Below are 128,655 nucleotides of genomic sequence, written 5' to 3' on the forward strand. Positions count from 1 at the left end.
ATACAAGGAAAGACGGTCTCAAACGATCAAAGCCAACAAACCAAACAAACAAACAAAAATCCACCGCTATCGCACACAATTTCCAAGGCTGGGAACATTACATATGTTGTTTTCCCTACAACTGAAAATTCAAATCTAGATAGCACTCTCTCTGGACACTCCTGTTCCAGAAGATCCAATGCCCTCTTCTGGCCTCCTCAGGTACTGCACTCTTGTGCACCAACCCACACACATACACACATAATTTTTTTTTTAAAGTAGAACCAGGCACAATGTCACATGCCTGTAGTTCCAGCTCCTTGGGAAACTGAGGCAGGGAGATCACTTAAACCCAGGAGTATGAGATCACTCTGGGCAGCACCGTGTGACCTAGCTCTTAACAATAAATGATTGGGGACTGTGAACGCAGCTCAATGGAAGAGCGAGTGCCTAGCATGCCCCGGGTGTGAGCGCCAACACTAAGAATAAAGGAAGTAGAGTTGCAGGAGACAAAACCATCGGTAGCCTTTCCATAACTAATAGCAAACTTTTTGGAAAGAAGCCAAGAAAAAGGCCCTGGTGACAATTGCTACAAAACTAAAAATATCAAGGAATCAATTTAACCAAAGAGATGAAAGACATGCGTGCTGAAACTATATGACACTGACAAAAGAAATTGGAGAAATTAAAACAAATGAAAAAGCACCCTGTGCTTACTGATGGGAAGAATAAAGATTGTTTAAATTCCCATCCACCCATGGGAAAAATAAATATTCCTTAAATGTTCATCTACTCACAGAAAGAATAAATATATTTAAATGTTCATCTGTCCATGGGAAGAACAAATATTGTTTAAATGTTCATCTACCCAGAGCAATCCACAGAATCAATGAAGTCCCTATTAAAGTATCAAGAGTAGAGCTATTTTAAAATAATGTGAAATTATTGTAGAGACACCTGTAATAATAGGAACGACTCATTGTTATTGAGGCCAAAGAAAAACTGCCACCAGGGAAAACTATATTTGTATCGGTATGTAACAGAAATGTGGAAGCCATCAGAATCAAAATAGAATCAGTTGTGTCAATTGTAGCAACAGCAAAAAAAAAAAAATAATAAAATAAAATAAAGCCTGAAGGTTGTGAAAGAAGGGTATGTACTTGTGTACTACCTGATAGTGGCCATCAGGAGAGGCTATGCCAGCAAAGGACACCACAGCCTTCTACAAGGACCTGTGCACACAAACTGACCGACCTTGGATCGACAGCACACCACTCTCGTTATTAATCATCGTTGTGGCCAAAGATTATTGATTCAAAGCATCCGATGTAATCCTCATGTTCTTGTCTTCCAAAACTTCCCTTTGCCCCAACCCCTTGGGACACACCATGGCTCACTGTGGCCCAGGACTCCCCCTTGCCGTATGCTGTTATTCTCAGGCAGGTAGTGTGAGCTCTCTGAATGCTTTATTTAATTGAGGTGGTGTGAATTACTTCATTTAGAATGATGAAGTAGCTTTTTGCTTTAATAATAACCTCTGTTGTAATGGTCAATTAAATCAGCACTAACCTCTTAGAAGATTTTTTAAATTAGGAATACAAAATAAAGTGCTGGGAACGTGGCTTTGTTCGTGGTGTGTTTGCCTAGATGCCCTGGGTTGGATCCCCAGCATCACCTGAAACTGAGCAGACAGGTGCCTGCCTGTGACCCCAGCACTTGGGAGGTAGAGGCAGGAGCATCGAGGAGATCAAGTTCACAGTGAGTTAAAGGTCAGTTTAGGATACACACACACACACACACACACACACACACACACACACACACACACGAGACCCCGCTTCAAAACAAACAAACTAAAGAAATACAAAACACAGGGGCGTTGTACTTAGAGCAGCTGAGGTTCTGGGTCTGAAAAAGAGAGAGCAAGAGATGAAGAGAGACAAGGCAGTGTGGGATCCTGGATGAATACATAAAATGCTAATGGGAGAAATGCTTGGGTCTCTGACAGGGCTAGGAATCAATCCTATAGTCACCAACCTCGTTGGAAACCTCCTGGTCCATGCACCTGAGGGACAGTACTCAGGGGTTGGGGGGGGGGGTGTTGGGGGGTGTTGGCAGGAGAGTAAACTTAGCTGCAGACCTCTAAAGGCTGTTGCATCTCCACCACTGAGGGACATCCCCCACTGCTCACAGTTTTTAAACAAACTCGTCCCTCTGTTTCCTTATGTGGCTTTGTCTATGTGTCTTATAAAGCCCACCTACTGTCCGTAACAAGCAACAAGCTTCTTCAGCTTTCCCTTTTGCCTATAATTTAGCTGCCTTTTTCCAATGTTATAATAACATATAACGTTTGTACATTAACCTTTGCTCTGATTTTTGTTTTAATCTTTAATGTCTGTATTTTTTTAAAGTGTTCAACGTCAGTCTGTTGACATTTTCCATTTTTTCAGAGGGTAATTAGTTACTAGTCTCATAGCTGTAATGAAATGCCTAACGAAAGCAACCTGAGCCAGGAAGGGTTTATTTTGACTTGTTGGTCCAAAGGACATGGCCCATCATAGTAGAGAAAGCATGGTGGTAGTAGAATGTGGCTAGTTAATATTGAATTCACAGTCAGGAAGTTGCGAGAGAAGGCCATGGATGTTCTATAGCTTCCTCCTTTTTATGCTATGGGGAACCCCAGCCCATGGAACGGCACTGCTCATTTTTAGTGTGGAGTCTTCCAACCTCAACTAACTTAACCTAGACATTCTCTCACAGACAGGCCCAGAGACTTGTTTCCTTGATCCTAGATCCTGTGGGGTTGGCAATCAATATTAATTACCACAGTGGGTGAGATGATAATCTTCCCTTAGGGGACTCCTTAGGTTGACGGCAGAGTTGGATAAAGTATCACAGGTTGGAAGTATATTCTGCAGGACTTAGTAGTTTTTATAAAGAGTTTGGATTGCACTTTCTTTCACTGGTCTTGGAAATGACGTCTATTGTTACTTTGCTTATATATCAGTGTCCTGATAAAATTCCCCTAAGAAAGGTAACTTAGATGGGGAGAGGGGCTTTATTTTAGCTCACAGTTTTAGGTTACAGTCCATCAAGGTGGCAGGACCTTGAAGCAGCTCATCTCAAACATCTAGAGAAGAGAGAGAGTTAATGCATGCCTGCTTAACAGTGTTCAACTATCCCTTTCCTTTTCACACTTTCTAGGGTCCAGCCCAGGAAAGGGTACAACCCACATTGAAGCACGACCCTAATTAGTCTTAACAATAAAAACCTGGAGTCAGACATTGAGGGTGAAAGCTGAAAGATCAGAGAAGCAGAGCAGCAGCCAGTAGAAGAGACTTCTTACCTCTATGAAATCTCAGAGTGAATGGTGGCTATCCTGTCTCTATGAATCCTCAGACTGAATGGGCTGTTGAGAACCTGTCTCACCCACCTTATATTCCTTTCTCCACCTCCCTAGTGCTGGGATTAAAGGTATGAGTCTCCCACGTGCTGGAATCAAAGGCGTGCACTACCACCACCTGGCCATCTCATGTGGCCCAAGGTAGCCTTGAACTCCTGATCTTCCTGCTTCCTCCTCCCAAGTGCTGGGATTAAAGGTGTGAGCCACCACTGCCTGGCCTCTGGTTAACTAGTGGCTAGCTCTGCCCTCTGATCTCTAGGCAAGCTTTATTTGTTAGAACACAAACAAAATATCATACAACACCTATATTCAGAGTGGGTCTTCTTCCCACCTCAGTGAAACCAAATAAGAAAATTCCTTGCAGGCGTGTCCACATGCCAGTGTAACTCAGACCATTCCTCTCAGAGACTCTTTTCCCAGGCAATTGTAGATTGTGTCAAGTTGACAATTAAAAATAACCATCATAATTGGCCCGGCGGTGGTGGCGCACGCCTTTAATCCCAGCACTCAGGAGGCAGAGCCAGGCGGATCTCTGTGAGTTCGAGGCCAGCCTGGGCTACCAAGTGAGTTCCAGGAAAGGCGCAAAGCTACACAGAGAAATCCTGTCTCGAAAAACCAAAAAAAAATAAATAAATAAATAAAAAATAAAAATAAAAATAACCATCATAATTGACTTTGAAATTTTTGATACTAGTTTTATTTTGGTTTGATTTGGTTTGCTTTCCTTTTAAAAACTTTTTGACACTTTTATCTATAGGGGACTTTCAAGCTTTTATTTTTCTTTTTTCTATTAAACTAATGGATTTCTTTCTGTCCCAGAGTTGATATTCTGTAGGTCAGTACTTGGTGTATTCATTTCTTTTACATCACTGTAACCTCAGCACCTGTCAGAAATGACCTAAGAGAGGAAAAAACATCTGTTTTGACCACGGTGTAACAACAGTTTAGTTTCACCGTGGGAGGAACATGTGGCGACAGCTGTTCACATCTTGGTAGACCAGAAAGCCAACAGTGAGGCAGAAACCAAGGGGGAAAAGTAACCCTCAAAGGCCCACCCTTAATAACCTACTTCTGCTTGCTAGAGAGCACTTCCTAGAGATTCCACAGCCTTCCAAACCACACCATCAGCTGGGGACCAAGCATCAAAACATACATCTGTGGTGGCATTTCAGCATCAAACCATAGTACCCAAAGAGTCCAATCTACCCCTAAGATGGGTCTGTTTTCATCTCTTCTTGCTCTTCTAGCCAGTGACCAGGTTAATATGCAAATGCTATGACTACACAGACAGTTCCCTCCTTGAAGCAAAAAAAAAAAAATCAACTCTTTGAACTAGGCTATCAAATTGAATGCTAAATGCTAAAAATAGCAAACGTTAGCTGGGAAGTGGTGGCGCACACCTTTAATCCCAGCACTGGGGAGGCAGAGGCAGGCAGATCTCTGAGTCTGAGGCCAGCCTGGTCTACAGAGTGAGTTCCAGGACAGCCAGACCTACACAAAGAAACCTTGTCTTGAAAAACAAACAAACATAAATTTTTAAATTGAATAAATATAGCAAATATTAAACAAATTTTCATTCACTTTCCAGTATGTTTTGTAATTGTTTTGAAAACTGTTCCCTTATATTAATAAAGTCAAATTGTAATTATCTTAAACCATTAATTATTGTGTGAAAAGTTCATTAATTCTATCTTTCTTTTTGAATTATGAAGCATATCATCATAATACATTAGACATCTATTCATTAGAAAATTATATTTTTAATTTTATTTAAAGAAATATGTTGTGGAATAATCTTTTTGTACACTATGAAGATGTGTCACTCAGATTGGTTTAATAAAAAGATGAACAGCCAATAGCTAGGCAGGATTTTCAGGGCAGAGAGGATGCTGGGAAGAAGAAGGGAGACACCAGGAACACAGAGCAAGCAGGATGGGTACTAAGGAGATGAGGTAATAAAGCCATGAAGCAGAAAGTAAATTAATAAAAATGGGTTAATTTAAGTTATGAGGGCTAGTTAGAAACAAGCCTAAGCTATCAGCTGAGCTTTCATAATTAATAATAAGTCTCCATGTGGTTATTTGGGAGCTGGCAGGAGGGACAGAAAAATCCGACTACAGAAGTAAACCAACTGTTTCTATTTATCATCTATCTGTCTCCCCACTTTCTCCCTTTCCCATTGTAAGATGTAAAATCTGGTGGTTCATTTTCAAAGATGCTTTGATCTAACTTAGGTCCAAATGAAAAGAAAACTCTAGAACAGTGATTCTTAATCTGTGGGGTCTCAACCCCTTTGGGGGTCAAATGACTCTTTCACAGGGGGTCTCATCTCAAATATCCTGAATATCAAATATTCACATTATAATTCATAACAGTAGCAAAATTACAGTTATGAAGTAGCAACAAAAATAATTTTATGGTTGGGGGTCACCACAACATGAGGGACTGTATTAAAGTGTCGCCACATTAGGAAGGTTGAGAACCACTGCTTTAGAGTCTGACCAATGCCTGCTAATCTACCTGTGCCCCCTCCCTGACCCCAATCCAAACCCTGCTAAGCTAAGCCCTTCAATACACACCCAAACTATAAGTTCAGAGGAGAAAATTACTAATGGCCAAGTTTGATGGCTGGTGGTGGCTCATGACTTTAATCCCAGCACTTGTAAGGAAGAGGCAGGCGGATCTCTGAGTTCAAAGCCAGCCTGATCTACAGAGCAAGTACCAGGACAGTCAGGGCTACACAGAGAACCACTGTCTCAAAAAAAATAAAAAATAAAAAAACTAATGGCCAAGCTTGCCTCAAGTTCTTACATCTGATAAGCTTTAAAACAGACAGGATGTAACATGTAGACATGAACTCACGTATAGTTTTTGTTGAGAAAAGACAAATGTGAATGATATGCCCTCCTAATCATTCAGTAAGAGGAACAGGAGAAAGGGTCATTTATTAGCATTTATAAACCATCCTCTGCACGGTCAACATGCCCATCAGTCCTCGTAGGCTGATACTGGACTTTGCAAAGCTGTAGAATAAACTACCTTAGTTTTGCTAGTCTGAATCTCCAGCACTCTCATTATGAGTAAGGACCTTTGCTATTCACCCCTACCCCAGCAGATGGCAAATATATCATCTTCGTGATGATTTTCATGCTTACCCAAATTGTGTGGACCACCACACAGAACCACGGTATTGTATTGAATTAACATAACCGAACTCATATGGCCCATACTTTTGCAGCATTGGGTTTTGATGATTTGTTTTCTACTCTTACATGCAGCAAGCAGAATAATGGCCCCCTAAAGATGTCAGCACTGTACTCCTCTGAACTTGTGGACTGATTACCTCAAATAGCCAAATGAATTTTGCAGATATGATTGTAAGTGAAAGAGGGAGGCATCTGAATGATGCAGTGTGAGAAACTCCAAACAAGCTATGTCTGCTGCTGTAATGGAGCTTAGATTGGTAAACTGTCACATGCTGTTTAAGCTCACTGAGAAGCTGGCTCTGGAGGCAGTCCACACACACACACACACACACACACACACACACACACACACACACACACACACATTTTAGACCTATGCATGTTTATGTCAAGTGTCCTCTAAGACCTCTTGTCTGAGATGAGATTGCCTCCATTCATCCATCCATCCATCCACCCATCCATCATTCATCCCCTCCATCTATAAGCTCTGTGACAGGCAGTAAACAACAAAACAGCCTACCCGTGAAAACGCTGTGCCCTTGAGAACAACCAGAAGGTGAACCAGCTCCAAGAGGACGTGACTATTGTTTATCTCGTGATATAAAAATAACTACAGGGAGACAGAGGAGCCGGAAGCTCAGGCACGGGAGAGAAAGCTCCATTTGGAACTCCAGCTGGCTTCCTCAGCTTCCTTGGTTAGTTTCTGTTGGCCATGGTGAACACTAGATTTGACGATGTTATCTCTGTAGATAATTGTTTTGTTTTGTTTTTCAGAAGTCTTACCTGAGGGGACACTCTGCTTTGCATGGGACTCGGAGCTGAGAACTTCAGCTGGCTGCCTTAAAGGGGATTTCCACAATCAATTTCCGCTGGTTGTTTTGAGCACCTATCTATCTATCTACTTACCTAACAACCTCTAACTATTATTCTTGTACTTTGGCTTGCTATATGCTTAATAAGCTCATTCACTCACTCAAAAACCAAAACTAGGGCCAGGGCTATAGAGGATCATTCCCCAGACCATGCAGGACATCTGGACTTCAAGAACAGACAGCCGTGAGCTGAAGAACCTTCTCAGGGCTGGAGAAGACCAAGAGAAGAATTCTGTTCTGAAGCCCCTATGAAAACTCCATAGCTCTCCTGACACCTCAACTTTAACTCGTTGGGAATTGATTGACAATTCTGACACTACCACCCCCAGATCTTTAGGACAATAAATGCATGAGATCTTAAGCCCTTGAGCTTGTGGTATTTTGTCAAGCAGGAAGAGGAAATTGATACAACACATAGTGATGACAAATTTGTTCATGTGACAAATAAATCAAGGCTGAAGGTTAGCGTTGTGAATTTGATCTTAGATGTCCCCTCAAAGCTTGTGTGTTGAAGGCTTGCCCCTCAGCTGCCAGAGCTACTGAGAGCTGCTGGAGGTCAGTACCTAGTTGAAGTGGTTCATTAAGGGTATTTAGTGAGTTCTCTCCCCCTTCCTCACCTCTCTCTCAGCCCCCTCTCTTCTCTACTTCCTGGTTGTCATGAGGTGAGCAGCTTCGCTCTCGCACATACCCACCACAGGCTGTGCCTCACCACAGACCCAGAAGCCAAGTGGTCACAGACCAAAACCTTGAGCCAGAAGAAACCCTTCCTCCCCTTAGGGTAGCCAGGCATTCTGTCACAGTAACAGACAGCTGACTGACAGAACCCAACCCAAAACAAACCTCAGTTTACGTGAATGAACTGGGCCTTGCTCAAGTCAATTAAATGAGCTGGCTCTGGAATATTCTTTTGAAAATAACAAGTATATTTGAATAATACGTATTCATTCTTTGTGTCAAAGACCTAAGCAGTAAAAAATGGGGCCAAATGAAATGAAGTACACTAAAGGAAAGGTGCCTCTGCCTTTAATCCCAGCACTCGGAGGCAGAGCTAGGCGGATCTCTGTGAGTTCAAGGCCAGCCTGGTCTACAGAATGAGATCCAGGACAGGCATCAAAACTACACAGAGAAACCCTGTCTCGAAAAAAACCAAAAAAAAAAAAAAAAAGGAAAAGGTGCCTCTTACCAACATAAAATAATAACAACTTCTCTCACTACAAATTGATTCTACCATTAAGTAAATAAGACTTCAGGCTTTGAAAAAAGAAAAGGATTAGAATATTTGAAGCTTTAAGTCAAGACTAAAGATAAGCTATAATAAATAGAGGATATATCCCACCAATAAATATCCCGTTGAATGTCCAAACAAACTTAAAATGATTGTCTTCATAATTGTAAGTTTTAGAAAATGTCCATCAACAGGGCTGGGGATGTAGCTCAGAGGGAGAGTGCTTGCTGAGCATGTGCAGGGCTCTGAGTTCAATCCCCAGCACTGAAAAACAAACCAACAATGTTAAGTCCAGAAAAAATATTTAAAATTTTATTACATTATTGACTTATGGGTGTGGTGGGGGTGCCACCATGCTTGTGGAGACCAGAAGACAGACAACTTGTTAGACATGGTTCTGTCCTTCTACCACATGGGTCCAGGAATTGTCAGGCTTGGCAGCAGGTGCCTTTACCCATTAAGACATCTCTCAAGGCCCCTCAAAATCCTCAACAGCATCTAAAGAAGATGAATATTTATCCTGAAAAGAGGTATGCTTTTCCTCTAAATACTTTTATTTTGAAAGGAGAACAGTGTGACCCATTACAGACACAAGCATTATGAAAAATTAATATTGAGCAGGAATCAGAGCTGTTTGTAGTCATGTTATAAAATCTTATGATAGGCCGGGCGGTGGTGGTGCACACCTTTAATCCCAGCACTCGGGAGGCAGAGCCAGGCAGATCTCTGTGAGTTCAAGGCCAGCCTAGGCTACCAAATGAGTCCCAGGAAAGGCGCAAAGCTACACAGAGAAACCCTGTCTCGAAAAACCAAAAAAAAAAAAAAAAAGAAAAAATCTTACGATAACTATCTTAATCAATCACTGCGTGTTAGTGATTTCATGAAAGTTTAAAACTGGTCATTTTTTTTTAAAGTTCTCATAAGAAAGAATCTTGAGACAATCTGTACAGTTTTTATACTTGGGTGTTTTCGTTCTTTTGATGTAGTTAATAGCTAGTGGGAGTCGCTCTTGGCTCGTTTTATCTATTATATGATTAAAATTCATGAACGTCACTAGAGATAAAAACTGCCTGAGATCTGAGAACTCTTTTAACTGGCTCTCGGCATAAAGATAAACTGAAACAGGCAGTGAGCTCTCCTGTAGATATCCTTGAACCAAGGTGAAATCGTAGCCACACGTCCAGGCAAAACGCAGCTCACCTCACAGGAAACAAGGGATAGTTTATTCTGAAGCCAAACATAAGTGGCCATAACCCGGAAACACGGATTAACTCAGGTTGCCCCAGATATCGTGTTCTAACATGCAAATGGTTTCCTGAGGTTTTTACAGTTATAGAACAAAAAGAAAGTCGTGAATTACTGTTTTCATATTTGAAAACGGTAGGTGGGCGGTCACAGAGAAAGGGGGTCACAAAACAACATGGGGGGAGCGATGGGGGAGGCCAGGGGCTGTCTGGTGGAAGTCTGAGCCTTGGGGTGGAGGGAAACTAATGGTCTGTTAATGTATTTCCAAACACTTCCCTGAGAGTCACGGGGTGTTAGGTAAAACAGAGCTGGGTGGTGAATAATTGTTAAGGGGCTAAAGACAGCCTAAAATAATTTAACTCTGGGTCTACAAATCCACAGTCCCAAAGTTCTAATCCATCCATCATCTTTGCAGAATCTTTAACATATCTATGGCTGTTTTCTAGCAATTTCAGTTCACACAAACAAAATATTCGTCGTAAAACAGGGATACTTGATTTTTCTTTAATCGAAGCAAAATTCCCATCACAGAGAATTAGCCATTCTGAAGTGCCCACTTCAGTCACATTTCATATAATCAACCACACGGTACGGCCAAAATAATCATTTTTTTGAAATTTCATCTTCACAGATGTTTAAGCACAGTCAGTCACCAAATATTAATAATAAATGAACTTATGAAGACCGCAATTGTTTCAGTTAAAAGAGGCCGACTATCAAACAGCTATCTGAGCTGCTCCTTTGTCTCTTCTGATGCCAACAGAGACTTCCAAATCCTGTCAGTGGGAGTCAATAAAGATCAAAGGGGCTCAGTGCTACCTCAGAGGAAAGCGCAAGCTCACTTCGCCCATTTTAATAAACCAGGAATGCACGGTGATCAGCAGGCAGATAATATTCCCCAGGCCTTCCCAGAAAGAGCAGTCGAAATACCCAGGCTAACTCTGATAGGTAGCAGTGACATCAGGCACTGATGGCATAATGACTTGTGGTTTTCGGTGCTGTGTAATTCAGCCCCGTTAAGTTTTTCATCAGTTACCAACATCAAATATCCGGAGAGGCTAACGGTTTATCTTAGTTCATCTGAGTACGGGTTTCACCTATTAAAGAAGTGGTGTCTCCCCTTCTTGTCCGGCTTACCACCGGTGCCTCTTAGTAGCAAAAGCTAACAGGAAGTGAGAGAGACTTACTTCCTGGCTCTCACATGGATGCTGGTGCTCAGCTTAACCTTATGTGACCACATAAGAAAAGAGCTACCGTGGATTAAAGAGACAGCTCCAAATTGGTACAGTCGGTTCCTTTGACTACTCAGCATCCGTACCCTTTAATAACGTCTAAACATCCCTTTGCCAGCAAGGCACACGCTTCTCCCCTTAAAATGCAATTATGCTTTTACGCAAAGATACTCTTGCTGTCTCCAGAAAAGTCTATCAGGCACTGTCTCCCAGTCTGGGTACCCTCGAGCCCCAAAACCAAGTTGACAGTCCCCACCCATACTCTTTCTATAAAACAATAGAAAAGGGGGGGATTTTTTTTTCATTAATAGAAATATGAACAAGAAGGAAAACAAAGAATGAACACTAACAGCTTTGTGTCGGTGGCCACAGTTGCTATCCACAGCTTTCTTCTTCTACTGTAGAGTTCGAATCCTTTCTGCTCCTGTTAGCAGCAGCTCAGATGGGGTTTGTCACCTAGGCAAGTGGCCAAACCTTCATTCTGTCAGGTCTTGTCCCATGGCAATCCTACTTTTCTTGGTTCCTGTAGTCTTTCCCTGTGTTTCACTAAGAGATGTCTAAAACCCTTCTGTGTGGCAGAAACGCTTTCTTCTAGGTCACCAGGCACAATCACCCCAGATTTTTGGCTCAAAGACCTAAAGACCCTGACTGTCAAATGATAGTTCTTATAATAAAACTGCCCACCAGGTGAACGCTCAGCCCTTCTGGGAACAGCGCCATATTGGAGGATTAAGCATGGACTTCTGATTTTGAAACATCTAAGCCACGGTAGTTACAGTAGTTAATAAGCCTTGAAAGAAGAAATGTTGCGGAGTCTACATCTCACCTACATCCATTGTGCAGAAGCAGGGGAGCCTGGAGACATGGGCTGATGACCACAGCACAGGACAGCCTGTTCACTTTCATTATGGCCCTCCTCTGCCAAAGCTGCTCTTTGGTGACTATTTCTAGAACCTAAATATCCCCACAAATGTTATCTGGAGACCCACCCATGCATTACTTTCCCAGAACGCCCAGTTGTTAACCTGCTACATTCCAGACCCCTGACTGTCTAGCCAACCTTTCACTAGTGCCCACAAACACCACAAATGATCTCCTCAGCTACTTCTCCATCCAAGAAGTTAGGCCCAGGATGTCCTCTACCCTTGCCTTTCAGGCACGCTCTGCAGCTACGTCTCCCAAGTGATGCCCGTGGATAACAAATTCAGCCAAAGGCTTTCTTCAAGCATCGGCCACAGAAAACTCCTGCTGGGTCTAAGGTACATGGGCTGCAGCAACCCCAGGACTCTGCCATACCTAATCCTGAGAAGATAAATGATATTCCGTCATCACTCGAGTACTCTCACATAGTTCTTGATCCTATGTGAAAGAAGACACAGAAAAAATGTGGCAGATTCAGAAACCGTATCTTTATATCAGCTGGACAAAAAAGAACTAATTCAGGAATCTCATTAAAACACCTATAGGCTACTTGGGAAATAATAGGAACACAGGGGAGCACTAAGAAATGCAGAAAACACCTGTTTAGAGTGGGAAAAATCTGGACTCTGTGTCCTCATACCCCTCTGTACTCATCAGCTACTACTTTTTCTTATTTTACTTGCTCCTTCATCTGTTCTGGTATTCACTTACCCACTTGATACCAGGCACTGAGTAAATATAATAATAAGCAAGCCAATCCCCATGCCTTTGTGGGGACTCTGTCCTTCGTGGGTACTCTGTCACAGAGAGGACCTGTAATTTGCTGTCTGTATGACCTTGACTAAACCACTCAGGTATTTTCGGACTTTAAGTTCCTCACTTGTGAGATAGAGCAACACAGCACTTACTTCATCCGAATGTTATGAAGCTAAGTGAATGAATACACATACACACACATACACACACACACACACACACACACACACACACACACACACACACACACATATGCACCACACACACATGCACCACACAGTGCTTAGAATAGAGACTGGCACATACTAAGAAAAGAGGAAATAATCTCTGTCCATCCATCCATCCATCCATCCATCCATCCATCTACCTATCTTTTCTTTCCTTCCTTCCTTCCTTCCTTCCTTCCTTCCTTCCTTCCTTCCTCTATCTCTTTCTTTCTGTCTATGTCTGTCTGTCTGTCTTTCTGTCTTTCTTTCTTTTGACAGCATCTTATTTTGTAGTCCAGGCTTACCTGGAATTTACTATATAGCCCAGACAGGAATTAAATTTGCCTCATCTTCCCAACTTGAAGATTATAACTGTAAGCCAGCATGCCCAGCTAAGGAAATGTTCTTCTTACATTCTTTTTTCCATCTACATTTGAGAGAGAGGGAGGGAGAGAGAGAGAGAGAGAGAGAGAGAGAGAGAGAGAGAGAGAGAGAGAGAGAGTAATTTTTGAGAAGGCAAGGAGCCTGTAGAAAGCAGGCAGGCTGGGCGGTGGTGGTGCATGCCTTTAATCCCAGCACTCGGGAGGTAGAGGCAGGCAGATCTCTGTAAGTTCGAGGCCAGCCTGGTCTACAGAGCTAGTTCCAGGTCAGGGTCCAAAGCTACACAGAGAAACCCTGTCTTGAAAAAACAAAACAAAGAGAGAGAGAGAGAGAGAGAGAAAAGAAAGAAAGGAAGGAAGGAAAGAGAGAGAGAAAGAAAGAAAGAAAGAAAGAAAGAAAGAAAGAAAGAAAGAAAGAAAGAAAGAAAGAAAGAAAGAAAGAAAAAGAAAGAAAGAAAGAAAGAAAGAAAGAAAGAAAGAAAGGCTGCTAGCATCATGTCGCAAGTATAGAATTGGAGCTGTGGAAGCGCCAGGCCCCACATCTCACAAAGTATAAAGTGAAGAAACCAGAGTCGTCACCTAAGGGTAAGACGTGCCCTCAAGGAGGGTGTTTGGAGATCCCAGCATGCATTGCTGAGTCAGACAGAGCTGACTATGTGTCTCAACCCTGCCACTTCCTAATTACGAAGCTGGGCAAGGTCTACTTACCATGAGGAAGAGGGCCATGGTAATGACAGTGATAATGATGACAGTGACATCAGTGGCTCCATGAAGACCACGAGGCATCCAGTCTAGACACATAAACAAACTTCAGTGTCTCCTGGCCCTCCCTTCCTGGGGTTTGGCCTGAAGTGCCGAGGACAACCCGGAAGTGGAAACCACATCCGGTCAACTGCAGCGAGGGAACACTGGAGGCTTCGGGCATGGCCGTAGACCCGAAAGAAAGCGGAAGCTCCTGGCTTCTGAAGGTCACACAGAGGAGTCAGATTCTTGCACGAGGGCTAAGGAAGGGCCTCTCCGGAGTCCTGGCCCTCGAGGAACCCTTCCCTGAGGTTTACAGTTTTGTCCTGCTCTAGTTTAGGATCTCAGAGAAAGCCTCACTTTGAAGAATCTGAGTTGCTACGGAAACCCACGCCTGACACCCACCTCCACCCCTTTCTAACATCTGGGCTCTGGTATAAAAGATCTGTGTCAATCCAGGTCCTCAGAGAATCCATGATGAGGGGAATGACGGAAGGCTCTCTAAGTCCTAAGAAGAAGAAAGCCAGAAATGGTTGAGAGCCCCACTGGACTCCATAAAAGTCTGATACTAAGTAAAGGAGTGAGGGAAGAGTGTCCAGAGGTGCCCTAAACTACTTGGTGACCCAGGGAAGGCCCCAAGGCCAAAATAAGGCACTCGAGCCAAAGTTGGTGGTCAGGAGAGGTCCGTACGCTCTGGGACCTGTCTTAGCATCCCTTACTGAAGCTCCCTGTCAGCCATCATATCATTTACTCCTCCTGTAGTAAAAGGACCACGACATACAATCAATAGCAATAGCAAGCCATTGTCCCCTGGCCCCTTAAGGGGGTGTTCTCTGTAAAAGTATGAATTTTTAAAAGGTATGTCCGTCAAGTATGTGTTCCTGTAACATCAAAATGAGTCATGATTTTATCTTATACCTTCGTCTCTCTGCTTCCCAACTTCAGATGCACTGTGATCAGCAGCCTCCTACCCCTGCCGCCCATTGACCGTGTAAGAAGCTCGGCATGGTGGTACATAACACACTTGGAAGTGGGAACAGGAGATTCCCTGGAGGTGGCCTAGCCTGGCCCAAAAGGCCCAGGTCCCAGTAAGAGACCCCACATCAGAAGACAAGGTGGGTGACACCTGAGAACAACCCAAGGTTGATCACTGGCCCCGTGAGCATACAATAGCAACCTGTAAGCATGGGGACCTGCGCTGACACCTGCTCGTAAACACGCACGCGAGTATACGCCATTGTGGGTATTAGAAATACAATAATGAACGCAGTCCGGACCAATTCTTCGCTTTCAGTGGCAATATAAAACAAACAGGTGGCTGCTTGGATTGACTCAGGCTCCCACGATACAGTTGCTGCTTTCACTTTGGCACCCTGCCAACTGATTTCTCTGTACACTCTTGCGTTTTTTGACTCGGGCCTTTGATGGACTTCAAAAGTGTGTTTACCCATTTATAGCAGACTCTTCATTTCACGCCCAGCAGGCCTGTCAATCTTTTCCCTTATTTCCGACCCTGCCCCCTCCCCATTTCTGATGACCTCACTTCCTGCTTGAGAAGAGAGCCGAGCACCTGCCAAGAATGTCTTCAGCTTTTTGTCCTTGCTGTGAAACTGACTGTGCACCCTCCCTACATCTGTATTTTCCCCCTGCACCACAGAAAGCAGCACACCTCCTTCTTTCTAGGGCAGGGGTTCTCAGCCTTCCTAATGCTGCGACCCTTTAACTCAGTTCCTCATGCTGGGGTGACCCCCCCCAGCCATAAAATTATTTTCATGGCTACTTCATACCTGTAATTTTGCTACTGTTACAATTATAATGTAACCATCTGATATGCAGGTTGTCTGACATGCAATCCCTGTGAAAGGGTTGTTTGACCCCCAAAGGGGTTATGTCCCACACGTTGAGAACCACTCTTCTAGGGTCACATCTCTACACCACCCTTAACTTCTTAGCTCATTTTTTGCAGACTTGTTGCCTCAGCTACTTCCTCTACCCTGCAGCTTCTGTCTTCTCTTGCTCTCCAGCTTCCTTGGTGTTGACCTATGGTCCACGAGGGAATGTGTTTCCCTCAATCCTGCTGTTTGGGAAAACCCATCATGAGCCTTTTCAAACGACCTAGGTGACTGAAGCTTAGTGGCCCTAATATTACAGTCAGTACTTAGCCTGCTGCCTGTGATCATGGCTCACCATTGTCTGCACCTGTCCCTCTGTGGGGGTCATGTTCTTTGGGGGGTCTTCATCCCTGAACACTTGTCTGTCAATCATTTTCACCAGCTCTTCTCCATTCTCTGATCTCCACTCCATCCCCCACTGCACCTCCAGGGTTCTCCCCCGGGGGGGGGGGGGGGGGGACAGCTTTTTCCTCTGTCCTCTAGTTTCTCTTTCTGGGCATCTCCGCACTGCTGGCTGCCCAGAGCTCATGGCTCTCTGGAGTTGTTGACCTACATTTTCTATGGACATTTCTACTTGGATGTCTTGCCAAGTCCCTCAAGCTCAAGCCAAGCCAAAACCATTATCTTCCCACCCAACCGGTTCTTCGTGCAGCCTTTCCACCCCGGGCTTTGTGCGGTCGTCCTTCCAGACACCCTTTCTTTCCCTTGTTCACGCTTGAGCAGTTTTCAGATCCTCGGCCATCCCTCCATCACCACAGCTTCGTATGTTGCCCTTGGCTTAGGAGCCACTTCAGTCCCTCACGTGGGGCTCTTACTGGTTAAGGAGCATCCTAAGGAGCCTCTCGCTCCAGGTGCCTCCTCTTCGGATGGCTTCCCTTAGAGGTGCAAGGTTAATTTTAAATCCCAGCTGAACCATGTCATTTTCTGGTTCCTGTTATCCTCCAACCAGAAGACAAAGTTCACGGTATGGAATCTAAGCCCTACCTAGTCTGCCTTCAGACCCTCCCTGACTTCTCGTCGATGTAGGTGATGTATATGTCTCATTTCCGTTTAAAACTGTCTCCTGGTCTCTGACTACAACCTCTGCTTCCACATTTTCAGACCTTTGCTTCGGCTGCATTTACCTCAGATACCATTCCTTTTCTCCCCGACACAGCATCCAAATGTTGACCAGCATTTCAAGTCCCCTTCGCCTTTGCTGCTTCCAGGAAGCAGCCCATGCTCTCCCTGTGGGAAGCTCCCCTTGCTCAGTGCCTCTCGCTGTCCTGAGCTCGGCTTGCTGAGAAACGAGACAAATGGGAGCATCTTATCTCTGTCACCACAGGCTGTGAGCAGGCCGATGCCAGACTCCTCTTTGTATCTCCTCAGACGAAGTCTCCTACATGCAAAAGCCACAGGAACAAATGCACTGTCCTACTCAGCTGAGCCCGTTTGCCTTTTTATGGAAAGACTTTGTGAGGACAGGAAACAGTAGACTGATTGACATCTAGAACAAGCTCCTTATCTCACAGCAGAACAGTAACAAACAATTCACTGATCAGCACCCCAAGCACAGACCACATTTTGAAGTAGACTGTCCTAGCACACAGTACCTTCCGATAGATTTCTCTGAAGACCTTTTTTTTGTTTTTGTTTTTCTTTCTACCTTTCTTTCTTCCTTTCTTCCTTCCTTCCTTCCTTCCTTCCTTCCTTCCTTCCTTCCTTCCTTCCTTCCTTTCTTTCTTTCTTTCTTTCTTTCTTTCTTTCTTTCTTTCTTCCTTTTTAAGGGCATTTTTAGATTCACAGCCAAACTGAGCAGAAGGTACAGAGTGTTCCCAGCTCCCCCGTCCTGGCATAGGCACAGCTTTCCTCACTACTATATCCCCCAGCAGGGTGGTACACGTGCTACACTTGACTGCCGAGTATTGACACATCTTTATTACCCTAAGTCAATAGTTCATACACAAGGAGAAAGCAGATGGCTGGATCAGCAAAGTGTCTGCCATGAAGGTACTTGAACCTGAATTCAGATCCCAAGAACCTACATAAAATGCTTGACATAGTGGAGCACACTTGTAACCCCAGCCTTGGGCTGATGGATGGAAAGAGACAGATGAGGGGGATCCTTACGTTCATTGGCCAGCCAGCCTAGCCAAACTGATGAGCTTCTCAGTGAGAAACTCTGTCTCAAAAAAATTGGAGAGCAATGGAAAAAAGGCATCTGATGTCTACCTCAGATCTACACACACACACACACACACACACACACACACACACACACACACACACAATCAAATGTACATGCCTACCCCCCTCATGCACACACCATATACATATACAGTACAACACAAACATGGGAGTGTGCATACACACACACATACACACACACACACACACACACACACACACACACACACACACAAGAAATGAAAGCAGTTTGTAAATTTATAAATTAGACTATTCATTCCTAAATAATCAATGTATCAAGTAATTTTTTTAAGGGAAAAAATCAGAAAATACCTTGCAAAGGACAGCAACAAAATAAACCAGGCATGTTGACATGTGCCTGTGATCCCAGCACTTGGGAGGTAGAGTTAGGAAGATCCTGGTTCAAGAACATCCTCAGCTACATATGAAGTTCAGACTATGTAATGCCCTGTGTCAAAACACAACCAAAAAGAAAATACAATGAATGAAAATGACAAAAAAAACTACACCATTGCAATTGAAGCAGTACTTAATGAGAAATACACAGTTTCAATTGTCTTCATTAGAAAGATATCAAATCAATAACCTAACAACTTTTATCTTCAAAAAAAAAAAAAAAAAAGATAGAAGAAGAGCTGGGTGTGGTGGTTCAGGCCTTTGATCCCAGCACTTAGGAAGCAGAAATAGGCAGGTCTCTGTGCGTTCAAGGCCAGCCTTGAATTACTAGGCAAAATTCCAAGCCAGGCAGAATTACCCTGTCCAAAGAAAAAAAAGAAACAAACAACAACAACAGCAACCTCCAGGCAACCAGAAGGAAACTTTGTCAAAACCTACAATAGAAATAAGCAAGTCAGATGAGAGAGAAGTCATGAAATCAGAAGATAAACCGTTCACTCTACTGCCAAAAAGAGAGAATTCAAATCATTAAATTATCACCAAAAGGGGAGACATCACTACCAAACTAACAGAAGTAAAGAGGACTTTAAGGAATAACATGAGCAATTACATGGCAATAAATGAGATTTTCTAAGTGGAACAAATTCTTATAGATACAATTTTAACACATTTACACAATGGAGATGTATTTCTCTGCCTGGCCTTAGACATGTGTTTCCAGAGAGTAAGCGAAGAAGAAGTTAGCTGTGTTCTCAATACTGACTGATGACAGAGGACAATGGACCTCTGTTCTCCATGTGACTGCTTGCTGACTTCCCTTGCTAAACATGGTGGTCTGCTGTGGGATGGTCTGTATGTCAAATGCGTTGCTCTGATTGGTCAATAAATAAAACACTGATTGGCCAGTAGCCAGGCAGGAAGTATAGGTGGGACTAACAGAGAGGAGAATTGAGGAAACAGGAAGGCGGAGGGAGACATTGCCAGCAGCCCGCCATGACAAGCAGCATGTGAAGATGCCGGTAAGCCACGAGCCACATGGCAAGGAATAGATTTATAGAAATGGATTAATTTAAGATGTAAGAACTAGATAGCTAGAAGTCTGAGCCATTAGGCCAAACGGTTTAAATAATATAAGCGTCTGTGTGTTTATTTTATAAGTGGGCTGTCGGACTGCCGGGGCTTGGTGGGACCAGGAGAGAAAACTCTCCAGCTACAGTGGTCTAAGTCAAGCAGCATGGCTTCCTCACTGTCTCCCCTCCATCTCCCTTCCAGCTGCTGTGGAGGCTCACAGCTTGCTTGTTCTGCTATTTTACTCCCAAACTCATGAAATTGTCCTTGGGCTTAAAACGATAATTTTTAAAAATTAATTAAGTTCAATAAAGAACTTTGCCTTTTCTTCTAAATAGCCACTGGACAGTGGTTCACTGCATGAGAATAAGCAAATGGATGTGTTCCTTGTTTCCAGGTCAGCCATGCGGTTCACAGACTTGAGGAAAAGGAAGTTTCCCACATGGTGAGCATTGCACAAGGCCTTGCTAACACAACCTGTAATCACTAAATGACCTAGAGTGGTGAGCTGAGGAACTTAACAGATTATGGCCCCTCTTTATGAGCTTCTAGCAACCATTTACAAATCTGCACCTTTATGAGTTATGTAGAAATTTACATAACACGTACATTAGGTACATGTTTCACAAGGATAAGACAGTCTTTACATCAGCATTTCATTAAATACCCAACCTCATAATTGACAAAATATTTATGGAGCCACTTTGGGCCATTTGTTAGAGAATCCTATTTTCACAAGTAGAAGATATTGGATAAAGAAAAATCTTAGAAGCTAAGATGATTGACACTTGGGTCTTCAGCACATGTCAGAACAGGTCTTTTAAGATCTTGCTTGTGCAGGACATCAAGGTATAGCTGGAGTCTAACAACAAATAATATGTTCTTATTAGGCACAGCTGCATTTACCTGGTCCTGCACTGTTCAATAATCCAGTGTGGCTGCTGAGTACTTGAAGTGAAACAAATCCTAACAGAGATGTGCTGTGTGTATAAAACACATTTTAATTCTAAAGCATTTGCAAAAAGTAATTGTAATGATCTCAAAAGTTTTTTTTCTTTTTTTTTTTTTTTGATCTCAAAAGTTTTATATTGCTTACATGTTGGTATATTTGAGGCATGTTAGACTAATTAAATGCATTGATAAAACAAATTTCATCTATTTCTTTTTGTGTTTTCATGTGGCTGCTAAAAACTTAAATTACCCACATGGCTATGTTATCTTTGTGGATGCTGATGATGTAGTCTTATCACAGACAGATTGGCAATGCAAAGGAAGGGCACTGCAGTCAACATCACAGATAGGCAGGGCCAAAGGGGTTCAGAATGGTCGAGAATGGAATCAGTGTTCACCACAATTTCTTTTTTTTTTCTTTTTTCTTCCTCTCTTTCTTCTTCTTTTGAGATAGGTTCTCACTATATCACTAGGTAGCCTTAAACCCTCTCTATACAGACAAACTTGGCCTTGAATTCAGAGTCTCCTGCCTCTTCCTCTTGTGCACCAGGATTGAAAGCATGCACCACCACACCCAGATCTCCATCATTTCTTGACACAGACAGTGTTCATAAAACTGAAGAGTTGGTTAGCAAGTTTAAAAAAAAATAGGTTACTATGAAAATAGTTGCACAGGCTTGTATCTACCTAATTATAGTTTGATTCAGTCCCTGAAAAAGATGTTTGATAATGTCCCAGTTTACGGCCTCATGACCAACATTACCAAATTACCCCTTTCTGTGATTTAGTGCCACATTTATGAACTCTTTTATTAGTATTTATTTTAAATAGAGATGGGAACATTGAAGGGCCTGTACTTACCTTGCTCTACATTAAAGTCTAGTCCGTGGGGACCCACTGTGGACCTGGACTCCAGACTTGAAATGAGTCTTCACAGTTCTCAGAAGCTAACCTAGATTTTCTGGTTTGTGTATAACCCAGGGGACGTTCACCATTCTCTTCTAACACCCCCACAAAAGTCAGGTGCTCAGAGCCGTTGACCAGTTCACTGTGACAGCCTAGAAAGACAGGATCTTTGTACTCCCAGATGTCCTTTGCTCTCTGTTCCTCCCCTAATACACATTTACACAGCCTGAACACAGCCAAAGACATTTTTAGTGCTACCAATCCAGATTTAATTTGGTTTGTTTATATTCTATTAGTAAAAAAATTTTTTAAAGAAATTCCTACAAGTGTGTTGGGTATCCAAAATAGAAAAACAAACATTGTAAGTATCTAAAATGAAACTAAGCTCAGAGAAATTTTATTCAGAGTAAGACCAACATCATAAACAATGATTATTAACAATTATGTGATATTCATTGAAGTCTTTTTTCAATGGATGTGTGAAGGTGATTGTGTTTTTCTGTTGCAATAAGTATTCATTTATCACTGTTTCTTAGGACATACAAATCTAAAAGCCATCCCTCCCCCCAGCTATTATGAAAGAATCCTGCCCAGGAAAATGGATTCATTTATGATCACCTTTTCCTTCCTCAAAAAACAAACAAACAAAAAAACTCGACAATTTCTAATAAATATAAAGTCTACATATTAATGTGATCAGGGGCATGTTATTAGTAGGACCCAATTTTGTAATCCCAAACTGTTAATATTAACTTTGAAACCCAAATGTCTTCTCCCTGAGCCCACATCATGCCACCCTCAGTCCAACCAGGGCCTGGGGTGAACCACCAGTTTGCCCGAGGGACTTTTGTAGAGTGGACAGCACAGAGAGTTTAAGATTATTCCACCCTTGGAAAGGGCAGGGGCAAGGTTCCAGAAGGCTGATCCTCCCTGGAACCTGGAGCTCTTTAGAAGTGTGAGTTAATGAGCCCTGCCCCACTTCCACAAGAGGAGCTCCCAGAGCCTTCCAACAAGTTCTTCTGGTAACGAGTGTGCACATTAAGGTGTGAGAGTCATGTGACTAGAAGAAAGGGTTCAGGAGAGCTGAGAGTTACATCTTGAAGGAGGGGAAGAAAAGAAATCCACCCAAGGGACTCGCCGAGCTCAGCGCTACTTTGTGAAGAGATGTCAGGCCTTGTGGGATGCTACCCAGGTGATCTACCACCGAACTACATCCCCAAGCAGAAACACATTCAAATGAATGAGTGATGCAGTGGATGAGAGGCACTGGGTGGAACTCATGACCCACCGAAATCATCTCCCACCCCTGTCCCCAAAGCTAACCAGGAAATGCTTCTCAGACTCCAGCCTGGTTTCTACACCACATTATTGCCTAGCATCTTTCTAGGAGCACTTGGCTACCCAAGACATCCACCATGGTGTGCAATCACAATCCAGTTTGTTTTTATTTAAAACAGTCAAAACTCACCACTTGGAAGGACAAAGAGTCAGAAGGTATTTGTGCTTCTGAGACTGCAGGCTAAAATTCTTCTCCATCGGCCGGGCGGTGGTGGCGCACGCCTTTAATCCCAGCACTCGGGAGGCAGAGCCAGGCGGATCTCTGTGAGTTCGAGGCCAGCCTGGGCTACCAAGTGAGTTCCAGGAAAGGCGCAAAGCTACACAGAGAAACCCTGTCTCGAAAAAACCAAAAAAAAAAAAAAAATTCTTCTCCATCGTACACAGTATAAAGTCAACAAAGAGGCTGTTGAGACTGCTGGAGAAGGGGGGAGTCACCTCCCCCAAAGCCTGATAACCTGAGTTTGATCTCCAGTGATGGAAGAGGAGATTCAACTTCCACAAGTTGTCCACAGACCTCCATATTCATGTCATGGCAATAAAATACTTTTTAAAACAAGCGAGGCCATAAATGATGTTGACAAATGTTTAATTTTTCAGTTGAGGGTTATGAATGACACCCTCTAAAGCCAGCCTCCCTTTAAGGCATTTCTTTAATAAGAATGCCAACCTAAAATGACCATCGAAGTGCTAGATGGTCTCCAAAGGTTAATAAGCTTCTTTAGAAGTAGCCCTGAATGGAAATAGATGTGATATAACGAAGTCCGAGTGTATTCAAGTCTGAATATATTAAAGTAAGAGGAAGTTTCTTAAAGCAAAAATGGATCAGTAGCAAGAGCCAACTTAGTCCAAGGCTAGACAAGCATCTTTGTGCAAAGTACTGGCTGTAGCAACTCTCTCTCTCTCTGTCTGTCTCTCTGTCTCTGTCTGTCTGTCTGTCTGTCTGTCTCTCTCTCTCTCTCTCTCTCTCTCTCTCTCTGTGTGTGTGTGTGTGTGTGTGTGTGTGTGTGTGTGTGTGTGTGTGTGTGTGTAATTTGTTTGGCAGGGAATGCATGCCTGAGATTTGCTCCTTCTTGAATTCCCTGCCTAATTTATTTATTTTTGTTTTTAAATTTCTGTAAGCCAACAACATTTTGACTATGACAACTTTGACATGCTCACAAAAGTAGAGGGAAGAGGGGGTTGTCAAGATGGCCCAGTGGTTAAGGGACCCAATCAGTTTAATAAAGATCTGACTGTCCAATGGCTAGGAAGGAGATAATAGGCGGGACTTCTGGGCAGAGAAAAGAACTCAAGGTTAGAATCTGGCATGATGGGAGACGCTAGGTACAGAGGAAAGGTAAAGAGCCACATGGCAAAATGTAGATTAATAGAAATGGATTAATTTAAGTTATAAGAGCTAATGGGACGAGCATAAGCTAAGGCTTAGCTTTTGTAATTAATAAGAAGTCTCTGTATCATTACTGGGGAGCTGGCGGTCTCAAAGAAAGTCCAACAAGAAAGACATGGTAGAGAGAACTCAAGTTTCAATCCCAGATCCAGTGTTCTCTTTCGGTTTTGATGGACAGTGCGTGCATGAGATACACAGGCATACATGCAGGCAAAACATCATAAACATAAAATAAGTTTTAAAACCTTAAAAAAATGAAGGCAAAGGATTAGGGTCTAGGAAAGGAGTGATGGGTGCCATGTTGGGCACAGAGAGTGGCAAAAGGAAGCCCTTAGAACAGCCAAAGAAGTGGACCGAGGAAGCGGGTGAGGAAGAGGAGGGTGTGGAGCAAAAACAAAGAAAGGACCAGCAGAAACTTGGGAGCTAAAAGCCATGGCCCTGAGGATGACCCTCTGGCCACAGAAGGACTTAAGAAAACTGGCAAAAATTAAGCTGTTCTTTGTACATGAAATGATGGTGACCGTCTTCCAGTCCTACTTAAGAATCTGGATTCCTTACCGTAACATCTTTTCCCACTTACAGTTAGAATGAAGTGTCATCCTGCTGTACATTTAAATATTTGTAAAAGAACAAAAATATCGTACAATGGCTCCTTGTCTCTGTTTTTCATTCGGCTACTTCCACATTTTGAATTTAGAGTAAACGCAACCTGAAATCTTGCCAGAATGGCTTGGTTCATCTTTGTTGTTCTCTGAATTCTGTCGCACACCTTGAATTAGACCAAGAGGAGGTAAGCAGGAAAGGAGCGGGGAGGGGAAGAGGAGGGGCTATTTTGGTAGTATAATTAAAGTCTCTGGTGTGAATGAAATAATGTTTCTACCTGGAGCTGTGTGGGATACCTACCGTGGGAGTTCAGCTCCTACCTTTCCCACCTTTTCTAGGGTTCTTAGGAGGAGGAGAGAGGGGTAAGAAAGTATTAGATAGAAAGAGAGACATAGTTAATGAGAAGAAAGACAGAAACACAGGATGGGCTTCAGGAGGGCCTGGATTGCTACCCAATGGCCCTTTCCATTTGTTCAAAAGGGCTTTTTATAACAATGCCCAAGGGGCAGGGCAAAAGCCCTCCCCCTAGCAAGATCAAAGCATACCAAAGAGCCAAGTGTAGACCCTTCCAAACACCTGGTAACCACACCCTTGGTCAAATCATCCCCTTATGCAGCCCTGCAGGGTAAAGCAAGCTCAGATTCTCAGACCCTGAGTAAGTTCTCACTAGGAATCCTCTGTGGGTCTCCACAGAGATGTAGTTTGGTGGTATAGCACTTCTGTAGAATACACAAGGCCCCAGTACAGGGGAAAAAAATATATATATATATAAGTGAATTAAGTTTCTAATTACAACATCAACAGCTGGCACTCCTAGAAGAGTAGAAAGGAATAAATTCAAGCTACTAGGAACAATCTTCCCGCCTCAGTCTCCCAAGTAGCTGGGATGATAGACACATGCCACCATGGCTGAATGAAAGACAGTGTAAAAAAAATATGATAACTGTGCTCACGCTTTTCACAGGTCCATATCTTTTTTAAAGCACCATATTAGTTACTGTCTCGTTACTCGTTACATTTTTATGCCTCCCAAGAACAGCTTAAGAAAGGAAGGGTGGACTTTGAAGGTGCAGTCCCTCATGGAAGTCACGGTGGTTGACTTGAGATGGTCACCTTGCATCTGCAGTCAGGAAGAGGAGAGTGAGAAATGGATGCCCGTACTTGGCTTACCTTCTCCTTTTCATTCAGTCCAGGATGCCAGCTCACAGGATGGTGCCACCCACATCCAGGGTGGGTCTTCTCTCTCCAATGAAACTTTTCTAGGAACACCCTTATGGATACAACTAGAAGTACATGTCCATGGTGATTCTAAATCCAGCAAAGTTGACAAAGCAGATTAGCCATCACAGTTCCACCCAATGTCAACTTGAAATCCAAGGACATCACTGGAAATCATAGCATTCTACCCCCGTATAGGTTCATGACCATCTCATAACTCAAAATATATTCACCCCAAAAGTTCCCATAATCTTCAATTGCAACACCACCATTCAAAAGTCTAACATCAAGATAGGGAAAGACACTACATTCTCAGTAAGGAAAATCCACCAACAGGAGTTCACAACTCTAAACATTTCTGCACTAAAGACGAGGGCACCCAAGTTCATAGAAGAAATACGACTACAGTTAAAATCACAGATTGACCTTAATACATTGATAGCAGTTGGCTTCAATATCCCACTTTCCACAATAGATGGATGATACAGTCAAAAAATAAACAGAGAAACACTGGTGTTAAATAGCATCATTAATCACACGAACCTAAGAGATAGCTACAGAACATTCCACCCAAATACTAAAAAATATACTTTCTTCTCAACAGTCCCAAATTGACCACATATTACGAAACAAAGCTAGTCTCAACAGACATAAGGCGATTGAAGTAACACCCTGTATCCTAGCTGATCACCACGGATTAAAGCTGGATATTAACAACAATAGAGACAGCAGAAAGGATACACATGAAAGTTAGCCAGTTCACTACTGAATGAAAATTGGGTAAAGAAAGAAATCAAGAAAAAAATTAAAACTTTTTAGAATGGAATGGAAATGAAAACGTGACATACCAAACCTACTGGACACAATAAAGGCAGTTCTAAGATTCAAGTTCAAAGCAAACAGCACTAAGTGCCTACATCAAAAAACTGGAGAGATCTTATTTTAGTAACTTAATAACACATTTGAAAGTGCTAGAAAACCAAGAGGAAAAACACCCCAAAAAACAAAATTGGAATAAATAACCAAACTCAGGGCTGACATCATTGAAATAGAAACAAACAAAAAGAATCAATGAAAAAAAAGTTGTGATTTTTTTTTGAGGGATTCCTGTTTTGTTTTGTTTTTTAAAAGATCAATAAGATTGACAAAGCTTTAGCTAAATGAACAAAAAGCAGAAAGAGAAGATCCACATTAATAAAATTAGAGATGAAAAGGGAGACATCTCAATGGATACTGAGGAGATTCATACAATCATAATGATAGACTTTAAAAATCTGTATTCCACCTGGCCTGGATTTCTTGATCTATGCAACCTACCAAAGTTAAATCAAGATGAAATAAACAATTTAAGCCAGTGGTTCTCAACTAGTGGGTTATAATCCTTTGGGGTTATATAGCAGATATCCTGTATATCAGATATTTACATTACAATTCATAACAGTAGCAAAATTACAGTAATGAAATCATTTTATGGTTGGATGGTCACCACAACATGAGGAGCTATATTCAAGGGTTGCAACATTAGGAAGGTTGAAAATCACTGATTTAAACAGACCCATAACTCTCAATGAAAGAGAAGTAGCAACTGAAATCTCTCCCCTCCTCCCAAAAAAAGCTCAGGGCCAGATGGATCTAACGCAGAATGGATTCTACCAGACTTTCAAAGAAGTCTATCAATATTCCTCAAATTACTCTACAAAATAGAAATGAAGGAACATTTCCTAATTCTGTTTATGAAGCCACTACTACTCTGTTATCAAAACCACTCAAAGACACCCTCAAAAGAAAATTATATACCAATATCCCTTATGAACACAGATGCAAACATTTTCAATAAAATACTTTCAAACCAAAGTGAAGAACACATAAAAAGATTATCCAGAGTGTGATAGAGATTTTCTATTGCAGAGAGTTTCATTGCAGAGATACAGGGATGGTTCAATAAACATAATATACTACATAAACAGGCTAAAAGACAAAAACCACATGATCATCTCATTCACCAAAAAGGGCTTTGATAAAATTCAACATCTCTTCATGATAAAAGTCCTGGAGAGACGAGGAATACAAGGGCATATCACAACATAATGAAGGCAATTTATAGCAAGCCCAAAGTCAAGCTCACCCTAAACAGAGAGAAATTCAAAGATTTCAATTAAAATCAGGAACAAGATGAGGATGTCCACTCTATCCATACCTATTCAATATAGTGAAATGATTACCTAAATTATTCCAGTATAATAAAAACTCAGGAGTCAGAAATTAAGATAAAGATCTGATATATCCAAAGAACAGTGGAGAGTCAGTTGGCTGACCCTCTCTCTATGTCTTTCCCAATCAATCAGCCCCAGAAATCCCCCTGGAAATCCTTCTTCTCTCTTCCTGTCCCTCTCTAGCAGACCTCCTCAGTCCTCCAGCAACTCTGTGGTTGATCCTGGTTGGCCAATAGCTGACTCCATCCTTTGATTCAAGGTGGCTTTATTGGCACAGTGGAATGGTCGTATGAACAATTCTCCAACTACATTTCTCCCTTTTTTGTCTAAATAGAAAGGAAAGGTTTCAACTCTAACATAGTAAAACTATATACAATAAGAACAATTATCAAGTAAGAAACACATTCACAATGTCTAGTCCATTAGAATTTGGCAAATTTAGTGAAAATACTCTATTTATCCTATCTTGGTGATTCCAAAGTTTTGTACCTAATTTACTTTCTATCATAACTAAGGAAAACTGTACTTATAATTATCCAATCTTCAACCCCATCAAAGACCCAAGAAGAATACAATATTACCTGAGTAATATAATACAGTATAACAAAAATAACCTTAGATTTGTATCAATATACAAAAATTCATACCAATGTAAAATATTTGAGACTAGTAGTGAAAGACCCTAGCCCTTCAGGCTTACACCCCCAAGCCTCAGAAAAAGAGAAACTTCAAGCACCAGGAAATGAGAAACTAAAAAACTAGTTCCAAGGGCCACCTGACTCAGCCACTACTCAATCACCCCTGTAACAATATAACAATGTAAAAAGATTTCTGTTAAGAGATGTGCTCAACTGTGACTGGGATAGTTGCAAGTGTTCCAGGAAGGACCACTGTGACCTTTGTGTAGACTCCACTCCCGCCCTGATACCCCCCTTGAGGTTTCAGGAAGAATGTACTTGTTGACGTGACTGTACCCACTCTGTGATCAGACCATGATCTTGTGAAACAAAATTGTATGGGAATTGTAATCTTATGGCTTTTGTGGGGTTTTCCTTTAAAAGCCCCCATGGGGCTGCAGTAAGATGCGACTCTTGCTCTTGGGAGCAGAGGAGCCCTTCTGTACAGAAGCCTTAATAAATTCCTCATGCTGTTGCATCAACTGGACTGGAGTCTGGGTTCTTGGGGCGCCCACTTGAGACCCTAAACTTTGGGGTCCAGCAGTAGTTGCTTTTTTGTTGTTTGAAAGTAGATTCAATAACCTATCCTTCTATCCTATAATTTCTATACCCCCCCTTTTTCTATTCAGAATGAGATCCCTGAATCTAATTTCCTTTTCTTAGTTTCCTCCTAACCATGACCAATAACAAATTGTAACCAACCCCCTTAAACGATGACATACATCCATTAAATGACCCAAAACCACCCATCCCACTTATTGGGAATGTGGATGCTGTGTTCTTAAAATCATGTCTTGCTGTCTGGGGGCGATGGTATCTTTAGGGGATGCTGAAAAAATTAAGATAAAGATCAAGTTCTGGGAGAGCTAGCTATTGTTCAGTCTCAGTGTGATGCAAGAGTGCAATGTTTATCTGAAGTCCTGACTGGAGCAGTCTACAAGGCTGGACCATCTTAGCTAACTGCTTTGAAGTTGTCCTGAGCTGTTTGTAGTCCAAAGTTGATCTTTGGGTGGTGTTTGTCAGCTAGTGGTGCTACCACAATCCAGGTGGATTTATCGTTATAGGGCTGTAACATCATTTGGAGACTTTATTTATTTATTTATTTATTTATTTATTATTTTTTGAGACAGGGTTTCTCTGCACAGCTTTGTGCCTTTCCTGGAACTCACTTGGTAGCCCAGGCTGGCCTTGAACTCACAGAGATTCACCTGGCTCTGCCTCCCGAATGCTGGGATTAAAGGCGTGCACCACCACTGCCCAGCCATTTGGAGACTTTAAAGGTCACTGTTAGGAATGTTCATGGTTTACTGCAGAAAAGTTAAACATTTTAAATGTCATACGCAGCAGATATCAGAGAGGTTAAAGGACCACAATCTATTAAATGTGTCTGGGGTACACAAATTTAGTTCCTAATTACCTGCTTCAAACTCAAGCCCGAAATCACATACAGGAAGTGAGATGAAGCCTATTTCTAAAATTAGTTAGTGCTCTATATGACCATTAATATCATGATAGAAGGTATATATATATATATATATATATATATATATATGTGTGTGTGTGTGTGTGTGTGTGTATGTATATATATACACATATATATATATATAATTAATTTTATAAAATTTGAGATAACATTTATACCTTAAGAAAAGTTTTAAAGAGTTAAAATAAAATCAAAGGATTATGAGATTAGTGGCAACAGAATAGTCTCTAATTTTGGTTTTTCTTCTGTCCCATATCAGGAGGCTCTTCTGACATGAGATAGAGATTTTGGATTTTACTTTAACAAGCATGCTTGGGTTTAGAGAAGGAGAGAGCCACGTTCCAACTCCAAAGCCAACTTAAATTTTTAATTGAATTGGGACTATAAAAAGACCATTTGCCTTATATGTCTGGAGAGAACAGCAGAAACAAACATCTGGGAAGGTTTATGAGATTTTATCCTGTTGGAAATGTGCTATACCAATAAGCCAATTTAGTCTTTTCTTGGGACATTTTCTCTGGATGATTTGTCCTTTTTCTTCAGATGTCTCATTTGTCCAGTGGTCTTCAGATTCCTTAGTTGGATGCCTGAAAATGCCTTTTCATTCTCCTGAAAAGACAAAAACAAAACCCTGTCCCAACCCTAACTTTGGGGAGTTCCCCTTTTTGGCAGGTTATATCTGATCAAATGAAAAGCATTTGTTAGTCTTATTAGTTTAATCTGAATAGGCACACTGTTTGATAAACTATCACCTCTCCTAATCATGAGGTCTTTCCTGTTTGGATCTAATCTTTATCAATTTTGATGGTATCCATAGAAACAAAACCTCTTCCCCAACATAACACATATCCTGGTTTCCATTCTGAGGTCAACACATCTTTACAGTATACAGGCTGATTTAATTCAGCCATTTTTCTACTATCCAATGTCTCTCCACAGATGTCATTCTTTCTCATTAGCATTTAAAAAAATTAAAATTAATAAAGCATTGTGTGATCTATCCCTGGGGGATCTTTCTTACCCCTATCTGTTTATTAAGCATATCTTTTAAAGTGCAATTAGATCTTTCTATAACTACTTGTCCTGTAGGATTATGTGGCATACCTATAATATGCTTTATGTTGTAATATGCAAAAAACTGTTTCATTTTACTAGAGACATATGCTGGAACATTGTCAGTCTTCATTTGTACATGTATTTCCATGATGGCCATAACTTAAAATAAATGTGTGATTACAGAATCAGCTTTTTAGAACAAATATCTTGCAACAATGTAGAACTTGAAGTCTTAGCTAGGGACACAAATAGGAAAGGAAGAAGTCAAAGTATTCTTATTTGCAGACGATAAAGTTGTATACATTAAATACTCCACCAGGAAACTTCTATAGCTGATAAATACTTTCAGCAAAGTAGAAGGATATAAAACAAACACACAAAAATCAGTAGCTTTTTTGTATACAATTAACAGACAAACTGAGGAAGAAATCAGGAAAGCAGTACCTTTTATAATAGCCTCAAAAAATTGTCTTGGGCCTGGCGGTGGTGGCGCACACCTTTAATCTCAGCACTCAGGAGGCAGAGCCAGGTGGATCTCTGTGAGTTTGAGGCCAGCCTGGTCTACAAAGTGAGATCCAGGACAGGCACCAAAACTACACAGGGAAACCCTTTCTCTAAAAACGGGGGGAAAAATTGTCTTGGGATAACTCTAACCAAACTAGTGAAAGATTTGTATAATAGAACTTTAAATATTAAGGGAAAAAATTGAAGAAGACACCAAAACATGCAAAAACCTCCCATGTTCATGGGTCTGTAGGATTAATACTGGAAAAATAGCCATCCTAACAAAAGCAAACTACAAATTCAATACACTCTCCATCAAAATTCCAACACAATTCTTCAGAAATTGAAAAAAAAGTCTTCAACTTCATATGGAAACGCACACAGACACACAAAGCAGGAGAGTTAAAATAATTACAAATAATAATATTATAAATAATTATATAAATAATATAATATAAATATAAAAATAATAATAATAATAAACTTCAGAATGTATCACCATCCTACATTTCCAAGTTTTATTGTAGAGCTGGTGATAAAAACAGCATGGTATTGGCATAAAAACAGACATGTTGATTAATGGAATAAAATTGAAGACCCAAGTATAATTTCACACACCTACAGACACCTGATTTTTTACAAAGAAGCCAAAAATACACACTATAGAAAAGGCAGCATCTTCAACAAGTGGTTCTGGTCAAACTAGATGGCTTCACATAGGAGGATGCAAATAGATTAACTACAAATGGACCAAGGACCTCGACATAGTATCAGATACCCTGAAACTGATAAAAGAGAAAGTGAGGATAGGTTTGAACCTATTGGCATAGGGAAGGACTTTCTGAACAGGAGACCAGTAGCATGGGTATTAAGATTAACAACAATAAACAGGATCTCACAAAGCTAAAGAGCTTCTCTGTTACAACAAAGGACACCAACATTCAAACGAAGCAGCAGCCCACAGAAAGGAGGGAATACTTTACTAATTATGCATCTGACAGAGAGTTGGTATCCAGAATATATAAAGAGCTAAACAACGGAACAAGAAAACAAATAACCCAATTTAAAAAATGAGGTTTAGAACTAAACAGGGAGTTCTCTGAAGATGAAACTCAAATGGATGAAAAACACTTAAAAAAATGTTCAACATCCTTGACCAGCAGGAAAATGCAAATTAAAACTGCTCCGGGAGTTCTTCTTACTCCAGTCAGAATGGCCCAGATCAGTAAAGACAAATGACAGGACATGTTGACGAGGATCTAGGGGGAGGGTAGCACTTATTCCTGGCTGATGGGAGTACAAACTGGTACAGCCACTATGGAACCAAGTATGGAGGTTCCTCAGGAAGCTGGCAATAGATATACCTCAAGCTCTAGCTATATCACTCTTGGTCATAGACACAAAAGTCATCACATCTTAATATAGAAATACTTGCTCATCCATGTTCATTGCTGCTCTATTCAGAATAGCCAGAAATTGGGAACAGCTTAGATGTCTATCAATTGATGAATGGATAATGAACATGTGGTACATTTACACAATGGAATATTATTCAGCTGCTAAGAAAAATGAAATTAAGAAATTTGCAGGTAAATAGATACAGGTAGAAACAATCATTCCAAGGTAGCTCAGACCCCAAAAGACAAATATTGCATGTTTTCTCTTATATGTTAATGTCAGCATTTGGGCTTTAGATGTGTGTTTAAATTACAATAACCACAGAGGTTAGATGTCTAATAAGGGACCAGAGTGAAGCAGGGAATCTTCCAAGGAAGGAGAAATAGAATATAAAGAGATAAAGGGACACTAACATAGGAGGATTAAATGGGAGGGAGATGGAAGGGTATAGTGAAGGAGGGATCATGGGGAGGGAGAACTAATACTAGAAGCCCTTTGTAAAGCCATACAGAAACCTACTACTGTGTAAGTATCCTAAAAATTAAACATGTATGAAAGAAATTTAAATGAAGCCACCATATGATCAGGGAGACAATGCCTCAACTAGACATCCATGCCACCAAGTAAAACCTCCAATGCCAGGAATGGGTTACAGCTTGCTGAATTGTGTTGGCCAAAGGCTCCAACAGACCACTCTACAAACACCACAGGCTATGGCCAAGGCTACTTGTTGCTCTCCACAACCTGATGATATGGCCCTGTTGCTGAAGACAAGATTTACTTGTGTCTTTGATCGCGGAGAAATCAAACTGGTGCCCAATTAGAAGCTTCGCACCTACTGACTAGTATTTGTGGGTCTTTGCATGCTACTGGGGGAGAAATGTAATCATCAATATCATCCAACTGTAAACTCTGAGTCCTACAACAGAAACCTGCCTACCAACAGAAATTCCACCAGCTAAGATATCCTGGTGGAATAGTGGCACAGATGTTATGGGAGTTACCAACCACTTTATCGTTTTATTTTAGGCCCACTCCGTGAGAGGGAACCCATGCTACAGGGGCCAAGAACCTGAGCTACATAAGTCATAAGCTCTATGGAAAAACCTACTAGTATTATTCTACTAAAGGGACTCCTAATGACATATTGCTATACCCGTAGATCAGCACATTGGTTGGTCCTCATCAGAGAAACTTCTTCTTGCAGTAGATGGTAATTAACATAGAGACTCACGACTGGACAATGTGCAGAGAGTGAGAGACTTTGGAGCACTCAGTCCTAATTGTGATGTCTTTATCAAACCCCTCCCCTCAAGGCTCAGGGATCTATGCAGAAGAGGAGGGAAGAAGATGGCAAGAGTCAAAGTTGATGGATGACTCCAAGGAAGCAGTATCTTCCAGACACAGCAGAACTGATACACATACGAGCTCAGAGAAACTGTGACAGCATGCACAGACCTGCATGGGTGTTCAAAACAGACAAAAATCCCTGAACTAAGAAAAAGATGTGGACACAAAACCCTACCCTTAAACAAGAAAATATTTGCAACTCATACCTGCTGGGAAGGGGAAAACCAGTTTTTGACAATAGAGTGTCACTGGGTAGATTAACCCCCCACATCAGAGTATTCCCCATACCCAGAAGTAGTTAGCCAACACAAAATGGACTCCATATTTTTTGTGTGCTTTTTGTTTTGTTATTTGTTTTTGTCTTACTGGTTTTGTTTATTTGTTTTGATTTTCATTTTTTAAATATGTTTTGAGAGAGAGAAAGATTATGACGTTGGGTGGGCAGAAAGGTAGGGAGGATCTGGGAGGAGTTGGGGAAAAGAAAGAATATGCTCAAAACATATTACATGAAAAATATTAAATAGTCTGAAGTCTCTTCTGAAATGCAAAAGAATCTCTGAATTATGAACTACAGTAAATTATTTTAAAAGAAGTTACATGCTTTCAACACGTAATGGCACAAAGTAAACATTCCCACTCCAAAAGGGAGGAATAAGGGCAAAGACAGGACCAGAGCAAGACTGAAACCAAGCAGAGCAAACACTAAATCCTGAAGATCCGTGTCCAGTGTCTGGGGCTCATGATGAAATCATGCTGGTTCCAATGGCCTTGGTCATCGTAACTCCTCCAGTTCTGCTTCCTGCAAGCACCCGGAGCCTCTCTCTTGGTGTAGTGTAGTTCCACTAAGGGCCTACAGAATTTTTCTGCTGACATCTCATATTCTTGACATTTCCAGCACCCTGGGTGTGGTAGTTTGAAAGAAAATGACCCCCAAAGGGAGTGGTATTATTAGGAGGTGTTACTTCCTTGGAGTGGGTGTGGTCTTGTTGGAGGAAATGTGTCACTGGGGGTGGGGTGGGCTTTGAAGTCTCCTATGCTCAAGCTATGCCCAGTGTGGTACAGTTCACTTCTTGTTGCCTGTGGATCAAGATGTATCAGCTTTTTCTCCAGTACCATGTCTGCCTGAGTGGTGCCATGTCGAACCATGATGATGATGGACTGAACCTCTGAACTGTAGGTGAGCCACCCAAATTCAATGTTTTCCTTTAGAAGAGTTCCCATGGTCATGGAGTCTCTTCACAGCAGTAGAACCCCTCACTAAGACACTGGGGTTGCACTGCAACTTAGACTCCATCTTCCTGGCTTTAAGCCTATCAGGTTCTCCTTGCAGGGAGTCTAACCATACGCACATTGCCTTGTCCCGTTGACTTTCTGGAACCTTGGTATAAGCAACTATAACCCTCTTACTTTGTATCTTTCTCGCCTATAAAACAAATACTACATGGACAACATTGCCCAGGTCTGCTATCAGCTTGAGATGTAGCCCGTGTAGAGACTCTAGCCAGCCCAAGCATGACCGCATGGCTCTGGCAGGCCTTGCCCTTCTCTTCATTCCCTCTGCCTTGCCAAAAGCCATTAAATTACATTCTTAAAGCTAGCCACCAAGGTCCATTCCCTTATTTGGCCACTTCCTCCTCCTGAGGCTGACAACCAAGGTCTAGCTATCAAAGTATTGAAGTCCAGTAATCAAAAGCCCCCTTTGGCTCACCTAATTAGCATGCCCAATTAAAATTAAACTCTTTATCCTAACACAGGGGTTCCCCGTTTTGCTGTAGATGATTGATTGATAAATAAAACACTGATTGGCCAGTAGCCAGGCAGGAAGTATAGGCGGGACTAGCAGAGAGGAGAATTGAGAGAACAGGAAGGCGGAGAGGAGGAGACACCGGCCTGCCGTCCAGGAAACCTCATGTAAAGGCAGCAGGTAAAGCCACGGAGCATGTGGCGACATATAGATTAACAGAAATGGGCTGAGTATAAGAGTAAGAGCTAGACAGTGGTAGGCCTGAGCTAATGGCTGAGCAGTTTAAATAATATAAGCGTCTGTATGTTTATTTTATAAGTGGGCTACGGGACTGTCGGGGTTTGGCGGAACCCGGAGAGAAAAACTCTAGCTACACTGTTTTACCTTTATAAACCATTTGCCTGTGGGCCACATCTGTCTCCTCTATCCAGAGGTAGTCCCGTGTCCCCACCTCTGGGACAAACACTCCTTCCCCTCTCCCTTGTTTTTTTCTGCCTTCTCCTTCATCTCTGTCACCTGTCTTTGCCTCTTATTCCCTGCCCTCTGTCCCTCTGGGGCAAATAAATCTCCTTTGTGCTGAGAACTTGGTCTTGGGGGTCCTGAGCTGAAAGGTTCCCTTCAGTTTGCCCCACCCATTGGACCACAGCTGCTGTGCCAACCGTATGTCTTCCTGGCTGGCCCTGGAAAAACACTTTACTAGGGGACCATTTTGGAGGAGGGGACTGCTATGGTGGCATTCTAAGTACAGGCTCTCTTCTTTCTATTAACTTTCATTTTCACAAATTGGGGCCTTTGGCGATGAATGTGGTCTTGCCACAGGGCGCTTTTCCTATTGTCCCTGTGAAGAATGTGAGGTTTCTCTTTAACATCGTGGCTAGTTTCATTAACAATTACAGATGTTTTGTCTGTAACCTCCTTGCCCACAACTTTAAATTTCTCGCTTGTTTTTCCTCACCAAGCTGCATATTTTTCCTATTGTTCTGCTCTCACTGTGGCTCTGAATTAAAAACAATGAGCAGCAGCCCAGCCACAGGCTGACTGCTTTGCTGCCTTGAAATTTCTTCCACCGAACATTCATCCATTGAATTCAGCTTCATGGAAATTCGAAGGACTGGACAGAATGAAGCCAGATTCCTTGTTGGAGGGTAACACAAAAATGGCTTGTAGCCCAATTCCTCATCATCTTTGCTCCTTTCTGAAATATTTTTTTTCTCAGCATTCTAGTTCTCCAAACTCCCGAAAGCCTGGCCCATGGAGCTCAGCTTACAGAGTTCCAGGGATTCTGGAATTTTTTTTAAAAACTTCAAACTCGTCCACATTCCTCCCACAAAGTTTCAAAGGCCTTCAAACCATAGTCAGGTTCATCACGGCAACAACCGAACCAATTTTCTGTGACATACGCTTTTGCTGTCGGCATGGCAAATGGCCTGGCAAAGGTGACGTAAGGCTGGAAGGGTTTCCTTTGGCCCACAGTTTGAAGGTGCCAGTCTGCTATGGCCAGGAAGTAATAATGGTAGTTGCATGGGACAGCCAGTCACCCCACAACCAAGACAAGAACGAGAGAGAGATGAATTTTATTGTCCAGCTCGCTTTTCTCCTTTTTTATTCACTCTGGGATCCCAGCTCGTGGGATGGTACTACTCACATTCAGTTAAACCACCTCTTCCATTAAACCTTTCTGGAAACATGTCATAGACACACCCAGAGGTGTGTTTCCATGGTGATTCTAAATCCAATCAACTTAACAAAAAAGTAATAATCATGAGTACATACTAAAAGTATTACAAAAAAAATTGATACGATGTTTGGAGTGTCCTTCAAAGTAATGTTATAGAAGAGAAAGGAGATAGATATGTGTCGATCTAAAATTGCTAGCCATGTGCTGGTCATTCTTGAACCTAAGTAAGGAATGCATAGAGCTTCATTCCATTAGTTTCTCTGCTCTGAGAACTATTTGAAATATTCCATACTAAAATGATCAAAAGGTAATGCTACCTCTGTTCTTTCCCTTCAAAAATAAGTGTTGGTGATAAGTCCTGTTAGCTCTTCTGGGGAAGAGGAATTGGAATGGTACTTGGCAGTCAGTACACAAGGAGGTCTCAGAAGTATGTGCCAGTGGTGGAGTGTAACAGCAAGGAAAACCAGCTGAGGCTTAGTCTGATGATGAAAAAACAGGGCAGTGGTGGCATATGCCTTTATTTTTATTTTATTTTATTTTTTTCGAGACAGGGTTTCTCTGTGTAGCTTTGCGCCTTTCCTGGAACTCCGCTTTGGAGACCAGGCTGGCCTCGAACTCACAGAGATCCACTTGCCTCTGCCTCCCGAGTGCTGGGATTAAAGGTGTGCGCCACCACCGCCCGGCGGCATATGCCTTTAATCCCAACACCCTGGAGGCAGAGGCAGGTGGATCTCTGTCTGGTCTACAAAGCGAGTTCCAGGATAGTCAAGGCTGCAGAGAAACTTTCTCTCAGAAAAAAAAAAGAAAAAGTAAAAAAAAAAACAAAAAAACCAAGAAGTTGTGCTGGGCCCAAGAGTTCAACAGCAACGAGGCTTGTCCTGTGAGCCAGTTTGGCTTTTTTGAGCAAGTGTTTGATTAATCATGGGTCCTTTACTGTGGAATAGTGTTTCACTCATATAAGAAGCTCACCATACTGCTAGTTGAGGTAGGCCTGTGAAAAGAGCAACCCAGTAATCCTGGCCATTGTGAAGGCCCTAAACCCTATTTGGAAATCAGTATCAGTAGCCTGAAAATACTGTGTGTGCATATTGTGCTCTAGGAAGACGGAAGCAGAAAGGGCCTCTGCTAGCCTCCAGTCAATGAAGACAGGTTCTACAGAGAAAGAGCTGAGGGGTTAAAACATTGAGACCAAGGTAGCGTTTGCCAGAACAAGAGGCAGAAGGAGGAGGTCATTTCAGGAAGAAGGAAATAATGTTTCAGACGGCATGAAACCACAGTGATGTGTTCTGGGAACTACAAATATCTGCACGGCTGGAACATAAAGTCGGGGGTTCTAGAGCTTGTTCCTCAGACTGCAACATACAACCTTATTCTGGGTCTAAAACAAAGGAAAGGCCTTAAGCTCAAAATCCTATTGGCCTTTAAAAAGTCCTTTACTGGGGCAGGGGAGATGGCTCAGCGGTTAAGAGCACTGGTTCTTCCAGAGAACCCAGGTTCAATTCCAAGTACCCACATGTTGGCTTGCAACAGTCTGTAACTCCAGTTTCAGGGATAACCAAGGGCATCGGTGTACAGGCAGATATGCAGGCAAAACACTCATACACATAAAATAAAAATAAATAATTTCCTTTAGTAATGGGAGTGGGAGAAGAGAGTCAACTTCAAAGCTGGAACTCGGGCTGTATTTCAGACCACAGATGCAATCCAAAAGACAAAGAGGAGCAGAGAGGGTTTAAGGTCCGACATAAAACACATGGTCTGAGCAGCAACAACCGATTTCCTTGTAATTATAGACCCTTGTACAAAGAAGGAAGAGAAATGAGTCAATCATAAATCAAAGCGCTAAACTTCATTTCCAGTTCCTTAGTGGTTTGCTTGGTGGAAAATAGATGAACAAAATATGATTTCACGGACAACACAGCTTATTGCCACACAAAGGGAACTTTTGGCCTTTTGCTCACACTATTTAAAACAGGGAGAATAACATGAAAGAACCTCACGGGGAACACACTTAGCAGATGAGGCACAACCACATAGTGTGTGAGTTTTGAAATCCTGATCCGGTTGCTCCATCAGCACAGAAGCAGGCCTCTTCTGAAAGTCCAGTCTAATTAAAGACCTGACGCACCTTTATGTAAGTGGTTCTCAGGAGAAACTGGTTTGACCAATTCAGCAGAGATCTGTGAGGGTACCTGAGGCCCCTCAGAGCTAGAGGATAATGTGAGTGGGTAAGTCAGGCTTGGGTGATGAATTGAAGGTCTGTCACAGCATATTTCTCTGTGTGTGTGTGTGTGTGTGTGTGTGTGTGTGTGTGTGTGTGTGTGTTCAGAGAAATGCCTGACAATGTATAGCTATGCTGTAAGCTCTTAAAGTGTCCAATTCTTAGGTTTAAATGTATTTTGGTATTCAGTAGCTCATATAGGATGGGATATTTTAAATGCATTTTGATATTTGGTAGCTCATATATGATGTATGATGTCACCGCGGCGGGAAGGAGAGATCTCATCTATTGGGGTCTAGTCAGACTTTCATATTCTTCGAAGAAAGGGGAAACACCTTTCAAATTCGGGGAGATGCTCTACCACTGAGCATTGCAAACCTCAGCTCTACCCGCCCCCCACCCCAAGTTTTTACCAAAGAGTTATCATAAATGCACTTAACTACGTTAAGTGTGTTCAAGAATCATTTAATGGCACACAAAAACTACCCACCCACCATGTTATGATAGGACTATTTATCAGCCAGCATTTATTTCCAAACAAGTCCTTTCCGCCCCCCTTTTTCTTTTGATTCATATAGCACCTTCGTCTTCATCCAAATAGAAGCCTACACGCTACACATAAACTAACAGAAAGGGTTGACGCGAACCCTTGAGAGATGAGCACCAAAGAATCAACGAAGTTGGTAACAAAAGGCATCCGGACAACACGAGGGCGGCTTTGTCTTCGTTGTTGTTGTTGTTTTAAGTGGTTTAGATAGCCAGGCCTTGGCCGTGTGCCTTGCGCAGTCAACTCCACCCTCTTGAGAGATTTTACACAACCGCAGTCCCACGCTTGCCTGCCCGAACCACACAAATTTCCCCAGACTTGGGGACTGTAGATGTCCGGTTGCACAAGACACATTGGCATCGGCAAGCTGCAGCACGGCCGCCCACAGCCGCGCCCCCCGCCCCCCCCCCCAGGCACAGACCCTTGCGCCTGCGCACACCTTAGGGCCGCGGGCAGGGCCCCACCCCTTCCGTCTCGCCACGCCCTCCCGCTCCCGCCCCTCCAGGTGCGCGTGCGCCGCGGGCCCGCCCCCGCCGCGATCAGCGGTGTCTCTCGCGAGCGGCGGCCGCCTCCTCAGAGCTGCGGGTCGGCCTGGAGCGAGCAGGGTCGCCCGGCGCTCGCTCGCTCGCTCTCTTCCTCCGCAGCCCGGCCGGGCGGCCATGGCGGCGCGACGACGGCGGCGGCCCACGGCTGGCGTGGGAGCCCGGGACACGCTCACGCTGCTGGCGCTGGCCTTGTGCGCCCCCGGGGTGGGTGGCGGGGCGCTCGAGTGGTACTCGGCCGTGGTGAGCATCGAGTACGTGGACCCGCAGTCGAACATGACGGTGTGGAGCGTGTCCGAGAGCGGCCGCTTCGGCGATAGCTCGCCCCGGGAGGACAGGCAGGGCCTGGTGGGCGTCCCGCGCGCCGAGGGGGACAAGGAGGGCTGCGCGCCCGACACGCGCTTCGTGGCGCCCGGCAGCCTGGGCGCCGCGCCCTGGGTCGCGCTGGTGGCGCGCGGCGGCTGCACCTTCAAGGACAAGGTGCTGGCGGCGGCGCGGAGGAACGCCTCGGCGGTGGTGGTGTACAACCTGGAGCGCCACGGGAACGCCACCGAGCCCATGTCGCACGCGGGTGAGCAGGCCGGGGGGGGGGGTGCAGGGGCGAGCCTGGTGGCTTCCCCGGTGGTGTGGAGAGGAAAGTGCGTGCACACACTGGATGGGAGCTTCTCCTCGGGAGGGTGAGAAAGAAGGCAGGGGAGTAGCGAAGAAACTCCGCAGGAGGAAGCTCCTACCGCTTGCAAAAAGACTCCAGATTCCTAATCACGGGGTCACTTAAGGTCGAGTTACCGTTTCCCAAAGTTGGTTGCGTGGTGAGTGTGTGGGAGTGGAGGGAGACCCTTCCCCATGCGCGCTCCAGGGTCGCATTGCCCATTCACCAACCTAGCGTGATGGCTTGGTGGCTCTCTGGTTTCTTCACTTTTGACCAGGCGTATCTGAATGTTTCAGAACCCTGAATCGGAAAACCTGGTAGCAAGCACGACACCTGCTTGTCTCTGGCGACACACGTAGGGCGATCGCACTTGCTCATTGTATTTGGACAGTTCGGAGTTCAGATGAAATCTTTTTACTGTATTCATTGAAGAAAAGACCTTGCTCTCTTAGTCAGGAGGCCGGTCCTAAACACACCATTCCAGGGACAGCAGGTTGCATGTACTTCAGACAAGGATGAGTTTGCACAATGCCATCCGTGGGACAGAGTTCTCTCCGGGGGGGACCCAGAATTTGATCGTATTTCTGTTGTGCTACTAAGATCACATTAGCTTTAAGGCATCACACAGTTGACTCATTCTGCATTTCCGGTGATTACCGTTTTTGTTTCTGCTGCTACTAAGTCAGACATCCTTTTCCTGTACTGTATTTGTTGTTGTTCTGTTTTGGCATGAATGCAACACAGAATGTATAAAGACAGAAAATGACATTGGATTTGGCCATTTTTTATAGGTTGGGAATGATGGCCATTTGATGGCAAGGAAGTGACCTCCATTTATAGATCAATTTTTTTCCCCCTTTTTTTTCCGAGACAGGGTTTCTCTGTGTAGCTTTGCGCCTTTCCTGGAGCTCACTTGGTAGCCCAGGCTGGCCTCGAACTCACAGAGATCCGCCTGGCTCTGCCTCCCGAGTGCTGGGATTAAAGGCGTGCGCCACCACCGCCCGGCTAGATCAACTCTTTTTCAGGAATGTTGACTCCGGGTTAGCAGAGAAATGGGTTCAGACCGTAGGAGCATGGTAGGGTGGAGGAGGAGGAGGAGGTAAGGAGACTTTGAAATTTCATGAAAGTAATCGGCTCGAATGGAGAAACCCTGAAGAAGTTGGGTCTTTGAGACTATGAAGTTTGTTTGGCTGCAGACAGTGGTGGGTGAGAATGAGTACAGATGTCCCTGTGGTGGTGGTGGTGGTGGGTCAGCTGCAGTTAGTCTAGTGATTACAAATTGGCCTAATTGTCATTGTACACACGGCCTGTTTCCAGAAGACTCAGGAAAGCTCCTAGCATTACAGATGTAGCCCATACGCAGCATTCCCAAGTTCAGTTCTGTCAGTGAAAAGAGGTCTGTGCTGGACCTGATTCCTTGATGGTGGGTGTGTGCATTTTTGGATGCATACACATCTTAATGTCGACTTTTTCTTTCAAATGGCAGACTCACCACCCTACAATTTTCTAACTCTACCCTACTGCATTTTTTGATAATGACATTAGCATCCTCCCAAGCAGACAACACTTGTTCTAACCATGGCTCAGCAACCTTTCTTGTTTATATTGTTGACATATATAATTTATCTGGACTCAGAAAAGCACCTCAGCGATGTTAATTAGAAACATCGGTGGAGGGACACTTCTGTTCTCATTATCTGCCTCCTTTCTAAGCATGATAATAATTCTGATTTTTTTTAAAGGGAGGATTAGCACCTTTTGAAAAATGTATGAAAGTGCACACATTAAAAAATGTGATGCAGCGAGTGACTGACTCTTCCTGAGGGCCCTTTAAGGTAGATCCCTAACTCCACCGTCCAGTAAGGAAACATACTCAAAAGCATTTTAATACAAGTCCAGATTGCTTGGTGACCTATATGATATCTAGCTGCATTCCTGTCTTCCCACATTCTAGGTGCCTTCTGCACAGTTGTGACAACCAGAAATGCCTTGAGTTTTGGCCAGAACTTCAGGGGACAACAATATTATCTAGCATTTTGAACCACTGACCTAAAAGAATATGAATTGTAGTAGTGTAGTTAACAAGGAAGAAAAGCTGGAAACAAATGTAGACCCTTGGGCTGTAGAGACTGCAGAGGTGGAAAGGTTGACTCACAGAATGGAGCCCATGTGGGTACCAGGGATGACAGTGGCAGCAGCACTTTGAGAATAGAGTTAAGAAGATGGGGCTGGGCAGTGGTGGCACACAACTTTAATCCCAGCACTCTGGAGGCAGAGACAAGCAGGTCTCTATGAGTTGGAGGCCAGCCTGATCTATGGAGCGAGTTCCAAGACATCTGGGTCTACACAGAGAAACCCTGTCTCAAAAAACAAACAAAAAGAAGAAGATGGGAGAAGCCAACTTTGACAGACTATATTTGAACTTGAGCGGAATATTTATTGAGCTGTGTACACTTAGGTTGGTTTCCTCTGTTTAGTCAGAATGTAGCTGAAGCCAGGAAAATCCACTGATTCCACTGTTCTTAGTGCTGATGTGTAACAGTGGATTTCTATCAACAGGTAGAGGTGTGCTTCTGAAACTGAATACTGATCATCTTCCTAAGTTGTGGGGAGAATTACTCCCCAGTTCTTCTGAAACCCATTTTTCCTCTCACTGGAATCTGGCTTTAGATAACTTTTAAAATTTAATCATTACGGAAACTGAGGATTTTAAAAGAATCCTCGCCTTAAGATAGATCATACTCTCTCAGAACAGCAGTAAGGACTTAGAGCTGTGCTAATGTTCTGTTTTTAGCAGACTTCAGTTTGCCAGCTGCTTTGGATCAAGTATTGTACTCGGTTGGAGTTGGAAATGCCTAAGATGAATGGCTGCCTATGAAGGGTTTATGGTCTGTCAGTAGTGATAAGCATAACTTTCCAGGCAGAAGAGTCTAAACTTCACTATATGCACAGGTGCTTAGAAAGCCTAAAGGATGCTGAAAGGTGTCGAAATTATCTTGACCAAGATAGGTAAAAATAGATAACAGTCAAATCGTTACGGTCTTGGTGTTGACCTTACTGTAGTTATTGTAGCTTAAGTAACATGCACCTCTAGGTGAAATTTTGGCACAGCCTTTTAAGAACAGCATTTTACATCCTTGAATGTTGTTTGCTAAGTGCGAAACAATTGGCAAAGGGCAGGAAAAAGGGATCGAATTGAAATAAAAGGATTTCAGAGGTAGAGAAGAAATACCCCCACTTAGTCAGCCAATTAATCTGTTTACCTGAATGTTTCTGCAGACATTTAGAAAAAGCTTACAGTGGTGATGCTACATTACAAACTTTAAAGATAGCTCAAGTCTTTTAAGATACCTGAAAATGGCCAGGCGGTCATGGCACAAGCCTTTAATCCCAGCATTTGGGAGGAAGAACCAGGCGGATCTCTGTGAGTTTGAGGTCAGCATGGTCTACAGAGGGAGATCCATGACAGGCACCAAAACTACACAGAGAAACCCTGTCTTGAAAAACCAAAAAAACAAAATTTAACAACAAAAAAGATTCCTAAAAATGGCCACAATATTGTAATGATGGGACCCATTGAGACTTTTAATTAAAATTTCACTGTGATTAGTTCTAAGAACCTAGTCTTGGAAAAAATGAAAAGAAATACCCAACTTTAGAGAAGCTATATATTAAGAGGTATTCATTTTGTACCAGCAGTGCATGTTAAATGGTCTTTATGCATAGTCAGTTATTGATTATCTGTAAAACTGTGCTCTCAACTGATCTACAACTTTAATTTGAATTTAAAATGTATCTTGGTGCTCTAAGGAGCCAGAAGTGGCACCCTAATAGACTCATAGAGGATGGGGCCAACTAGGACAGTTCCCTGGAAAGATTGACTTGATGGGCAGGTTCAGGACATTAGGGAGTTATGTATATGTGTGGTAGGTGGGCTATAGGACTTCCATGTAGCAGGAGTAATGTTGCAAAAGGCTGAAAGGTCTGAAGTGAACTAACATGGAAAAGCTGCAAGAGTTCTCAGTAAGTGTTCAGTAGTAGTTTCAACAAATCCGTTTTCGGGGGAGAGGTAGTGGTGGTGAAGTTTGTGTTGTTTTGTGTTTGTATGTTTACTTGTGATGGGGTCTTGCTAAGTAGCTCATGCCGGTCCTTAACTCATGATCTTCTTATCTTAGTTTCCCAAGTGCTGGGGTTATAGACATGAATTATCATACTGGCCAGCTTTTTTTTATTGGTTTATTTTTATGTATATGAGTGTTTTGTCTGCGTGTATGGAAGTGCACCACATGCGTGGCTGGTGCCTGTGGAGGCCGGATGAGGGCGCTGGAGTTACAGTGGCTTTAAGTCACTGTGGGGGTCCTGGGAATCGCCAGGTCCTCTGCTAAAGAGCAGCAAGTTCTCTTAACCCCTGAGCCATCACTCCAGGTCTCCCCCAACCCCAATATTTTTGACTAAACCAATCATACACAAATATTTATAATTATATAGTGCCCAATTGTGAATTGTGTTGTCCTCCTTCACCCTAGCCAACCATTCAAACATTTCTGTTTCGTATAACAAGACATTCCAGAGTATTTCCTCTACTGTAATTCTCCTTACTAGGTAATTTCAGCTGTAGTCCTGGAAGATAAGCTAGTTTTTCCAATCCATTCATTCATGAAGAAACCTTCCACGGGCCATCCATGGTCCATGCCACAAAAACCTGATAAACTGAACAGGTAGTACTTGTCTAATCTAATGAGGAGCGACCTATGAAGAAATCAGACAAGATGTGTGAAAGGAGGCCTATCTGAGGCTGGAAAGATGGCTCCGTGGTTAAAAGTGAGTATTGCTTTTGCAGAGGCCCCTCATTTCAGTTCCCAAAACCCATGCTAGATGACTCAGTGCCAGTAATTCCAGCTCCAGAGAATCTGGTTCCTTCTTCTGGCCTCCTTGGGCAGGCACCTCAGTTGCATGCATGTGTGTGTGTGTGTACAACACACAGTTCAATAAAATTGATAACTACAAGTAGAGCAAGAGTCGCTATAGAACTTAAGCTGAGTTTGCACTAAATCTCGGTTTGTTGAGGATTCCCTAGGGGAATAGAAGTGGCTAGAATGTGGCACTTTATTTCTAAAAAAGAAAACCTGAAAGTTTGGGAGGTTCTGCTACTGAAACCTCAAGATCAGTTATTGCTGTTAAATTAGTTTTCTCCACCAGAAATTCAATCTACTACTTTAAATATTTCAGTAGTCCTTATCTCCTTCAAGACAATACTGAAGTAGACTTTAGTTTCCTTGGGAGGAGAAATGGTACATTACATTCATAAGTTTTGATACTAAATTTTGAAGTTACTGTTCAAGTGGTAATCCTTTACAACTCTGTTTAGCTTTTGACAAGGTAGCAAGAGGAGCACAAAAAATTTGAGAAGGAAATGGAAACCATTTTATTTTTGGCATAGGAACATTTGAAATTCTGTTACTGGTAATTTGGCCTGCTAAAAATACTATTCTGTATCTGCTACTCAACAAAGAGATTTATGATGCTGCTGTGTACAATGACATTGTGCTCAGTGTAAGACAAAAATAAAACAGAAACTGCCCTTAGGGAGCTTCCTGCCTAATGGGAAGGTGTAGAGATTACTTTGTGGGTGAGATTGTGCAAGATGACCTTTTTATAATCAAGCAAGAATGATAGCAACACTAAGCCCTGGGGAAGAAAAAGAATTCCACAGCTTATTTCTTATATTTCAAGTCTCTATGCCTCCTGTGAAGAAATTCACCTGTTTGGCTGAGATCTTTCTCTCTCTGCCAGTGTACACACAGTTGTACAAAATTACTTGAGCAGATTAGCTCTTGTGGATTGGACCAGAGAGCCAGTGATTTGACAGGCAATAAAGTCTGGGGGAGTGTGATAGATGTGCTTGGTGTCCCTTACCTTGTGCACGAACTTACTTCAGAGCTAGTTCATCTGCCTGCCCCAGCTTTGAGACTTGTTCTTGGCATATTGATCAGACTGGCCTTGGGAACTCCTCTGTCCTAGCCTCCTGAGTAGCTGTGAAAAATGAATAAGTCACAGGGTAAAAAAAGTCATCACTGAGTTTTGTCAATTTAAAATAGGTCTTGGAAGCAGTCTTGCCACCCAAACTGTTGAATAACGAACTATCCCCAGTCCATCACACTGCCTCTACAGGCTACAGCTTTTTAAAAAATACTTTGATTTCTTTCTCACTCATTAAGCTAAGTGTACGCTTTTCTCATTTTGCCTAATTTTTCATTTTCCTCTTCGTTCAACATAATGCCTGTTTTTAATAACTTGCCAAGCTGGACTCATCACCTTCTCAAATATAAATATTTAAAAGGTTTAGTTTCTTTGGAGTTTCTTATCTGCGTGCTACTATTTGTACATCATGTATGTTATTTGTGCATCAGTGCCCACAGAGACTAGAAGAGGACATTGCATCTCCAGAAACTGGAGTTATATAAACAGTTGCAAGCTTCATGTGGGTGCTGAGATTTAAACCTGGGTCCTCTGGAACAAGACGCAGTGTTCTTAACCACTGAGCCATATTTCTAGTCCCTCAGATATGATTCTATGATCATTTTATGACCTAGAAAAATTCCTTTCCTTTGGTTCATTAAACTTTCTCTGTTCTTGAAGATAAAGTGTAAATGTGCCTCTCAGGGAAAGATTTCCCTCTACTCCAAACAAGATTATCCCTCATAAGTCTAGTTCTTTATTCTACTTGCTTATTAAATAAGTGGCAGCCCAAAGAAGAATCATTCTTAAACTAATTAACAATGACAGAAAAAAAAAAAAAAGGAAGAAGAATCATTTTCAGAGAGCAGTTTGTCCAGGAATACACAGGTCTCCTCAGGCAGTGAACAAAATGAGATTTGAGCCCAGGTCTGGCTCTGCAACCACACACCCTGTGGAGAAGGTTCAAGAAATGAATACTGCCTTGGACATAAAACTTTCAGACCCTGATGAGAACCAGCATTTCCAGGTGGTAGCATTGAACAACTCCCTGAAGATTTCTGAGTCCACAGCTGTAGAATAACAATATGGCAGCTTTCTGCTTTAAATGATATGTTCTATAATGGAGGGTTTCCCCACACACCCTGTCTCTCATTGTCACAAAAAATGGCACCAGAAATTGTTACCAGCTGGTAGTATAGAAGCCATTTGGGATTCTGTATGAAAGCTTTTAACCAAGATGGCAGAATTATACCATTGTTTCTATTTGAAATGTTCTGCAAGTTTCTTTTTCTTTTTCTTTTTTTTTTTTTTTTTAATTAAAAGGGCTTTTAGCTTGTACCTTGTCATAGTACATGGGTTATAGCCATGTCATAGTTGTTGTTATCTATGTTTCTGGACTGCTGAATATTTTCCTAAAGGTAGTCAATACCTGCCTCTCAGTGTATTTCCCAGTGACAGCAGGGTCGTTAATGAACATGCTGTAAAACCATAGTTTCCTCTAGTTAGCCTCAAACTGGTTCCAGTATCATCTTGCAGACAGAAGCCACCTTAGAAAGGTGCCCTTCTGGCACTTCAGAAACAAAGTTCCTGTGGCTAAGATCATAGTGGATATGCTCTAGACTATGTGTCTCAACAAGATAAAATAGTCTATGCTTTGTTCTCACCAGATGAATGAAAAAAAATGAGAACATGATGCTCCAAGGAATGATTGAGGAGAAGATGTATTGTAGATATGAGAGAGAGCCCAGACAGAGGCATCTGGAAGGGTCCAGACTAAACTGGGCTATGAAGAGGAGAAAATGGGGAGAGCAAGAGAGGAAGAGGAAAGAAGACAGAGAGGGACCGGAAGCCAAGAGGCCGGGAGAGAGCCAGGAGTCCAAGAGCACCAAAGAGAACATGTAGCCAAAATGGCTAGGTTTTATAGGAAAAGAGAAGCTGGGGAAAGGGAAGCAAAGTCAGGTGCTGGAAAGGTTTGGGTAGGAGGTGAGATATGCCAATCTCTGTGACTCTGTAGCAGGTGCTTGTGAGTAGGGAGAGACTGGTGGCCAGGGTCCGCTTTGATGTGTTCAATAGTCACCTCAGCCCGTTTTTCCCGGGTTTCTTTGAGACCTAACACATTATACTATCTATCATAGGACTTGTGTGGTGCAGAATTTCTACTTAGACCTTCTGCTCTGCAAAGTGAGACAACTCCCACTCCATCCATCCAGAAGCCAGTCAGACAACTCCCTGGAGATGTCTAAGGATAGCATACTGTCCACACTTTACCTGTTGCTTCTTCTCTTGAGTGCAGACCATGCTAACAGCTACTGTTGGACCCTGTGCACATACTCTAATGTTAGAGCCCTGTTACTTTGATGGACATTTAGACTGTGACAGCGGGTACTTAGGGGAAAATGACAAATCAAGAAGAGGCATAAGGAACAGACTTGTTGGAAAAGGGGGGGCCACCAAACAATTGCCCTTATTTACATATGCCATCAGTATGCCACATTTCACTGTGGTAGTAGGCAGTAGGCTCCTGGCTTTTCCCAGGAAAGAGGTGATTTTTTTAAAAAAAGAATTATTTATTATTTTTATGTTTATGTATTTGTGGTGTCATGAATTTTTTGTGCCATATGTGAACAAGTGCCCACAGGGGCCAGAGGACATCAGAGCCCCTTGAACTAGAGTTACGGTAACTGAAAGTACTACAAAAGTGGGATTTTTTTTTTTTTTTAATTTTTAAAATCTGTTAAACTGAGGCTAGAGCTAGAGAAAGAACTGATTTTTGAGACACTTTACTGCAAAACTTGTTCTCATGTGGAAGAAATGATTTTTTTGTGCCTCCAAACGATCTCAGACTTGGCAGGGCTCTTTTAAAACAGAAAGCACCTAGTATCTTTGAAGACCTGATGGATCTCTTTAGGTCTGTCTTGCAGCCAGTTCTTCATGCCTGCTTCCCACCTCTCTTTGTTACTGGGGACTGAAACTGGGCTCTTAGGCATTAGTTCGTCTCATTCGGATAGCATGCAATAAACACATTTTTAGAGAAGGTAGTTGGGTTTAAATCCTGCCTCTCCCATCCATGCTGAGCACACATTGTATCATTAAGCTGTTTCCCGGCCCCTTAAACACTAGTCTTGTTTATCCTTTTTCACTTAGATTGGTTTAACTTCAACTTGGTTGAAAACTAACTGAAGGAGAAAATTCAGTATACTGATTTGGCATTGATAACTGGATGTTAAACTTTTTTCCTGGTCCTGGAGATAGAAATCAGCCTTGGGCCTAGTAGGTGTGCACTCACTGCTAACCCATTCCCCCAGCTCTAAACTTTTTAAAGCAAGGACAGTGGTAAGTAGGACAGTAACGGTTTCCAATTAATGCCACCTTATTTTGGTTTCTGTGCTTGAAACTTTGGGAAGGGGATAGTGAAAAAATTCATGAGTTTTCTGAAAGGAAGCTTTTAAAATTTTTGCCAGACATGGTAATGCATATTTAGTCCCAGTACTCAGGAGGCAGAGGTAGGAGGAATTTAAGGTCTGCTATGAGACATTGTCTTAAAAAAGAAAAAGAAGCCGGGCGGTGGTGGCACACGCCTTTCATCCCAGCACTCGGGAGGCAGAGGCAGGCGGATCTCTGTGAGTTCGAGGCCAGCCTGGGCTACCAAGTGAGTTCCAGGAGAGGTGCAAAGCTACACAGAGAAACCCTGTCTCGAAAAACCAGAAAAAAAAAAAAAAAGAAAAAGAAAATATTCAACATCAAAAAGAGCCTCATGCCTAATACGGCAACCACAAAATAAAAAATTTTAAAAAGTGGTAGTGATCACAATAGAGTTCTCATATTCCCTTTTTTCTTTTTTTTTCCTGGTTTTTTGAGACAGGCTTTCTCTGTGTAGCCCTTGGCTGCCCTGGAACATTCATAGTCATAAGTGAAATTAACCTGTATGATTCTTTTGCTTTTTATTACCATGTTTGGTTTTTAATACCTTTTTATAGTGCTGGAATTTGAACACAGGGCCTTGTACATGCGAGGCAGGTGCTCTGCCATTGAGCCACATCTGCAGCTGTTGGGGTGGTTGTTTTGGGAGGGCGGAGGCACAACACGGTCTCACTGTCTAGCCAGGCTGGCCTTCACTTACTGTATAATCCAGGCTTATCTTTTAACTGAAGCCAACTATCTCCGCCTCTGGGTTAAAGGCTTTTACCACCATGCCTGGCTTAGAAAAAATTGTAAGTAGCCTTTTAATTAGCTATGGAACAGTTTCAATACCATTAGTATTTTGTGCTTCTTAAAGGTCTAATGATAGATTCATTTGGGAATCTAAATGGTATCCTAGCTTTTCAGAAAATAGTTCATAGTGATTTTCCTAATTTCAATCAGCCTGTTTTCTCTTTTGGAACCAGTTTTGGCAATTGATGTTTTACTATATTACTCATTTTTATTGAAGTTTTCAAATGTATTTGATGTATTGAAGAACATACTCTTAATTTTATCTAACTTTTGTTCATTTCTTTGTTCTTTTGTGCAGGGACAGGAAAGACAGTCGTCATTATGATTAGCTACCCAAAAGGACGAGAAATTTTTGAGCTGGTGCAAAAAGGAATTCCAGTAAAAATGAGCATAGCAATTGGTACCCGTCATATGCAAGAATTCATCAGTGGTCAGTCTGTGGTGTTTGTGGCCATTGCTTTCATCACGATGATGATTATCTCATTAGCATGGCTAATATTCTATTATATACAGCGTTTCCTATATACTGGCTCACAGTTTGGAAGTCAGGTAGTTATGGATAACTATTCATTTTAATTTATGCAGTTTGGTTCATTTTAAATGATAGCTCATAAATACATTCTATGTACTACTTGAAGTTACATTTAATCGCACTAATTTCAGTTTGCTTATTTGAGTATTCCTCACTTTGATGAATTTTTTAATTGGAATGTATTTTTAAGTCTAGGTTACTTTTTGTACATTTGGTTCCTGCAGGTACCTGTACCCTCTTTGTCTTCTTGTAGACAGAGGATTAGCAGAAGGGCATGTGACAGAAAGAGCATATATAACCCTGTTCTCTAGCTTGGCATAAGGTTGAGGAGCAAAGAGGAATGGCCTGCTCTGTCTGCACTATAGTAGCTGATAAGCTATTTATCTGAAGGCAAGCCCTTTCTTGAACAGAGAGAAGAGCCAGAGGCTTCCAGTGGCATACTCAGTCCTAATGCACAATAGACTTCCTGGTCTGATAACTAGGCAGGGCTCTTCTCTTAGGGACTATTGATGGAGAGTGAATTGGTACCTTCTTCCTGGGCTTCATTATTTTCTTGCCAATGTTTAAGTGTAAGAATTGTTTTCTGGAAGTTGAAAGTGTGGCCAAACGTCAGCACATGTTTAGAGTGCTAGGAGTTTCTGAGTTCCATTCCAACATCACAAAAGTGGCGGGGGGGGGGGGGGGGGTGTGCAGGGGTGTTCTTTCTCAGATACAGAATTCAAAGCAACTATTGCTGGGCTAGGGATACAGCCCTGTGGTGTAGGGTACTTGTTTAGCATGTGTGAGGCCCTCGACTTCATTGCAAATAAGCAAGTAAGTAAGTAAACAGATATATTCTTAGCTGGGCATGGTAGCTCATGCCTATAACCTTGGTATTTGGGAAGCTGAGGCAGAGGGTGCTGTGATCTTAAGGCCAATCAGGACTTGAAAGAAAGAAAGAGAGAGAGAGAGAGAAAAAAAGCTTACCAAGTAGCTTATAAGTTATATGGTTCTTTTATATATCAAAAGTTTTTTCTAAGTTATTTTCATAGTAATCATTTAACTTTGTTTTGCTAATGAAAACTTTTCTGTTTTGTTTACATTGTATTTTACGGGTTATTTTTTAAAGACTATTTTAATAATACTGTTTTTCTCCCCAAGAATCATAGAAAGGAAACTAAGAAAGTTATTGGCCAGCTTCCACTACATACTGTAAAGCATGGAGAGAAGGTAATACTTGGATTGTGCTTTGTTTGGGGTCCAGACAGGAGGATGTTTGTGTCTTTGGGAAGTCTTTTCTCTCCAGTCTACTGTTGAGCAGTAACAAGCGTGTGAGCTTTGTTAAGCCTTCATATGTCTGTTCCAATAGTTTAAAGAAAGGCTGGCAGAGATGGAATGAATGAAGAGGCCCTTTAGAGCGGTCGTCAGTCACATGGCTGTTTAAAGGAATTACTATTACCGTCCAGGTCTGTGTCTCAATAGTAAAGTCCTGAATTGACCCCAGCACCCCACCTCCCAAAAAGGTTAAATGAATTACACTGAATTTAAAAGATAGTTCCTACATTGTATGTACTCAGTGACAACAATGTGTCAATATTCCTGTCACTGAAAGTTCCATTGGGCCAAAGTAAATGACGATAAAGATGCTGTGAATTCTAAGACTATGTGCACATTCTCTCAAAGCCCCTCAGTTACAGGGAGAATACTGAACATTTGTAGAGGAGAGAGAAAGCATATTTTTTAAACTATACTTTTAAAAGGGAACCTTTCTGACATACTCAGAGATTGAAAGCATTTAGGGAACAGTGCAAACAAAACCTTACTCCAGAGGCACTGACTCCTCAAGGATACACCCTTAGAAGGGAACTTTGCTAATGTGTAACATTTGATCTTGTAGTGGGCCATCCTCTGCAGTGACATGTTGCCTTATAGCTGTGGGCTGAAGCAGTCGCTTGGATGCTGATTTTATCTTATTAAGCTTTGAGACTCAATCTGTTTCACCTTCCATTCCTCCCTTCCCTTCACGAAAGGAAGACTATAAGAAACTACTTACATCTCTTCCTCTGCCCTACTTAGAGGACTTTTCTTAAAAGACATTAAATTATAGACCTTTTGAGTTTTAAAAATTGAAATCTGTTATCAATGGCTTCTGTGGTATAGTTAGGATTAAGATATGCTCAGGATTGTATGGGTGGGTCATTCCTTCCCCCAATAACTTTTACACTGTAGTATAGTGGAATTTTACTAGTTGGTGCAAAGTACTGATTTCTTATCCCGCAAATCACCAGGAGAGTTTCCATTTAATAATTAGCCATACAGAGTATGTGTAGAGTTTTTCATGGATATTAATAGGAAATTCTTCTGATTTATAAATTAGATGCTAATCTAGGTTGTGAGAATTGATTTCTAAAAATTTATTCTTCAATTCCTTTTCAGGAAGGAAATCAGGACTTTGTACAAACTTAAAATTCTATTGTACCTGCTGCATGTTTTTTTTTTCCCCTCCTTAGCAATAAATCTCATTGCTTACATGTGAGAAGACAGATTCACATGTATAAGTTACTGAACCAAGCCCTTGAGAATACAAGTAAATTGATACTATTTTCTTCCTATACCAGCATTTGTTAAAGTATGATACTAGGAACTTGTTTTAAAATTGTCATAATAATTTTTTAAAAGGTCTCTAAATGGTTTGTGAAGTGTGTACCTGGATATGGAATTTTTACATTGTGAACTTACACAGGAAAATGAATTTTTGCGGTCTGCATCTTATCCATTTCTGGAGACAAGTGATTATATTTTTAATTTTTCTTTTCTTGTGGATTTATTTACAATAATGTATAAGCTTGTAAATTATTAAGGAATTTTAAAATGGTTTCCTGCACAACATGAAATATAAGTGAAATTATTTTGTTACAACGTAGAATTTAAGGGGCTGGAGAGATGGCTCAGTGGTCTAGAGAGTTAACTTGTCTTGCCGAGAACCTGGCTTTGGTTTCCAGCACCCATGTCAGCCCATAACTACCTGTAACTGCAGTTCCAGGGCATCCAGTGCTTTTGGCCTCTGAAGCTTCATACATACATGGTGTGATCTAGTGCTTCTGGCCTCTGAGGCTTTATGCATGCACATGGTGTACATTAACTCATACAAGGACACTACTTATATAAAAATAGTAAGAAAATCTTTTTATAAAATATCACAACATAAAATTTAAAAATGCTGTTAAAGTTCATTTTAATAGTCTTTGATAATGGTATGTACATACTAAATCAGGTTTTTACTGCTTCCTTGTTAATTGCTACACCTGGCTAAGGGTGTGTTTAAATAACAACTCAAGGATAGTGTGGCTGTGTTTCATAATGTGAAGCTGCCAAAATTGCAGCCTCAGAAGCAAATACTGCTTGAGTTCCTGAATCCCTGCCTCAGAATCTCAGCTTTTCCTGGCTACACTGACCCCAACTAACTCACAGAAAGAGTCCATGGCCTATAGACTCTTGATGGAGAAATGTTGCCAACTCTCCCAACCTACAGCCAACAATTTGGTTTTTATACATTTATTCATTTGTTAGGCAAAAGTGGCGACTTGTTCTAATGGAGGGGTTAACACTAATGAAGTAAAATTTCAGATATGTAGCCATTTGTACTTTCTCCAAGTTGTAACTGTTTTAAGAGAGATCCAGATTTCTTTTAAATAATTCTAGAAGATAAATAGTGTCTTTGAATATTTAAGTATTATACTTGAAAATATTTTGTTTAACCATAATAGCAAGCCTGACTGGAGTGCAGCTAACTTCGTAGAGTGTTTCCTGGCATTGATGAAGTCCTGAGTTTGATCTCCAGCCCCATATAAACTTGGCCTGGTGGTTCACTACTATAAGCCATACTTTTGGAAGATGAAGGCAGGGGCATCAGAAAATCAAGGTCACTATTGGCTATACAGTGAACCTGAGGCCAGCCTGAAAACAAGAGACCTTGTCTCAAAAAATGTGTGTGTGTGTGATTTGCATTTCTATAGCCCTCAATAGTCTGTATTTCTTCAAACACTAACATACTATTTAAAACACTGCTTATGTTTGACTAGGCAGACAATGAATTTTTTTTTCTTTTCATTTAGATTCTTTATATAACTGCTTGATATAGTGGTAAGAAGTAAATGCCAAGTATGATTATCTGTGTTTTTAGATCAGGTTGTTCCAGCATAGAGTAGAATCCATTGTTTTAGTCAATTTTCGTTTTTTTCTAACTTATTATTATATGTGTAATGTGTGTGTGTAACTCTTAACTCTCTTTGCAGGGAATTGATATTGATGCTGAGAATTGTGCAGTGTGTATTGAAAACTTTAAAGTAAAGGATGTTATCAGAATCCTGCCATGCAAGTATGAATAAGTTTTTCTTACTAAGATACTAAAAATTACTTACAAGTTTCAGTTTTCTGACAAAAGAGTTCCATGCTTTTCTGATAGGAAGATCTTGTGATCTTTGATTAGCTTATCTTTCATATTGTCTTCAAGACTCCTTAAAATTACTCAGCTTGAGAGACTTCTAGGTGAGCACTAAAATCCATTATATCTTTGTTTTAGATGGCTTTTAGTCTTCCCAAGGCTTGTTTAGACTCTATTGGACACCTGGTGAAGCAGAACACGTGCTTGATTAAAGGAGGAAAGATGAAGGGCCCAGGGCCTTCCGTGACCTGAAAGCAGGCAGTGATCTGCTATTATTTATCCCTGAGTGTGGGTTCCTTTTGAAGCTGTAAAAAATGAGTATTTCTCCCTTTACTCGGGTTCAGTAGCACAGGTGCAGTTTTAACTCTGGGAAGTTGCCATTTCATTTTAATAATCTGCTACTGTAATTGACTTTTTTAAAAGAACTGCTAATCAGCAGAAGAGTTTGTTGTATGTGTGAAAATTAGATTTTTCCAAGTCTGATAAATTTCAATACTTTACATAATTTAGAATCAAGTTACAAGTTAGTGTATTTGCTTTTTTTTTTTTTTACAAAATACTTTACTACGTATATAGTACTTTTTCGTAGATTAAGTTCTTGATACCTCTGTTGAAGAAATAAAAAAATGAGTATCAAAATAATAAGAGTTCACTGAGAAAAGTGTCTGGCTAAAACCTGTCAGCATTTACCTAAGGTCAGCACAGTAGATACTTCATGAATTGAGGTCACTGTGTGATGATCGTGTTCTGCAGAAAAGCAGAAAAGTCGAGTTTTAGGCTGGTTTTAGAGCAGGTCTTTCCCCTTTCAGAGTGATGCTCAAGAGTGCGCAGGAGAGAGGCAGTAGGTATGTGCTGATGTCTGCACTGAGCTTGACTTGACCTCTGCAGATACGCTGTGGTGTGCACATTATTGGGATTTTTATTTTGGTCATTTTTAATATGTTAAACATCTCCCCACAAAACTAGAAGTTTCTTGTTTTTTGAAAAATTCTTCTGGGTCAGTCAGTATTAATTTAAGGTTGAATGATAAGCTGGACTAGACTGATACATAATTAAGAATTGCTATTTTTAGTGGCACTGCAGCTTTTGTTTAATAGAAAAAGTCTTCAAAAGACTAATAACAGAGGCAGAGGCAGTTGGATCTCTGTAGGTTTGAGGCCCAGCCTGGTCTACAAAGCAAGTTCCAGGACAGCCAGGGCTACACAGAGAAACCCTGTCTCAAAAAAAAAAAAAAAAAAAAGAAAAGAGAAAAAAAGAGTAATAATAATGAACAGTTACTAGGTATATACTTATTGTAGACACTGCGAACAGCTCATGGTGTAGGTGCAGAGATTAGGGGAGACACAGCTCCTTGTGGTCATGCTTTTTAGTCACAGCTACTGCTTGAGCCTAATCTGTCTGGCTTCAAAGCCTCTAATTAACTTCACACATAACATGGGAAGGGCAGGAAACCAAGATAAACCAACAAGAAAGGAACGTGTATGTGTCTTCCTGGTAGCAACAGATGTTTATTAAAGAAGGGTTCATAAAGGTACACAAGAGGAAACAACTTCTTCTTCGTGCCGCTCATCAGTATTGTCACTTGAGTCATTTATAGACTTGAAGATATGCTCAGTTTAGGATTAGTTTATTAGTTAGTAGTAAGAGCTTATTCATGGGCTTTACTAGCCTTAGTGGTTTATAAGTGTTCTACTAAGGCACATAAAAATGCTTGGGCGCTGTAGCACATAACTGTAATCCTCGTATTTGGGAGGCAGAGGTAAAGGATTCTAAATCCAAGGTAATCCTGCACTGCATAGCACATTCTAGGCTAGCTTGAATGACATAGCAAGACTCTATCTCAAAAAAATAAAATAGTACACACACAAAAATGTATAACCTGGTATGTGGTAGAAATTGATCCATCCTATTTTGTGGAATGAAGAGAAGCTTTCACTTTTTAAAAACATTTCACTATTAAGTCCAAAATCTATTTAAGTAGAAAATAGAAATGAAAATAGATAAGTGATTAGACTATAATGTTAGTGTACTGTTGTCTAAGTTTTAATAGAGGGATATGTTGGTAAAATGCATTATTTCCTTTATAAGATATGGAAGCATTTATTTTAAGACATTAATACAAACTTAATTTTTTTAGGCATATTTTTCATAGAATATGCATTGACCCATGGCTTTTGGATCACCGAACGTGTCCAATGTGTAAACTTGATGTCATCAAAGCCCTGGGATATTGGGTTTGTTACGTTTTTTGTTTATATTCAATCTCTGCCCCAGTTCTTCCTGAGTATCTCACTTTTATTATGACTAGAGGCAAGAGGAACAGACAGAATGCTCCTTCTGATATCCTTGCTGTTATCTAAAGAAGTTTTCTGTACTAAAAATGAATTTGTAGCCGGGCGGTGGTGGCGCACGCCTTTAATCCCAGCACTCGGGAGGCAGAGGCAGGTGGATCTTTGTGAGTTCGAGGCCAGCCTGGTCTACAGAGCGAGATCCAGGAAAAGGCGCAAAGCTACATAGAGAAACCCTGTCTCAAAAAACCAAAAAAAAAAATGAATTTGTAGAGTAACCCACTAAAATCAGTGAACTGAGTTTATGACAGAAAAAGATGCTAGCATGTGTCCCCAGTTTTTAACTACTTAGAGCATTATAGTTCTGTATACTATAGTTGTGTGTGTGTGTGCGTGTGCGCGTGCATATGCATGTGTATGTTTGGTTTATGTAAACCTGAATCATAGATTCTACATTTTCTGGCTTCAGAGACACATTTTACACATACTATACCCAACAGTTTTTGACATCTGTTTTCACTGTTGCTGGGTTTCACAGTTCATTAGTACAGGATAAACTTGTTCTATATTAAGTTTTGCCCATTATTTTGTGATATTTTGATGGACAAGAATCTTCCTGGAGATACAAGGATAAAATGAAAGAGATTATAACAATAGCTAGCCACATGCTTGCTCCAAGCTTTAAACACATAATTACATTTTATCTTCACATTTATCTTCACAGTCTCTATATGAAGCACTCTTATTATCCCTACTCTATTAATTAGAAACTTAAGCTTAGAGTCGCTGACTTTTCATATAAGGTCTCATAGCTAATTGGTAAGGAACTGGCTTTCAAACATAAGTTATTTCTTCCCTACTTAGAAAAGATATGGGAGAGCTCTTTTTAAATTTTTTGGGTATTGTTGTTGTTTGTTTTTTAGATCTCAAATTATGACTCAAAATACTACTGATTAAAGTATTTTAGATAAAAAATATTTGAAGTGACTAGGAATGTAGCTCAGAGTGCTTGCATACCTTGCATTGAAGCCTCAGATTCAGTTCCCCACAGCACATAAACTGGATAAACTTTAATGGTGTCACTAACAAACTGCCCATGGAACAAGACTGGCTTCATAGGCTGCAGGGGTGCCATCATCTTCTAGCTTGGTATACCTTCAGCAGATACTAAGAGATCTCTTGCTGCTGACATGCCCTGTAGAGTGTTTCACATAGTGGTCCAGGCTGCCCTTGCTATAGTTCCTCAGGGAGGAAAGGTTGGCACCCAGCTGTGCCTTATCCTGCTTTGCCCTGAAATGTGTCTTTCTTACAGAATACCTAAACTTCCTTCAGTCCCTTTGGCCTGGGATAGCCCTAATGAGTTTGGTTCGTGCTCTCTATTATAGAAACCACAGTTCAGCAAGAAGCTGAGCCTGATGGTTCAGAATCTTAAAAGAGATTCATCACAGAGCTTGATGAATTGTTTTCTTGAAAAAAAGTCTTGAACTCCCTTAGGTTTACTTCAAAGCTTGTGCTAAGTTGTTGTCTTTTGAGTGACTCAAAACCAGCTTTTCATCTCTTGACATTTATGTGAGACTGATTTCTGTTCTTAGCTAAGCCAAAGACTTGCACCCTCATACTTTTGCTTAGAGATTATAAGTCCACATATACTCATGTATTAGAAATCAGTTTTCATTTTATATGAAGTTGAATTATTTTCTTGGAGTGTTTATTTCAAGAAGCTAGACTATAGAGAACCAGAGTGTATGACTTACTTTGTGAAGGATGGAAAGTTATTGTAACTTCAAAGCTAAGGATTTGTCTGTCTTTGATGTTTCAATTTTTAGAGGTTTCTGTTCCCTTATAACCACTCAAGAGTCCCAGTGACCCTTTACACAGCCTCTAAAGGCAGTCCTTTGGTTTGAAGCTGTGTCCACTGCATTCATTGGGCAAACAATGCTGTCTAAGAGATGTTAAGCTGAACTTGGCTCAGAGATAAATAAGGTACAGCTCCTTTGCTAGATAAGGACTCTTGAGGATTTCTCTTTCAGGCCAAATGGAGCCAGTACATATCCAGAGATACAGGGAACATGGTAAATGCCATCTGGATCAGAAAAGAAAGATCTTATACTGCCTTTTTGATGTGGAAAGGTGGAGAGAGTATATTTTAGTGTGGGGACTTTGACTGTCACCTCAGTGTCTAATAGGTGGATGGTATGTGCACAGGGATATGAACTATCAGGTTAGAGATTTGTGAAGAGTTGAGTTTGGCAGGTATTTAGAGACACCGGTTGGGATGGGACTGAACAGGAGTTGGCATTGTGACATTACGACAACAGGAATGTTTGCTTGATGTATTATGAGTTGGTGTCAGGAAAGAGTGGTTTGAGTGTCTAGGATGCCAAGTTACTGCTGAGGGAGGAGGGGGTGGCTTTAAAATGCACATAGAGCAGACTAAAGATGTCTGAGAACCCAAGGAGGTCGAGTGCCTCTGACTCCCATGCTCACAAGCCTGCCAGCTGTTAGTCACTTTCCAGCAGTTTCATCTGCCCACGTGCAGCTTTAGCTCTTTGATTAACCAAGAAGCATGTCTGAAACACCCACCCACTCATGTTGAGGCTTAATGTCGTGGTGCTAAAGGAGTCTCTGGCCCTCCTTTCATTATCTTCCTTCAAAGCAGCAGAGAGAAGAGGGAGGGAAGTTGGAGATAAAGCACAGCTGAGAAACTGTATATAAGGAAGAAGTCAGGACTGAGTTTAAACCAAAAACCTGAAGCCTTTAGCTGTTCAGATTCTGTCTGTCTCTGACACCCCAGGGTTGTGCTGAGCCTGGGCTGTCACTAGGGCACCTGGCTGCCTCCCGAGGGGACAGCAGTGAGGCTGCACAAGTTCACACTCTGCAAGAAGACAGTTTCAGGAAAGAGCCACTTTGTGATAAATAGTTTAAAAGGTGAGACACAACTTGCACGAGACTATCTTTAGAGGAAAACAACCAAACTTGGTAGGTCTTAGAAAGCTGCCTATTGCGAAGTAACCCCTTTTATCATGACATTGGATTGAGGAGGTGGTGTGCTTCCCACCAGATTACCTGTAGAGAGTCAAGGATGTCTTGTGTTAACTTACTAGCAAATGACCCCACAGTGTGGTCATGTCACTGAGAAAGTCATTGCCTTTTGTCTACCTCTCAAGGGGGACCCTGAGGATCCACAGGAGTTACCCATTCCAGAAGCTGCTCCGGGAAGTGTTTCTGTTGGGAATCTGAGTATGACATCCCACAATGAGGACAGGAGTGGGGAAAGCAACCTTCCGTCATCTTCCTCAAGTGAGTCTGGGCCACACCGCCCCTGCTTCAAAGAAGATGCCGGGGAAGACACAGCGTTACTAGGTATGTGGCTGCAGTTGTAACACCATGATGTTACCAGTGATGGAGTGGAATGGAAAAGAGAAAAATATAAAAGCATAAATGAAAACTACAGTCCCACACTTAGAGATACCATTTTAACCTTTTGATAAATACATTCTCAAGAACGGGGAAATATCATGTAAATGTTTGGTAAGCTGTTCTTATAATGTATAATGTTCTTTCTCTATCATTGCAAGATAAATTTTTATGACTATCTTCTATTTAAGTTTTTCTTCTGAATTAATTGCTCAATTCATCCCTACTTTTTTTGTGTTTTGTTTGGCTTTCTGTATTCTCATTGTATTGTATAGTTAGCATAGCTCATAGTCTCCTTGCGTCTGCTTCTCAACCCACCTAATTTTTTCATACTAATTCTTAGTTCAAGCTCTGTCTTAGTTACTTTTCTAATGCCATGACAGAACACCATGACCAAGGCAACTTAAAACATTTATTGGGCCGGGCGGCGGTGGTGGCGCACGCCTTTAATCCCAGCACTCGGGAGGCAGAGCCAGGCGGATCTCTGTGAGTTCGAGGCCAGCCTGGGCTACCAAGTGAGTCCCAGGAAAGGCGCAAAGCTACACAGAGAAACCCTGTCTCGAAAAACCAAAAAAAAAAAAACAAACATTTATTGGGGCTCACTCTTCCTGAAGGTTAGAATCCATGACCATGATGGTGGGGAGCATGACAGCAGGCAGGCATGCACTGGCACAGTAGCTGAGAGCTCACATCTCATCCACAAGTTCAAGGCAGAAAGGGAAAGAAAATGGGCTTGGTGCAGAGGTTTCAAACCTCAAAGCCCCACCCCCAGAGACCACCTCCAACAAGGCTAGACCACTGTTCCTCCCAGACAGACAGCTCCACTAGCTGGGGACCAGGTGTTCAGATGTATGCGCCTGTGCGGCATTCTCATTCAAACCACCACAGACTCTTTAGAAAAGAAGCTTTTTTTGTATTGCAGTGGTGTCACTCAAACCTGCAGCTTTGGGCTTAGCCCTTTCTTACAACTTTTTAGAATTTAATTATGAAAATACACAACCTCTGTCATATATTATTATATTGTTATCTTCTCCCTCAGTTTCTTTATTTCTTCTTAGTGTTAGGGATGGAACTCGGGGGTTTGGGGAATACTGAGCACAAACTCTGGCACTCAGCCATCTTCCAGTGCCTAATTTCTGTATCTTTCAGTTTCTTTGTAATTTTTTTGTCTTCTAGCATCTCCTTAGGCCTTTTATGACATGATAAATAGGAAAGTCTTTCTTCTTGGGGTTGGCTATAGAATTATGACTTGTATTTTGCTAATATTTGTGGGGTTTTTTTCCTTTTCTTCAAATTCTTTTTTGAAACAGCATCTTATGTAGACCAGGCTAGCCTCAAACTCCCTAGGTAGCTGAGGATGACCTTGAACTTCTGATTTATCTGACCACCACCTCCCAAGTGCTAAGATTATAGGCATGCGTTACCACCATGGTTTTATGCAGTGCTTGGGATCAAACCCAGGGTTGTGTGCATGCTAAGCAAGCACTCTACCAACTGAGCTACATCCCCATTTCTACCACCTTTTTTAAATTTGTTTTTTTTGTTTTTTGGTTTTTCGAGACAGGGTTTCTCTGTGTAGCTTTGCGCCTTTCCTGGAACTCACTCTGTAGCCCAGGCTGGCCTCGAACTCACAGAGATCCGCCTGGCTCTGCCTCCCGAGTGCTGGGATTAAAGGCGCGCGCCACCACCACCCGGCTTTCTACCACCTTTTAATTAATTTATTCATTGATTTATTGGGGTACCCAGGTGTGCTATTACTCAAGTGTAGAAGTCAGAGGATAACTTTTAAGTAGTCAGTTCTCTCCTCCTACTATGGGTCTCAGGGATCAAACTCAGGTTGTCAGGCTTGGCAGGAAGTACTGAAACATCTTACTGGCCCCCTCTTCTGCATTCTTTAAAGATTAATTAGGAAGTTATTTTGAGCCTGGTGTGATAGTGGTGTGATGTCTTTATACCCAGCACTTGAGAGGCAGAGGCATGTGGATCTTGGTGTGTGTGAGGCCAGCCTGGTCTATGTAGGGAGTTCCAGGCCAGCTAGGACTCATAGTGAGACCCTGTCTCCAAACAAAAGAGGGTGTAGCGATGGCTCCATGGTTAAGAGCACTGGCTGCTCTTCCAGAAGACCTGAGATCATTACCAGCACTCACATGATGGCTCACAACCATCTGTAACTCCAGTTCCTGGAAATTCCATACCCTGTTTGGCCTCTACAGGCACCAGACATGCATGTTATATGTACGTACGTACATACATACATACATACATACATACATACATACATACATACATACATACATACAGGCAAAATACCCATACACATAAAATAAAATTTTATTTTGTCAATTAAAAGACAATCCCACCGCCGGGCGGTGGTGGCGCACGCCTTTAATCCCAGCACTCGGGAGGCAGAGCCAGGCGGATCTCTGTGAGTTCGAGGCCAGCCTGGGCTACCAAGTGAGTTCCAGGAAAGGCGCAAAGCTACACAGAGAAACCCTGTCTCGAAAAACCAAAAAAAAAAAAAAAAAAAAAAGACAATCCCACCAATATTTTAGTAGAATTAATCTATAGATTATTTTAGTTGAGAATAATTGATTCTTCTAACTTTGAATTTGGCCATCCTAGAAGATTTCCAAAACAGTAAGATTCAAATAGAATCAGTGTGTCTTTTAACATGTTTAGGAAAACTTACAGAAACGTTAGAACTTCGGTTTTTATTGTGTACGGATATATGTGTATTGAGAGGGTGGACTGCACATGTGTATGCAAGTGAAAGTGCAGTTGTGCACACTGTTGTGCAGGCCAGAGGTCACCCTCAGGTATCATTCTTCAGGGCATCATCCACTTCCTTTTTGAGACAAGGTCTCCCACTGCCCTGAGACTTGCCTGCTAAGCTAGGCTGGCTGACTGGAGAGCCTCAGGGATCTATCATCCCTCTCTACTTTTTCTAGTGCTGGGATTACAAGCACACACTACTACGTGCAACTTTTTTTTAATGAGTTTTCTAGGGATTAGACTGAGGTAGTAAGTAAGCACTTATGAGCTGAACTATCTTCCAAGCTCTTATATCTTAAGTTCTAAACCAGTGCTGGAGGAGAGAGGAAAAGGAATGCTTTGGAGAGTGGGCAGCACTAGGGAGTGGATTTCACAGGATCATAATTATAGCTGGGACTTGGTCACACCATTTCTCTGACCAACACTGAACTGACCACATTACAAGGCAGTGTATTCGGCATAGTAAGGAATTTTGCTTTTAGGAATCCTGTTGAGACAGAGTTCATACTACTATGATTTGGGCCACTGACTTCAGAATCAGAAAGAAAACTAAATTTCTTTTCTCAAGAACATGGCCCCACTTGTGAGATGTGTAAACACAGAGGTCCTTCAAAGGTACTCGCTAGGTGAATGTTGGCTCAGGAAACACTAGAAAGCCTGTTTACCACACTGAAGGAAGGATATTTCTCTTACTGGCGTTCTTTGAAATGGGTTGTCATTTTTACATGTAAGTTTTATTTAAATGTTTCTATAATTTGCTTTTTAAAGTATTATCTCCATATGTGTAACTGAGGTTGGACAGACCTACTGACCTAGGGTGGCTTCTGTTGCTTTGTTGTAGGAGCCTGCAGGAATGACCCTCAGCATGGAGGAGCCATCTGCTAGCACACAGCCTCCCTGACAGCCTCACCGATACAGCCTTGGCTTGAACTACAGGACATTTAATTTTTTACTCTAGGGCATAGTTTGTATACTTGAAAACAGTGGATATTATTTTACTTTACCTTTCAGATTCAGATTTGATACAAAGGGCTGAGATATTTTATTCCTAAGAGGACTTTTAATTAGCCTTCATCTATTTATCTACTAAAGTATGATGTATATCATAAATTTTGTTGTGTCAGACTGTCACAGATGTGGGGGTGGTAATATTTCTGAGTACTAGACTAGCTTCTGTGGTACTATTAAACGAAATTCTGTTTCTAAGTTAAAGTAGAATTGTGTAATATAATTCAGTAATTGATCAAATGGACATTCCCTGAAGCAGACTCTTTAGAACTTGTAAACTGAGAAATCTTGCCATGGGCAGTGCAGTGGTGCATGCCTGTAAACCCAGCACTCAGGAGGCTGAGGCAAGAGGATTTTGAGTTGAAGCCAAAAAGAAGGGACTGAGGGGAAAGAGAAAATCAACTAACTGTCTTGCACTATTATTAGTCCATAGAGACTTCAAAACCAAGCATAACTTTTTATTGTTTGGAATTGTGAAAAGAATACTGGTTGATTTTATGATTTGCATTTTTATCTTTATTGCCTATTTTCTTTTGACACTTGGAAGGAGAAAAAAAATTATCTGTGTTTTTCCACACACACACAAAATGGCAGGAATGCCATATTGCACATTAAAAGTATTAAAATATTGATTCATTAAGAAAATCAAGGCCGGGCGGTGGTGGCGCACGCCTTTAATCCCAGCACTCGGGAGGCAGAGCCAGGCGGATCTCTGTGAGTTCGAGGCCAGCCTGGGCTACCAAGTGAGTCCCAGGAAAGGCGCAAAGCTACACAAAGAAACCCTGTCTCGAAAAACCAAAAAAAAAAAAAAAAAAAAAAAGAAAATCAAGTAAGCATACTGTGATGTTTTTAAATGATTAGTATATTTCAGTGGACCTAATCTTTATAATTAAAACAATTTAAATTAAAATTTTTGATTTTTGTTGTTAGACTAAAATAACATTTTCCTAATGAGATTTTAAAACAGTTCAATACTTTATTCGTCTTTCCTCTGCTTGATGTTCCCACAGATAAAGCCCTTGAAGGTTGTTGTCTGAGTTCTTTAGAGTGGTCAAATACTTTAGAGTAGGAGTCCTTTGTTGATCCCAAACTTGTGTTATATGTCTACTTTGTAGACAAAAATAAATGCTTAGTAACAAAAAAAAATTTATGTAACAAATTTTATTTAGCATAATCAGTCCCAACATTCAGCACAAAAAGTTTACAGAGGATAAAAAGTGTATTAATAAAAGCCAGTCTTTACCCAAAGGATACAGAAAATATATTGATTCAAAATACTTTACACTTCAGTGGTAAACTGAGAGTGTTTTTTGTTTTGTTTTTTAAGTTTATTTTGTGTGTATGGGTACTTTCCCTGTATGTCTGTCTGTGCACCATCTGCATGCCTAGTACCAGAAGAGGCCAGAAGAGGGCATCGGATCTGTTGGAACTGGAATTACAGAAGGTCATGAGGTGCCTTGTGGGTTCTGGGTATTGAACCTGAGTTCTCTGACCACTGAGCCATCTCTGCAGCCCAAGAAAAGACTTTTACGAAGTGTTTCTGGCTGACACAAGTCAGTAGAGGTCACTGACCCACAGTCTTTCTTGCCTTTTGCATTAACGTCCTCAGCTGGCATTACTTACAGGACAGGAGACAACCATGAGTCAGGAACATATCCAGGTCTATTACTCTCCACTTCGAGGCTTCCACCGGTAAAAGATAAGTATCTTCATAGCATTTCCTCTGCATACAGATTCAGGAATAACTTCATCAATATCATTTTCAGATTTATTTTCCATTTTCTCCAGAGTAAAATTTAATTATCTTTCTTCACGAGTTCTGTTTTGATTAACTTCAGCTATTTCTTAATCTAAATGGGTGACCATTTCTTCTAGTTCCCAGTGATCTGTTGTGCTCTTTGTTTCAAAGCATTGAGCCCTACCTAGGTGTGATCCATTTCCTCCACCTGCCATCTCAGTTTGTCACTGACTGTTGAGAGATGCTCCAGTAGTGTCCTTACTGATTATATCATCTCTGACCACAGGATCCTGGAAAGCATACTAGGAATGTGGCAGGGTATGGACCACCTGGTGGGTAAGGACAGCTAGGGTAACCACTGGGATTAGGGAGAGAGGTATCCAAATGGGTATAGAAATTCTCCCTGGCATGCCTGGCATGTAGGTCTTTGGTGGTCCTGTTTTTAGGTACAGTGAAAGGATGTAGAAATGGTAGGATGGAGAACATTGAAAAGATCCTTCTCTAAACACTGCAGTCGTGACCTGAATAAGCTTCAACAGTCTGACTGTAAGTGTTTCTTTTCATGTAGGTATGGAAGGTAGATCTTCCCATTTTGAACTACATGCTTTCTGTTTCGGTAGTCACTGAACTAGTGGGCTTAACAAAATGGGATGGTGTCTGTATCCAGCAACCATAGGTATATTGGAATATTACACATACTGCTTCCATAATAACAGGAATTGTTCTGGTAAGGTTCATTAGTTCCCTGGAACTGCCATCATTTAAAAAATGAGTCCAGTACAATTTTGGGATCTTTGTATAGAGTAATAACTGACAGATTCACATACAGATATGTGTTTATATATGGACACCATCTCCTACAGCTGGCTGTGGGACAGCACCATGGCACTCTACACCTCCATCTTCATAGGCAGAGCATCAACATCCAGAGAAATGCAGAGGCTATCCCAAGCCAGCACCAAGAAAATAGAATTTTAAAGGCTAAATTTATTCTTAAGGCCATATCTAAGACATGAAAGCTTTTTTTACAGTTCGATTCTAGCTACTCAGTAAAATATGTGGTGAATTTTACTGAAAGAAATGTACAACCAGATTAATATGAGCTGTTGAAGTAGAAAAACCTCTTATTTTGAGCACTTATTAAGAGTCTCAAAGTTGGTTTTACAAGTTCTCACTGAACCTCTCTCTCTGTGTGGTCAGTGCAGACAGGAAATACGAATTTTTTTTTTTTAAAAGATTTATTATGTATACAGCATGTATGACTGCAGGTCAGAAGAGGGCACCAGATCTCATTACAGATGGTTTTGAGCCACCATGTGGTTGCTGGGAATTGAACTCAGGACCTCTGGAAGAGCAGTCAGTGCTCTTAACCTCTGAGCCATCTCTCCAGCCCCAAAATATGAATTCTTTATCACATAGATTAGTGCTGTCTTTTAAGACATGCCAGGGAAAATGCTGTAATCATTCTAACAGCGGATGAAGCTGGCTTTTACAAAGGATATTGTGATAGAGCAAGGTAAATTGTTTTTAATCATTTAACCATTACTGAAGCATTTTTTAAGGCAGGGTCTCATTGTTTAATCCAATCTGAGTTTGCATTCACCATCCTTCTGCCTCAGCTTTCCCAGTGGTGAGATTACAAGCATGTGGACCACTTCTGACTCTGAAGAGTGTTTTGAAGATTGGAGGCTGTGGTTGAAAGAGGCAGTGTCCATGACACAGAACATTGTTTGCTGTGTTCCTGCTCTCTCCTGGCTTTTCACTGTACAGTGTTGATTGGTATTTCGACTCTCAGCAGAAAACCAGAGTTGGGACCACATGTTCTCACTTGGCAGGTAATTGTTTCTCACATTGCTGAACTGATTGGGGTCTTGAACCTTTCTTTCCAATGGCTGCTGAGGAATGATGACAATAAAAGGCCGAATTGCAGTGTCTCCATCAACAGTTTGCTCTCTGTGTGGGCACACGATGACAAAACCTCCTGAAGCGAATCACTGTCTGACCTCAGTAATGCCAGGGTGGAAGCTTCCTGCCTGTGGTCAACTTCCCACACTAAGAAAAATAATCAGTGTCTTAGACTAACTACCTTGACCAAACAGCATCAGTGTACCTTTAAACACATTTATCAAATCAAGGACTGCTAGAATTGTAAAAGTAATAGTAGCCCTTCCCGAATAAGATAGCTAAATTGGGCAGCAGTGTCCTTGGGGCAAGTTGATATTATTTGCTCAAGGAAGGATAAGGTTTAATCAGTGTGTCTCTATTATTAGCTGGAACTTGAGGACATTGTTTTAGACAAAAGTAGTTTGTACAGATCAGGAAAATATTGCTTTGTCATTTCCTAAGCACTAGGTGTTGGTCTGAAGCAGAGATGGCTTTGTGGTTTACTGCGATTGTGCTTCTCTGATGAGACACTGCATTAGAAAAGCCACCTGTGACTCTTCTCAGCTCAGTCTTGCTTCTATAGCCTTAGAAACATTTGTCAAGGTTTCATTCCCAAATAGTTGTAGATGAATCCTCATTATAGTAGTGTCTGCCATGCAGCCAGCCACCTGCCTCAGTGAAGTCTAGAACAAAATCATGAGTTGAAGTATCTGTGCCTGTTCATTTGAAAATATGACGAACAAAAGTCCATCTTTCTGACAAATGGTAGGTTATGTGCTGGGCTGATGAAAAGGTTGAGAAAAGCAGTATTTTCTGTGGGCCCATTATAGTTACCAAATCTCAAGCTTCTGTCTAATGTTCCTAATATAGACAGTAGTAGTTACAGAAAAAGAGCAAGATGAAATTAAATTAGCAGTCTTAGTAAGCAGTTGCTAAGATTTGATGAATGTATGAAACCTTTTTCCTAATTACTAATTTCTCAGATAAATACTCTAGTTACCAAGAGCTACTCAAAATATTGTGTAGACTGTCTCATAGACTCTGAGATCCACAATTACTATGGAAATGTTAACTAAAATATATTAAGTGTGCTACTTAAAATTAGGTGTAAATAAGAATGTGCCCTATAAACTTAGTGATCTTATTTCTGTAAAGTTGATTCAATGCTATTGAGAATTATTTAAGTGGTTGTATTTTGGGATTCCAAAATGTGTTTTTAAAAAACTACTACTACTCTTAAAATGTTACTGACTAGTGTTTTGTTTTGTTTTTTCTGAACAGGTGATTTGAAGATTTAAGTTGAACTAAAAAAAAATCTTGAATTTTAACCTATGTTAAATTAAACTAGTTTAATTACACTTCAAAGTCGATTGTGGTTATTCAGTCTCACTCACGATTATAATTCTGCTTCCTTTTTTGGAGATGGTAACTTGTTTGCTCAGGCTGGCCTTAACTTTCTAGGTTTAAGCAATCCTGCTCCAGTAAACCCAGGTAGCTGAGACTACAGGGCTGAACCAGGGTGTGCATTCAGTGTAAACATGCTAAGCCTAGAGTAATTTAGTGGTGCTACAAACTTTGATTATGTACATCTAATGTTCACCAAGACTGTGATCTTGACCTCCTCATTATAGGGTCTGTATTTGAGAATTTTATTTGGGATTCCAAAATCAACAAGGACACTTGATTTTTTTCCTCTTGTGTGCCACAACATGACTTATTTTCTGATGTGTAGGAATTTTTGAGTTGCTTGTGCCTTTTGCTACAGCTCTCACTACAAGAGTCCCTTCCCAACTTGTACCTTATGGGGGGGGGGGGGGGCGCGGCGTGTACCGTGTTTGTCTTGGCAGTTACATGAAAATGAACATAGTGAATTACCATGTCTTGGTGTCAGCTTAACAAGGCTATGACAGGCTTTTTAAGTTTCAGGCATGTGTTTATGGGTCCCAAGTGCTGTCCTTGTTGGCTGCAGGTTAAATGTATTTTACTAAACTCAGGCAACCATCCTTTAGACAGGACACTTGTCATCTACAGAATTCACACTCAAGAACGACACGATCACATTTTAAAGACACATGCACACATATGCCTCCCCTAAAATGGTATTTTAAGTTTTCAGTTTTGTGTTGGGCTGCAGCTATAGCTATCCTGGGCTACAGGTTAGACATGTTGATCAGCTGTAGAGCTGTTCCCACTGTGAGTCTTTGAAACCTGTCCTTCTAAAACTGTTTTGGTCCTGTGCTGGCCTTTGCTCAGTGCCATCTGCAAAATGGTGGTGGTCACTTGGAGGCATTGAGAGAAGTCAGCTGTTTAGTGCAGAGGTGGTCACTCCTACAGCGGCTCTAGGCTCATTCCTCTAGCCATAAGGATAAGGAGAATGTGTTACACATCTGGAGTTCTGTTCCTTCTCTGCTATTAGAAGACTAACTTGTACAATAAGACACAACCACCAAGCTTGGCTTCCTTTAACTCTAGCCAAATGTTGGAGAACAGTCTATCTATAAATCTGTTCTAGGAATGCCTCCATAAGAGGAATTTTTTTCATAATTTCTTTAAATAAGAAGGTAAGTCAGCCGGGCGGTGGTGGCGCACGCCTTTAATCCCAGCACTCGGGAGGCAGAGGCAGGCGGATCTTTGTGAGTTCGAGGCCAGCCTGGTCTACAGAGCGAGATCCAGGAACGGCACAAAGCTACACAGAGAAACCCTGTCTCGAAAAACAAAAAAACAAAAAAAAAAAAGGTAAGTCAGACCAAAAAAAAAGGGGGGGGGGGGGCTGGATGTGGTGGCATACACCTTTAATTCCAGCACTCAGAAGCAGGAGGATCTTTAAGTTCAGAGGCCAAGCCTAGTCTATATAGTGAGCTCCAGGACAGCCAAAGCTACATAGACAGAACCTGTTGGGGGGGGGACCTCAAAAAAATTTTAAGGCACTGACCTTATTCAACTTCCCCACCAAACAGGCATCTAGGGTACACCCTTCTGGTATACCAGCTCCTATCTGTCTATAAAACAACAAAAAAACATGCCCATCTTAGACTACAATTAGTAGAGAATAAAGTTCCAGCTATTATAGCCTAGCAAAAGGTCCCTGCCTGAGAGTGCCCATGTTTGCTAGAGGCCCAAGAAACACTGTTGCCAAGAAGGGTGTGCCAGCTAGGCAGTGATGGCACACCTTTAATCCCAGCAGAGGCAGGTGAATTTCTTAAATTTGAGACCAGCCTGGAACAGCCTGGTCAAGTTCCAGCCAGAGCTACACAGAGAAACCCTGTCTTGAAAAAACAAAATTGTTAGCCCCTGGTTCAGACCCTGCTTAATAACTACACTCAGCTGCTCTAAGCACAGACCAGATCATAAATTCTCAGTATCTTCACTTACTCTCACTGAACATGTTTTGTACTAGAAGCTACAAAAAGCAGGATTCATGGCGTCTAGGAAACCTGCAGTTAAAAAAAAGTGGGTACTTTGTTTTAAATTAAGAGAAATACCTGCACCTCCTTTCCTGGAATAACTATTCCTCCTATGGATTGTCATCAGCAAGAGAGCTAAAAGATATTTTCCCAAGTTCTTAACAAAATTCATCCATGGAAAAATCATCTAAGAAAAAGGAATTTTTTTTTTTTTTGCTTAAGTTAAATAGTGTCATTTATATTTCTTAGATAAAGCAAGCAATCCACTCAAGAGTTTCAACAGTTTTTAAAAACCAATCCAAATACAGTTGAGCAATAGAAGTTCCGGTGAGGTATTATTTTGATATTTTGGTCTCTGAAGGGGTTTCCCCAGTATCCAGTGTCTTCAGCAACCGGAATAGGCCTGCAGCTTCCCGTATCCTACTAAATTCAATACAGAAGGCCTGCACCTCTATAAACAAGTCCTGCACGTTAATAATTTTGTTACGGATCAAAGACTGGAGAAACACACACACAAGACGCACCAAACGATTCTGGAAAAGAAAAAGGGACAAGTTTTAGGAACTTGTTTTCCTGGCACATAATGTTACAAACATTTCTACTACTCACCTGCATATATTTATCCTTAATTTGTTCACAAGTAGAGATGCAATTGGATATGTAAAGGTGAATAAATTCAGGAGGTAGATCAACAGCTGTAGTTAGTCTGTTTTAGGGGAAAAAAATTAAGCTATGAATTGTATTTGCTAATATTGAGGAGTACTGTAAATATGAAGTCAAAATTTCCCTGTGGTCATCTAGTAAAAATTTGTGACCCAATTCTCTACTTTTAAACCCAAGAGCCACAGCCACTTAAACCTCTGACACTTCTATTAAGTTTATACTTACATATTATACTCTGTAATTACCCATTAAGCAATGAGTGTCATACTATGTCCCTGAAACACTTATTTCCCTGGCTAAATCACTGTCAGTCACAGTCTTACCCACGTCCAAGCTCAACCTCAGCAGGTACTGCCATCATTTAAAACTCAGAAAAGAGCCAGGTGGTGGTGGCGCACGCCTTTAGTCCCAGCACTCGGGAGGCAGAGCCAGGTGGATCTCTGTGAGTTCGAGGCCAGCCTGGTCTCCAAAGCGAGTTCCAGGAAAGGCGCAAAACTACACAGAGAAACCCTGTCTTGAAAAACCAAAAAAAAAAAAAAAAAAAACTCAGAAAAGTCCTATAAGCACTATGAGAGGCAGTGTGTCTCAGATGAAGGTAGACCAAACAGCACAACATATAATCAGACTAAAGTGGAGCTTTGCAGAAGAAACATGAACTTGGTAAAGCCTTCAAGTTACTTGAACTGATAGGGAACAAAACAGGCCTATCTGAGAATTGAGCATGGAACACAGGCTTAGAACTGACAATTACACAGTCTTAAAGACTCAGCAACTGTGTAACAAGCTTAAGAGTTTTTAAGCCTAAGTATTTTCCAAAGGATTAAGTGGAATAATAAGAAAGAGTCAGAGCCAGGTGGTGGTGGTGCAGGCCTTTAATCCCAACATTTGGGAGGCAGAAGCAGGTGGATCTCTGAGTTCGAGGCCAGCCTGGTCTACAGAGTGATTTTCACAATAGCCAGGGCTACATGGAGAAACCTTGTCTCAAAAGAAGGGGGGGGGATCAGGTAAGAATTCCATACAGAGTTCAAGTTCAGCCCAGGAACTATTAGGACACTGGGCTGGCTACTGTAAACTATTTGACCTTAAAGCATAAGGCTCTAAAGTACTTTAAGAAAACTGCCACCAGCACTGCCTACTGAGATTTGTATATCAGCAGCAAGGCTACTTATCCTTGGGAATAATAAATTATGATAAGCTAGAAAACAAGCAGAACTAGTACTTGACTGGTAAAGACACTACAGGAATGCAGTGAGGAAGAATCCAAGAACACTCAGATTGCTCCATCCAATGGCAGAATTTAACCAACGCAAAAATAGCAACTGCGACTATAATAAAGGAGGTAGAAGCAAGCAGCGTGTTTTCAACAAGTAGCCAGCCAGCTCCACCAGTGACGCAATGCTTACAAAGGAACTGGGAAGCTCTTGCTTCCTTTCTTCTCCCACCTCTTTCTTGTGCACAGAGCTACCAGCCAAGCTTCGGTCACCAGCTGACTTAACACATTCTTTAGTTCAAGTTTCAAAAAGTTGCCACCTTACATATAGATGTTCAAAAAGAATGTGATCTGGCTCACACCCATAGTCCAAGGCACAGAGAATGAGGCAGGACTGCTAGGGTTTGAAGCCAGGATACTATGAGATCCTATTTCAAAAAGAAGGTAGATTACCTCAGAAAGATAATACCCACCCACCTACATTTAATTCGTAATTTACCTAAAACCTATCTGTGATGAAAACTACATAGACCACACCCATAGGGGAATGCATTCTTTCCTTGATGGTCACTGAAGACAAAGTCAACAAAGAGCTGGGAAGCCAGGCAGGGCTAGAGAGAGACTGTCTCAAAGAACACCAACAAAAGCTGGGAGAGCACAAGTACTCTCCAGAAGTGCGTGCCTAGCGGTGCAAGTCTAAGGGCCACACGTACTGGCTGCCAAGGGATGAAAACCTGGACTTGTAGGGGGCACAAAGACAGTGAAGTAAAGTTAACAACTGAATTCTTACAAATGGAGGCTAAAGTCACATGCAGTGAATACTAAGGATCAGTTTAGGTTAACAGTATCAGAAAAGGGAAAAACCTGCCACAGCTTTTCAAAGTTCCAGGTCATTTACTCAGGGTTTGAATACTAATTACACTTCTGGTGGACCATGAACACTTACCGATTTACAACTTCCATCGAATGTAATGACATGTCCATATTGACCAGGACAGAGAAGTACTCCGTGATCTGGCTTGACTGCATGAGTTTCAACAGCATTTCTATAGCGACTAAAGGGTTGTTCTCCACTAGGTCTGGAAGTTTCGCTGGAGTAAGGCCAATGTGATAAACAAGTTTGGGATCTTTTTCCAGCTCACCAAGGAGCTAAAGAAAAACAAATTGAGAGGTTTTTGAGTCATATTAGAATATTTTTCCTGCATACAAACACGTTTTATATAAGAATTATAAAAACTATCTTTGTTAAGTTAATCTGTTAAATTTCTTCCCTCAAATCCATGTTCATTATGTCTTGATGTATTTTCAAATTTGAATTGTGATGATACAAAAAAAAGACAATTTGTAAATCCACTAGACATTCTTCCTGTAGACAAGACAGTCTTGATTTTGTATGGCAGAATACAGTATGACCATAGTAGTGTCATTCTTAAAATCTTAATTACTAACTTCTCCCAAAACACACAAACCAAGTTGAGTGTGGTAGCACTTGAGGCAGGAGGTGGCCAGCCAAGGCTACATTGTGAGTTCAAGGTTATTCAAGGTATATACGGTAAGACCTTGTCTCAGTTTAAAAAAGAAAAAAAAGCCACACACCCTCCATAAACCACAAAATAATTCAGAACAAGGGCTATGCCCTGTCTTACCCAGAAATAACAGAAATACCCTAGAAAGGGACAGAATAGAAACACTTCAAGTGTTCTACCTATAATATTTTATAGTTCAAGTTATACCCACACTTCGCAATCCCAAGAGATGGAAAAATTGTTTTCCTTGTCCAAATACATACTTTTTCTTTTAAAAAAATTCATTTATCTTGAGGCTGTTTGCCCTGTGGCCCAGGCTAGCCTTGAGCTCCCTATCCTGTGGAGCCTGATCTTCAGTTCCTGATTTTCAATCTCTACCTTCCAAGTGCTAGGATTACGGGCATGCACCATGCCCATTCCTTTTAACCCTTTATCTTCTTTCAGCTACTTGTATATTCCACACTGGACTGTTTCATGATTGTTGAATAGCAAACTGAAACTACAAACAATTGCATCACTTCAAAAATATTTGTGGGGGGAGACTGGAAGATGATCCAGTGGTCAGGAGCACTTGCTGCTCTTCTAGAGGACGAGGATTTGGTTCCTAGCACCCACATGGAGGCTCACATCTGTAACCCCAGTTCCAAAGGATCTGATGTCCTCTTCTGGCATCTGAGGGCACTGCACCCATACAGTGCACAGACATGCAGGCAGACAAAACACCCATATGCATAAAACAAATCTTTTTTTTCAATTCGATTAAAATTTAATGGATATTTTATTTTAAATGATGAACTGAATTGGAAGTAACAGTATCTTCCTACCAGGTCTAACTTGAAAGTGTATAAACCTAATGAAACATACAACCCAGGGTGTCCATCCAGTTGTAATCTTGGGCAGCAAGGGAGATAACCTCACTCCACCACTAAACACCATATGCTAAAGCCTAGTGTACTCCCTGAACCTCACTGTTTATACAACATCAACAACTCCACACATCCTCGAGTTACTGTCCAGCCAAATACAGCAATGCATATGATGTGCCTAACTGATACGCACCTGGAATGGTGCCCCAATTTGAGACTCTTCCTATCTCACCACCTCCCCGAGACAAAATGAACACAGAGTCTAGACATTTTCATTCATTAGACTTCTTGTCTCATCAGAGCAAAATTATCAGACGAGGAAAGGCCAGAACACAGCTTCAGAGATTGCTTCCTCCTGCTGGCTCATATCAACCACTGACTGCTGACTTATCACTTATGGGAGGAAAACCTTGTGATGGGTCACAGATGGGACACTGTTTGTAATACATACATACCTGTGTTTGTTGGGGAGAAGATAAAGGGCTTTTGAAGGCTTTGGCCATGATCCGCTTGATCTCCACACCAGTGCTATTCTTAACACACATTGATTTATCCCACTGAATGGCATGCTCGGGTTCTGTAGGATTTAGCCAGGCCAGTTCATCCTCACAAATGTGGAGAGGTGGTGGTGGGCGGATAAACTCTGGCCGGAAGTGACCTATAATGAGAGTAATACATGACTGTATCAGTGAGCTAAAATCTGCACACACCTCATGTGTATTTCACTTAATGAAGTGCAAGAATGTCTTTAATAAGAACATATGATAAATTCATGCTTCAAATAGTAATGATATGAGAGTTCCACCCAAATTATACCTAAGAAAACACACACACACACACACACAAAATCAGCATGATGCCAGGAACCAAATCTGCTTTTTGGAAAGACAAAATCATGTGCATGAAGTTTTAAGTATGTCCATTTAGGCTAAGGATGCAGATGCCAATTGGCAGATTTTTATTACTATTATTTTTTTTAAAGTCTCACTATGTAGCCCTGGCTGTCCTGGAATTCACTATGTAGACCAGGTTAATCTCAAACTCACAAAGATCTGCCTGCCTCTGCTGGGATTAAAGGCATTTGTTACCATACCCAGCTTATAACTAAGATTTTATTATTTTTTTTTCTTTATATTATTTTTGCACTCAGGACCTCACAGTGCTATACAGAGTGCTTGGAGCTGTCCCTGCAATTCAAGGTTGAAGTGTAAGTTATCAACATACTAAAATAAACTCATTAGGACTTATCCTGAACTAACATCACACCTTACTTGGTTACTACACAGATGAAAAGCTAAAACCCCATACTATGACAACCAAGTCACAGAGCCTGCCACCAGTGGTTTATAATTTATAATGTCTTACATAAACACTTGCAGCCTAACTCCCAGTGACCCACAGTACTATATCCAAGTGGCCAGTCTCAAGAAAGACAAATTGCATGGTAAATTTTACTACTTAACAAAACAGACACTCACCTATCTACCCAGCTATGGTCTTGCCTGCACAATAAACCCCAAAAAGACCCAGGAGTTAAGAGCAAGTAATTTCCACTAAACTGTGATAAAAAGAATTCTCACTCCCCCTCTGCGGCTTCTAGTGTACAGCAATACATTCTCTTTTTGTCCTAATAGTAACTTTTACCCAGCCTTCCAGAAAGCATTTCCCACATAGGATGGAAGGTGGTTTGTCCTGCTATGGATCCTAGGCTCTCCCAAATTTGAGACTAATCTCTAATTTACTAACAAAGTCTTTTGCTGGCAAAGAATCACCAAGCACACATCTCCAACGCAGACTCCCTAGCATCACCAGAATGAATTCCCGTGTCTCTCCTTGGACAACACAGGAAGCACTCCTTATGTGAGGTAGGAATGTCGAGGTGTGGTTACACTCAGTTACACACATACATACCTGGCTGATGGCCCATGCACTCAAACCCAGAGGCAGGCAGATCTCTGAGTTTGAGGCTAGCATTGTCTACAGAGTGCGTTCCAGGGTTACACAGAGAAACCCTGTCTCCAAACACCAAAAACCGCCATGTCCCATGGATCTGGAGACATGCTTGTGACTAGCTTAAACTTCAAACAGTAAAACCACTTTAAACCAAATGGAAGTCACATTGTAAGCTTCCATGTCCTGAAAACACTGTAATTAGGAGATGATGTTCCTACCCCTGTGCAGAATGTCTTTGTCATTCAAACCACTCAGAAGCTTGTAAAACCAAATGGTACAAATTCAGAGTTTTTTTGTTTGGTTGGTTTTGGTTTTTTTTTTTTTGTCAATTAAAGTAGATTAAAGGCTGTCAAGTCAGTAAAACTGAGAGACAAAAGGTAACGATAAGATTACTAAAGAGGTATAAAATAACCTCTATTAGACTGAGGTCTGGAAGGGGCTGGAGATGGAACTTTTAGCTGTGGACTACTTTCCTTTTACACAGTGGTCCTGGGTTTGATCCCAAACACTTTAAAGAAAACAAAAAAGCTGGGCATGACACACCTCAGAAACCCCAGCACTTGGGAGACAGAAGCAGGAGGCTCAGGATTTTAGGGTCGTCCTCAGCTATACAGAGAGTTTTCAAGGCTCCTCTGCACTACACAAGACCCCATCTCATTAAAACAAAAACAAACTAAAAGATTCATTTTAGTAAAATTCGAATTTCTATCTCCTGGCAGGCATATAACAAATAAGTAATAAACATCCTAGTGTATAACTTGCTTTAAAAAGGAACTCAGTTGTACCATTCATCTCTGCTATATTCTAGGCAGTAAGGCAGTAGTTAGTCTCTCATCAGATTCAATGAAAACAAGCACTGCAAAAACTGAAAAGTCCCACAGAGTACCGCTAGAATAAACCTTAAGCTATACACTGAATCCATATATACCTACTTTCAATAGGTGGCTTTGGTCCACTGACTAAAGACTCTGTGATCCGAGATGCAACAGAGCTGTCAAATCCAGAGTTAGAGGAATCCGGGTCTGGGTCACTAAGGATACTTGGGAAGCTAGCTTTACTCTGGGTTGGCAGTTCAGACTGACGTTCTGGAAGAGATTCAGACAAGAAGCATTTTAAGCCAGACCTGGGGGCAGGATATCTGCAACCCCAGCACTTGGAAGGTAGAGGCAGGAGGATCAAGAATTCAAGGCCTTAAAGCCTTAGCCATTTGAGACTGGGGGGACAAAGAACATTTTAAAATTGAGAACATCATGAACAGAGCAAGGGTGCAAAATAAGTATCTTTAACTCCTATAAACCAAACAATAACAGCATTAAAATATCCCAGCAAGGAAAAAAGGACTGATGATTTTAACAGTAGGTATTTCTAACAAATACCTACTGTTAAAACCAATATATAGCAGGCATTTGTTGGAAATTTTAAATAAAACTTCTGAAATGAACAAATTGTTAATGATAAATCTCTGCCCCTTAGAGTCACTAAAATTTAACTTGTTTGCTTATGTTTTTAAAATTCAGAAAACACAATATGAATTACCCACAAACACACCTTTAGTACACAGATCCTACTATAAGACAGCTGTTTCGTGCCTTACAGAGATGATCTGGATTTTGGATGTTTGTTTGTTTTGTTATATTTTGTTTGTTTTTTTCCAGACAGGATGGAAGGTGGTTTGTCCTGTTATGCCTCCTGAGTGGTGGGATTAAAGGCCTGTGCCACCATGTCTCGTTCAGAGATGAACTGTGTGGTAAGCTCTAGGGAGAGTATGAAGCAGACGAAGAAAGGGATTTGGGCAGCTTCCATCTGAGGGGAGGAGAGAAGGCCCTGTTAGTCACTCCCTCCTGTTGGAAAGACAAACAAAGAGGGTTCCCTCTCATTCGCAGATCTTAGCTTATATGTATATGCAATATGGTAATGTGTGTAAATTCCGGGAAACTAGAAAGTGGACCGTGAAGGAGTATAAGGAGGCTTTAAGGGAGGGAGGAAGAGAGGTAATACAGCACACGTGATGCAAACAAACGTGAAAGGCAATGCTAGAGTGAACCGGTTTGAGAAAGGTGGACAGCAGGGAAGGAGGGGACGCTGAGGTGAAAGGGTTTAATCGGGATGGCAGCTAGGCATGCACACCTTTAAGCCCAATACCTGAGTCAGAGGCAGGAACAGCTCTTAGAGGCTAGCCTGGTCTATAGCGCAAGTGCCAGGACAGCCAGGAACAGCCACAAAGAAACCTTGTCTCAAAAACAAAACAAGGGGGACGGTGGTGGCGCACGCCCTTAATCCCAGCACTCGGGAGGCAGAGGCAGGCGGATCTCTGTGAGTTCGAGGCCAGCCTGGGCTACAGAGTGAGTTCCAGGAAAGGCGCAAAGCTACACAGAGAAACCCTGTCTCAAAAAACAAACAAAAAAAAAAAACCAAAAAAAAACCAAACAAAAGAGGAGGGTGGCAGACAGGGAGATGGGGAGAAAGAGAGGCAAAAGGGTAAATTAAAAAAATAATAAATCTTGATTTTAGGCAGAGGCTCTCAGGAGCAGACAAAATGCCCCGACAGCCCTTCCTTACCCGCCAAGGCCAACTGAAGGCCGCTGATGTCCACAGACTGTCCCATGTTTCCAACATCCATCAACGCGATCTGGCGAGGTGTCTTTTTGAAGAGCTCCCTTGGGGGTGCCAGCATCAGCTGGGAAAGAAAAAACTTTTCTGGTGGAGTTATAGGAGGCAAAAACCCTGCAAATAAAAATGTATACCGATGTCTCTCCAATGGTTACTTTTTCAAATTAACTTGAATCTGGTAAAACAGCATTTGGCTACTTGCAACACCAAACTATGTTTATAAGCTAAATGTAACTGAGTTCCAATTAGTCACATATAAAATCTATAGACAACTGTATCACTTGAGATTCTGTGATCTACAGAGTGTCAATAAAACTTATGGCCTTAATAACTATTGAGAATTCTCTGTTATCAAATACTTCAATCCCTGCAAAAGCTAAAGCTTACATATGGTAGCAATCAGAATTGTTTTTCTAGGGCTTGGAGTACAGCCCAGTATAAGCACACTTAAAAAAAAAATCTGGGGGGAAGGGGGGTGGAGAGATGGCTCAGCAGTTGAGAGCACTGTCTGCTCTTCCAGTTGACGGGGGTTCAGTTCCCAGCACCCACATGGCAGCTCACCCTGTCTGTAACTCAAGTTCCAAGACTTCTGACACCCTCACACAGATGTGCATGTAGGCAGCAAAACACCAATGCACATAAAATAAAAATAAATTCAAAAAAATCTAAAATGCAGCCGTGTGACGTGGTGGGTGGTGGGTATAGCTGTCCTAGAGCCCTGGACTAGGCTCATGGGGTCAAGGGGGTGACGCTGTCTATCAGTGGCACTGAAGTTAAGGGAGCATCCTCGAATCTGATCTACATCTGATATCGGCAATGCTGAAAAAGTAAACACTCTAAATCTGTCCCAGAGACACGCATCTCCTAACAGTGAATTAGAAAAGACTACATTCTCTGCCCACGTGACATTCCTGCAGCCCAAGAAGGCGGCTGCAAAGACGTTAGATGCTACGCAATGTGGATTTCAACCTGCCACTTGAATATTGACTTCTTTACTCTGAGACTTAAAAGGGGGGATAGACTCAGTGTCACTGGCTATAACTTCACATACCCCAGGGCCTTAAAATAATAAATGACCTGTATTTAACATGCTAAACTATGTGCAGTCCTTCGGTGGGCTGTACAATGTGTTGGTTTTTTTCGGTTGCGGGGGATCATTTGGAGTGCAGTGAATTAAACAAACAAAAAAAAAAAAGCAAAGACAAAAACAACTTGGAACTTTTGTCTACCTCTCCCCTATTTTAGTAAAAGTGTGGAAAAGGAGGCGCGCGCGCGGGGGGGTGGGGTGGGTGGAGGAGGAGTCCTCTCCAAGGAGGCTGAATTTTTCTAGCCGGTGAGCTCCCAGTAGAACAGCTGGCTGCACCCGCACAGCTGGCCGTGGGAGGTACCTGAGAGCGGGGGCCGGTCGGGCTCCTGTCCGCCGCGGGCGGGCGGCGCGGGGTTGAGCAGGTGCGCGAAGCTGGCCGCAAACGGGTTGGCGGCGAGCGGCTCGGTGCGGTACATCTCCCACAGCAGGTAGAGCGCCGTGAGACGCTGCGCCGCGCTGGGCAGCAGGTCCGGCTGCTGCAGCAGCATCACCAGCACCGAGCCCAGGCGGAAGTGGTCGGCCTTGTTGAAGTAGTGGTGGAAGGCGGTGGACAAGCCCTCGAAAGTGCTGCCGCCGCCCGCCTCCTCGGAGATGATGCTAAGCAGGCTTGAGAGTTCCTTCGGGGTCAGGCTCATCCTGCCCGCGGGGCCCCCGGGGCCTCCACTCCCCGGCCCGGGACCACCTGCTCCGCCTCGGAACGCTGCCGCCGCCGCCGCCGCCGCCGCCGCCGCCGCCTCCCGCGCTCCTCTTTGATCCGCTGCGGAGAGAAGCCGGCCAGACGCCGTGCTCGCCCCGCCGCCGGGCATCCACTTGGCCCGCCTGCCCTGCTTCCCGGCCGAAAGGCCCTGGCACCGGCTTGCTGCTTTCCCCCCGCGGCGGCCGTAAAGCGCACCGTTACACGACAGCGTCGCAAACAAAACAGCGCGGAAGTCCGACGATCGGAACTGGGAAACAGCGCAGATCGATAGCGCGAGAGACCAAGCCCGGGTTCCGGAGACGCGAGGTGGGCGGGGCGCCGTGCCCGGAAGTGGGAGGGGCGTTCTGGAGGGCGGGGCCCTGTGGACAGAACGGGGTCCGTCTAGTCTTTCCTTTGCCGGTGTAACACAGGGTGGGGCGAAGGTGTGGCTAAAGCCAGCGAAAGCTGTCTCTGGGTGGTGGGTGGCGCCAAACCGGCCCAGTAAACTATTGCCTTAGTTATGATTTGAAAAATGGGTCTTAGGTGCTAACTGGCTTAACAGAACATTCTTGGTGATTCATGGTGAAATTGTATGCAAAATAAAAACAGGTTTCTCACAACCAGTTTAAATTTCAAGACTTACTCGTATTCTCGGAGATGGGATTACGTTGCATGTAAGTGTTTGTGCACGGCTAGGTAAACAAAAACCTGGGCGGGAACCTGGCACTAGGGAGGCAGAGGCACACGGATCTTTGTGAGTTCGAGGCTAGCCTGGTCTATAGAGTGAGTTTCAGGATAGCCAGGATTACATAGAGACCATTCTCAAAGAAATAAAAAAAAAAAAAAAGGAAACAAAAATCTGAGAACGTGTCTCAAGAAATACTCATTTATGCCGGGCGGTGGTGGCGCACGCCTTTAATCCCAGCACTCGGGAGGCAGAGCCAGGCGGATCTCTGTGAGTTCGAGGCCAGCCTGGGCTACCAAGTGAGTTCCAGGAAAGGCGCAAAGCTACACAGAGAAACCCTGTCTCAAAAAAACCAAAAAAAAAAAAAAAAAAGAAATACTCATTTACAAAATCATTTGCTGTATTTCTTTTTTTCTTAGCCTGCCCTAGGGTGCCTGTGCCCCTTGGCTGAACACTGGAAAACCCTGGAAATTTCCTTACATACCAGCCTCTTAGTCTGGTCCCCTGTGATCTGATTCAGATGTTCAAAAACACCGCTGCCAACTCCCCATCCCCTCACACACACACACACACACACACACACACACACACACACACACACGTGGGCACTGGTGGTGACTGGTACCCACACTAGAACTACAGTACCGACAGAAATGTTATCAGCATCACCTGCTACCCTGTGCTAACTAATGGCAGCAGTTTAAGAGTTTTCTATTTGCTTACCGCCAAAATTCTAAAGAAAATTTTGAGGAAGAGGTGTTGGGTAGGATGCATATTTTAAAGCCTTCTTTAGTTTACTATTAAACCTGTAGAGAAGTCCTGCTAGTGAACGTTACAGTCGGCAGAAAATATAACTTGGCAAATGGGGGAACTGATTCAAATTAGCTCTATTTTTATTATTATTGTAAATCAACTACATTCTCTTTGAGTCCTTTTACATTGTAGACTCTATTTGTGATAACTAGTCTACAATACTAAAACTGACTCATGCTAGTTATTCATTGTTACAACTTATTAATCATTTAAATGTTAGTACCGTGTGGGTGTTTCAAGATTGTTAAAGTATTTGAACATAGCATGTTGCCCCCAAATAGAGCTGCTTTTCCATCAGGATTAATGTGGTACCAAGTGTTTCCCTCGTGTTTTCCATTCTGTGTTCGATTCTAGGATTTCTGTGGCATAACCACAAACTGGGTACATTTTCACAGTAGAAACCAACTTTCTCTTCCTTCCTGAGGCTGAAAGTCTGGAATCTGGATGTCAGCTTGGTCATTCCCCTCTGAGGCATCAAGGGAAGAATCCTTCCTTGTCTTGTACTAGCTTCTGGCACTTACCCAAAGTTCTTGGTGTCCCTTTCCTTTCTGCCTCGCCATGCCAATCTCTGCTTCTTTTGTCATCTGGCCTTAATTGTGTCTCCTCTAAGTTATTTTCTGTGGCCCCCTGGTACCAAAGGCTGTGCTCTGAGCCCCAGATGTTGCTGTCAGAAGAGCTGTGATTACCCTCTTGAAACCCTCACAGGGTTGGACCCACTAACATTCCCTTGTGGAAGGGAGAATGGGCACATGGGGCTTGTGAAGTAGTGTGTTAGATGCACAAGGCACGGCCCCTCCCCCAAGGTGTATGCTAGTGAACGGTTGTTGGGTTAGAATACTTAGGCAGTGTAGTTGCCTATAAGTTGTCTTATTCTTCTTGTGGAATATTTAACTATGTAAAGATGTGTCACATTTGCTGATGCTGTGGAATATGACTTTAACTGTGTAAAGGTGTCCTACATTTGTTTATGCCACGTTTGTTTAATGATGTAAGGATGTGTTACATTTGTTGATGTCGTGGAATATTACTTCAACCGTGTAAAGGTGTGTTCCATTTGTTTATGCTACATTTGTTTAATGATGTAAGGATGTGTTACATTTGTTGATGTCGTGGAATATTACTTCAACCGTGTAAAGGTGTGTTCCATTTGTTTATGCTACATTTGTTTAATGATGTAAGGATGTATTACATTTGTTTGTACTGCATTTGTTTAATTATGCAAAGATGGGTTGCATTTGTTTCACCTTGCCTGACTAAGGCACCTGATTGGTCTGATAAAGAGCCAAACGGCCAGTCACCAGGCAGAGGAGGCTTAGGGGAGGCAGAGATAAATAGGAGGCCATAGCTAGACTCAAGGAGGAGGGGAACGAGGGAGAAAGAGAGGGAGGTGCCCAGGGCATCCAGGCAGCTGCCAGCCAGCAGACACAGAGTAGGACCTACACAAAGAAAGGTAAGAAGCCCGGAGGCAAAACATAGATGAAGAGAAACAGGTTAATTTAAGTTAAAGAACAAAAGACCTAGCCAGAAACGAGCATAAGCTAAGGCCAAGCATTCAAAACTAATAATAAGTCTCCATGTCACGATTTGGAAGCTGGTTGGTGGGCCAAAAGAAAAAGTCTGGTATATATGCTCCTGGGGGTAACCCCTCCCCCATGCGCCTGTAAGTATCTTGTAAGTAAGCTCCCAGCTGAACGCACTGACTCACCCAGCTAAACTTGAGGTCTGGTTTTGGTGCCCTACTTGGGATGAATAGATAATTGTTCACCATAAACAGGGACATAAAAGCACCAAAGACACATTTGTGAGGAGCATTTGTGTTGTCTCTGCTGTGGGTGATGAGACCTACTGAGCTGAGCCATCTGAGGGCAGGACAAACACCAGGCAACCCCAATGTGGCTCTTTTCTTCTGTGGTGTGAACTGGCATGTTCTGTTGCTACAGTAACAATTGCATTATCCCTATTATTTCATTTTCGTGCCCTACATTTCACCCTACTGTGGGCGAAAAGATACAACGAAGGCTTGCTCCAATGTAGGATGGAGTGTCCATGAGGAGAATCCCATAATGGCTGCTCCTCTATGCGGTATGGAGCGGGATGCCTCATTAATGAATGGGGACACCCCATATTGTCCTGTGACGTATAGACTAAAGGATATATTGTGACCCCCCCCCCCCATGCAGCGTGGGTAAGATAGGATCATAAGCCAGATGTAACATCAGTTACATGGCCCTTGTTCTGGACATAAGACATGCAACTTGAGGCTACGCCATCTGCCCCCTCCCCCCAAAAAATTGCCCATGTAAGGGAGAAATTGCAATGAGAAAAATGAGTATGATGCTGTCCTTCACACTAGCCTCTAAGCTGACGGAAAAGGGAAAGAACTAATGAAGGAGGAGAAGATGGAGTGCTGACTGCTTGTTTTTTCTTGCTGGGAATGGAGAACACAAGGAAAGAAAATACAAAATTGATGTGTGCCAAACAGGCCCTCCTGGGATCCAAAACTTTGGAATCCATGAAAAGAATCTGACAGTAGGAGAAATGGAGGTAGATATGATAGGAGATAGCCCTCGGGTCTAACCTTTATTACAGAGGAGGAAATCCGTGGCACAGCTTGTGGATGGAGCCTTGGTGTCAGCCCAGTACAGGGAGCTATGGTGATCAGGGAGTAATCTGCCTTTGAACTGCTTGAGTGAAGATAAGCAACAACATCTTTAAACAAGGCATGAGGGTGAAGGAAAAAAGAAAAGAAGGACATGACTGCCCCTCCATATGGTGGAGGAGAAAGTTTATTGTAGATATGCCAGAGAACATAGCCAGAGGCAGACATCTGGGAGAGTCCAAAATGGATATGACCAGCAGACTGAGCTGTGCCATTTGAGGAGAGATGGGAAGGTAAGAAGGGAGATGTTGGGGTGCACCCTATACCGCAGGTCAGTTGAAGAAAGAAGGTGCTCCAAGATGAAATTTTAAGACCTATCTGGCAGCAGGAAGGTCCCAGCCTCTCTGATGGATTGAACCCCAAACAGCCGTACAAAAGTGTATCTATTGGAAGTTACACAAAGTGTTTCCTCATACTAAGGTTCCTAATCTAATTTACATGTCTTACTAAAGGAGAGCATCATACGTCCCCATGACTCTAGTCCTTCATTATGTATTGTGTGCAATACATAATAGTACAAGAGCCTCAGGTGTGCCTGAGACATCTAATAGTACAAGAGCCTCAGGTGTGCCTGAGACATCTTGTGACCAAAGTCAGGGGGTGGCTACAATGCTCCTTCAAGCAAAACAATTCTACAAATCACTGGAAACAATCACTGTTTTCCACAAGGATTATTCAAGGTCAAAGTACTTCTAAAAATGGTTCATTCTAATATCTCGGTGACTCTGCTGAATTCCTACAACAGGGAGATCTGGGAGCCAAGAGGCCAGGAGGCAAACAGGAAACAAAAAATGCAGAGGGGCCAGCAGAGCCAAAATGGCTGGATCACATCGGGAAGAGCTACGGGAGAAGGGCAGTCAGCTCCGGGGCTGGAGAGTGCAGGGTAGGGGCCAGGGGAGGCCAGCCATACCCTGTGACAGGTAGGGACTGAGGGATGCTGGGAGAATCTGGCAGCCATGTCTGCTTTGATATGTTTGATAGGCACTGCCGTTAACCATTTGTCCCAGGTTTGAGATCTACCAGAGGGTCAGCAAGGTGGCTCAGCAGGTAAAGGTACTTGTCATCAACCCTGACAACCTGTGTTGGGTCTCTAGAACCCTCCTGGTGGAAAGAGAGAACCGACTCCCACACATGTACCATAGCAAGTGCTAAAAATAAAAAAATGAAAGAGACTTTCACCCTGGCTTGTGAGGCTGTGGGATACAGACTCAGGTGGGATGACTCTGAGTGATGCGAGAGCTAAGAAGCTGAGTAATATAGCTATCATTTATTACTGTAGCTACTGTAGTAATATATAGTTACTATAATAATATGTAACTGCTATAGCTGTAGTAATAAAGCTACCCGGCCCTCCTTAAGACAAAGGCTGTGTGATCTGAGACAATATGAGAGAAATCAGTCCCTGGTGGACTGACCCCACAAGACCTTGGGAACACTTAGTTTTTGCTAACTGAGGTCCCAATGCATATCAGAGACTGGAGAACAGTAAAGGAGTTTGTTTGTATTTTTGGGTGTTTGTTTGTTTGTTTGTTTTGGGGGGGAGGGGGACATGTCCATGGCAAGTAATCAAGTTAGTTTTGTACTTGCTCTGTAGCACAGACTCTCTGCCAATGCTCAATCCCCCTGTCTCAACTTCCCACCATACCCAGCTTCATCTTGGGTCATTTCAAACCACATACTTCGTAGAATATCTGACATAGTAGTTCACTGTGAGTGTATGAGAACATCCAATGTATTACTGTGAGTATTGAGGGAATTTCTAATCTGAGTGTCTAATGAGATGAAAGCATGGGCATTCAAGGAAATCTCTTTTGTAGATATGTGTTGACCTCTTGGCCCTGTATGGAGGACTGGTCCAGCTGGGTCATGAGATATGTGCATGCTTAATTTCAGTAATGTTCTAGGTGAATGGAAGAAAGACATAAAAAAGAGGATATGGTAGAGGAGGTTTATCATAGAGATGAGGGAGAGCATAGCCATGTGAGGAGAAGGGAAAGGGGAGAGCCAAAGAGGTCAAAAAGGGTAAAAAGGGCCGGGCGGTGGTGGCGCACGCCTTTAATCCCAGCACTCGGGAGGCAGAGCCAGGCGGATCTCTGTGAGTTCGAGGCCAGCCTGGGCTACCAAGTGAGTTCCAGGAAAGGCGCAAAGCTACACAGAGAAAAAAAAAAAAAAGGGTAAAAAGGACCAGCATAACCCAAACAGCTGGATTATATAGGGAAGGGCAGCTGGAGGAAGGGCAGCCCAGCCCAATCTCTGGGCTGAAGATTAGGGTAGGGGTGGAGTATGCCAGCCAGGAGGCTCCAGGTAACAGGCAGGAACTCAGGAGTGCTGGGAGAATCTGGCAGCCAGCATCAGCTTTGATAAGTTAATAGGCATCCAGCCATTTGTCCTTGGTTTGAGACCTAACATTGTTACGAATTGCAGGAATGTAGTAAGAATTCAGCTGAATATGATAAAGCTATACCTGGAAAAATCAAAGCATTCTTCCAGAGGAACCCAAACCTCAAGGAGTATTTGGTGTTATTCAGCTTTATTAATATATCAGTTGTCTTCTGCTATGAATTTCATGTGCGCTCACAACTTCCAAGAACAGTGTATTCTACCTAGCTTCCTAGGCCAATGGCAGTCTCCTGACTTAAGGCAAACACCCTTCTGGGAGATACTGCCTGGGGGACAACTAGGTGCATAGCTTTATTTCTTCTGCAAATGAAGCTCAGGCCCTCCTTTCTCTCACTGCCCAAATGACATTCCAGAGCAACTGACTCAGAACAAAAGGGTTTTTTGCATACCAGGTGCAAAGTAGCTTTGAGACACGTTTCCTACCTCTGAGCAAAGTTAAACCTGCCCTGCCAATTTATGGCGGCATAGGACAATAGAGGCAGTTTTATTTTAGTGACCTATAGACTTGTTTACCCAACCACCTGTAAGATTGTAGTTTGAGCACATTTATGATAGACTCACCTAACCACTTATAGGAATGTATTTTGAGCACATAAACTCCCTTTCTGACTTATTCCAGGCCTTTTCTGACCCCACCTCCTCTATTCACTCCCCTTTTGGATGGCAAATGAAGCTGGCTTTCATGGCTCTTGTGGGGACCTTGAAAGGTTTTTTTTTTTTACATTTTCAGGGCCCGACCCATTTTCTTTTCTTTCTTCCTTTTTTAAAAATTTTTATTTATTTATTTATTTATTTATTTATTTATTTTTAATTTTTTTATTTTTTTTATTTTTTGGTTTTTCGAGACAGGGTTTCTCTGTGTAGCTTTGCGCCTTTCCTGGAACTCACTTGGTAGCCCAGGCTGGCCTCAAACTCACAGAGATCCGCCTGGCTCTGCCTCCCGAGTGCTGGGATTAAAGGCGAGAGCCACCACCGCCCGGCTATTTATTATTTTTTAATGCTAAATGCCATTTATTGAAGGAGGGAGTTCTTAAATACATGATTACAGCACAATGGGAGAACCCCGGAGGGCAGAAGTTCGCTACCTTTACAATCTTGCATCTAAGCTGCTAATGCCCATTATGCAGGATACACAGACAAGGAACTTCCCTTAAGCATTCAGGAGGGTGGAACCCGGCAGGGAATTAGCATAGGGAGGATATCAAGGTCAAGGGAAGCTTTTGCATTGTATTGTGAAGTCAGGCTGCAGGCAGGTCAGGGACCAGTTAGGGAGCGCAAGGAGAAGGAACCATGATGGGGAAGTACAAGGATGACGATGAGGACAGGATGGAGAAGAGTTATGAGAAGACAGGAGGAGAAGGGACAGAGAGGAGCTAAATGTGAGAATAGAATTGAAGCTGTGTGGATAGAGTCTTGACTCGGGAGAATGCAATGAATGGACTAAAGAGTTTCGTGTGAATGGACTTGTTTAATATTGCCAAAGATTAGATTATCAGCTGGTTGTGGATTCTTCCCAGACCCTGGAAGAGGGCTTCTGAGGGGCTGGATGCCCCCCCCCAAAAAAAAAAAAAAAAACTTCAATATAACACTAGGTACTTTCTGTTGCTGTGATAAAATAAAGACCAAAACCAACTTGTCAAAGCAAAAGTTTATTTGGCTGCCAGGCCCACCAAGGGAAGGAGGCAGGAACTGAGAGAGAAACCATTCAGGAGTGCTGCTTATTTATTGGCTTGCTCGGCCTGCTTTCTCAGACAACCCGGACCACCTGCTTGAGGTAGCACCACCCACAATGTGGGCTGGGCCCTCCCATATCAATCATTAATCAAGTAAATCCTCCCTGCCCCCCCCACACCCCCAGGCCAATCTGATGGAAGCAGTTCCTCAATGGAGCTTCCCTCATCCCCAGTGACTCTAGTTTTTGTCAAGTTGCCAAAAAAAACCGACCGGCACAAGAAAGCCGGAGCAAATAACCTTCCCAAAGTCCCGTACAAGCTGACACCTCCCCCAGCAGTGCAGGAGAATGCCAGCTGGGCCACACTTCTTTGTAACCATGCCAGCTTGTGGGCACTGAGATCCATGATGTTTTTCATTTACCCTTCCCAGCCGGGCATGGTAGTGCATGCCTGTGACTCCAGCAGAGGCAGGCTGATCTCTGCGAGTTCAAGGCCAGCCTGGTCTACATAGCTAGTTCCAGGACAGCCAGAATTATGTAATAGAGAGACTCTTTCCCAAACAACTGTCTTTCACTTCCCTAATGACTAATGAAGTGAACTCTTTATTTATATGGTAGTGGGTGTGTGGCAATCTTCTTTACATACTTCCCACTACAGCCTCTGCCCATTCTTAGATTTGAAAGATTTACAACAAGCCCCCACGGTCAGGCGTGTCTGCCTATGCCTGGCGGATACTTCTGCCTAGCTAGGTCCAGGTCCAGATAGCCATTTCCGGGTCAGGGCATCTCTCGGGACCAAGATCCATGACGTCCCACTAGCCACGTAAGCGCGCAACGTGGCCATGTGATCTACGCGCTTGCGTGTAGTAGTGACGCTGATCTGTCCACGCCCAGCCTTTAAAATCAGGCGCCATGTTCCCGGTTCCCTTCTTCTCTACACACGTGTTTCCCACAGGCCTGCTCACTTTCTGTCCCTTTAATAAAACTCTTGTTAGCGGATTCTGTCGTGTTTCGTGGCATTTCCTTGCAGGGTAAGCACACAACGCAGCCGAAAAAACTAACAAGATTTGTCTTCTTATTGATTTGTGTGATCTAAAAAAAAAAAAAAAAAACCTCTATGATTCCTCTGTAAGATTTATGCATTGGTATTGTCTTCTCTCAGTACGCATTGTTCTTACTCTGTTGTTAATGGCTTCTTATAATTCCACTTCCTGTGGCCGAATCTGGTATACCAACACATGCAGATGTTTGCAGCATGCTATTTAAACCAGCCACTTCAAAGGGACTGGAGCTCCCTCGGTTCTGGGGGAGCTCAGAGCAGTGGTAATCCTGTCTGGTTGTTGGTTTTTACAGCCATGCCAGTGGTTTGAGGGCAAAGAGGCTGCGCACGCTGATGAGCTCATCTTTCTTGACTAATGACCTTTGCTCACAGGTCACTGCAGCACATTGCAGTGACTGCCGACCGAGCCACAAACCCTAACTCCTTGTTTCTGACTTCAGCTGGTATTCTATTGTTGCTTTTCTTATTTTATTTATTATGTGTATGGGGGTGTTTTCCTGCATGCATGTCTGGGTACCACCTAATGCAGTGCCCATGGAGACCAGAAGAGGGCGTCAAATCCCCTAGAACTAGAGTTAGAGTTAGTTGTGTGCTTCAGTGCGAGTGCTGGGAATTGAACTGGGGTCCTCCGGAAGAGCAGCTGGTGCTCTTGACCTCTAAGCCATCTCTCCTGCCCTTCATCTGGGATTTGTTTTGATCCTATTGGGTCACCTTTGCCAATATGGAAGACACCCAACTCTGTTGAAATACATTTATTTCTCCAGGGAAAGATGGCTTCTTAGTGCATTTTCCATTGAATGCCACAGACTGGATATTACGATTTGATTATAAGGTATCCCCTGCACCCCGCCCCCCAAAAATGGTGGTGTATTGAAAGCTTGGTCCCCAGCTGATGGCGGTATTTTGGAAAGTTCTGTAGGAGGTGGAGCCCTGGAAGAAGTGGGTCATTAGTGTTAAGTATATTTACCCTCGACTCTTTCCTCTCCTGTCTTCTGCCTCCTGTGCGCCATGATGCAAACTGTTCTGTCCCACCACGGCTTCCCTGCCCTGATGGACTAGCAGGTGTGAAGCCACGGACCAAACCAATGCTTCCTCACGTTGTTTCTCTCGGTTGTTTTGGTCACATCTCTGCAAACGTCACTGGTTGGTATCCTGGGTATTGGGTTATTTTTATTAATTTAATTAGTTGTAATCAATTAATTTTATGTTGTCCACATGCATGTCTGCGTATTATGTAGGTGCCTGCTGCCCATCAGAAGAGGGTGTTAGATTTACATGGAAGGAGAAAACAAACTCCTGAAAAATTTCCTGTAAAACACACAACACACACACACACACACACACACACACACACACGCGTTCTGAGTCAGGAGCATAAAAGAGTCTCAAAAGCAAAGAAGGAACATAATACACTGGGTCATCCAAGGCATAGGAAGATTGATTACCGTGTTCTTAGAGGTCAGGTATCATCTGACCTCTATATTCTGAGCAGGCAGTATTCGGTATGTGAGCAGAATGAGTGTACAGTTATAAATGATCTCAAAGCACACTGCCAACTTGGTTACAGGTTGGGTGAAAAGTCTGATTTGTAAAGGCCACCTTCCAACATCTTTTCTCAGAAAAACCGTTCCCACAAATATGCAGAACAGTAGAAAGTTCAAGCTTTTTGTTTTTGCTTTTGTTTTGTGTTTTTGAGACAGGTTCTCAGTGTCTTTCTGACTGATCTGAAACTCTGTGTAGACCAGGCTGGCCTTCAATTCAGAGACCCACCTGCCTCTGCCTCCTGGGATTAAAGATGTCCACTACCATCACCCAGCAATTCTTTAGACTATTGGGCCGTTGCACAGTCTGTTTTGTGTGTGTGTGTGTGTGTGTGTGTATATACATTTATTGTGCTTCCACTTTGAGATTTGTGTATCTGGCCTGCTGAGATGTCTACCATTTTGTGGGTCGCTTTCTTCTGGAGATGTGCCTTGGGGTATCACCTTTACTTCCACCTGGGTGTTATAGTGTCATCTCCCTGTAGCTTTGTGATTGGTGACATTGTGTACCACGTTGGATTTGGAAAAGCCCATACAACAACAGTCAGGATGGTCAAGCTGGCTGTTCAAGCAGCTATGGTACAAACAGGAGAGTGTGTGGGGAGAATCCTGAGTGACTGTTCCCACAGTAGAAACGGCCCCTACTCAGCGATAAGGGCTTCCCGAGGTGCTGTTGTTATGCACTGTGTTACCAGTAACAGCTTCTGGTACTAACACTGGTGAGGTGCCAGGCGGAAAGCATTTGTTCTCCAACCAGTCAGGTATAGGTCTGGATACCTCATGGGAATAAGAAGCGGCGTAAGGAGCCACAGCGCCCCCTTGTGGGTGACGCTTATACCTAGACTTGAAAGCTGTGTATGCTCAAATAAGGTACAGCGGTAGCCAGCAGGGCACACTAAGATGGTTCAGTGGCAGCAGGAATTGCAGTGTCCCTATATGTAGCTGAAGTTTCTTTCCTGCCCTGCCCAGCCCCACAGACCCCGAAGCCACTTATAAAATAACCACTCAGAAGCTTATACTAATGAAAACTGCTTGGCCATTAGCTCAGGCCCATGACTGACTAGCTCTTACACTTAAACTCAGCCTATTTCTGTTAATCTACACGTTGCCATGTTTTCCGTGACTTTACCTGTGTGCCATGACATGCTGCTCCCTGGATGGCTGGCATCTCCTGACTCAGCCTTCCAGCCTTCCAACACGTCTCCTTGTTTGTTTATCCTGCCTATACTTCCTACCTGGCTACTGGCCAATCAGCATTTTATTTATCAACCAATTAGAGCAATATATTTTCACAGCATGCAAGAAGACGTTCCTCCATCACCTATATGCTGCTTTGATGGGAGAAGTAAGATCTCAGCATCTCACAGCTCTCTAGACCTCCTTTGGCTGTGCACCCTGGGGGCAGGGTGACAGCAGAGGGACCAGATGCTCTTCTGTCACCCCGTCAGTAGCAGGTCCTTGTGTGCACGCCTGGAGGGTGGTGGGCGGGAAGTGTATGGGTGTCAGCAGCCATCAGTCCTGGCATAGTGTGAGTCATATTCAGCCTGTCTCCACCCTGGCCTCAGAGGGCAAGCTCCCTGGTCTCCCAGTTCTCCAGGGTGGCCCACTCCACTGTCCCCTACAGTGCAGGGCACCCCGTGAGTTTAAGTCAGAGTGACTTTGCTAGACCAGTTGGGTTTTCAAGGCAGCTACCCACTGAGTCTGTGCAGGAGATGTGTAAGCAATCCAAACTCAGACGATAGTTCCTTTTTCAGGATGGCTCAGCTCTATACCATGGGAGTGGCAGAGAGACTATGCCTTTCCAAAGCAGAGTTACTGCACAGATCTCAGGTTACTTTGCTCTTTAGGTCAGGAGCCTGTGAGGATGATGAAACTTGCCAGGAGCAGCGTTTGGCCTCGCCACTCTGCTGGAGTTTGTTGGGACTCACTCACCTTTAGAGGGAGGAACCCACACCACTGGCTGTGGACAGGAAATGCTAGATGCCTTGCTGTTCTCTCCCTCCCTTCCTCTCCCCTCCCTCCCTCCCTCCTTCTCTCTCTCTCTCTCTCTCTCTCTCTCTCTCTCTCTCTCTCTCTCTCTCTCTGTTGTTGTTTTTTGAGACAGGGTTTCTCGGTGTAGCCCTGGCTGTCCTGGAACTTGTTCTGTAGACCAGGCTGGCTTTGGACTCAGCTAGCCGCCTGCCCCTGCCTCTGCTGGATTAAAGGCATGCACTACCACTGCCTGGCATGTTCTTTCTCTTACTACACCGCAGTCCCAGGTCTCTGGATCTTGCAAGCCCCCAGTATCTCCCAGATTTCCAGTGTTCTCCCCCAGCCACTCAGCTTAAAATGCAGCTATACACTTGCTATTTTGACTGATGTTTTGTGAGAAGATCTCATGGAGTGCATGCTGGCTTTGAACTAGCTCCTAAGTGGTGGGATCACAAATTTAGACAGTGCCGAGGATTGAACCCTAGCTTTTTATATACTAGGCAAGCACTCTACCAACTGAAAGCTACCCTCTAGTCCTGTTGCTTTTGTGTTTTTGTGAGTGCTCAGCCCCTTCGGCCATCTTGAAAGTCTCCTACGTCACAGTGAAACAGTATCCTTCAAGGTTGGAGGTAGATTAGTGGTTCCCATGAGCTGGGGATGGTGGAGGCAGAGGGATAGGTATGACCAACCCTACAGGCTTCACATAAGGGAGCATTGTAGTGACGGAACAACTCTGTGCCTGTGGTGGTGTCTACACACATGATAAGTTCTCAGACAATTACACACTCACGCCGTGACTTGGCCAGTTTCCGAGCCCTGACTGTATGCTGCTGCTCTAGAGGGTGTTACCATTGAGGGAAACTGGGGAAAGTGTAGTCTACACATGAGTCCCTAACTTCCAGTAAATTTGGGATGATTTCAAAGTAAACATTAAAACAATCTGGCAACATTACTAAAGCGTAATGCTAACTAAAAACTCTGTATGTAGAACAGTATGTGTATGAATATGTGGGTATGTTTCTTGTCCAATCAAAATGGAGTAGCAGTGGTGTGGGGCACTTGAATCCAGTCTAGAGGCCATTGTTAATCAGGTCTGACACATCCACAGTTGAACTTTCGAACTGCGGCCAAGCCACAGTTTCCTGAAACATTGTTTCCTAACCTCTGCTGACCTTCTGAATTACAGGGCTCTTCCCCAAACCACCCAGAGACTGCCCACACCCATCCCCTTACTTACCAATGGCTTAACTTTTGCCACACCAAGTATAATTTCTATAATAGGTGAATTAGGTAATTAGCAACCTCCACCCCGTGCTGTTTAACACTATAAATACAGCTACCGTTGCGCAAAACCACAGAGAACATTTCTCTCTCTCTCTCTCTCTCTCTCTCTCTCTCTCTCTCTCTCTCTCTCTCTCTCTCTCTCCCCCCCCCTCCACTCCCACGAGGTGTGCCTCGACCCCTCTCTCTGTTTCCCTCTTTCTTCTTTCCTATCTTCTCTTCGCCTCTCTATTATAATAAACCATTTCCACTCGGAGGCAGGATATGGGTTGTGAATGTCCACCCACTGCCCCGCCGCCATGCCCCCATTGCAGTGCCCACCAGCCCGCTGCTGCATCTGCCCAGCATGCCAGCATGTTTCCCTGCATGCACAGGATACCCTCGGGGTCCCTGCGTAATAATTCATAACAGCGTCTGTGTTGAGTCTGCAGACTGATTAGATCTTGATGGTTATGGGACTGTTGCAGACAGCCTATTTTATCTCAGGCTACCTTTTGTCCCTAAAACAGCTGTTTGTCATCCTCATCTGTGTCTGATCTAACATCTGCTTCCCTTCTAGATAAACTGCTTACAAAGTCTTGCTAAGCTCGATGTGCCTCCAGCAACCAAAGGCTAAAGGTAATGGCAGACAGCACCTGAAACCTATCTCCGGGGTTGCTGCATTTTGCCTGAAGCAGCCTAGGTGATATCCACCCCGATGTGTTTTGTTTTGATTTGATTTTGACGGGGGCAGGGTCTCATTCTGTAGCCCAGGCTAGGCTCTTGCATGCTGGGACTATAGTGTGTTCCACCCAGCTTAAAATGATCTCTTATTTGCTTTGGAGCAAGAGCTGTGTTTGTGTTCATACCAGCGTTTGTGGTTATTTCCTTAATGGTAGCTGTTCTGACTGGGGTAAGATGGAGTCTCACTGTAGTTTGTATTTCTCTGGTAGTTGTAGAAGTGAGTCTCATGTGTTGGCCATTTGTGTTCTTTTAAAAATTATTGTTTATGGGTCTGGAAAGATAGCTCAGTGGTTAAGGGCACTGACTGCTTTCCCAAATGACCCGGGTTCAAATCCCAGCACCCACATGGCAGCTAACAACTGTCTGTAACTCCAAGACCTGACACTCTCACACAGACTTACATGCAGGCAAAAAAATGCACATAAAATAAAAGTAAATAATTTTTAAAAAATCATTGTTTATATTCTCCTGTGTTGATTGGTTGGGCTATTTGTTCTTGGAATGTCTAATTTTTCATTCTTTATATCCTCTGGCTATTAATCCCTGTTAAGTCTCAAACCCTGGGACAAGTGGCTGAGATGTCTATTTAACATACCAAAGCAGACCTGCCCACCAGGTTCTCCCAGCATCCCTTAGTCCCTACCTGTTCCAGGGCCCTCCTGGCTGGCATACCCTACCCATACCCAAACTTTCCAGCCTAGGACTGGGCTATCCTTACCCCAGATGCTCTTCTCTGTAATCCAACCATTTTGGTTACCCGCCCTCCCCTGTTCCTTCCCTTCCCCCTCTCCTCCCCTGTTTCTACCCTTCCCCCTCTCCTCACATGGCTCAGCTCAGTCTGGTCACATCCACTATGGACTCTCCCAGATGTCCCTGCCTCATATGGCTATGCTCGCTCATATATCTAAAGTCATTGTTTGGGTGGGAGCTCCACCGTAACCCCTGGCACCTGGCATCCATATACCCAAAGAGTCTGGAATGTTCTGGTGGAAGATCCACCTCAATTCCCCTCCCCCACCTCTTTCCCCAAACCCGCCCCTGCCCTTTCAAAGCCTGCCAAACACAGCTCCTCCCCCAGTGAGGCTCAAGACCACTCCCATAGGGTATATAAGCTGCATCCCAGAAACATGGTTTTCCGTTCTCTCATCCTCGTCTCTGGTGGGGGGGGGGGGGGGGGGCGGGGGGATGGGCAGAGAACCACCCTGGAATGCTTTACCCATTAAACCCAGGATTTTCTAATTCGGTCTGATTTGGTCTGATTTGAATTGCTGCGTTGGCGGAGAGGTTTATCGGGGTGCAAAAAAACTTAACAGTCATGGCCTTTCATTTTTATTTCTTTTTTTTAATTCAGTGCTCCACTGGATGAATAGCTGACAAAGAATGGCCATTGTGTAGGCTGTCTCCTCACTCTGCTATTACTTCCTTTGATGTGAAGAACCTTTTCATTCCCTCAGATCCCATTATCAGTTTTTGCATCTCCAGTTGTTGAAATCCTGTTCAGAAAATTGCCTACACTTATAAAAGTGCTGTCCCCTGGTCTTTGATAAATTTTGAATGTATCTTCGCATGGGGATAGAGTTAGGGATCTAGTCCCATTCTTGCATGCTGGACATCCAGTTTTCCCAGCATTCTTTACTGAGGTGTTCATGGCACTTTTGCTGAGAATCTGATGACAGAAGCTGTGTATTTCCAGATCATCCGTGACATGGATCCACATGACCAATACCTTTCCAAGATTGCTTCGGTCTGAGTCTATCACCAAATAAGGCCTATTTTGCATGTCTCCCCCCCCCCCCCACCCAGCCTGCTCATCACTGAAACTTCAAGCTTTACACAATCAAAACCCATTTCAGGATGTGCCAACCCTTAGGAGGTGGGAGGCAGGAACCTTAACTCTGCCTCCCCAGGCTCATAGTTTTTAGGAATACGAGGATTTGTAGGATACAAAAAAAGCAGGGTAGTTTGAGACACGGGAGGACATGAGATAATCTGTGGTGTTTGTGAGCACAGTCAAAAACTCCACGGCATTTTCCTAGGTCACGTGTTCAGAAGCTGGCATTGGTGGGCTCTGAGGATGGATTTCTTCACTCTCTGACCTTGAAAGATTGCAGACTGGGCACCTGTGAAGGCCCAAGTGAAGGATGGATTGACCAATCTGAGATGAAAAACAGCCACCTAGCCGCCAAGGTCCTGAAAATCGACTTCCACAGTCCTTACTATAATGACCACGCCTTTGAGCTGTTACAACAGCAAGGGGAATGAGAGCAGGCCACACCTGCCTGACATCTGACACTGGTGAGGAAGGGGAGAAGGTAAGACCACGTGAAGGACTGGAGGTGCGTGTTTGGCATTCATGAAGCCCTGGATCCAAGGTTCAACGCCACACAAACTCAGCATAGTGGCATTAGGGAGATAGAGACAAGACAATAATTCAAAAGCATCCTAGGCTACATAAAATCCTGTAGACTGAAGTTTCTCGGTCCCACCGGGTCCCGCCCTGGCAGCGGGCTTTTTTTTATAAAATAATCACTCAGAGGCTTAATATTAATTATAAACTGTTTGGTCTATGGCTCAGGCGTATTGCTAATTAGCTCTTTTATATTAAATGAACCCATTTCTATTCATCTATGTATCACCACATGTCTCATGGCTTTACCTGTGTTCCATTGCATCTTGCATACCACCCCACACCACCCGACCCTACCAACCCCCTCCCACCCCACACCCCCGGCAGTGCTCAGCGTCTCCCCTAACTCTGCCTTCCTTCTCCCTGTCTCTTTGCCTGGATTTCCCACCTGGCTATAACCTGTCTTGCCATAGGCCATAGCAGCTTCTTTATTAACCAATGGTAGCAACACATATTCACAGCATACAGAAAGAACATCCCACAGCAAGACCCTGACTTAAAAAAAAAAAATCAAGTGAAGCCAAAGTGTCTCCTTAGGGTCCCCTCAGTTTTGTGTTTTCCTGGGTAGCAATCCTGCCTAGTCCTAGACAGGTGTGCCCTTTGCTCTCAACTCAGTTGAAATGTCCCCATCAACAACATGCACACACACACATAAGCACTTCAAGTTACAAGTAGTGATAGCCTTTAAGTGGATGCTTGCTTGCTTCTCACTGTCCTCTGACTTCTAAATAAAACAAAACGACTTACTGAAGACCAGAGAGATGGCTCAACGGTTAAGGACATTGCCTGTTCTTCAAGAGGACCCAGGTTCAATTCTATTTCTTTTCTTTTTTTTTTTTTTTTTTGGTTTTTCGAGACAGGGTTTCTCTGTGTAACTTTGCGCCTTTTCCTGGAACTCACTCTGTAGCCCAGGCTGGCCTCGAACTCACAGAGATCCGCCTGGCTCTGCCTCCCGAGTGCTGGGATTAAAGGCGTGCGCCACCACCGCCTGGCTTCAATTCTATTTCTTAACTTCAGCTGCAGGGATCTGATGCCCTCTTAGGGCCTCTTCAGGCACTGAATGCATGGGGTGCACAGACATACAAGCAGGCAAACACCCACTTGCATATAATAAAAATAAATGCATCTTAAAAAAAGAAATTTATTGAAAGCTGGGTGTGGTGGCTCTTTAATCTTTAATCCTAGCAACCGAGGAGACAGAGGCAGGTGGATCTCTGTGAGGCCAGACTGGTCTATATAGTTAGTTCCAGGATAGCCAGAGCTATGTAGAGAGGCCCTGTCTCAGAAAAACACACACACACACACACACACACACACACACACACACACACTTATTGAAAATGATGGGAGCCATAAGCCTAAGTGACCCTTGACACACATGCCACCATATTTCGGCTTCTCTCCTCTTTTTCTAGATCTAGGCCTTGCTTAAGTCTCCATAGCACCAGAACCTCTTCTATAAATACCAGAACCTCTTCTCAGAAATCAGGTGACCACACTGCAATTAGGCAGTTAGGTAAGAATAGATAATCCTCATAGCAACATTCCCTGCTGGCTGAACAACCCATGATTAAAGTTCCCTCCCTGCTTGCACCCCCCTTTGCCCCCGCCTATACATGCCTTGAGAGAAAAATAAAATTTTGGAGCTTGATCAGACGTCCTGTCTTGCTCTCATTCTTTGTGTCTCTTGTCCCTCTCATTCACCGGCCCTCCCTCCAGGTCCCTGTTGAAGACCCTCGCTGGCCAGGACATGAAAAAGCAGAAATATCTGCTGTAAGTGTGTGATGGGAATTTGTCACTGTTGTAACCCCCCCCCCCCCCCCCGCCCCCAGATATTAACCTATTAGGAGAGGAGGTTTAAAAAAATAGAGATACCCAGATACAGGGACAGAGACACAGAGACAGAGAGATACACTGAATCTGTCATAATAAGCAAGAGGCTTATTAATTTTTTTTGTTTTTGTTTTGCTTCTGGAGACAGGGTTTCTCTGTGTAGCAGTCCTGAAACACTCTGTAGACCAGGCTGACCTCAAACTCACAAAGATCCACCTGCCTCTGACTCCGGATTTCTGGGATTAAGAGTGTGCACCACCACCACTACCTCACCCCCTACCCAGCCAAGCCAGATGTTTATTAAAGGTCACTAAGTGTGGTGAGTATTTGAAGCACCACTTTGTGTGACAAAGCAAGGTGTTAGGAGGAAATAGAGAAGCAGGAGAAGGTATTGTACCACAAGGCTGAAGAATGACAGATTTGGTTAATATGGGACCTGTGGGGTGCCGTGTGGGATCTATGGGCTAGTGAATACATGGTGAGATGTGACAGTGGTCTGGCTGCCTCTGGCCTCTGGTTGGCAGGGAGACTGGATGCTTTCTTGTCAGCTGTCGTGGATAGTGTTACATCCAGTCCATTATGCGCCACAAGGAAGGAGAAAGACAACACTTAAGGGTTCCAGAGATTTTAATAATTCACATAAGCGGGTCACAGATTGATCAGGGCTGTAGGACAAGGACTCGGGAGCTTTGCTTCTCCTGACAGCCCTGAGCAGGGGCAGAAGTGGGGGGTTTATAAGCATAAAAATCACAAACATTTGTTGTCAAATTGCAGTTAACAATTTTCACCAACCAGGAATCAAAGATTAGGGACTTTCCTGGTGTGTTCCATCACTGTCTACCTACATGCAATGCAAGACTTTCAGTCCAGCCAGTCAGATCCATGTGTCCCTTCTGTGGTTAGGAACAGCTACAGTGTTTCTAGGGAAGTAAAGGTGTATTTATTTCTGTGGTTTAAACAGGTGGTTAGTCAGCCATTGGAAAGTTCTCAGCTCCCCTAGGGCTTGGAATTGTTTAGTTTCAGCACTCAGGAGGCAGAAGCAGGAGGATCTCTGTGAGGCCAGCCTGATCTACATATGACTTCCAAGCCAGCCAGGGCTCCTTAGTGAGTCAGGCTGTGTTTTAAAAAAAGGGGTTTTGCCAATAAATATTATATACAAATAAAACCATAAAATTGCATGTGTCTATAAATAGTATATATGTTTGTATAAATGTAGATGTCAAAAAATAAGTTTCTGGCCGGGCGGTGGTGGTGCAGGCCTTTAATCCCAGCACTCGGAAGGCAGAGCCAGGCGGATCTCTGTGAGTTCGAGGCCAGCCTGGGCTACCAAGTGAGTCCCAGGAAAGGCGCAAAGCTACACAGAGAAACCTTGTCTCGAAAAACCAAAAAAAAAAAAAAAAAAAGTTTCTGGCCGGGCAATGGTGGTGCAGGCCTTTAATCCAGCACTCGGGAGGCAGAGCCAGGCGGATCTCTGTGAGTTCAAGGCCAGCCTGGTCTACAGAGCGAGATCCAGGACAGGCACCAAAACTACATAGAGAAACCCTGTCTTGAAAAACCAAAAATAAATAAATAAATTTCTGGAAAATTCTTAAAATATTTTCTTATAAATCAGTGTTTACTGGGATTTTACGAAGGTGTATCACATCAGTAAAATATTCTGATGTAAACGTAATTTTGCATAATGCATAAAAAGTATAACTTTAGAATGATATAAGAATAAAACAGGGTTGGGGATTTAGCTTAGTGGTAGAGCCCTGGGTTCGGTCGTCAGCTCTGAAAAAAAAAGAATAAAACAAAGAAAAGCTGTAGTCCTCCTGGGGTATTTATGCTTGTGTGGACGATGGTTGCTGTAAATGACAGCCTTGACTCAAAGTTCAATGTGTGAAGAATCAGGGCTCATCAGTGCGTCTGTGAACCACTAAATCTCCAAGTACAATGTTTTCCCTTAGCACGGGATTGTGTTCAGAGACGCCCCTCCCCTTCCGTGAGTGGAGCTGCACAACGTGATGCTGTTTGCATCCCAAGTGCCTGTTCCCTGCAGCTGTAACTTTTGCAGCTCATGGTGGTGCACAGTATTAATCCCAGCCCCCAAAGACCCCTGTGTTGAATCCTTGGTCCCCAGCTTGTGCTGCGGTGTGGCAGGGGGTGGAAACTGTAGTGGCCTATTAGAAGGAAGTTAGGTTGCTGGATGGGCCCTTGAAGAGGACATCGGGGAGCCCCTATTTCTCTACCACAAGGGAAGCAGGCCTCCTCTGTCATGTGCTTTCAACGTGATGTGTTGCGTCATCAAAGTCCTAAGGCAGCAGGGGCAAATGGCCGTAGACAATAAACCTTTGAAACCTTGAACCAAGATACACTTTTCCTCTTTGTAAGTTGATTGTCTCGGGCATTTTGTCACAGTTACAGGAAAGTTAATGCACACAATAAGGGCAGAGAAAAGAGAAAAGATTTCGTCACACGGTTTACAACGTTAAGTGATTTAAAACATTTTAATAATTTCTAGAGTTTCCTCTTAATATTTTCAAACTGTAATTGACTAAATGTGTGTGAACTGCAGAAAGCAAAAAGTTGGACAAGGGCTTATAACTGCATCATCACAGCTTAGCAAGACCATCAAAGGCCACAGGTGTTTAAAGTCTCCTTCCCTCCCTCCCTCCATTCCCCTGCACCCCCCCACCCCCACCCTGCCTTCAAATCTGGCCCACTGGGAGATGTTGCCACCTTAGAGGGGGCAGCAAGAAGAGGGGAGCTTGGGGGCCGCTGTTGCCTCTGTCTTCAGCTGCCTGGTTCTTATTGGACACACGTCTGCTGTGGGGTGTCCTTCTGTATGTTGTGAATATGTGTTGCTCTGATTGGTTGATAAATAAAGCTGCATTGGCCTATGGCAAGGCAGCTTAGAGGCAGGCAGAAATCCAAGCCGATAGACAGGAAGAGAAAGAAGAGGCAGAGAGGCACCAGCCGCCACCAGAGGAACAGCATGCCAGCCAACTGGTAAGCCACAAAACATGTGGCAAAACATAGATTAATAGAAATGGGTTAATTAAAGTTGTAAGAGCTAGCTAGTGAGAAGCCTGAGCCATTAGGCTATCCAGTTTATAAGTAATATAAGCCTCTATGTATTTACTTGGGTCTGAGTGGCTGTAGGACTGGGCAGGACTTAGGAACACATGTTCTTTCCAGTTCCATCTCTAAAATGAGATGACAGGATGCAGGATCCTCCTAGGTGTCTTGCAGAGTTTAGGCATGCAGCACTATCCAGTTTAACTCTTTCAACACTGCTCATCACTGCTTGATGGTAGCCTTTTAATTTATTAACTCATCCTTCCACCCCCGCCTGAATAGAATGTTCCATGAGAACAAGGTTCTTGTGTGTCTTAGTTACATTATTTCCTTGGCATTTGGAAGTGTTCTGAAAACTGTACATGCTCAATAAACAGCTGCAGAGTGAAGATGAATGAGTGGGCCTCATCACAACTCAGGGCTTCACTGCTCTGATTCACCCTAGGGTGGCGGTTCTTAGTCAGAGCTTTGCATTAGAATCACTTGAGATTTTTAGAGAAAACACTCCAAGATCATGATGTCAGAATGGGGGTGTGTAGGGCAGTAGTTGGTGATGTAGGGCAGTGGTTGCTGTTTTCAAAGCCTATGCATGTTCTCACCACTAGATGGCAATAGACACTGGTCCAGTGCCGCCAACCTATTTCTTAAAGCCCAACCCTTAGCCAGGGACAAATCCGTTATTTCCCTTTCTTTTATTTTGAAATTGGGCAAAAACAAAACATCAACTGCCGCTGATGAACTATGTGGTCACTTCCAACACGCAGATACCAACCCCCACACCCCACCCTCGAAGCTGGACTGCAGGAAATGTTCTTGAATAAAGTTTAGTCCCTCTCAACCCCTTTCCTTGAACATTTTCGTCATACAAAAGATAAACATCGCAATGGTAAGTGTCTCCAGGTGAGAACCAGGAGTAGAAAGACAAGTGTGTTCTCCTGGGTGTGCCCCCACAGGCTTCTATTCCTCCCTAGCTCTGTCCCTTCTGTGAACTGTTTAATTCCATATTCTCTTAGGAGCCTGGGCTGACAAGACCTGCCCAAAGCTCAAAGCACCATGGCTTGGGAGCCTCGCGCACACTGGCCCTTCTGGTACCATTTACTGACCTCCCCCTTTAATCCTCTACTCAAAGTAGCAAATATGTCAACTTTTACAGTGGAAACCTATGCCAGGCAAGGGGGAACACACCTTTACTCCCAGCACTCAGGAGGTAGAGCTCTGTGAGTTCAAGGCCAGCCAGATCTTTCAAGTTTTATAGCAAGTTTTAGGCCAGCCAGGGCTACACAGTGAGACCATGTCTCAACAAAACAAAACAAAACAACAAAAAGGAACGAGAAGGAAAGGGGGAAAAAGATAGTAAACGTATAATATCTGCTGGGGGATGTTGGCTAAATCTCTCCTGATTAATGCTGGAAGAACTGGTGGGAATCAGGGACTGGGGGGTCAGCGGTGATCACTTGGTGCAGTGTGTACGATGAGGCTCGTTTGTATTATCGCACCTCCTTCGATAACAGAGTTAGGAGTTTACAGTTCAGCTGAGAAGCTGCTCCACAACCCAGGATTGCCCAAGGTTATATAAAGCACAACAATGTTGTCTTCAGAAAAATACTTGAGGAATTTCATTTACCCTAACTACTCTCTCGAAAGCGAGGAAGGTCACAGGCATTCGTGTGTTCCTCCCCACATTTGTTGGCATTCCAAATTCCCTTCCTAAGAAATACCAGCATGGGATGTCCCCATGCCCGTGTCACATTCATCATATCCTCACATAACCTTCATTCAGGCCCCAACAATCTGGATTTTAAAAGACCATATTTTGTCTTAAACCAACAACGGTCACAAAACACCCCACATGCCCAGCTTAATCTCAGCACTCAAGAGGTTGAGGCAGGAAAATGGAGAGTTTGAGGCCAGGCTGGCTACAGAGGGTTGTTTTGCCTCAACAAACAAACAAACAAGCAAATAATTTAACTAGAATTTGATCTCCTTGATGGAGAATCTTGTGGAAAATTACTCAGCTCTAGTCTAGAAACCCAAGGTCAAGATGCCCCAGCTAACTTAGCTTCTGTTAAACTGCTTGCTTGTGCAAAATATCCCCTGTAGCTGCCAAATGAAATACCAGGATGTGGTGCTTGCCTTTAAAAACCTTTGCCCTAAATGCTTAGCACTACACTTGGGTCCCAAATACCTGAGTGTAGTCCCAGCCAGCTGGAATAAAGACTTTCAATTGGCCATAAACTGTGTCTGAGTGGTCATCTCTGGTGTGCTCCCTGTAATGAAAGAGAGGGGGAGTATTCCTGAAAGGGAAGCCCAAAAGGCACTGGGTTTTCCCAATCATAAAATGTCAACTCCCTCTCAACTGCCCCCCAACTTCTTCCTTTACTCAGCATGGAGGACCACCCCCACCTTCCCTGGCTGATTCATTTGCAGCTGATGGTATATAGATCATTGCTTTCAGGTAGAGGAAATGTAAGCCACAGAATTCCTTTTAAAAGAAAGCGTAGTAAATACCAGGTCACCAGCCTTCAGAATACAACACAGGCTGAAATGCTCGGAACCACAAGTGTGCTGGAAGTCACCATTTCTCAGATTTTGGAAAGTTTGCAAATATACGAAACATCTTGGGGGAATCTGTGTCTGTCAGCCTTTCATTGCTGTGATAAAATACCCAGAAAAAAACAAAGGAAGAAAGGCTGGTTTGGGCTCATGGTTCCAGAGGTTTCCAGCCACAGCCAGAGAGCTCCATTGGTTTTTAGGTCATGGTAGGACAGAAAACAGCGGTGGTAAACACTAGGTGAAGCAAAGCTGCTCTCTTTGTAGTGGTCAGGAAGGAGGAGGGAGGGAGGGAGGGACGGAGGGAGGGAGAGAGAGGGAAGAGAAAGAAAGGACAGTATGTATCCTTCAAAAGTATGCATATATACAAACACATAAACACACACACACACACACCCCATAATCCGTTTCCTTTTACCAGGCCCCACCTCCTAGTGGACCATTCAGCTATGAATTCGTATAACTAATCCAGTGAGGATGTTATCACCCTTGTAATAGGATCACATTCCAGCAGGACCAGCAGCTGGGGACCAAGCCTTTTGGGTACACTTCCTATGCGAACCACAACAGGATAGGGCCTGAGTCTAAACACAAAAATGCATTTATGTTTCATATATACCCATGCACAAGGCTTCATTGTAATTTTATGCAATGTTCTCAGAGCCACCCTCCCACCCCCGTGTTTTGACTACTACCTGTCATGTAGTGGGCTGTAGAATTGTCCACCTGTGGAGTCGTGTCAATTCTGAAAACTTCTGGGTTTTGAAGCATTTTAGATTTCAGGTTTTTGGCCTAGGGATGTTCGCCAGGTAAGACAGAGCAGGTTAACATCAAATGCCCGATAATCACCTCTGAGGTCAAGCACAGAAGCGGTTGTGGGCTCTCTAACTTTGCCTCTAGTAAAGCCCTTAGTCCTGAGCCCAGGTGTAAGTAGGAGCTCCGTCATAAAAGGGGTGAGTCTGGAGAAAGGCAGGCTGTTTTGATGCTCGTGTTCCTGGGGAGATCTGTGAATGAATCTGAGGCTTTGCCTTACGTATTAGCCTGATGCAGGTTCCTGAATCCTGGTGCAGAGGGAGAGTACTGGGTCATACATGAAAGATGGCTAATCACTCTAACTTCAGTATCTACCAGAGTAGCAGGAGCATTTGAGCCCCGCTGCCTGTATGAAGAGGGTAGGTAACACTTGCACTGTAGTGGGCCCTAATCCTGGAAAAGAGTTCTGTACTTGCAGAACCCACATCTCTCATGTTGGGCAATGGGCTTGTCTCAGTTTTATTGCAGAGATAGAAGGCTTGCCTCACACCTGCCCCGGAAGAACAGACATCTAAAGGTCAGCATCCATTTCTCCTGCATCTCACTGTACCACAATTCTCAGAAGCAGAGAGGAATTGCCTCTCAGCACACCTCGATTGTTAAGCAGAAACCCTATCATCAGTAGTCATGTGAACTGTGTGAGCTGTAAATTGAATGGGATCTTTCCAAAGATGTATCTCACATCAAATTCTACTTCCTTATTTGACATTTAGCCTCAATGCAGTGAAAAAAAATAAGCATCTCTCTGGAGTTAAACCTGCCCAGGATAGTTCATCTGGGCTGAGAATTTATCAGGGAGAGACCTAGTATTAAACTGAATTTTCCAACCAAACAGGAAACTTTATATCCCTTGCTCCTTTGCTACCAGAAAGAAATATTTTTTATAAACATATTTAATATAGCAATTATTAAAGGTGAATTTAGGTGAGTAGGGTAGCATGCACTGTAATTCCAGCTCCTCAGAAGGCTGAGTCAGGAGTATGAGTTTTGAGTTCTAGATGAATTATGTGAGACTAAGAAAATCCTGCCTCTGAGGTCATTTCTCCTCTTCTAGTATCTTGGGTTGTAGCCTGAGGTGAAAGTTTTGTTTTTCTGAGCAGTATCGTCAAGAAGGGGTATGATGGTTTGATGTAAGAAAGTGGCCCCCAAAGGGAGTGGCACCATTAGGGGTGTGGCTTTGTTGGAGTAGGTGTGGTCTTGTTGGAGGAAGTGTGTCACTGTGGAGGTGGGCTTTGAGGGCTCATGTATGTTCAAGATGCCGTCCAGTGTCTCCGACCACTTCCTGTTGCCTGCACAAGATGTTGAACTCTCAGCTCCCTCTTCAGCACCATGGCTGTCTGCACACTGCCATGTCCCACCATGATGATAATGGACTGAACCTCTGAACTGTGAGCCACCTAATTAAATGTTTTCCTTTGTGAGAGTTGCCATGGTCATGGTGTCTCTTCACAGCAGTAGAAACCCTAAGACAGGAAATGTGTGGTGAGGTCAATATGAAAAGGTTTGATTAAAGCAACCTGGGGAGGAAAAGGGTTATTCGGCTTATGCTTCCACATCACAGTTCATCGTCAAAGGAAGTCATGACAGGAACTCAAAACCGGGCAGGATCCTGGAGGCAGGAGCTGATACAGAGGCCCTGGAGGGGTGCTGCTTACTGGTTTGTTCTCATGGCTTGCTCAGCTTGCTTTCTTAGAGAACCCAGGAACACTTGCTTAAGGGTGTCCCTACCCACAATGGCTGGGGCCTCCCACATCAATCACTAATTAAGAAAATACCCTACAGGCTTGTCTACAGCCCAATCTTTTAGGGGCTTTTTTTTTCTCAATTGGTGTTCCCTTTTCAGATGACTCTAGCTTGTGTCAAGTTGACATAAAACTAGTCAGCACAATGGGCTCATGAGATCCTACTCAGAAATGCATACAGAATCATGTTCCTGGGTTTTTATAGTTGGCTTCTCTTTTGTCTTTTTTTGAGACAGGTTTCACTCTGTAGCCCAGGCTGGTGTCACACTTGGAATCCTCTAGCCTCTGGCTCTGAGAAATACCAGGACTACAGGTGTGCACTGCCTTACCCAGGCTTATACCTGCCTTTGGTGAAGAGGATTCTAGTTTCTACGGCTTACATTGGGTGGGGGAGCAAGGGAAGGTTAGATGGATCTTGCTTCTGAGGCCACCTTGGCTTCTCTCTGTTCAAAACACTCAGCACACCAAGGCAACATGCTGTAGCGCTGTCATTTCCAGAATGTTACACCTAGAATGAAGAGCTATGTGTGAACTTCTTGTAAGAGAAAAGAGAAACATTTGGAAGACTTTCTTCTATAGGAAGCGAGTGCCTTCCACAGATCAGAACCACCCCATGTTCCCAAACCTCCTCTTTCCTTTCTCTTCTCTTAGGAAGATGACCCCACACACACAAGCGTGCACACACACACATCATCTCTTTGAAATCTTTTTCTTGTATCAGCTGGGATCGCCACTTACATAATGATGAAACAGCAAAATAAAATTTTCCTGTGAGTCTTTGTGACTGCTAAATACTTTGCACAGGTTACCACCTGAGTTCTTCAGAACAGCTCAGTGGTCAGAGGCCAAAACTACAATTTTAGTTACAGTTCTAATTGGCTTTGGCTATGATTTGAAGTGTGCTGCTATTGAGAACTAGAGACGGAGCCTACCGAGGACACTGTTATGGTTTAAGGCAGTGCTGTGGGATGTCTTTCTGTATGCTGTGAATATGTGTGGCTTCCATTGGATAATGAATAAAGCTGTTTTGGTTTATGGTAAGAAAGCTTGCAGCCAGGCGGGAAATTCAAAGAGAAGGGCAGAGTTGAGAGAGATGCCAGACCACCGCAAAAGGAGCAACCAGATGCCAGCAGACCGGTAACGCCACAGCCACGTGACAACATATAGATTAACAGGAATGGGTTAATAAGATGAAAGAGCTAGCAAGCAAGAGACTTGAGCCATAGGTCATACAGTTTGTAATTAGTATTAAGCCTCTAAGTGATTATTTTATAAGTGCCTGTAGGACCAGAGAAACTTCCATCTACAAGGCAGCTCTGGGACCCTGATTTAGTCCTGTAGAGACAGTGTTATAAAGGAACAAGCTCAGGCCCTCCCTCCTTGCTTCAGATTCCCATCCCATCAGAGGATCTTCTCATCTGTGCTCCCATGATTTCAACTTTGTGCTCCATGATGTCTTAATGGACGCCAAAGGCAGAGTTTCATGACTGCTTTCCAGCAGGTGGCACGGTTAGGAAGGGGTGGTGCTTTTGAGAAGCAGAGACTGATGGGAGGCCTTCAGATCATTGGGGGCGTGCCCTGCAGGGGACTGTGGGACCCTGGTTTCCTCCTTATTCTTTCTTGTTTCCCAGCCATGGGGGGATGGGCAGTAGTGTTCAGTGGTGTGTTTCTGCCATGCTATGACATCCTGAACAAGCCTATAAACAAGAAGGCCAACTGACCACAGACCAGCATCTTCAAAATGTGGATCAAACAATCTTTTCTCCTCCTCCGCTTTTTTTAAAAAAATTTATGTGTGAATGTTTTGCCAGCATGTATATCTATGCACTGTATACACATAGTGCCTATGGGGACTAGAAGAGGGTGTTTGGGTCTCCTGAAACTGGAGTTGTGAGCTGCCATTTAGGTGCTGAATCGAACCCAGCCAGTGCTCATAACTGCTGAGCCGTATCTCCAGCCCCCTTTCCTCCTCTTTATGAGTTTGATTATCATAGGTTTTTTTTTTGTTATGGTAATAAAAAGCTAACTAGCATAGGTGTTCGCCAATATCAAGCCAATTCTAGTGCCATGAGCTTGGGTCTCCAGAGCTAGGGACAAATACACCCCCCTTTACTTATAATATATTCAGCCTCCCCCCACCCCGTGTGTGTGTGTGTGTGTGTGTGTGTGTGTGTGTGTGTGTGTGTGTGTGTGTATGTGATTAACAGGTTGAGGCAGACTCCATTCTATAAAAGACAGAAAATTCCCAGGAGCCTAGGGAAGAAGAGTAGGGTTTGTAAGGCAGGAACAGAGATGCCAGACAACAGAGAGAATAATGATCAGTGAATATCAAATTACTTTCGATTTTTTTTTTAAGGGTAAAGCAAGAGACTTCCATATTAGGCTGATTTGGTTAAGCTGGAATCTCCTGTTTTCTGGAAAACTGATTTTGCTTTTTTTTTTTTCTTTTATTGAAAATAGGTCTCTTGCTGGGCAGTGATGGTGCAGGCCTTTAATCCCAGCACTCAGGAGGATCTCTGTGAGTTCCAGGACAGCCTTGTCTACAGAGTGAGTTCCAGGACAGCCAGGGCTACACACAGAGAAACCCTGTCTCAAAACAAAACAAACAAACAAACCAAAAAGAGAGAGAGAAAATAGTTTTTTTATACAACAAATTCTGATTATAGTTCCCCTCCCCCTTCTCCCCCAGTCCCTCCCACAACCCTCATCCAGATCCACACCCTTTCTCTCTTTAGAAAACAAACAGGCATATAAGGAATAATAAGAAAATAAAACGAGAATCAGAATATGACAAAACAACCAAGAAAAAGAAAATAGCCAAAGATAAAGCACAGGAAATGCATATGGACACAGAGACACACGTGTTCACAGTCAGGAATCCCATTACAGACCCAAACCAGAAGCCATAATACACACACAAAGGATCTGTAAGGTACAAAAAACAATAACAACAAAACACCCTGACTTAATATTATGAAACAAAAAATTGCCAAAGATGCTACTGAGTTCATTTTGTTTTGGCCATCTATTGCTGGGCATGCAGCCCACCCTTCAGAGTACTTTGTTTCCCCAGTGAGACTCATTTGGAGAAAACAATTTTTTTATTTGCAAGGGGCTATCAATTGGAGATAGCTTCTGGGTTAGGGATGGGGTGTGTGTGTTTACTTTTCCTCTAAGCCTTAGGACACCATCTGGTGTAGACCTGTGAAGGCCCTGAGCATGCTGCCACAGTCTTTGTGAGATTAAGACGCCTGCCAGCCCTGTTGTGTCTAGAAGATCTTAATTCCTTGGTGTCCTCCATCCCCTCTGGCTTTTACATTCTTTCTGCCTCTTCTTCCACGGTTTCCTGAGCCCTAAGAGGAGGGATTTGATGAAGATGTCCCTTTTAGGACTGAGTGTTCCAAGGTCTCTCACTCTCTGAATATTGTCTGGCTGTGTGTCTCTGTATTGGTTCCCATCTGCTGCAGGAGGAAGCTTTTCTGATGATGGCTGAGCAAGGCATGATCTATGAGTACAGCAGAATGTCATTAGGAGTCATTTTATTGCTATCCCCTTATCAGAACAGTAGAATTTGGATTTCCCCTAGATCCCAGGCCTATCTAGTCTCAGGTTCTTGGTCACCCAAGTAGCATTGAGTATGGAGTTCCATCTCATGGAGTGGGCTTCAAAATCTAATTAGATAGTAGTTGGTCCAGCTTCCACCTTTTGAAGGGTTCTTAGGAGGAGAGAGGGATAAGAAATAACACAGGATAGCTTCGGGAGGGCCTGGATCAATACCCAACAGCCTTGAAGGTTTATTCAAAAGGCTTTTTTATAACATGCCAAGGAGAGAGGCAAAAGACCTCCCCCTTGCAAGATCAAAGCATACTGTACAGCCAAGTGTAGACCCTTCCAAACACCTGGTAACCATGTCTGTGACCAAATCATCTCCTTGTGCAGCCTTGCTGGGTAAAGCAAGCCCAGATTCTCTGACCCTGAGTAATTTCTCGTTAGATAGCCTCAGTGGGCTCCCACAGCCGCTACCACACCAGCATATCTTGCAGGCAGGTCACTCTTGTACTTCAAAGGATTTGTAGCTGGGTTGGTGTTTACCTTTTTCCTTTGGTAGCATTCAGAGTACCGTCTAGTACTATGGATGCCAGTCCTTAGGGATGAAGGCTCTAGGTAGGCACCAGCTCGACTTCTTTGTATTCAATGAACTGTGTAGGTGTGTCTTCAGCAACAGGGTCTTATATTAGTTTATGGAGGGTATTGGCAATGGCTTGGGTTGAGGGTTCCCATGAGACCCTTTTGGCCAACAGCTTCATTGTATGCAACCCATTCCCAGTACTGGGAACTTCATTTGGTGAGATGTCCAATTGGGGCTTTGTATCCCACATTATTTGGCAATTTCATTTAGATCTCTTTTATATATGTATATCATAGAAAGCTTTTACTGTATTGGGGTTCCATATGACCTCCAAATGACCCTTAATTTGTATCTGTTTCTCCCCATATTTTCTTCCTTGCCCCCTCTCCACTCCCCCTCCCTGTTTGATCCTCCCATTTCAATTCAGTGCCCCCCTCCTCCATCCATAACTATCTATTCTACTTCCCCCTCCTCGGGGAGGATCCCTCCCTGCCCACTAGTCCTTTATGCTCTACCTAATCTCTGTGGTTATATGGATTATAGTTTGCTTATCCATGACTTAATATTTAATATTCCCATATAAGTGAGTACATACTATATTTGTCTTTCTGGGTCTGAGTTACCTCACTCAGGATGGGTTTTTTTTTTTTCCTAGTTCCATCCATTTACCTGTGAATTTCATGATTTTATTTTTTTTAAACAGCTGAGTAATATTCCATTGTATAAATATGCCATGCTTTTTTGATCCATTCCTTCTCTTGACAGATATCTAGGTTGTTTCTCATTTCTGGCTGTTATCAATGGAGCACCAATGATCATGGCTGAGCAAGTGTCTCTGTAGCTGGATGAAGCATCCTTCGGGTATATGCCCAAGAGTGGTATAGCTGGATATTGAGGTAGGTTTATTCTCATCTTCCTAAAGAACCACCACACTGATTTCTATAATAGTTGTCCAAGTTTGCACTACTACTGGCAATGGATGAGTGTTTCCCTTACTCCACGTCCTCGCCAGTGTGAGCAGTCATTTGTTTTATTGATCTTGGCCATTCTGATTGGTGTAAGATGTAAAGAGTAGTTTTGATCCCTTGAGGAGTAAGTATGTTGAACATTTACGTGTTTCTCAGTCATTTAATTAGTTTCCTCTTTTGAGAATTCTCTGTTTACATCTATACCTCATTTTTATGTTCGGCTATTTGTTTTCTTGTTGTCCAGTTTTTTGAGTTCTTTATATATTTTGATTATCAGCCCTCTATCTCAGTGGTTCTCAGCCTTCCTAGTGCTGCGACCCTTTAATACAGTTCCTCATGTTGTGGTGGCCCCTAACCATAAAATTATTTTGTTGATACTTCATAACTGTAATTTTGCTACTGTTATGGTTGGTAAATATCTGATATGACCCACAGGTTGAGAACCACTGCTCCATCGGATGTTCAGTTGGTAAAAAAAAAAATCATTTCCCATTCTGTAGCCTACTCCTTTGTCCAAACAATGGTGTCCTCTGATGTGTAGAAACTTTTCGGGAAAACTCATCTACTTGGGGACCTACTTCCTTGTCATTTCAGTTTGATGAGGTGGCAGTTAGCACAAGTAGCTCCATGTTGGCTTGTTCTGACACGGTGGGGCTTAGCACAAGAGCTCAGTTGGAAACAACGGCTTCCCATACCTTCTGTTTTTCATCTCCCGGGCAGTGAGGAATGGTAGGAAGGGATGGGGGTTGCTGAGAACACTGGCAGCCAGCCAGCAGGAAATAGCTCCTATCCTGGATTCTACGCTCTTCCGGGAGGATCCTGGGAGTGGTGTGAGATTAGTTCCTGCTTACCCTGGAGGAAGGGGGCCTGAGTGGGAGGTAACATGACTTCTACAGGGCTAGGTGACTTTACTTCTACCTAGGTCTGGCCCTGCCTTGGGCAGCTCTGTTGACGGCCACCTTGGACAGGCAGAACCCAGGCCACTTGCAGCTGCAGCTCAGGCTAGATGGCAGGAGCCTGCTGGAGAGGCTGGCAGGCCACAGGCAAGCAGGCTGAGCTTGTGCCTAGCTGGTCTGGGGCTCATTTCATACTTCCCGAAGCCTCTGATTCCAGGCACACACGTGGCCCTTTCTATTTTTATCTCCTATTTCCCTCTTTCTTTTTCACCACCCCATACCCAGTAGCTGGCACCGTGCTAGCCAATCCCACTTGATGCTTAAAGGCTTTAAATACACTACAATGAAACATAATAGCAATCAGATGCTCTCAGCGGGGAGCCATCGATTTTCCTGTGTAAAATATTAACATCTTCCAGTGCTATTTATGTATGTCATCAGGGCACAGATCCCATGTCGTCTCCTGAGGAACTAACCGCATCAAGATCTATGTATCTTTCTGGGAAAGCATCAAGATTTACCACTCACATTACTTTTTCCTTGGTATTTTTACTATAGAGCCAGACACTGATAGTAATATATCCAGGCTGGACCTGTGAATGTATCCACCATTTCTATTTTTCTGGGCTCTCTCTGATCTATGTGTACACAGAGCCTCACTCTTATATTACTGTCCCACTGACCCAATTTTCAGTGGTCACTTAGAGTCATGCCCTCTTGTTCCCATCCGATCCTGTCTCAGTTGAGATAAGAATGTGCGATTGTTTGGCCTGTGGCCTCCTGAGTTGATTCCCATCAATGCTAGCAAGGCAAACACAATGTCAGGAAAAGTGACGTTCTCCCTTGCATCACTGAGAGTACCACCTTCAGTTCAGGAGACAGCCAGGAGCAGAGGCCTCAGACTACTGGAGCTTTTCTATGTGACATCTGTCAATGTGTGTGCCAATCCTGAAGCCATATAAGCCTCTACCACACTGAGCATCTCAGACCTTTTTCTACCTAAGCAGAGACAGCACAATGCATCTAGAGAGGTGGGCCACTACTCACTCCGTCGGAGGCAGGTGGCTTAGTTATGGCTTATGTTTCTGTGATGAAATATATGACCAAAATCAACTCAGGGAGGAAAGGGTTTATTTGAGCTTACACTTACACATCACAGTCCATCATTGAAGGAAGTCAAGTCAGGAACTCAAACAGGGGAGGAGCTGCTGATGCAGAGGCCACGGAGCAAGTAGCTTGCTCAGCCTGCCTTTTTTTCTTTTTTTAAATAGAAACCAGGACTAGCTTCCAGGGTTGTCCCCACCCTCGATTGGGCTCTCCCTCATCAATCAATATCAGTAAGAGAATGTCTTACGCTGGGCGGTGGTGGTGGTGCACGCCTTTAATCCCAGCACTCGGGAGGCAGAGCCAGGTGGATCTCTGTGAGTTCGAGGCCAGCCCGGTCTACAAAGCGAGTTCCAGGAAAGGCTCAAAGCTACACAGAGAAACCCTGTCTCGAAAAACAAAAAAAAAAAAAAAAGAAAAGAAAGAAAATGCTTTACAGGCTTGACTGTAGCCTTATCTTATTGAGGCATTTTCTTTTTCTTTCTTTCTTTTTTTTCTTTTTGTTTGTGTTTGTTTGTTTCTTTTTTTTTTCTTTGAAACATGGTCTCACCAGGTATCTCTGCCTGTCCTAGAACTCATGGACATCCACCTGCCTCTGCCTCCCAAGTACTATGCATCACTCAGCCTGGCATTAAGGCATTTTCTTAATCGAGGTTCCTTTCTCTCAAATGACTCTAGCTCATGTTAAGTTGACATAAAAACTAGCCAGCACAGCAGGAAATATCACCAGCTGAAATGTATCCAATCCACTTGGCTTACCAAGCACCCCAGCTTAGTACCGCAGCATACTATGGAGTCTCCGCCACTTTCCTGTGTGGTGGCGAGATTGACAACCCAACCCGCAGGGACCCTCAAGCTCCGCCGTGCTGATGGACATCCACAGTGCTGAGCCCGTGGGCCTGGTGAACACACAGCCCTGCAAACTCCTCTGCCTGCCCCAGAATGACCAGATGAAGCACTGTTTCCATCATGACCTCTCCTGGCCCCAGCTCTCTTTCATTGCTGAGAATGAGAATGGGAAGACTGTGGGACACATCCTGGCCAAGATGGAAGAAGACTTAGATGATGTGCTTGGCCAGAGGACATAGCACCTATGTGGCTGTGATGCGTTTCCCAACAGCGCCTTGGCCTGGCTCTGGAGCTGATGGATCCAGTCCTGATAGAGAACTTCAGTGTCAAATACATCTCTCTGCATGCCAGCAAGAGTAACCAGGCCACTATGCATCTCTATTCCAGTACCCTCCACTTTTAGATCCGTGAAGTGGAGCCCTAGGCAGATGATGGAGATGCAAATGTAATGAGGGGAAGATGCATATGAAATGAAGTGGGAAGGTGCATATGTAATGAGGGGAAGGTGCATATGTAATGAGGGGAAGATGCTTATGAAATGAAGTGGGAGGTGCATATGAAATGAAGTGGGACTTCACACACAGAGGGCCTGTCTCCTCTTGCTTCAAGTCTGGAGACTGAGACCTTGTCTCTTTCCACCTGCCGACCCTGGGGCTCCTGGTGGCGTCTGAGGTGGTACCTGGAGCTGAAGGAAAAGCCCTGGCACATGGTGCCGGCGGCAGCGAGTAAATGCGAAGTGCTTCCCAGCTCAGGAGAGGCCTCTTGGGAGAAGGGCTGGCTGCTGAAGATAGTGGTGAGGACATCAAGGACTTGAGCAAGGTCAGTGAGACCTCAGAGAGAATGTGGAAGACAGCTGAGAGGCCCCCCGATTCTGCTCCCCAGAACCAGTCCCACCCAGTCCCAGTCTCAGCCCATGAGCTTTTACAAAAAACGTCACCCGTGGTCTTGGGGAAACTGTGAATGTGGAAACCAAAACAAACAAAACCTTCCTTGAAGCGTCAACCATCAGCAGCAGCCGTGCATTTCTAATGAGCACCTCTGCTGTATGCAACGGAAAATCATACTGAGCAACCCCAGCCCCGCCCCTGAACCCAGGACCAACCAGCTGCCAGTCACCCAAGGTGATGTCAAGCAAAGCCAGGTCTGGGTTGAACTACAACGGAGGGCTTACTGTCTACATTTTAGAGCCTTTAATAGTTTTGTTAATAAGTTGTCAAATTCCTGAACTTGCAAAATAAAATTGGAAAAGCAGAACTATTGAGAAGTAGGGGAGTGTGTGTTTGTCATAGGCAAATGAGGGAAGGTTATCTAAACATATTTTGGGCAGATCTCTGGTAACATGAGTCACTCAGACTTTCCAGCAACAAATAGACAAACGGAGACCTAAAAGACAGTTCTTAAAGGATTCAAATGTGGGGCCGGCAAGATGGCTCGGTGGGCACAGGGGCTTGCCACCAAGCCTGATGATCTGAGTTCCTTCCCTGGGATCCACACGGTGGAAGTAGAAAACTAGCTCCTGCAAGTTATCCCTGACCACACGTGCGTACACACACACACACACACACACACACACACACACACACACACACACGCTCATGCACTAAACAAACAAACATAATTTTAAAAAATTCTGCCAGGTTTAGTGGTGCACGCCTTTAATCCGAACACTAGGGAAGCAGTGGCAGCCAGAGAGAGCTCTGTCAGCTCAAGGCCAGCCAGGACTACCTGGTAAGAGTTTGTCTCAAAAGAAAAAAAAAAAATGTGTTAAGTCTGGGGTGTAACTCAGTGGTAGGGTAGGGTGCATGTTTGGCATGTGTAAAGCCCCGAATTCAATCCCTGATATCAAAAAGAAGAAAGAAAACTCCTCATTTAAAAAATTACCTTACTGTGCCAGTGATGGGGGCGCACGCCTTTAATCCCAGCACTCGAGAGGCAAAGGAAGGCCGATCTCTGAGTTCAAGGCTAGCCTGGTCTACAGAGTGAGTTCCAGGACATCCAGGGCTACACAGAGAAACTGTCTCAAAAAACAAACAAGCACCCCAAAGAACAACAAAAACAAAAAACTGCCCAGCAGTGGCGGCACACGCCTTTAATGCCAGCACTCAGGAGGCAGAGGCAGGTGGATCTCTGAGTTTGAGGGCAGCCTGGTCTACAGAACGAGTTCCAGGATAGCCAGGGTTCTACAGAGAAACTCTGTCTCCAAAAAACCAAACCATAGCAACAAAAAACCCACATTGTTTCTGAGGGTCACCAGGGCTGGTAATGGTAAGCTGAGTCCCAGGTTGGTGGGAAAGGCACAGTGAAGTTCCCCAGTCTGCTGCCTTCTGAAATCTGTCTGACCTTTTGTGCTCCCAGAAAGGGCTGACCCTGACCCCTGAGAGTCCTCTTCCCCTTTATGACTCAGCGAGCACTTCTGTCCAGCCGTTTTCCCAAGGCTGGAGGCTTCCAATTGGCTCCGTCTACCTGCCCCTGGGAACCGGCTCCCTTCCTTTGCCTCTGGTGTCTCTCAGCCACGGGTGGTTTCACTCTTGCGACAGCCGAAGTAAACCACTTCCTTAACCATCTGTACTTCTGCCTTTCATGGGCGTCAAGTAAATGCTGTATTTTGAACACAAGGAGCTGTACCATTTTTATTGTAGACACTGTCTTTACTCCCCACTGAGAAAGTGCTAAGGGGCTAGGGAGGTGACTCGGAGGTTGAGAGCATCTGTTGCTCTTACAGAGAGGACTCGGGTTTGGTCCCCAGCACCCACACGGTGGCTCACCAATGGTTGTAACTCGAGTTCCAGGGGATCCAGTGCCCTCTTCTGACCTCCGTGGGCACCAGTCATGCATGTGTTACACATACATGCAGGAAAAACAAACAAACAAAAAACCACTCGTACACCTAAAATAAAATAAATGTTAAAAAAAAGGGAGGTGGGGGGAAGAGCTGAAAAACAGAGCTAAGTGTGGTAATCCAAGCACTTCGGAGGCCAAGGCAAGAGGACACTCTTGGCTACACAGTGAATTCAGGACCAGTCTGGTTTACTTGAGACACGGTCTCAAAAACAGTCAAACAAACAAACAGGCAGAGAAAAACAAAACAAGACAAAACAAAAGACAATGTTAAAGTTTTAGCCAGATGTGGCTCATGCCTATACTATCAGCTTGAGAAGCTGAGGCAGGAGAATCACTGCGAGTTAAAGGCCAATTCTGAGATAGTTTGGGCTACAGAGCAAATCTCATCTCAGAAGAAAAAAAAATCACAAAAGCAATCGATCATTTCAAAAATGTCACTTTGAAGAAATGTCAGATGATTGCCTGGATCAGCTGTCTTGAAGTCTGTGGAATAGACTCTGAGGAGAAAATTCACTCCCCTGTGGGGAGAAACCCAGCGAGTTTAGTTTCTTTGCTTTGGGCAAAGCTCTCCAAAAGTCCTGACATTTAACTTCTAGAGTAATGGCTCATATTTCAAATGGCAGTGACGATGCTTCTCCCTTCACAGAGGCCTCCAGAATGGGGCTGGAGAAAGGGCTCGGCAGTGAGGTGTCCTTGCAGCTCTTCCAGAGGACAGGAGTTCAGTTCCCATCACCCATGTCAGACAGTTCACCTATAACTCCAGCTCCAAGGGATAGGATGCCCTCCCTTGGTCTCCATGTACCCTCACCCCTTCACATACACATATACATAAATAAAAATAATAAAAATAGATGTAAAAACAAAAAAGTTGCCCAGCAGTGGTGGTGCACGCCTTTAATCTCAGCACTTGGAAGGCAGAGGCAGATGGATCTCTGTGAGTTCTAGGCCAGCCTGGTCTACAGAGTGAGTTCCAGGACAGCCAGGGCTGTTACACAGAGAAAACCATCTTGAAACCCCCTCCAAAAAAAAAAAATAAAAATAGGGGGATGCATACATATAACTATTTTTCATGTCAGACTATGAGTATTTTTTTAACTGCCACATCTGATTTCTAGCTTATTTCATACTGCAGCACCATCTGTGTGTCTCAGGCTTCATCTGTAGAAATCATGGATGGAAATAGCCTGAGAGGATGGCTGGCATTCAATTGCACACCATTTTCTCAGCCAGGACACTGAGCAGCTGCCATCCCTAGCCTGTTAATGAGCTGGTCTGAGGCTTGTCCGCAACCACTCACTCTCCCTCTGTGGTGGTGGTTTGAAAGAAAATGGCCCCCGAAGGGAGTGGCACTATTAGGAGGTGTGGCTTTGTTGGAGGAAGCGTGTCACCGTGGAGGCGGGCTTTGAGATCTCATACATGCTCAAGCTACACCCAGTATCTCAGACCACTTCCTGTTGCCTGCAAGTCAAGATGTAGGACACTTGGCTACTTCTTTAGCACCGTGTCTGCCTGCATGCTGCCATGCTTCCCGCCATGATGATAATGGACTAAACCTCTGAACTGTAAGCAAGCCACCACAATTAAATATTTCAGTTTATAGCTGGGCGGTGGTGGCGCACGCCTTTAATCCCAGCACTCGGGAGGCAGAGCCAGGCGGATCTCTGTGAGTTCGAGGCCAGCCTGGACTACCAAGTGAGTTCCAGGAGAGGCGCAAAGCTACACAGAGAAACCCTGTCTCGAAAAACCAAAAAAAAAAAAAAAAATTTCAGTTTATAAGAGTTGCCATGGTCATGGTGTCTCTTCACAGCAATAACACATCCTCCCACACTCTCCTGAGTTCCTCAGTGGCTTGGCCACCAGAGTTTCTAGGCATGGTTTTGATATCTCACCCTGACTGAGCCATGGCGGATTCAAGAGTACAAAATGCGGCAGTGTTGTATGCACGTGGTGATTTCTGCACTTACCCGCCCAAAGCAGATCCAGTTTTAGCCTGGGCCGAGGCAAAGTGAATTGAAGGTGGGTCACTTCATCAAACGAGCTGCTGGTTCTGGAGGGTCAAGGAGAAGAAAGAATGTGTGAGTCATCGTGGACACTGCTCTGAGTACCCACGCTTAGCAAAGACAGGGTACAGCCTCTGACCCATCTGGCAATTCCTGTGGTGGGGATCAGAGTAGACAGAGCACTGTCTGGCCATGCTTTCAGGGAACACTTCCAGTTTCCTGGTGCGTTAAGAACAGGAAGGCCCAATCCTAGTATCAGTTACCTTGTGCCCGTCCTGGTATGAGTGTGCTATTTTGCGGCAGGGGACAAAAGAGGACGATTCCCAATGTCTTCTCTATGGTGTTTGGAATGAGAGGGTTTTTGGGGGGCTGAGGAGGCAGCAGAAAACTGCCCGTTCCAAGTGACTGAAACTCTTTGGTCCTCAGCTGTTACATACAGGCTGGGAGACCTTGGAGGAGTCGTTTCTAAGCTTTTTTGTTGATCAATCATTTTTAAATAAAGGATTTGATTGATTGTGACCTAACATAGTAGTTTTCTTATCTGTGGGGTATATTCCAAGAGACCCCCTCCAAAGATACTGTAAACTCTGTGTAATACCAACCCCTATATATACCATGTTATTTCCTATATATACACCTGTAATAAAGTTATATTTGTAAATCTGGCACAGTTAAAGATTAACGCCAATAATAAAAATAGACCAATTATGCCGGTGGTGGTGGTGGTACCCACCTTTAATCCCAGCACTTGGGAGGCAAAGACAGGCAAATCTCTGTGAGTTCAAGGCCAGCCTAGTCTACAGAGTGAGTTCCAGGAAAGGCACCAAAACTACGCAAAGAAACCCTGTCTCAAAAAAACTAAAAAAAAAAAAAACAAAAAAAAACCCAACAACAACAAAACAACCCCCCCAAAAAAACCAATTATAACAATATACTTTAATAAATGTACTTAACACTTAAGAGGTTTTTTATTTCTAGAACTTTCTGCCCTGAAATTGTGGAAGGTGGAACCACAGATCCTGAGAGATTGCTGAAGGATTGGCTTAGGGTTTGGTATTTCTGGCAAGACCCTATCTATCATTCTTACAGCACATATTTGAGGATATATGAATCATGTGATCAACGATGGGGAAAATAAAGATCCCTATTCGCCTGATTTGCTCTGTTTCTGTAATAAAACACTGGCCAAAACCAAGTTGGGGGAGAAAGTGTTTTATTCTAGCTTATAGGTCAGAATCCATCATTGAGCAAAGCCAAAGTAGGAACTAGAGGCAAGAGCTGAAGCAGGAACTATGGAGGAATGCTGCTCACTGGCTTAGTCCCAGGCTTGTATTCTGCTATTTTTATTTTTATTTTTTTATGTGCATTGGTGTTCTGTCTGCATTCATGCCTGTGTGAGGGTGTTGGGTCCCCTGGAACTGTAGTTACAGACAGTTGTGAACTGCCATGTGGGTGCTGGGGATTGAACCCGGGTCCTCTGGAAGAGCGGTCAGTACTCTTAACTCCTGAGCCATCTCTCCAACTATAATTTGCTATTTTTATAAGACTGCACCTGCCTAGGAATAGTACCGCCCACAGTGATACCCTCCTACATAAATGAATAATCAAGAAATTATTTGTTCCTTGCCCACAGACATGCTCACAGACCAATCTGATAGAGGCAACTTCTTCAGTTGAAGTTCTCTCTTCCCAGGGGCCTCAAGTTAACAACTCAGCTCACTCATCACCCTGATGCAGACCCTACATGGTAAACGTATGTGCAGGGGTGGGACCGGTGGGGATGGTGCATGCCTTTAAGACCAGCATTCAGGAGGCAGAGGAAGGATGATTTCTATGCATTTCAGACCAGTCCAGTCTACATAGTTCCAGTACAGGCCAGGGTACACATTGAGGCACTGTCTCAAAAAAAAAAATCCATAAACTTACAAAAGATAGCACATTGCTTATTTGGATAATCCCCCCAAAATTGCCTATTGAAGTGGAGATGTTGGTTTGAATGCTTTGGATATTAAACAAACTGTGTGGGGCCAAGTGTGGTGGCACATGCCTTTAACAACATTCTGAAGAGAGAGGCAGGCATATCTCTGAGTTGGAGGCCAGCCTGGCCTATATAGTGAGTTCCAGGACTGCCAGGGTTACACTGTCAGACACTGTCTCAAAAAAAAAAAAAAAAAGGAAGAAAAAGAAAAATTGTGTATGTGTGTGTGCTATATGTGTGTACACATGTTCTTGTCTATGTGTGTGTGTGTGTGTGTGTGTGTGTGAAAACATTTAGTCAGTGTGTGCAGGTGATGGTACACGTTTGGAGGTCAGAGGACAACCTTCAGGATGTTTTCTTCTACCACGTGGCTCCTGGGGAGTGGAATTGTGTCATCCGTCTTGGTGGCAAGCATCCTTACCCACTGATCCATCTCGCTAGCCCTCCCTCCATATTTTGAAGCCAATAAACATTTCTTTTTCAGCATGCAAATACTTCTGAGAGTCTCTGTAAGATCCAGCCCTGCTCTCAGTTCTGAACCTGCTTCTTGCCTGCAGCCCAGAGCTCCTGAAACCTCAGCTGGTCCATTCAGACTGCGTCCTCCGCCAAAGAGCCCCAGTTGAAATCAATCCCGAGATGATATCTGATGGCCAGCTTTGATAAAGGGTCCAGGTAAGAACCTGAGCCACCTTGGGGACAGCCTGTGAATCTCTAAGCAGACACACATTCTCCATTAGAGGCCCTGGAGGAGGCCAACTTCAGCAAAATCATTAAAAGCTGATGATTCTGCAGCCGTCTCCAGTCTGCAGGGCTGTGTTGGTGGGGGAGCAGGCTAGTGTGACTTTCCTCTAAAACGGAATGAAGCAGTATGTGTAGGACAGTAAGACAACCCCACGCTTAACCTTGAACTGACCATGAAATCCAACATCCAAGACAGGAAGAAAGAGTTCCCAGTGACCACTGCTCGGTCTCAAGGTCACCACGTGGGAAAGGAGGTCAAGAGCTCTTCAGAGTAAATTGGAGTGCAGAGGCCAGAAACTGAGCGTTAGACTTCTCCCCAGAGGATTTAACCAATCTCCCTGTGTGAGTTTGATAAGTGTGTGTGTGTGTGTGTGTGTAGTTGTTCATGGGGATGTACATCTCTCTGTGTGTGTACCTGTGTACTTGTTTATGTGTATGTAACTGGGTAGGTGCATATATGTATGTATATGAGTCTGTACCTGTTCCTTTTATGTAAATAAGTGTGTGTGTGTGTGTGTGTGTGTGTGTGTGTGTGTGTGTGTAGTTGTTCATGGGTATGTACATCTCTGTGTGTGTGTACCTGTGTACTTCTTTATATGTATGTAAGTGGGTAGGTGCATGTATATGTGTGTATGAGTTTTTACTTGTTCACTTTTATGTAAATAAGTGTGTGTGTGTGTGTGTGTGTGTGTGTGTGTGTAGGCCAGAAGTCCCAGACAAGTATCTTCCTCATTCCCTGCCTTATTTTTTATAACTGTTACTATTTTATATGTATGGGTATCTCGCCTGCATGTATGCCTGTGTACCACATATGTGCCTGGTGCCCAAAGAAGCCAGAAAAAGGTATCATATCTCTTTGAACTGGAATTAGAGACAGTTGTGAGCGGCCATGTTGGTTGGTAATGGGAATTGAACCCAGGTCCTCTGGCAGAACAGCCAGTGCTCTTAACTGCTGAGCCATCTCTCTAGACCCTCCACCTTACTTTTTGAGACAGGGTCTCTGACTGAACCGAAGCTCATCAATTTGGCTAGACTATCTTACCAGGGCACCACAGGGATCTCCCATCTCAGCTTCTCCGGTGCTGATAGCAGAGCTGCCCAGGGCCATGTCTGGTGAGGGTGCTCTGGATCTGAATTCAGGTCCTTATGCTGTAACAAGACTTTACCAAGTAAGCCATTTCTCCAGCCCTTGGGTTTGAGAATGCTAACACATGGGACATCACTGCGTGTCCAGGCATCTTCATATGTCTAGCCCCAAGTGGGCTGGGGTTGAACACCTCCTGTAAGGAGGCCCCAGCTTCCCTGGGGAAGAAATGTAGTTTATGGAATTGCACAGGGATCTAGATACACATATAATAAAAGAACCAGAAGGGAAGACTGAGAGCCATTTGAGGCCTGAATTAGGGGCTGAACAGGAACCCCATTTGCTTATTCCCAGCTACAGTTACCTTCAGCATTCCCTGACCATCAACTACACAGATGTAAACCAATTCACTTGAAAGAGAAAACAGCATTTTAAAGTTCTGAATAATGTTAGC

General features: G+C 43.3%; 2 protein-coding genes, 1 long non-coding RNA gene, 2 other non-coding genes and 1 pseudogene across 7 annotated transcripts; 4 read left to right on the forward strand and 2 right to left on the reverse strand.

The window, feature by feature from the left end:
- The first annotated feature begins 41,501 nt into the window (after positions 1–41,501).
- On the forward strand, positions 41,502–71,764 carry Rnf149 (ring finger protein 149). 2 transcript variants are annotated; one of them, XR_008219907.1, is made up of 8 exons: positions 41,502–42,096; positions 52,643–52,893; positions 54,017–54,085; positions 57,151–57,233; positions 59,437–59,533; positions 62,755–62,950; positions 66,618–70,357; positions 71,688–71,764. XR_008219907.1 is itself a non-coding variant. In XM_052745078.1 (7 exons), exons 1-7 carry the CDS (start codon positions 41,643–41,645, stop codon positions 66,659–66,661), a joined length of 1,194 nt encoding a protein of 397 aa, XP_052601038.1. In that variant the 5' UTR covers positions 41,502–41,642; the 3' UTR covers positions 66,662–71,764. The 2 variants fall into 2 exon arrangements, 1 of the variants encoding a protein (XP_052601038.1); XM_052745078.1 differs by having other exon boundaries at positions 66,618–71,764.
- LOC128115118 (small nucleolar RNA SNORA33) lies at positions 45,414–45,543 on the forward strand. Its single transcript, XR_008220011.1, has one exon. It is a non-coding gene; the product is annotated as a small nucleolar RNA SNORA33 (small nucleolar RNA).
- LOC128114798 (tumor susceptibility gene 101 protein-like) lies at positions 67,926–69,406 on the reverse strand (annotated as a pseudogene).
- On the reverse strand, positions 69,490–84,662 carry Cnot11 (CCR4-NOT transcription complex subunit 11). 2 transcript variants are annotated; one of them, XM_052745076.1, is made up of 7 exons: positions 84,027–84,662; positions 82,588–82,752; positions 80,961–81,113; positions 78,531–78,733; positions 76,630–76,832; positions 74,420–74,516; positions 69,490–70,574 (listed from the first exon to the last, which is right to left on the reverse strand). In XM_052745076.1, exons 1-7 carry the CDS (start codon positions 84,529–84,531, stop codon positions 70,527–70,529), a joined length of 1,374 nt encoding a protein of 457 aa, XP_052601036.1. In that variant the 5' UTR covers positions 84,532–84,662; the 3' UTR covers positions 69,490–70,526. The 2 variants fall into 2 exon arrangements, with proteins under 2 accessions (XP_052601036.1, XP_052601035.1); XM_052745075.1 differs by lacking the exon at positions 69,490–70,574 and adding an exon at positions 74,078–74,343.
- On the forward strand, positions 70,417–70,531 carry LOC128115119 (small nucleolar RNA SNORD89). The gene has a single exon (XR_008220012.1). It is a non-coding gene; the product is annotated as a small nucleolar RNA SNORD89 (small nucleolar RNA).
- LOC128114800 (uncharacterized) lies at positions 84,614–101,877 on the forward strand. The gene is made up of 3 exons (XR_008219908.1): positions 84,614–84,728; positions 99,043–99,101; positions 101,243–101,877. It is a non-coding gene; the product is annotated as an uncharacterized LOC128114800 (long non-coding RNA).
- The last annotated feature ends 26,778 nt before the right edge of the window (positions 101,878–128,655 follow it).

This window comes from Peromyscus californicus, unplaced genomic scaffold (assembly GCF_007827085.1).
Source record: "Peromyscus californicus insignis strain IS unplaced genomic scaffold, ASM782708v3 Scaffold_19__1_contigs__length_69161282, whole genome shotgun sequence".
Classification (NCBI taxonomy): domain Eukaryota; kingdom Metazoa; phylum Chordata; class Mammalia; order Rodentia; family Cricetidae; genus Peromyscus; species Peromyscus californicus.

What these genes read in the sequence shown, in the direction of transcription:
- Cnot11 (XM_052745075.1), bottom strand. Translation starts at nt 84,531, where the DNA reads ATGCCCGGCGGCGGGGCGAGCACGGCGTCTGGCCGGCTTCTCTCCGCA. An exon ending in TCGATGGAAGTTGTAAATCG is followed by an intron (nt 74,517 to 76,629) that starts GTAAGTGTTCAT and finishes CCCCTAAAACAG; the next exon opens with ACTAACTACAGCTGTTGATC. An exon ending in TTAAGGATAAATATATGCAG is followed by an intron (nt 74,344 to 74,419) that starts GTGAGTAGTAGA and finishes TTTCTTTTCCAG; the next exon opens with AATCGTTTGGTGCGTCTTGT.
- Rnf149 (XM_052745078.1), top strand. Translation starts at nt 41,643, where the DNA reads ATGGCGGCGCGACGACGGCGGCGGCCCACGGCTGGCGTGGGAGCCCGG. An exon ending in CGAGCCCATGTCGCACGCGG is followed by an intron (nt 42,097 to 52,642) that starts GTGAGCAGGCCG and finishes TCTTTTGTGCAG; the next exon opens with GGACAGGAAAGACAGTCGTC. An exon ending in CTGTAAAGCATGGAGAGAAG is followed by an intron (nt 54,086 to 57,150) that starts GTAATACTTGGA and finishes CTCTCTTTGCAG; the next exon opens with GGAATTGATATTGATGCTGA.